The 144,179-nt window shown below is 35.3% G+C and overlaps 2 protein-coding genes and 1 long non-coding RNA gene across 4 annotated transcripts in view; 1 reads left to right on the top strand and 2 right to left on the bottom strand.

The window, feature by feature from the left end:
• Window positions 1-204: 204 nt before the first annotated feature.
• Window positions 205-64,745, bottom strand: LOC126817916 (solute carrier family 2, facilitated glucose transporter member 1). Its single transcript, XM_050545088.2, has 11 exons — window positions 64,649-64,745; window positions 55,554-55,714; window positions 55,258-55,382; window positions 54,697-54,867; window positions 45,971-46,069; window positions 45,664-45,752; window positions 41,079-41,177; window positions 3,021-3,233; window positions 1,696-1,771; window positions 738-865; window positions 205-503 (listed from the first exon to the last, which is right to left on the bottom strand). Exons 2-11 carry the CDS (start codon window positions 55,598-55,600, stop codon window positions 282-284), a joined length of 1,269 nt encoding a protein of 422 aa, XP_050401045.1. The 5' UTR covers window positions 55,601-55,714; window positions 64,649-64,745; the 3' UTR covers window positions 205-281.
• Window positions 38,320-39,691, bottom strand: LOC130012555 (uncharacterized). Its single transcript, XR_008788030.1, has 3 exons — window positions 39,601-39,691; window positions 39,024-39,151; window positions 38,320-38,812 (listed from the first exon to the last, which is right to left on the bottom strand). It is a non-coding gene; the product is annotated as an uncharacterized LOC130012555 (long non-coding RNA).
• Window positions 64,746-86,018: 21,273 nt separating the features above from the next.
• LOC126817531 (hippocampus abundant transcript 1 protein) overlaps window positions 86,019-144,179 on the top strand; it is a 62,548-nt gene continuing 4,387 nt past the window's right edge. Inside the window, exons 1-13 of one of the 2 annotated variants that reach the window (XM_050544577.2) lie at window positions 86,019-86,178; window positions 106,241-106,336; window positions 116,759-116,821; window positions 121,032-121,159; window positions 124,396-124,510; window positions 126,000-126,218; window positions 130,553-130,666; window positions 131,941-132,012; window positions 133,891-134,003; window positions 135,825-135,922; window positions 137,480-137,670; window positions 138,921-139,074; window positions 143,099-144,179. The exon at window positions 143,099-144,179 is cut by the window's right edge and continues 4,387 nt beyond it. In XM_050544577.2, coding sequence (XP_050400534.1) covers window positions 86,089-86,178; window positions 106,241-106,336; window positions 116,759-116,821; window positions 121,032-121,159; window positions 124,396-124,510; window positions 126,000-126,218; window positions 130,553-130,666; window positions 131,941-132,012; window positions 133,891-134,003; window positions 135,825-135,922; window positions 137,480-137,670; window positions 138,921-139,074; window positions 143,099-143,157 — 1,512 coding nt within the window. In that variant the 5' untranslated portion in view covers window positions 86,019-86,088 and the 3' untranslated portion in view covers window positions 143,158-144,179. Of the gene's footprint in view, window positions 86,179-94,642; window positions 94,715-106,240; window positions 106,337-116,758; window positions 116,822-121,031; window positions 121,160-124,395; window positions 124,511-125,999; window positions 126,219-130,552; window positions 130,667-131,940; window positions 132,013-133,890; window positions 134,004-135,824; window positions 135,923-137,479; window positions 137,671-138,920; window positions 139,075-143,098 lie in introns of those variants that run through there. The other variant, XM_056100345.1, reaches the window with a different exon arrangement.

Raw genomic sequence — 144,179 nt, forward strand, 5'->3', positions numbered from 1 at the left:
TTATTACCTTTATTGCAAATAGTATACACGCAACCAAGCCGTTTGCTCTCTATGATTTGACGACCGTGTTATTTAGCTGTACATTCTGCACACGTAGTTTTCCCGGTGAGTCTGACCACAGGATTAGCCAAAATTTAACAACAAGAACTATATTTTCAGTAAATGATTATATATTAAAATATTGAAAAATAATTAAAGGGTAAAGACCACCCTGATTTTACATAAAATCAAGTAGGTAGATTTGATTATTATTTCGGAGACGAGGGTACGCATTTGTAATTTTATAACTGTGTGTTCACAGTTTCAGTAGAATAATCAAGTGAATTCGATACGCCATCACTCTCCATGAGTTTTAACATTGCTTTTGTTTTCTTTGATCGAAATTGGTCAGCTATTTCTTCAATTGTCCTTCCCTTGGTTTCTGGCAGTTTAAAGTAGAAGTAAATCCAAAACATTACAATCAAGCCAATAAATGGCACAAACGAATAGTTTTGGATATATTCCTGTAAAATACAAGTTGAATAATGTTAACTATTACCATACATGTTTGCTTTTCCCCGACACCATAAATTGTCGTCAATAATTCCGCCCGCAACTTAACACGTAAAGGTCGATGTGCGGTTACATTTCTCGGTAGAACTGAACACCGATACTATAATATGAATAATATACTACACATTGTGCATCTATTGTTTCGAAATTTAATAATTTCTGGAACAAAAATTTCACAAACTTACTTGAATACTTGGGAAGACAAATGATACTATGGATGCAGACATAAAATTAAAGAATACAGAAATTGTGACGGCTGAAGATTTTGACTGTTGAGTAAACATTTCGGCAACAATAAACCATGGTATGGATCCTACAAAGTAATAAAATACAAAACAAAAGCTTAATTTCTATTTATTAGGGACTGTGGGAATGGTGGAGTAACTTTGAATTGTTCTCACGCCCAATCCGGAAACATTAATCCGACAGACTTTCGGGTAGAGGATGATACAGCCATCAAATTAAGGTTTGGCCATCTAGAAACTAACACAGTGAGTGCAGGAAACCAATTCTTCATTCCAATATATATTCCGAAATCAATACAATATACTGTTATACGTCATTCAAGCGGACATCGATTTGGCTTTTTGGCAATTGATAGACCATTTTAAACCAGACTGAAATCTCGAATGGACGATATCAGGTCGCAAGAGTAAATGCAAGAGGGGCGGATTATCGTAACTATCCGCCCAGGGTAAAGGAAACAATCAGAAAAAAAAAACACTTTACCATAATTAGTGTAGCAGTGGTTGATGAGATGGGATGCTCGTAACCATTGCTTTGGGAATGTTATTGAAGACAACGGGTTCTGATCACCCCAAAGTGCTAACTGGCCAACCTTTATTAGTCCGACCGGTCGCTTGGTTCAAAGCCCAATCATCCGACGCTGATTCTGTGAGCATCATGACAAGGGAATCTTTGGGTATAACAATATCTTACGGTAATATATTGTTACATTCAAATATTCAATAAACTATAAAACATACTTATGGAAGAACAATTACTGATTTATTTAGGCGACGTTTCGAAGAGTATTCTCTCAACGTTTTCAAACATGTAAAGTAACAAATGTGTAGGGAAATTATATATGCCTCTAAAAGATCATCCAAATATTCGATGGTCATAATGCTCACAGATTCTTACCTGGGCCTATATTAAAGAAGAAAACAAAGCCAAAAACACCAATCAGAGAACCGTATTTTAACCAATCAACATCTTCCTGAAATATGAACGACAATGTCTGAAATACATTATAATACCTACATACCTAATCAGCCGCCAAATTGATAAATGTCTGATTTCTGTTCAGATTTTCATTTTGAAAAAGTTTATAGCCCGGCACGTGCACTTTTCATCACCAGTGGCGAATCTACGGTATGACAGGTAGGGTATGTACCCTGGGCTCCGGTGAAGGGGCGCGCGCCAGTGAGAGTTTCTGGAGGTAAGACCATTACATCAGTGAAAGCAAGGAAGGTGTAGTTGTATTTATCATGTCGTGCCATAATTTGTTAGTTAAAATATCAACGAAATTTTGACATGTATACATAGCCATATACAGCTGTTATATTTGAACAGCAGCTTATCCAAAAGGAAAACTTGGATGTAAACCAAATTTAATACGGACGCCTTCATGATATCTGATCTCTGTCGTGTTTAAAAGCTTGAACAATTCGGTTAAAAACTAATGCCTCTAACGACAAAGCGGGAATTATTCCGGAAGTGGAGACCATGGAACAAAAGCTCGCAGAATGACGATTATCAATAAGGTTTATCCTCTCATGACCAGTGCCGGATTAAATCTCTGCTGGCCCCAAGACAGATTTTGATAGGTGGCCTGAAAATACAGATATTTTGGGTTCACCGTTAAAAGGTAGAAATGTTTTCACAGTACTGTAATTACTATAAGAATACAGTAGCTAGATTACATTTTATTTATTTTTTTACTTTATTTTTTTTTGTGGCCAGGATGTTTGACTGGACCTAATTGTTCAAATTGTTAATCCGGCAATGATTATGACCCCAATGCTTCCCCTGAAAAACTATAGCCGCTATCAAGTTTACAAGGTTTTCAGTACAGGGCGGATGTTTATCCTCTCATAACCCCAATCCTTCCCATCAAATTTGGAAAAAAAAAGATCCATCAAAAACTAGACTCTGTCACGTCCGCATGGGTTTTCGGCAAAGGGTGTGTGTGTGTGTGGGGGGGGGGGGTAACCCCGGAACGGAAAGTCGCAGAACGGTGAATATCAATAGGTTTTGTCCTCGCATGGTCACAAAGCTTCATACCAAGTTTGGAAAGGAAAGTCACGGAACGCTGAATATCGATAGGGTTCTTCCTCTCATGACCACAATGCTTCACATGTTAACAATATTGTATTAGGCAACACTGAAACCGTACATAATGCTTGGTGGAGTAAGGGCTCAAATATACAGATCTACGTGTTATTAAACTTGATCTTATTACTTACTTGATAGACAAAACAGAAAGTGATTAAGGTCAAGCTGACGGCCATTCCCGCCATACCAGCCATATGTAAGGCCCGTCGTCCTGATCTCTCCACAAAAACCGTAAATATATCACATACAAGAAAGGCATGTGTACTTAAGCCAACTACCAGATATGTAGATAGTTCCACACTGTTCAATATCTGTGTAAAAATACTCGTCGAGTACGAAGCAAACTGAAATAAAACCCAAGTAAACCTTTCATTAAAAATGAACGACCACCCCTCCGCCTATTTGCCGTTGATGATGTTGTACAGGGTTCAAACATTTCTTTTAGTGACCATCAGTCGACTGTCCACCAATAGCTTTATCGTCCAAACTATTGCGCCTGATACTATTAGACCTGATACCAAAACCTACTTGTGTCATTTTAAACAATGTTACCACAACAGGCAATTCACAAAAGCGCACGGCATTACATGAAAACCGTTTTGGGTATCTTTTTTTTTCATCTATAGCATGGTCACCAATTAATATTTGGTTTAATGATACGCTCTCTTGTTTGGACTAGGATGTAAAAAAAATCTTACATAACTAAAACTAAGAAGATGGCATTTATGAGATTAATTATGTATAAAATATTTTGAAACCTACCGCTGATACACCACAGAGTTGTTGTGAAAGATGAATCATGATACATATAATCATAGGTCCTCTGAGGTCACTATTTCGCATTAAATCTAGTACTGTAAACTAAATCATAGGAAATCTTGAAATTAACATGTTAAAATCCTTACATAAATAATATTGTCGTAATTTTAACAATAATCGTTGCATATAAACAATTACAACATTTTGTCATAGCCAGAGACGAGGCACGGCTCCGCTATTTCAGATGTTTTATCTTCAACAAATCTTAACAGATATCAGGTGCCATGCAAAATACGCCAGGGTAACTCCAAAACGGGAGGTTCGAAAACCTGATTATCGATAGGATTCGTCCTCTCATGATCCCAATGCTCCAAACCAAATTATCCCTCTGAAGGGTCTACAAACGTACATATTTCACATTTTGCTTAAAAGGCAGGGGGCATAACCCCAAAAATGCATAATACGTCGACAACCGCCTGCTCAGCTACATAAAAAAATTGTAAAACAACACGGTTTATGAGAAAAGTGTCACGGTCGAGTGCATTATCCGTTATCATCAGATGGTCATCTATCTGTTATTAAAATTCAACCAGGGGCATAATTACTACCCAATCTGGACAGTAAAACCAATCAGAACTGTTTAAAAGTAATATGCAATAGTATGGTTACAAGATAACTGCCCCCCCCCCCCCCAAAAAAAAATAAAAAAATAAAAAAGATACATTGTCTCAGGAACCTAGCATACCCCCTCCTGCAAAAAATCCTTTATCCGCCCCAGGCTTGGAATGCTTGTTTCTAGGACAATGACGTCACCATTCCAAAATGGCTTCGATGACCAGGGGCGGATCTAGGAATTTTGAAAAGGGCAAAATGAGGGCACTGACCGCGGAAACGGGGCACGCCGCTGAGAGGGTTTTTTGGGGGGGCTTGGAATGCTTGTTTCTAGGACAATGACGTCACCATTCCAAAATGGCTTCGATGACCAGGGGCGGATCTAGGAATTTTGAAAGGGGGGGGGGCGCCGCAAAATGAGGGCACTGATCGCGGAGACGGGGCACGCCGCTGAGAGGTTTTTTTTTGGTCTGTAGTAACCCCAGATATGCGCCGCTGAGAGGGTTTTTTTTTTGGTTTGCAGTAACCCTAGATATGCGCCAAAATGACGTTAGAGACTATCTTTCAAAAATTTCCGATTCCAGTTGCTTGCCCCAGCTAGGGCCCTGGTCCATAGTACGGTGGTACTTGTTGTTCCTAGGGGCGAAGCTCTTCGAAAACAAGCCTATGGCTCCACCAATTCATGAACGATCCACATTCGACATGAAACTTAGCATGCTTGTTCCTATGGACAATTTCGCATAGATTAGAGTTTTTCAATTTTTTATATGACATCACTATTCCAAGATGGCTGCGATGACGTCATACTCGATTCCTGGCCATATTACGATAGTACTTGTTACCTTTTCGGTGCCAAATATTAACTGACAACATATCTTCGAATGTATGCCACCTATTTCCCAGAAACTACGAATATCTTAGGTAATGAGGTTGCAGATCAAATTGTTTGTTTTTAAGCGATCTAATAACAGACACACTTACAATGCAGATTTTGTATGTTTACCTTAAACATTCGTCTCCCAGCATGTAAATTCAAATGTTTTAAATCTTATATCAAATTTAATATATGAACTTAAATCCTTTATATATACATACCCATTTACACACTGAATTTAAAAATAATATCCACATATCAAATATTACAATTTAAATATCATGTAGACGTAAAAGATAAGATTTTTTTCTCAAGGCTCTATTGTATGGAAGCCTATAACTACCATTCATAATTTCTACTTTTCGCCTCTTCAAAACACGAAAGTCGAAAAGTAGAAGTTATGACAAAATGTGAGGCGACAACACGCTATACAAGCCAAAATCAACTCGAAAATAGGAAATTAAGAAATAACACACAGCGATAATAGCGCCCCTCGTTTTTTCCTAATTTCTTATTTTCGACTTGCATTTTGGCTTGTATACCGTCTTGTCGACTTTCGACTTAGTCATATTTTTGTATTTATCAATGTCAGTAAGAAGGCGCCAACACGCATACCAAGCCAAAATGCAACTCGAAAAGTAGAAATTAGGAAATTAACACACCACGCTATTAGCGACTTTTCGACTCGGAAGTTGTTGTAGTCTCAGTTTTCCAGGTCGCATTTGAATACGTGCAATCACGGCTCACATTGTATTTCATTCTTTTCCGTCAATATGGATAATAATTTTTATATAAAAAAAATGTTCAAATTTTTTTTCCGCCAACTGTGATATTTTATCTGCCAAAAATGTCTGATAAAAAAAACACACCTTCGTCTACAACAATTTAATTTTATTATAAGGCCTATTATAAAACAAATTTCCCGTACCGATATATACAATATACAACAACATACATGGGGATTGGGTGGCCTAGTGGTTTAACACGTGCGCGTGAAATCACAAGGTCTGACATTGATTCAAGTGGTGTGGTTTCGATTCCCCGCTTAAACATGACAAGGGGGTAGGGTCGCTTGTCCAACCTTGTGGGTTTTCTCCGCATACCCCAGCTTCTATCCCCTGCTAAAGTTACCCTACGTGCAAACGAATTATTGAAATGATTTAGTTTGAAACGAGTTGATGTTAAGCCGGCCTGGAGGTCGGGTGTTCGATCCCTGCATTGGCCGAGAAAGTTCATCCAGACTTTCCGGCGGATTCCCCCTTGTCAGTGATGCAGGACGTGGAGTTCGGGTGTTCGATCCCTGCATTGGCCGAGAAAGTTCATCCAGATTTACCGGCGGATTCCCACTTGTCAGTGATGCAGGACGCGGGGTGGGGGGTGGGGGGGGCTATTTCCCTTTTTAACGTTTTGCATATTATAAAACAAATTTCCCGTACCGATATATACAATATACAACAACATACATGGGGATTGGGTGGCCTAGTGGTTTAACACGTGCGCGTGAAATCACAAGGTCTGACATTGATTCAAGTGGTGTGGTTTCGATTCCCCGCTTAAACATGACAAGGGAGTAGGGTCGCTTGTCCAACCTTGTGGGTTTTCTCCGCATACCCCAGCTTCTATCCACTGCTAAAGTTACCCTACGTGCAAACGAATTATTGAAATGATTTAGTTTGAAACGAGTTGATGTTAAGCCGGCCTGGAGGTCGCGTGTTCGATCCCTGCATTGGCCGAGAAAGTTCATCCATATTTTCCGGCGGATTCCCCCTTGCCAGTGATGCAGGACGTGGAGTTCGGGTGTTCGATCCCTGCATTGGCCGAGAAAGTTCATCCAGATTTTCCGGCGGATTCCCACTTGTCAGTGATGCAGGACGCGGGGTGGGGGGGGGGGGGCTATTTCCCTTTTTAACGTTTTGCATGTACAATAGGCCTATTGTTAATTGCAGGTACCGTAATGACCCAGAATCTGAATCCCCATAGAAATTTCAATATTATTTGTAAGACATGCTTACAATCATTAGAGAATTTTGGCGGCGGTACTGAAACGTCACTATTCGACTCGTTCTTACATTTCCTACCCATGGTGATAATATAATTTGAAATAAAATAATAATATACAATCGGGAAAACCTGTATATTTTATATGCGGTATGAAACCACGGTAGGCCTAAATGAAATTCAATTATCAATGCGCGTATTCTAATGTGACCTTGAAAGTAGAGACTACATCAACTTCCGAGGCGAAAAGTCGACAGCACGACAGTAAGCCAAAATCATAGGTCGCTAATATCGCCTTCAATACTAGACTTTTTCATACAGACTATTTTGTTAAAGCAAATTGCATGTGTTTAAATGCGACCTGACAAATTGTGACTACAACCACTTCCGAGGCGAAACTCGAAAAGTCGCCAGTACGACAGCAGGCCAAAATGATAGGTCGCTAATAGCGCGTGTGTTTATTTCCTAATGTTTACTTTTCGAGTTGCATTTTGGCTTGGTATGCGACAGTTGTCCTTGTCAGCCCCCCCCCCCCCCCCGTCCTGCATCACTGATAAGGGGAAATCCGCCGGAAAATCTGGATGAACTTTCTCGGCCAATGCAGGGATAGAACACCCGATCTCCACGTCCTGCATCACTGACAAGGGGGAATCCGCCAGAAAATATGGATGAACTTTCTCGACCAATGCAGGGATCGAACACCCGACCTCCAGGCTGGCTTAACATCCACTCGTTGCAAACTAAATCATTTCAATAATTCGTTTGCACGTAGGGGTCTTTAGCAGTGGATAGAAACTTGGGTATCCGGAGAAAACCCACAAGGTTGGACAAGCAATCCTACTCCCTTGTCATGTTTAAGCGGGGAATCGAAACCACACCACTTGAATCAATGTCAGACCTTGTGACATTTTTTTTATATAAAAAATTATTATCCATTTTGACGAAAAAGAATGAAATACAGTGTGAGGTCTGATTGCGAGTATTCAAATGCGACCTGGAAAACTGAGACTACAACACTTTCCGAGGCGAAAAGTCGAAAAATCGCTAATAGCGTGGTGTGTTAATTTCCTAATTTCTAATTATCGAGTTGCATTTTGGCTTGGTATGCGTGTTGGCGCCTTCTTACTGACATCAATAAATACAAAAATATGACTAAGTCGAAAGTCGACAAGACGCTATACAAGACAAAATTCAAGTCGAAAATAAGAAATTAGGAAAAAGAAAAAACGAGGGGCGCTATTATCGCTGTGTGTTATTTCTTAATTTCCTATTTTCGAGTTGATTTTGGCTTGTATAGCGTATTGTCGCCTCACATTTTGAAGAGGCGAAAAGTAGAAATTACGAATGGTAGTTATATGCTTCCATTCTATTGTCTTTATCGGCAAATAATGTTTATTATGACTAGATAGAATAATGTAAAATCAGCCTACACCGTGAACGCACAGAGGGTCTTCAGGAATTTAAACAGTTGTGGTGCCAGGTAGAGACAACGTCAAGTCTGGCGTGAGGTCTGGGGTATTACTGGAGGAATTATAAACGCAGGAGCTCATCGAACATATTTCAGCTTAGTTAGATATATACATGGGTGGAGTAAGGCCAAAACGGCGGCAATGCTTCGGACGTTTGTTTGGAATAAGGTTGGAGAAAAAAATATTCTCCCCACAAACCAACCTCTATGGACACACACATGCGTACCAACCTAGTTGATATACACATGCCATTAAACACAAAGCTCAACACACAGGCAGAGCCCCCCCCCCCCCTTTCCGCCCTGCTGAAGCTCAATTTCGGGGTCTGGCCCGAAATGACTAGGAATGGCATCTACGACCAGTGCGGCGTTGCATTGATACAAAGTGGTTTTTTTTCTCTGTAATCCTTTTTTAAACATTTTATTTATAACGGGATTGATGTGACCGTGTAATATTAGGGTTGATACCGGTGAAACCCGATACTTGTTGATGACCACCTTGTAACCTAAAAGCGTATACCAATACATATTATATTGATAGTTAAGACAATAGTTAAGACAGCAGTGCCTTGATTAAATGGGTGACAGGTTTCTTTAAAGAATACAACTGACCTTTTTCAGAAGTTGTAATTCTCTACGTTCTATCTTCATTTCATTGATATCATCATGAACATCTGATGAACGACGTAACCATTTTAAAGCTGGTGCAATAATACAAGTAAAAATAATATATAACACGATGGTTTCATATAGTCACTTATACAGATGTACAAATACAAAATAACAGAAATAGTCAATTTTATATATACAAAAAGAAATACAAAATAATTATAGTCAATCTTATAATACATGTACATGAATAAAATGTAGAAGATTGTATCAGTAATAGCCTACCTGATTCGGCACCCTTTTCGTTGTTTTGGGTTATCAGTTGAAATCTAGGACTTTCGGGACACATTGGTAACGTACACAACTGGAATACTGCTAGTGCCGCAACGGTCACTGTCAAATATATATTTTAAACTGAACTATAAGATGCCCACTACAGTTTAAATACGGTCGCTTATCGATTCAAGAAGACACTAAATATTGTTCATAATTATTTTAAACTACTCGTAAACCAACGTCATCGTTATTCTAGTAAGACTTTGCAATTGTATCCCAATATAAGTAATAACACCATTTCAAATAATGGTGCTATTTATATTCGCTAAGTTTAGAGATAACATCTTACCAAATAAGTAGGGCCATCCTTCCTCTGTTCCCAGAACTTTAGAAAGGCCCAAACAATTAGATAATATAATGCTGATACCAATACCAATCTGATGTCCTGTACCCAGTATACCACGTATTGCTACAGGTGATATTTCTGTCACATACATTGGCATCACCACACAATTAAAACCTGGAGACAAATATATAAACAAATGAAATTGTATAAAATGTTGACAATCTTTGACGCCGATGTAGCGTGATACGGGGAGTGTGGGAGGGTCACCCTCCCACTGGGGGGGGGGGCACCCCTATAAGTTTCAGTCTTCTGTAAACACTGTTTTGGCATATTTTACGGGGTTAAACTAAAACATCACACCAATACAATGTTTATCATGTTTAAGTCAGGGGGTGCCGTATTCATATTTTTTTCGTGGCTTTTACATATTGAATGTTACGCTTGAGTTATGAACAACACGACAAAGAGAGTTTAGTAGGGGTATTTTTATGAGGAGGATCCAAATGAAACATAACTTGATCACATAACTTTAGTTGACGAGGATGCATATTTGACAATCACCTTGTTAACTACAATACTATATACATATACACATTGACATTTACAAGAAAGTTGTATAGATATTTAAAGTATTTTGTACATTTTGTGTATTATATGGATTTCAAAAAGTAAACAGAAGTGTTTGTGTTTTAATTTGTACATTGTTTTATACAGATAGAATCTTAAAATGCACATAAGATGTTCTTGGGAACTTTTCGATACTGGTAGACAATGGTTACTATATCAACTTTACGGCAAGTTCCTACCAATCTGATTGAAATTAATTTAAAAACGACTTTGCCAATTATCGAAAACACTCTTAATCCCTTCAGACGCCAGTGACGTCACAGTGACCGAATGCATATTCGGAATGTTTGTTGTTGTTGTTTATTACAGATTTAACGTCCAATAAAATGAATATTATGAACAGGTTGTAAATTATTTACATTTGAAAATTGTTAAAAACACACAATCAGGGCGGATTGAAAAAAAACCCGTGGGGAAAAAGAATCCGCTGGCTTTATGTGGAAAAGCAAAGTGCTCCGGTATAAAAACCTATATACAGCCGGCGTGTGTATATTCATTAACGCCTGACTGATTCCTTAATCCCCTTAATTAAATAAAACAATTGACTACGGAATAATTTGTTTTGTAATTCATTTTAATTTAAGATCCAATTTAGAATCCCATGCAATTTTCGCGCCAAAGTTTAACCTCAGTTACTACGCTCGTAGTGCATGGAACCGTACATGGCAATAAGATTCCCAGCGTTGATTGGCTGAGAAATGAGGGCGATCTATTTATGGTCATCGGAAAATTCCATATTCGCTGTGAATTTCAAATGGAGTTACGATAAAAGTTGTTCTTTGTGTATAGAAATGGTTATTATTATTATATATAATGAATATATCGACAATTGACTGGCACCATTTGTATTTCTGTACTTATACAGAATAGTTTGGGATATCAAGTATTACGGGGTTATCCAAATTACCGGTAAATGCGCTAACTGCTTAGGTCGTCTTCAGTTGTCATGGGGCCTATATAAACAATGGCACCTTAAATGGATCTATGGCATGATACGGCATTTTAAATTCACTCTAAAATATTCCAATCACAAATGTCTAATCTATAACAACGCAAGACGATAATTCGGCGATTATGATTATGCCAGTCACATGTTAATTGAACCGACTTGTCAACTGGTGGTGTGTATTGTATAGATAATGTATGTAGTAGTTATTAGCACACTTTCCTGATATTCACCGATACACCGAGGAAAGGTGCTAATAACTTACTTACATCACATTTCTATCGAGTATTGTGAAGCAAAATGTGAAAAATAGTATTTATTATCGCGTCGTTTCAACCGAAAAGTGACAAATACTTTCTGCTCTTTCATTATTTATCCCTTTCTGAGCCTCACGTTACATTTCATGGTAGAATGATTTCGCAGTCGAGAGACGACCTGAGTAGTATTTACACGTGCGTCTTGCCATGATACTCTGAGCGTAAAACAATCACGTGTTTGTTTAGACCACATCGTCATAACAACTTGTCTATGGCGTAGAGGACTGCGATATTATTAAATATAGTGTAAAGGAAATGCGAAACGTGGGTCATTCCTGGTGAAAGTATGCATCGGCGGATAGTTCTTCCGTTGAAATTTATTCGTAATAAAGTTTATGACTTTCTAGGCGTTTTTTTTCATCCTGCTTATTTTCAATGCCTGTGAAGTGTCCAGCAAGAGAACTGCGCCTTCTATCATCACAATTAATTAAAATAATTATTCAATATTCTAATTTATATATTTTGCATAGTAATATAAATCAAACCAAATTATGAAATAGATGCCAATTGATATGCATACTAATTGATTTGTGTAATATGTTGTTATGTTAATTTAATGTCATTATATATGTTTTTGAACTGCCCTGTAGTTCCCCCCCCCCCCGCCATTTTGTTTTGTTACTATGATTTTGACTAGTTGTTTCATGTACATTATCCTTGTACATTGTATAGAGCCATCTATATCAATTGCGATCTGGGTCGGACTAAACGTCCGCTGCTTATTGCTTGATAGGTATCTAAAACGGCATGAAAGTATCCGTGTCTCAGAAATGAACAGTACTCTTTCGGTACATTTCTGATACACGGATACTTTTATGCCTGTATTGGAAATAAACAGGACAGTTTTATCAAAGGTTGCCAGTGGAAACGAGTAGAAGCGGGATGTAAATAGGGGTCTTCCCATATCGCCGACTCACCGAGTTTTGGTAAGTCGACCGCGGCACCCTTTGATGTGTAGTGTCTGTGACGTCACCAGCCAATCAACCGGATTAAGGTTGTAATTGAAAATTTGAAAACCGTTTTTGGCTTTCGGATACTTAAACCTCAATAGCTGAATTAATTTTAATCAGATTGGTTTGAACTTGCCGTAAAATGGATATATTCAATTGTCTGCGATATCACCTCGGTGGAAGCGGACATAAAATATAACTAACACACACAAAGTACATTCAATTAAGATTTTTACTCTTATGTGTTACGTGGTCTTTAACTAACCCTAATAATTGTTGTAAATAAATAGGAGTTGGGGCCTACTATGTAATTTTTTTTGGGGGGGTGGGGAGGGGGCAAGTATATTCAGCCCCGGGAAATAGAAACCAGGCCAGTTGACTCAATGATTTCATCATACAAGGAGTCGGTCTTACATAGACGGCTGCGTGTCATGAAATATGGAGTCCTGTTATTGTATAGCGAGAGAGAGAGAAATGGAGTTTAACGTCCACTCGACACAAACTAGGTCATTTCGGGACTTACATATGGTTTAATTTTATTTACATAATTCGCTTGCGCGTAGGGGTCTTTAGCAGTGGGAGGAAACCGGAGGCCCCGGAAAAACCCCACGAGGTTGAACAGGCGACCCTACTCCTTGCCACGTACAACCGGGGATTCCAAAACCACGCCAGTCGACTCAATGACAGACTTTATGATACAGCACGCTCACGCTAACCATTCAGCCATCCAACCACCCGTTATTGTATAGCAAGGGTGGATCCAGAGATGGATATGGGGACGCATGAGCGGCGAAGCCTCACGCTGAAAGCGCAGAAGGCACGACGACGCGACCAACGCGGGGTCGGGGTGGACTCACCCGGAACTTGCGAAAACTAGAATCACGGAAATGCCATTTCTACTGATCTGAGACAAGAATCCGATTCTAAAGTGCGCCTCTTGAATTCAATTGGGAGGGGGGGGGGCGGGCGCCGGGTACGCTCCCACTAGATCCGCCCTTGATAGCTGATCTATATCTACTCCGTATCGGCCATTAATATCTGTAATTAAACATAATCGATATCTCTGATGGTCAGTACATCTTTATCATAATGTTGATATTGTCAATAGCATGTGGGGTTCAGTGCATCTAATAAATGTTACAATAGTTACTATGCGCATACTTAAGATACATTATTCAAGAGCTAAATATGTCTATGGCAGGTCTGTCTTTAACCTTTAAATGTTATATAAATTATTAATTAGACATTTATTAACATGACAAGATTATAATCAACTCTCTAGATCATTGGATGGCTCTGATTTTAAGTAGATTAGAACGGTTCGGCCAATTAATAATATAATTTTAAAATGGAAACGCGAGGCTGTCTCTAAAAACCAGCACCGAAATGAAATTTTCAATATATTCATTTTGCATTATCTATTTTTGAACTATTATATCAAGAACTACAAGTTCTTTATCTAAATCTTACATTATATATCTTTAAGTCAACGGTTTTAATTTCTGAGAGAAATAATTCAACATTCAACACTAAATCTCTTAATTACAAAAATGAACAACAATTTTACCTGTCAAAATGGCGATTTTAGATCATAAAGAATACAATTTAAATGCAATTGGAAAAAGTAATATTACCTGAATTGATACCAACAAAAAGTCTTCCAACAATCAGCATTTCAACTAATCCCAGGAATTTAGCAGAACCAGAAAATGCACTTGCAAGTAGTGCAAAAGTATTGTTGAAGAGTAATGCTTTTTTACTAAAAATATATTTTTATATTAAGAGAGGAGGTCAGTGCATAGATAATTAAGTTTATTTTGAATATCATTTTATCTGAAATTAATAAAATGTATCTCCATCTTGATAATGCTCTTTTAGTATTAATAGGAAATACCTTCCATAACGTCCACTTATTGGTCCAGCTAATAAAGCTCCTGCCATAGCACCAATAACAAATCCTGAAGTTGCCATAGCCCATAAGTTGGTTAGCACCTCACCCGGTATAGTTTCATTATACCTCACCTCATAACTGCTATTTATGAACCCCTTTACCATCTGCAATATCACGATATTATGTGTTATATCAATATCACGATATTATGTGTTATATCAATATCACGATATTATGTGTTATAATTAAGTTACCTCAATATCACGATGTTATGTGTTATAATTAGGTTACCTCTATATGGTAAATTTAGACACATTTTGTCTTATTTTCGAGTTCTTAAAAGTTATTCATCGATTTCAACCGCTTTTGGTAGTAATGTTGCTCTTTTTGTGCTTAATTATATTTGTTCCGTTTCAAAATTTTGGCACCATGGCAAAAGTCGACGTGGTTTGTCTGTTGGCCAGATGCTCTTAATACCGACTTGTTGAAATGAAGTTACATAGTTAATGGTTTGACAAGTCAAAGTTATGTTCAATTTAACAAAATACAATGCTTGTTTTGGAATTAAATTGAGGGACTGTATAAATGGTAGGAATGGTGCATGAGGAATATTTAACAGCATGGCTTTTATACAGACAAGACTAACAAACTAGTTTAACGTGAAATAATTTTACCTCTTCTGGTACATTAAGAACAGAAATGTTATAACCATATTGAAATGATGATCCAACAATACATGACATAGTTGCAAACGCTATGTTCCTGTTAAAACCACCCTGTAAAAAATTCAAAAAGTATATTGTATATAGTATAGATTAAATGAACTTAAATATCACCCGATGTGCTTCAACGCAGAGGTGCTTACAACCTTTTTCTTTTTCTTTTTGGTAGTGCAAAATTAATGGTGAATAAATCACACGCGGGAAAGATGTAGTTAAAGCGACATTAGATAAGATTAGATAAAGAGCAAACAGTTCTCGATATAATAGTTAAAAAATAGATATTGAAAATAGAATATGCTGAAAATGTCAGTCAAATTACTTCCCTCTGAGCCTAGATATCGGCGATACAATTATAGCCTCGATTGCCATTACAACAATTGTTGCGATAATAACCAAAGTCTCGATTATCTATTTTTAAGGTAACGGCATCGACCACAAAACGTATTTAAATCTAGTTATATCGCAACCATCCGATGGCATCGAGAGTTGGATTATGGTTTTGGTAAGTTAATTAATGTCTAATTAAACATACATTATGCAAGAGCTAAATCTGATTATTGCAAGTCTTAATAAATTTAGGCTTCAGATGTTATAGAAATTATAAATTAGATCTTTATTTAAACAACAAGCCCAAAATCAACTCTGTAGACCCACGGATGGCTCGACTACAGCTTGGATTTAAATAGGATTTCACTGATTGATTAAATCAAAAATGGCGCCCCATGCGGAGATTATTAACCGTTACGTTGACGTCATCAGTTAGATCGAGGCTAAATGATAGAGTGTACGAAGCGAGGCCGCTGTTGAGCGATGCCGCATGTCAGTAAATTTGATTGAAAGTTCGATATATACGGCCTTGATATTATGTTCAGTTGTGGTTAAAATGAGAGTTTGGATGTTGGTATTATACGCTCTTTTGTCACTTGCGTTTACAGAAAAATTATTGAAATTGATAAACATCGCAGCCCCATTGGATCACTGTTTCTTATTTGTCTGCTTCGGGAGTCACGTAGTCACGTTACAGCACAAGAGTACACGCAGGCTAACAAGAAGTCGGCTATAATTATATGCCTCATTGATTTGGTCCATTCCTTTCAAACTTTCGCTTCTTATCTATATAATAAAAGTCTTATTTTTAATTTGTAGTAAAAATAAATGTGATACGAATTGAACTGCAACCCCGTCTCAAGCCATTGAAAACGTTTCTTGATAATCGAGATTATATAGGTGGAGTTAACGCCTGTCAATCAAACGATCGACCAAGGTGAAGATATATTTGACTACCATTTGTAGTCAAATATTACAACGATGATAACTTTGTTCAGAATAGAGAAATTTGACTGGAATTTTCAATATATTCTTCTTTCATCGTCTACTTTTGAACTGTTATAGCAAGAATGGCCAACTCTCTATCAAAATCTCCCACAATGTATCTTTAACTAAAGAAAGACTTGCAATTATATAGATATTCATAGAGTTAGGCCTATATGTCAAAGTATAACGCATACTGTAGCTGATTATAATTTATGATAAACTATAACAATCTAGGTTATGAATGTGCGATGGAGGATATTGAATTGTGAAACAAACTTATAAAGATATAGAAATACAACTGGTTGTTCAATAAATTGCCTGGACTGTGCTTTTCCATTCACATAGGCCTAAATATTATTTAGAAAAATTAGAAATCTTACCGCTTTGGGCTTTTTTTCCTCTTCCTCCGACATATTTAAGATTTAAACTATAGTATGCAATATATTAATGTATATCGTTGAATTGATAAAACGAAATCCACAATAGATAGTTATCGAACATCTTATCGTATTTTATTCGATCCGCTTGAATCATGGAGAATTTTTATTGGAGATTTTAAAGAGGATGGGCGTGTTTCTTTATATTACGCACATCATTGGTAAGCTTATCTTTTAATACCGCTAAGTCAGAGATATATATTTATTTCTACCGTCGATGACATTGTCTAGGCACGTTCCTGCAATTTGATCTGATCAGTATAACATTTATAATTTGCATGTACATGTATACTCATCTTGTGAACTCGATAAAAGTCATGGTTCTTCAATGAATTTTTAAAGATTGGCCAAGGTGACAGATCTGGAGTTCTTGGTGCAATTGTTAAACATGGGTTGCCAGACAACGAAGGATATAGGCCTAACCATCAGAAGCTATGTCGTCCAGACAGCTAAAACAACCCATAAACAAATTCAGAAACATCAGATCGCAATTAAAACCTGTAACAAAATTTTGTAATAGAGGGAAATGTTATTGTGACGTATTTATAACGTAGACTTTACAAAACGGCATAAGTTTATATCAAAATTAATAAATTTCTGGTGACAGACGATCAAATATCAGGTGATAACAATTCCCTGGGACGTTATTGTACAAAATATAATGAATTTCAGCCTTGTACTACAATTTCCCACTGACCCTATTTTTTCTGGAAACTCGCGGATTTTGATTTCTAACATTAGAGATGCGATAATTTCAGGTTTCAAAAGAAAGAAATATATTACGCCGCAGCAGCACAGCAGAAAAATGTAGTTCCCCCATAACCTTACCCCTGTTATACATTATTAGACTAATTTTCCTAATTTCCCTTTATCTGTAGTGAATTTGAAGCGTTTTCAAATTCTGGCAAGCTTTAAATTATAGATTCAAGTTTATCGTGATTTTTAGAGAGAAATTAAGGCGTGTTTCACTTTAACTAACCTTTCTAGTGCGGAAACAGTCGAAATGGTGCATTAAAATATATTTTCCTAATACTGATAATTAAATATAATTAAAAATTGTGAACATATTTTAACATGCCCCTTTTATAAACTAAAAACAAAATCATATATCATATCTGTACAAAAACTTCGTGGCACCAAAATTTAATATAAGAGCCATAAAAAAATCCCCCGGTTCTATTAATTATAAAGCTCATTGGAATTTGCATATGTGGGTCCGACAATCATCCTTTTGTGCTTAGAATTAGGATTTGATTTCAATATTTCCAAATCGGGCAAAAACGTAAAAAACGTCTGTCCTTTAAGACTTGAAGTGATTCTCAACTGTTGACTCTCTAGTAAAGAATTTAACAAAATTTATTTATAACCAGAGAAATTCATGTTTAATCTACATACAATTTTATAATCGTGTGGATACAGTTTCGGCAGAGTAATCAATTGAATTGGATACAGCATCACTCTCAATAAGTTTTAAAATGGTTTTTGTTTTCTTTGATCGGAATTGGTCAGCTACGTCTTCAATAGTTCTTCCCTTGGTTTCCGGTAGTTTGAAATAGAAGTAAATCCAGAACATGGCCGCTAAGCAGATAAATGGTACAAACGAATAGTCTTGAATATATTCCTATAAAACACAAAAATACGGTGAAATTAAATGTCTTGAAATTTTATTTAAGTATTACCAAGAAGACTCGGCCATCAACATCCCGAGTCCTTGGTCCGCCCTTGGGCATGATTTTGGAATAAACAATCCATCCATTATGGTAATCAACAACCAAATAAAAAAAAATACTATTTATTAAATAGTGTAGCCTATATAATAGGGCTACATATTGTAAGATGTATAACAAATATTATCAGGCATCCCGATTATTTTACCTAATCATAGTAAACATAATTTGAGTTCAATTATATAACAAACAACCATCGGACACCAAAAGTTCATGAAGTTTCACAAATATATATTTAATGGTTACTGTGCTGCAGACTAATAACTGCATACCAAAAACTAAATTCAAATGTGTTTCTACAGAAACACAAATATTATTCAGCTTAGAATTTCTTATTCAAATTAGCAAAAAGTACACATGTTATACTAGGTTAATATGTGTAACAAGTTCCATGTCAATACCATTAACGGATTAAATGATCGGCCTACATTTAGATTAACAATTCCATGGAAACACAAAAATGAATAACCCTGATAAACTTATAATTTGCAAACATTTTATCTCTTATAATAGGTTGATGTGTTTAGAATGTTCCATACAGATATCTTTAAGTGGGCATAAAGACAAAGAATTGTTCCCATCGTGAATCACGATACGGATACGAGATACGTTGCGTCAATGTATAGCTTTAGAGTTTTGGCAGATTTTCGCGCCGCGTACGTAAGATCACAATCAGTACTAGTCAATTGCCTAGCCTACAAATTATATTAGGGTGTGAGGTCGCTCGACAGTCGCTGAGCTATTAAAAACAATTTAATGTCGAATCTTATTAAAAATCTTCGACTTGACAGCTATTTTTGGTTTCACTAATGTATCATTTCAGAATGTTTATCATTTACAGATTTTCTAGGTCCCAACTTCCCTAAATTTAGTACGTAGATCAAGCAGCATGCAGACAGACAGGACAAATATGAAAATTCAGAGAAAAACTCATCAAAATTTCAGTCTTTATCATGGTTAAAATGACATCAAATATACACCTTCGTGTTCTAGGATACACATAGATTCACAAAAACGCTATGGCACAAAATTTCAGCGTCTAAAAGTAGCAAAAAAAAAAAGGCAAAAAGACGACGATTTTATACGGACCTTGTGCTGTCGTATCCGCGTGCCGTATCACGTATGAGAAATAGACACACACTGATGATGTCACAAACAAAGTTGATACGGATACGCGATACGGACCAGGAAATTACGTTTGCCAAAAGTCTCTAGTATTCGCAATGGAATTAACTTACACGTTACACTGTATATCTGAAAAAATGACGGTCATTCTGAAAAAATGACGGTCATTCTGAAAAATGACTGTCACTCTGAAAAAATGACGGTTATTTTGAAAATTCAGGTGGCTAAAGCGTTTTTTTTTTTAAAAAATGACCCGAGACACCCATACAAATTTAGTGCTTGTTCCCAGACTTGAACAATTGTCTTTAGAAGGAGTAGCAAACTGGATTTCCCAGAAAACCCCCACGAGGTGGCCCTACTCCTTATCATGTACAATCTGTTAAAAGTCCACGCGTTAGACCATTCGGTGACCCAGACCCCTGTAATATGGGGTTTTGGCCTTGAATACTTACTTGAATAAACATATATCATATATCATCATAAATAATCTAGCGTGGTTTTGGCCTTTGGATACCTTTTTAAATACACAAATGCATTTGCATAGAGAATACTTAACCTATTTACTACATTTCAATTCTAAAAAAACCTGGTTAGCTATGTAAACAAAGATAAAGTTATATTGAACCATTTTTAAGTAGCTGTACTCACGGTCTGGAATAGCAGGAAAACGCGTTTGCGACCCTCTAAATTTCTAAAAATATTTATTGAAGACAATCGGTGACCACGTCTAGAATTTCGGTTGCAAATGCATTTTCGGCCGTCTGACTTTCAAAATTACCTAGGGAGGCCACCCATAGCCCCATAACCCCAAACGATACGCTTCGCGCCTTCGACGCTCGCGAACTCTAAACGGGTCTTTTTTCCGACATTTCATTCCCCACCTCCGTCCCAGAAATAACAATTTCATCGGGCTCGTACGCCTATGATCGTTTGTACTGTTTATGTTCTAATATAAAACTTAAACTTACTTGGATATCGGGAAAGACAAATGATACTATAAATCCGGACAATGTATTAAAAAATACAGAAACTGTCATGGCGGATGATTTTGATTGCTGGGTAAACATTTCAGCTACAATAAACCAAGGGATAGATCCTGCAAAATAATCCCCCAAAACCCCTTGATTTTTTAGTAAAACTTGATTCAAAAAGTATGTACAAGCCAGAACTAAAAACCTATTGTGTCCTAGCTGATTCTAATATAAAATGCAGACCTTAGATCCGGTGTATCGACGGGAATGTTTTTCGTCCATTTCAATCCCCAGTTGGGCGTAGAATGGGATTTCGGTCCAAAAGCCTACATTGGACTAATTCAAGTTGCTGTACCCATGGGCCGGAACTGCACTTGCATATATTGTAAAGAAAATATTGTGATGAATTCAACGGGTTATAAAACATAGATTTCGATACTTAAATCAATCTATCATACCGTAAAGCTGAAATAACCAAATTAGCTTCTTTCAGAAGCCGCTATTTTGAACCCAAATTGCGACCTAAAATGAGATCAGATCGCACGAGTCCCGTTCTTATTCGAAAGAGGACATCAAAAATCTAACTGTATGCCAATATTTTCATACTTTGGTCAAAAAGTGAACGAGTTTTCACCTAAGCGACCTGACTACTGCGAATACTGTTATTCCTTTTCTGTAAGCGGTGACGATAAGAAGTACGACCCTGCTATTTTATATATAAGAAGAAAAATCACCATAAAACATATATGATATGTAGCCTATAACTTACCAGGGCCAATGTTAAAGAAAAAAATGTATAAAAATACACCAATAAGAGAACCGTATTTCAACCAATCTGTCTGTTTCTGAAATATTATAAGGTCTTTACAGTATCATGAACAAAGCCATCTGAAATATTACGGTTAATACGGTATTATGAACAACACTAATTGAAATAATCTTCTACATCCTGCCTCAGCAATTTCTAAATCAAACTATATTGACCGTGTTGGCTACGATGTGTTTCCGTTTTAGACAGATCGTGGTATGAGGTGATCGAAGGTTTTCCTGGTACCCCCCCCCCCCCCCCCAGGAAAAAAAATAGTCGGTCGCAAAATCAGTGCAGTCGGTCGCAAAATAAGAGCAGTCGGTATCAAAATAAGTGCTCACTGCACACGTTACGCTACTGACGCAAAACTTTAGTATAAAATAACCTTGTCAACTTATCATGTTTGAAAAAATGATGTGTTTAACTCTTATTCTGTTGTGAGTATGTAGGTCTAAGAACAAAATTTCCCCAAGGTAGAAAAATTTTCGATCTCAAAATAAGTGCAGTCACTGCAGTCGGTCTCAAAATTATGCATCGCCGTCTTAATGAATTAATGAGGTAAACAAATAATGCCAGAATAGATCCCAAATACTAGTCGGTCGTAAGATATATGAGCAGTCGGTATCAAAATAAGTGCTCACTGCATACGTCACTCTACTCACGCAAAACTTTAGTATAAAATAACCTTGTCAACTTATCATGTTTGAAAAAAATGTTTTTCACCCCATGGCAAAGAAATAATCGGTCTAAAAAAAAGTGCTCACCGCAGTCGGTCTCAGACTAAATGAATTAATGGGGTGTTTTCTGACCATCAGAATTCTGCAAAATCTCTCCCCAAAGTCCAGGGCATTTCAGAGACCAAGTAAGCGCCCCATTGAGGTAAAGTGCCCTCAGGCCCCGTCCTCAAAAATTAAAAGCTCAGTTACATATCGGCGCTCAATTCCATTATGCCATCATTCTTCAACTCCTTCTCTGTCTTATACTATCTCATCACTATCATATTCACAGTTACAGTGAATCGCCCAGTTAGTAGTACCACTAGTGAGTGAGTCGTGGGTCAAAAGACTGTAGAATTGTTAGTTCTACTCTCACAAAACAGGCGACATTGACAGATAGGCCTCAAGATTCTGTCCCATTTCTTATCCTCTCGTTAACGAGAATTTGGATCCATTTGCCATGACATTGATTAAAATTGTCAGGCCCAATCCCAAAAATTAAAAGCTCGGTTACACATCTGAATTTTTTTCGCGCCTCATGCGCTCGATTCCATTATAACGTCATTCTTCTATTCCTCTGTTGTCTTATACTGTCTCAGCACTATCCTATTTACGGTTATACTGAACTGCCTAGTTATGTTAGTAGTACCACTGGCACTGGTGTGTGGGTCGTGGGGCGTCAGACTATACAAAAGTTCTGTCAACTCTTGCAAAACAAGCGGAATTGACAGGGGCAGATCTCGAGATTTTGTCTATAATTGACTCACATTTCTGGTCCTCTCGTCCACAAGAATTTCTCCAAGCAATGAACTCAAATGCCAAGATATTGATTCAATATTCCAAAATTTTCTCAGGTTGCTCAGTGTTATAGGCACAATCATATATGACATAAACTTTATGTCAACTTAAATAAAACTGCTTTCCAGCGAGACAACGATCGGCAAACAACTATATAATTATACAATACCACCTATGTTCTACCGGGACGCTTAATGTTATAGCCAGTATTTTGTTGACATTCATTGTGGGGTGGAATTGTGGCTGGGGTGGCGCCCTAGATTTGGACCCCCTTACCCCTATCTAGATCCGCTACTGCACATGGCCCCTCAAAACTCGCACCTGTGGTGCTCGGCTCCTGACTGCGTCACTCGTAGGGGTATGGGCATCAGTCGGTCGCATTTTGGCTAAACACCCCCCCCCCCAAACAAAATCGTTATGTACGCCCCTGTCCGTAGCATTCAATCCATCGCTGTTTGGAATGTATCTTTCAGTCCGGTAATTTCAGGCCGAGGCCTGTTCAATTCTGCGTGAGAATGCAGTTGAATATTAGTATCAAACTCACGGACGGAGTAACCGCCCTTGCACATAACGGTATAACTTACTTACATGATATATAAAACAGATAGTTATAAGACTCATACTAATGCACATTCCAGCTACACCACACAAATGTAACATTCGTCTTCCAGATTTCTCCACGAACCCCGTAAAAACAACACAAACAATAAAAGCAAACACACTGAGGCCCACTGCTAGGTATGTAGATAGTTCCACACTATTTACTACCTGTTCAAAAACACTTGTTGAATACAAAGCAAACTGAAAAATAAAACAAAGAAAATACACCAACTAACAACTTTGTCGACCCGGCCACACACATAGTATAATTGTAACAATTTCAATATGCTTAATATAAAAAAATGTGTAACAGTGCTGTTATTAGTGTTACTGAAAATTAATAGGGAAGCAAATTTGAAATTTTAACAACATATTTGTAATCAAGGGAAATATCTCTGTAAGGTAATTGCCGGAAATTGATAATTTAAACATTTCGGCTCACATTTAGTAAATTTTCATTATGATTCAATGGTATACCTAGGGCCTAGGGATATAACTCAAGGGGTCAAATATAATACGGGTCTTCCAATTAACAAACTGCACCGCTAACAACAATTTCGCAAGGGACATAATTTAACTTGGGCAATGATCGTCATTGCTTCCAAAAGACAATAGGGCTCTTTTGACCAGCTTCATCTCCTGCTAAACTTTCATAGCGATCCAAAGCAATGATCATGATTCTAACAATTATCGTTATAAATCAATTTTGGCCCTTTTTTTTACCAAAGTAACTAACCGATAAGTTTGCATGAAGATCTAGTCTCTATCATTCAGACAAATAATCTACGTTGAAGACTAGGAGGTTCTGGGCGACTGAGACTAATAAAGATCGTATTATAATTATGGCCCTAACTTAAAGGAGCTAAATCGCTAATATTTTGGACCTAGAAACTGACACAAATGGGTCGCAACGCATACAATAATGTAATATGAATGTATATGAATTGATTTACATTCAATTGTTTCTGTTTTTACTGTAATTTCTAATCAGTAAGGTTCGGCGAAATACGCCAGAAGTCTCAATCGAATGGCAGTCTCTAGCGTCTGGTTATTCCAGTCTACGCCGAAGGTATTTACTGCGCATACTCGCCAGAAGTCTCAATCGAATGGCAGTCTCTAGCGTCTGGTTATTCCAGTCTACGCCGAAGGTATTTACTGCGCATACTCTCCAGATAAGACTATAGCGTCGCCGTTTGACATGACTTGTGGAATATGCCTAGCCTCGTTTTTGAAGTCCCTTATTACAAATAACGCTGAAATGCTTTATGGTACACGATTCGTGTACCAATTGTAAAATGTTTGTTTTGTCCTAAATATTGGATGTCAGATGGCCATCTTTTCCCGGTAAGATCAGAACATCAGTGTTGATTTAAGCAGACAAATAATGTCGAAGATTTTGAATGATATTGAGTTAGAGACTTAGCTACTTTAACTAACCGATGTTTGCATAAAGATCTAGTCTCTATCATTCAGACAAATATTCTACGTTGAAGACTAGGAGGTTGTGGGGGACCGAGACTAATAAAGATCGTACTATTATGGCCCCTGGGATGTTAACAATATTTCGGAACGAAGGAACATAACTTTGATGGTTATTATCGACAATATCGCCTTTACCAAACCTACCCAAAATTCATAATTATACAATGAAATGATATTGTAAACAAAGGGCATAAACCACGTTGGAAACCCTCAAAAATCACCATGGTTCTTCTTGTTGCTGAACTCAAAAAGTGTATCTAACAAGAAATTGCGAATCGACGGCATAGGCGTAGGAGCGGGGGAGAGGGGCAGATGCCCCCTCCCCCCCCCCAATTTTTTTTTCGGGCAATGAAAAATTCGACAACCTTTTTTTTTCTATTAACGTTTAGAGAAAAAATATAACTAACTTATTTCTATGAGAACCACACTGTCCGAAAAGTATTTTCTCGTCTTTTTCTTGTCCACTGCATGCCCGAAAATATGCCCGACGCTCTCTTATGATATGTATGCCCGAAAAAACGGTATTGATTTCGGGCAATTTTCTCTTATGCCCCCCTGAATTACTTTGAGCTCCTACGCCTATGATCGACGGTCGGACCAGTTTTACAGCTTTGAAAGGTAAATGGGGGATAACTCAGAGATTTGCTTTTCGACAAGGTTTTCCACTGTGTCCCGATCAAGTTTCAAAATATTACACAATAACTGTTCTGTTTATCATTCACAAGTTGTAAAATTCCAAATATGGCTGGGAAAATAAGTCTGCGAAATGCTTTCGCAATTTTAAATTTTGAAATCAAGGGGTTCTACATACCCTAATGAACAATTCCACCGAATTCTTATAAATTCTATTCAAGCCTTTGACCTGTATCGAGTTCACAAGATTTCATGGTCTCGAACTTAATTTGGGAGAAAACGATTCTTCAGTGCGTCCCCAATAAAAAAAACCTACCCGTTTGTTTGTTTTTTTTTAAATTATAAGTTTGTCCTGTATCATGTTCATAAGGTTTCAAAGTCAAAAGGTGGTGATCTGAATGATAACTCAGAAAAAAATTCACAAAATAAAAGGACTCTTCAATACCGATGGAAAATTTCGTTACCGGTTCAGATTTTCGGAGAAAGTCTCTGGGTTTTATTAAAACGTTACAGCTCTGCTCCAAATCCCTGACGTATCCGTAAATAAGTTGGAATAAAACATATTTGTAAAAAACAATTCAGTGACCATGCCTCGATTTTAAGAACTTACAGCTGCTACACCACACATTTGTTGGGAAAGATGTACCACTATACATATAATCAGCGGTCTTCTCAGATCACCATTCCGCAGTAAATCTAATACCGAAAACTACAAAATAAGAAACATAGAAATTTATAAATTTATAAACTTTTGACTGTTCGTTTAGTATATTTCAAAGCTGACAGTATGTTGTTTGTTATAGCGTATATATTGGCAAAGTAACGGGTTGGTTTGTATTTGCGGTGGTGCTACTGATGCTGAATGCAGTGCTAGAGTGCCTGACGATAGTATATATTCCTTTGTGGGTATCGAAATATCAGAACTGACCTTTTTCATACTTTGTGATTCCCTACGTTCTATCTTCATTTCATTGATATCATCATGAACATCTGAGGTACCACGTAACCATTTTAAAGCTGAAACCATAATATTTTTAGAAATATTAATAACACAGTGATTTTAGTAATTGCTATTGACTGTTCATTTATCTGTACAGATCTATATTTTAAACTTTAAAATGTAGAATGAGCAGCAATGAACAATGGATGGTATGAGTCTAAAACCTATAGCCATCTTACCGGATTCAGCTGCCGGCTGATTATTTCTGCTAATCATTAGAAACCTTGGACTTTCAGGGCACCATGGCAACGTACATAACTGGAATATCGCTAGCGCCGCTATGACCGCTGTGAAAAATATAAAACATTTAATTACACAGAAATCCACGTGTTAATATGGTCAGATATTATGTGGCCATTGTTTGCCCGTCGTCTAGACCAACGTCTTGTAATCCCTTCAGGTCAGAACGTTCGAGATATTTTAACAATTGCTGTCATCTAACTATAGGGCAGAATTCGGGGGAATTCGTTTAATCTTGCGATTGTTTGATTAGACATCAGAATGAACCTTATTAAAATACATTCAGTGGAGGTATTGTTCTTGCCAACTAAGCTTTGTAATTGCTCTAAAGAAACGGCAATTGTACTGGCTATAGTGCGTGGTCTTTCAATGGTTTTAATTGAGATTAGAATTAGATGAACTACACATAATATAGCCTTTATCAAGACAATCTTTCCTTACCAAATAAGATGGGCCATCTTTCCTCGGTGCCTAAAGTTTCACCAAGACCCAAAACATTAGCTAGTATAACACTGACACCTATACCAATCTGGTGTCCCGCGCCTAATATACCACGTATTGATAAAGTTGATATTTCTGTGAGATACATTGGTACAGCTACACAGCTAAAACCTAAAGGCAAAGGCAACCGAATAAGAAAATATTTTGATTTAACTTTAGCTTATTTTACTTGGTGTCAAAACCATCCCTGCCTCTGTCAAGAAAAACATAATAAAACTATAAATTCCAGAGAATTGACCAGATGTAGGCGCCTGGACTGTCCAGTTCGGGGAATGTTATAAACAAAGATTTAATACAAAATAAAACATTATAGGTTGTCCCTCAACAAACAAACAAGTCGCCCGTGCCAAACAACTCATAAGAAAAGTCAATTACAGTCTAGGAAGTTCTATCAAGAGTGAAGCACAGTTCTGATAATATTGACAGAAGTTTAAAAAAATCAAAATGATAGATGAATACGTATTACCTTTATTCTGTTAACAAGGTATAAGAAATTCAAATGAAATGGGGTTTAACGTCCTAGTGGTCTGCCCCGAATGGGCTAATGATGACGGGCATACGCCATACAATGTGCTATGAGAAAAATGAGAATGGGTGACGGCAATATTTTGGACGGAGAGGAGATAATTCCGATCTAAAAAGAACCTTACCTGCATTTATTCCAATAAATATTCTACCAATGATCAGCATTTCAACTAATCCAAGGAATTTAGAAGAAACGGAAAATCCACTTGCCAGTAGTGCGAAAATATTGTTGAATAGTATTGACCGTTTACTAAAAAAATATGCATAAATATAAATATTAATCATACATTGAAAATGGTTTTAAAAACAGACGATGGGTTTCTGCAGTTTACTAAGGTTAAGACGGTATCAATAATATCGATGCCCTGGTTGTTTAGAAGACAGACACGCCAAGCGAGGATATATAGCCGCACAGCAGTTAGGTCTAACATGGCTATGGATGCTTTTAAGTAATTTGGACCCTGTTTCTCGAAATCTTATCTAAAGATGAAATCCAAATTTTAGTAGATACTTCAATTTTGATTGTCTAAGCACTAAAATCAATATAATATTATCCAATCAAATTACTAAAATTTAAATTTATCTTAGATAAAATTTTGTGAAACCGGCCCCAGATCTCTGTGTGTTCACAAGCTTGATAAAATCTGTTGAAAACTGTAGCCTCTGTCGCGTTTACAAGGTCGCCCCACCCATCCCCTGGGGCGGAAGGTCGCGGAACGCATATGTTTGACACCAAATGTGTTGAAAAATTCCGTAAAAGTATGTAGCCCCAACGTTTTCGTAAAAGGGGGCGTAACTCCAGAACAGAAAGTCGCTGAACGCTGAATATCGATAGGTCTCGTTCTCTTATGACCTCAATACTTCATAAGCCAATTGTTGACGGATCGATGGGTCGACAGAGAGACGACATAATACGCACAAGTTGAAGTGTGGGGTATATAAATATGATCCAATATGTGCATTTTAAAGGGATATGAAGGAAAACGGTTAACTCAATTGTGACTAGCGGCAGAATAGCAGATTGTACATTCAAGACCGCGAATTCTAGCACTCACCAATGAGTGTATACGTATGTTCCGTAAATCAGTATTTTTACAAACTAAACACCTGCCATAACGACCATTTATAGGTCCAGCAAACAGAGCTCCAATCATTGCACCAATACCAAATCCCGAGGATGAAAGAGCCCATGTATTGGTTAACAATTCTTCTGATATACTTTCATTATTCCTCGTCTCATGACTTTCATTTATAAACCTCTTTATTATCTATAATATTATCAACATAAAAATTACATAAATTTATCGTCTCTTGATTCTCATACTTAACAAACCTCTTTATTAACAATACTGTTATAATAGCATTACATTAACAGGATTCCAATATGGTAAAACCTTTTTGCGAATCAAATAGAGTAATTACAATAAAGGGAGGTTTCGCGGTGTTTTGTGGGTCATGTAACCAAACCCAAAAAATACAAACATAGTACATGGATGCTAATATTGTATAGTTACAGATATATGAGATGACAGCAGCAAGAATGGCGTTGGATTTGTCCTTACCTCTTCTGGAGCGTTTAGTAAAGCTGTATTATACCCATACTGAAACGATGAACCAACCACACACGACAGTGTTGCAAAGGCAATATTCTTGGTAAAACCCTGAAAGTAATTAAAGTTTGTGCATGCGTATTTATGGATCATATAATGTACAACCGTTTCTTATACAGGAATATATATTTGACGTTACTTCTGTTTATGTAATTTCGCACATAATTAACTACATATTTCTGCAGTAATAAGAACCACCTCAAATTTATTACAGGACAAAATGATTTATTATATATATAAAGCAAGATAAGCGGGAAAGAGCGGCATGTTTCTAAAAAAAAATATCGTTATCTTTTGTGATGCTGAGTGATAATCTAGCTCAATGTGATGTCGACTATTTTGATAAAATTGCAGATACATGAATTTGGAAAAAAGGGACTGGGTGTACTAACATTGGAGATTTTCTATGCTAAAACTTGACTAAGTCTACATAAATTTGTCCTACAAAAGGTCACACGAAACCGTGGTTTGACCCACTACCGGGTTTGTCAAGGCGCCTTCTTTTACAGTTTCAAAAAGTTACCTTAGCCTCGACATTTTGTCAAGTAATATACTATGCATACATACGATACAATAGGGTGTTTAATAGATCTTAATTCTAATTCGTCTAATTAATTAGAAGAAAAATATGTAAATAAACAAGAAATACAGCACCAAGTACAGGGTGTGGGATGGCCATTCAAAGCGCGAGATAATGATATAGACATAATGTGATATCACAATAAAATTAATGCTTTGCATCAATGAAATTGAATTACAATGTGATCCTATTAATTCATAATAAAAATTGATGCCAAACTGGGTGTTGGATTTCTCTTTTAAAAGTTCACTGTCAAATTTTCTTAACAGGATCCGCCCCTGGGACCCGCTTCTATTGATAAGTGACCTGTATTTATAGTTTATATATCATAGAGTTAAATCATTTCTCTGCCAATAGATTAGAGAAAATTAGACCATTCATTATTAAAAATACCACTCATACGAGCTGTCCTCCCCACAACATTTGGGCAAACGGGTAAAGTAAAACAAAAATTATTATTTCATCTAGTTGGCAAAATAAAGTGCCCGAATTCTAATAAAACACAAATCTGACCTTGAATACCCCGAATATGTACTAAATTGACTATGGAAAAAACATTTTGTCTGGAGTCACTCTATACTTTGAGCGACATTTTTCGGGCATCGATTATTATTTGTGAATGCAGATGCAACAGTCTGATTGGTTGATTGTGATTCAGTAGGCTGGAATAGCAGGAATACGCGTTTGTGGTCGTCAAATTCCCCAAGGGAGGGGTGACCCTACTGGGTAAGCTCTGTTACCAGAAATTATTTTGGGCATTTAAGATTGTAGCCCCCTAACATTTATCGAGTCCGTACGGCTAGACAAGTTAGATATCTTACCGATTTTGGTTTTGGATCCACTCTTACCCACGGCATATTTAATACAATTTGAACCATATCATATATACATCGTTCAAATGATAAAGATGAATCAAATGATAATAATCAACATTTTATCATGTTATCTTTTTTTTAAATTTCGCTTGTCGATGGAAATCGAGACTTTAAATAGACACAGAAAATACATATAAAACAGGACTAGAGAATGTTGGGTTGTTTTTTATTTGTTAGTTCTGTAGTGGTATTTTATCGGACGACGTAAAGATCCACGTCAAGTCTCGCTATCCAGCATTCGAGTGAACTGCAAGGAAAGACAACTCTACTTGGGAAATGGACATCGACATCAATGTTGAATTGCTGTCACATCACAGACTATAGCTTTTTACTCAACATTCCGTTGTTTCCAATCACAGGGAACAGCATTTGACTCTCTCCTGGTCATAATGTTGTAGGGGGTTGTCAGTTTAGAATTTTTGCTGGAAGGATTTTATGTTGACTGGGGTCAAAATGTCACATCCGACATAATGCGAATGTTCTACACAAAGACACTTTACACCTCCTATACACCCGTCATTCCCCGCTGTAATATCATCAGTATTACCCAAAACTGCTATGAAAATGGCAAATTTGACCCTTTTTTTTCAATTTTCCTAGTGTAGTGAAGGCAAGTAAAACGAAATTTTGAACTATAAAAAACGAAACGAAATAGGATCTGTGTTTTAATCAGATTGCTAACGTTGTTTTTCGATAGAAACTCAGTATATCTTGACGGTCTGGCTTAGAAGTGTGACATTGCCGGTTACAGATTTCTGAAACATTCATAATCATACATTATTTCTTCGCATTCTAGTTCTTGCCTTTAGATACTTGATTTGGTGATTATTTGGTGTAATCGGCTACATAAATTCTAATTTCGCCTTTTCATATCCGGTTATCAGTATTCCAGTGTCAGCAGTCAATCTTTCATTTTTATATGCATAATGACTAATCGAAAAGGTTAATTTGGCATTGAATTAGAAAGCTACATATAACAGTGATGATACAGAGCCCAACACCATCTGAACAACAGGGTCCCTACGCCATTGGGAAAACGCAGCCACTCAACACTTTTCAATTTACTTCACAGTATTTTAAAGAATATTGTACGAATTTTAGGTCTAATTTAACAACATCCAAGCTTATTGGGCCAAATTTACTACTAAATTAGAAAACGAATGGAAAACGCGGTGAATATAGCAAAATACCATTTTAAACATACATTATGCAAGAGCTAAATCTGCCTATCGCAGGTCTTTCTTTAGGCCTGAAATGTTATCTAAATTATTAATGCTTTTTCTTGGTATGTTCGACTCGGGTAATGTAATGCAATGACAACATATGATTGGACCCCCACGGTATAGATGCAATCCACACCAGATAATAAATCTTGTGTGGGTCAAGAAATGAAATGAAATGAAATGAAATGGGGTTTAACATCCTACTGCTCTGCTCCTAAACTGGGCTAATGAAGACGGGCATACGCCATACAGTGTGCTATGAGGGACATATTGAACAAAGGAGAATCGAGCAAACATATATACAATAAGAAATATCGCTCGATGACCGTGACTTTAGTGAAATTTGAAATCGCGTGCGTGTTATATATATGCTAAGCAGCAAAAGAAACATCAGGTTGGTATGTTACTCTGAATAGACGCATTGCATAAAACTTCCCGTCTTGATTAGCCCGGGTTAGGAGCAGAACAGTAGGACGTTAAACCCCATTTCATTTCATTTCATTTGCATAAAACTTGCCAAATGTTTTTATTGTATATTTGTGACCACATCTCTAACTTTACCTGAGCAATAAGGCTCCTTCCCAAACACAGAATTGAGCCCAGGAAATGTTCTCAAAAACGCAACCTGACTTCTGAGGTGGTAATGTTCTCCATGATTTTCATGTAACTCATGCTGCACGTGCTGTTCACCGGGACCAGCCCTATAAAATGCCCCCCCCCCCCCATACCTGGTTGAATTATTCACACTACAACGTCAGCAGCATGCCTCGACGCACGACAGCTCAGAGAAACCAGGCGCTTGGAAGACTCGACGCTGGCCACAATACCCATGCCGTTGCCAATCACTTCCAGGTCAGTGTTCGGACCATATAAAGGCTTCAGCAACGCTTTCGGGGCAGCAACACCACGGATGATCGCCCAGAACTGGTAGACCAAGTGTTACCACATGGCGACAAGACCGCCATATTGTGCGACAGCACGTGCAGAATCCCTTCACACAAGTATCTGAGACAGCACGTCAGACAGTGGGAACACACGGAAGACCCATCAGTACCGATACAGTGCGCCGAGGTCTCACCAGAAGAACATCCATTGCCCTAGACCTCACCGTGGACCGATCCTCACCCCTCGCCATCGACGTGAACGTCTACAGTTTGCCCAACAACACCAGAACTGTTGACACAGGCAATGGAGAACTGTTCTGTTCACATATGAGAGTCGGTATTGTGTATCAACTGCAGATGGCGGGACAAGAATATGGCGTCGACGTGGCCAGCGTTATTCGGACCAATGTGTCATGGAACGAGACTCATGGGGAGGTCCAAGCATAATGGTTTGGGGTGAAATCTTGGTCCAGGGAGAGGAGGCGGCATCACAGCAGTGCGCTACATCGATCAAGCTCTCAGACCCCACGCCATACCACATTTCGCATACTGATGTATAGACTGTGTACAGACTCAAACCTTCTCGTAATGTCTTGGAATATGATGAATTAATCACTAATGTGTCAACATACTGTTCACAAAAAATTGCTTTGATCCATTTAGTAAGTCGTTCAGACGATCCAAATTATATCTGCTTTAACAACGTACGTAAATATGAATATGTCAAAAATATTTTACAATTTTTAAAATGTATGGTATGCATATCGATATCTTGTATTTTGTGTTATGGCGCGTATTTTGACGTCAAATACCCCCACACTCCTCCTCATTGAATACATGTTAGTGCCATTCCAATTTTGTTCCCTTTTAAGGTATGTAATTACAAATGTGCAAGAAAATAATTTACATTTTGTAGCAAACAATAAACATACTTTCAGCTGTATATGAACAGATATCGAGAACTTCTTATTAAGATCTTTTTTTTTCTACTTTAAATATCCCGCCCCTCCCCTCAATTAATAAAGTTTAGTACCGTGGAACTTTAATCTCTTTTCAAGGTACATAAATATAAAGCGGAAAGTATTTATTTATTTTTCTCTGTTTCAATATATTACTTATTTCCTGGCATATTCACGATTGCATGATTTAGAAGACATTAAACACTCTTTCGTCTTCGGTTTTACTGTAAAGGTGGGTGTGACATAGAGCTTAAAGCTATTTCGAACGTTCTGCGACAATGCGAAATGTCCGAAATCGCTAAAGTTATCGGTTTTTTTAAATATTGCCGTAATACATTTTGACATAGCCTGAGACAGGGCACATAGCTACAGTAGTTTAAATTTTTGATTTTCTACGAATCTTTGCAGATATTAGGCACCAAATTTTGAAAATTTAAATTTTTACAAAAAGGTTTTTTATTTATGAATATTTTTTGATGGTATTTTGCACAGGATTAAAGGGTCTTCGGACTTAAGCAAAAATATGAAAAAAAAATATCTCAGTACTTTGCGCTAGCCGCCATTGGCTAATTCAGTTTTTCGGTTCTAGATTAATTATTTATTTTTCGATTTGTTTAAAACAAAGTTCATATGCTCTGTTGTCCCAAATTTCATTTGTTTGTTACTGATAGTTTTCTGTCGGCACCGGAAGTGATGTAATTTTGCCAAAAACTACAATTTTGACAGTCCGGAACGCCTTTTCGCAAGTAAATATTAATTTTTTACAAATCTGAGAGATCAAGATGAATGCCCCTACTACAGATGTATAAAATCTCGTACTCGTTTTTTTTTTTTAATTTCGGTTTTGTATTTGCGCCATTTCGATTTAAAGGTGAAAAAAGGTGTAAAAATGGGCTATTTACAACCAATTCAGGCTTTTCATATTTTCAAATATTCATTCGTAATTATCATAAACATGTAACATTAATCCATACGAAGAAAATGTATGTCAAAATTAGTTTGTAATATGAGCAGTTTCCGAGAAATAGTCAATTTTTTTTTCATAAGTCACCTTTTACGCTATTTTGCCTGTAAAAGAGTCAATTATTATTCGATTTTCAATTTTCTTTCACCATTTGATGCCTAATGTCACTTATGACAAGGTCAAACCATTTTAACACTTCACTGTCACCGGAAATGACGTCATTTGGGCAAAAACTGAAATTTTAGCCTTCAAAACACATATTTTATTCAAACGAGTCGTATTTGTTATTTGTTTAAAATTATGATATTTGATTCCAATCAACAAATAGATTGAAACAATACAAAAATTTCAGTTTATGGATTCTAGGTTAATTATTTATTGCTCAATATGTATAATACAAAGTTCATAATTATGTTTCATGATGCAAATTCTCAACTTGTTTGTTACCAATAAATTTTCTGTCGGCCCGGAAGTGACGTAATTTTGTCAAAATTATTTTGACCGGTCTGCACGTCTTTTCGCAAGCAGATATTAATTTTTACAAATCTGATAGATCAAGAAGAATGCCCATATGTTAGGCGCAAAAATATCGAACTCGATTTTTTTTAATTTTGTGTTTGCGCCATTTCGATTTAAAACAGAAAAAGAGTGTAAAATTAAGCAATTTACAACCCATTCAGGCTTTTCATATTTTAAAATATTTCTATGTTATGTTCATAAACTGCCGAAATTAGTTTGTAATATGAGCAGTTGCTGAGAAATGGGCAATTTTGGATGAGTCACTTTTCCTGTAAAAGAGTCAATTATTAATGGATATCCATAAAAGTGATACCATTTGATGCATAAAGCAAACGTACATTAAATCAAATTGATAATTGACACTGGAAATGACACCATTTTGTCAAAAATTGAATTTTAACCTTTAAAATCAATATTTTTTAAATTGATAATTTCTTGCTACGTATTGAAAATATTAACTTTTAGTTTAAATCAACATATAAAATAAACGGATACGATCATACAGATATCAAAAAATGGTTTCTAACTTGTTCCGTTGCGGAGAAATGGACAATTTTCTTCAAGTTGCTTTTCAAGGTTTTTGGTCAATAAAAGTGTCAATTTTTAATTGATTTTCATAAAATTTTCACCCTGTGATGCCTTATGCCATTTACGACTTCATTAGACAAATTCAAGATTTTCATTTTCACCGGAAGTAATGTCATTTCGGCAAAAACTGTATTCATTATTTGTATAAAATTATGATATTTGATTTTAATGGACAAATAGTATGAATCAATACGATCATATAGGCATCAAAAAAGTGTTTCAAGCGTCTTCCCTTGCTGAGAAATAACCAGTTTTGTCAGTATCAGTAATCAAATTTAAATATTTTGTTGATAACGGAAGTGATGCCATCGTGTCGAGACTTCGTTGTATAAATGGAAATGATATTGCTGGATTTAAAGGCTAATTCGGCGTCGATTTTAAAACACGTGTGCAATGCAAATGTGGAAATCTGTTTAACGTTCTCATTGTTTTGGGTAGTGACGTCAGTTCAAGAATAACGTGGCACCGGTGAAACCCGTCATCACTGCATCGCAGTTCTAGTTCTGTATTATGCTTGCTCGATTCCCCATTATTGTATTGTGAATTATTGTATGCCAGGTTGATTTCTGCTCATGTCGTCATAATATTCCGGTTCGATGGATTTCGAGAATTGTTTTTGGAGAAATGTTATTGAAGATATGTTTTTGGAGAAATGTTTTATAAGATTTGTATTTTGAGATTTGTATTTAGAAATTTGTTATTCCAGATTTGTTTTTCTTTGTATTTCTCTGATGAAATGTAAATGTTGGCTAATTTTGTTTTCTAAAATAAATTTTATCTTTATATTAAAATACAATTAAAATACATTTTACAAATCTGATATGACAAATGTCTGATTTGTAAATTAAGATACAAATATTAATTTTAGTGTACAAATGTCGGAATACAACAACAAATGAAGAAATAAGAATTAAGGACTATGAACTAAGAAATGATCTTTTAGAGGCATTTAGTAACTGGATAGAGCAATAAACTATAACACATACTTATGGAAGAACAATTACTGATTTATTTGAAAACGTTGAGAGAATACTCTTCGAAACGTCGCCCAAATAAATCAGTAATTGTTCTTCCATAAGTATGTGTTATAGTTTATTGAACTAAGAAATAAGGACACTGAATAAAGAGCTGTTTGGTCTTCCATATATATAAGCATAAGTCTAAACATCAGCAATGGCGCTATATGATGTCCCCCTCAGTCTTTGTTCGTTCGTCGGGCTTAACGTCCGCTTCCAACTAGGGTGATATCGCAGACATCAATCACACCCTGCTCTTTTGAAGCCTGATAAACTCTGAGTGCGTCAGAGGCACTAATTACTTTATTGGTCAATATGCAAAGAGTATATCTTAATTTCCTAATATATGGAAACCGTGCAAGCAAAAATATACCCAAATTTGTAAAACTAGATCTTTAACGTTCTGTCTGGTACATTTCCACTTTGGTTAGTTTGGGAATTGGAATGTCTAGCATACCAGACTTCAAGGTCATTTGCTAATAATATCAATATCAGCCTTTTGTGTTACCGTGCCCCCATCACGCAAGACATGTCAAGGGCGTTGACGGGATCCATAATTATTGATGCCATGATTAATATAGGACCTTGATAACGAGGAATCATCAGTAGGTACGTGTAGTTACATTAGTACTAAATATAACCTTGCATAATCAATATAGAAATCGCAGGCACTAATAGTACGCTATTTTTTATCTTTACCATGGAATCTTTTCCGCCTATAACATATACTTTGACCCTACCTCCTTTCTCCGTTTTTGAAAGAAAATAACACAAATGACATAAAACCAAACAACACAAATTACTTTACACATGTAGATTTAAAAGATGAGCCTGGGCAAGTTTTGAATAAACTACAAGAGCTTTATTTTAATCTATGTAAAATTGTATAACAAAAAGATATTAAAAAATAATTTAAAAGAAAAACCTCTTCGATATAGTATTTTAATGGAATGATTGGAAGTGCTGTTTTAATTTGCCACATGTGTAACGATTGAACTTTCGGTAGATTTTAATTTATTTCATTTTGACTTAAACTGTCGACTGTTGAACACAACAAAGTCGGTTAAACATCAACATCGCATTTTTTTATCTACCTACGTGCATTTCATCTCCGAAATTAAATCATCACATAAATGTCAATCATACTTATAATTTTGTTCTCGAATTCAGAAAGGCCGCACCCGTTCAGGTAGAAGAACGTCTTTGCAATTCTATAACTGTGTGGATAGCGTTTCGGTAGAGTAATCAATTGAATTGGATACAGCATCACTCTCAATAAGTTTTAACATCGACTTTGTTTTCTTTGATCGAAATTGGTCAGCTATTTCTTCAATTGTTTTACCCTTGGTTTCTGGTAGTTTAAAATAGAAGTAAATCAAAAATAGTACAATCAAGCCGATAAATGGCACAAACGAATATTCTTTGATGTGTTTCTGTAAAATACAAATTGATAAAAGTTAGCTAAGGCTAGACGTGTTTGACTTTCTTGATACCAGAATTTTCATCAGTATTTAAATCTAGATGTCAGTAAGCTGTTACATTTCAAGGTAAAACCTGAATACTTATCAATTACAGCCTAAAATACAAAAGTAGCTCATGGCTTCTAAATGATTAGTTTTTGGAAGAAAAACATTATAAACTTACTTGAATATCTGGGAAGACAAATGATACTATGGATGCAGACAAAAAATTAAAGAATACAGAAATTGTCATGGCTGAGGATTTTGACTGTTGAGTAAACATTTCGGCAACAATAAACCATGGTATGGATCCTACAAAGTAATACAAGACAGAATATATATCACATTAAGGAATGTTGGAGTGGAAGCCAACCGATGTCGACTATAGTCAGAAATACTGGGGGTGATAGTCGGTACTCCAGGGGTAAATTACATGACTCTTCCACTGCTTCCAGCTCTGGAAGCATTAAACTAGTACACATCCAAATAGCTGAACCTTTATATAATTCAATCAAGCCAAATTATGTTTGACCTTCTAGCACTTAACGGGTTTGGAGCAATACATCTACATGTAATTGATGGAAACAATTTTTAGTTTTTCAATGCGTATCGTGCAACTATGGTTTTTCGTTCGACGATTACAGGTCGATTCCTAATATTTCAGCACTTATTGCACCAACGCTTGATTCAAACTTCAGTGATACGACACAGATTTCCTGAGAATCATCATAAGCGAACGTTCGATTTAATTAATATCTTACCAGGACCAATATTGAAACAGAAAACAAAGCCAAAAACACCAATCAGGGAACCGTATTTTAACCAATCAATCTGATTCTGAAATATGATCAATAGTATTTGGAATACGTAATAATGCTTACATATCTAAACAGCGCCCCTCAATTAATGATTTTCCGTAACGAATGGGAATTGTATAAAGGTCTTCTACAAGAGATATACGCTCTTAGCTTGCACGTGTCATTACTTAGGATGGCCCGACATAATGCTGACTTCCCTGTATTCGCCTGATTCTTTGGGGAATTCAGACGTATGATTTTTTAGTTTTAATTTTGATATATTATTTATGTAATGTTATTTGTGGAAAGTCTTCGGCTTAAAGACTTGCCGTGAATTTGCCCGTCGGTGGCATATTAAAGAGCTAAAGGCTAAATAATTCGAATTAAGAAAAAAGCCCAACAAAACTGAACACATCTACTAGTACTCACTTGATATATCAAACCGATCGTAATTAGGGCTAAACTGATGGCCATTCCCAACAAACCCGCCATGTGTAACATTCGTCGTCCCAATCTCTCTACAAAAACTGTAAAGACATCACATACAATAAAGGCCTGTACACTTAAACCCAATACCAAATATGTAGACAGTTCTTCACTGTGTAATATCTGTAGAAATATACTGTTGGAATACGAAGCAAACTGAAATACAACCAAAATTTAACTATATCTTTTTGGGGAAAAAAGCTTGCATTTAACATGAACGACCTTGAGCTTTTGAGGGAGTGTGTCTATTCTTCCCGTAGAATCAAATCTATCCCAAGTACAGCAACATGACAGTCCTTCGTTTAATCTGGGGTCTTCCCTAAAACTTTGGACAGTGATTTAAGGTATTAAAACGGTGAAAGTATTGTTCGTCTCCAAACAGTATTGTTTACATTGTATTCGTGTTGAAAGCCTCGATTGTCACGCAATTAGTTTTTCTTCAATATTCTGCTATGCACTGGTTAATTGGGCATAATAAAATCGTGAGTCGTGACGTAACGTTATGTAAACATATTTGGTCCAATTTGGAGCTTTGTTTAAAGTGTAATGATATTGTTACGCAGTTAGTATTGGTTGTTAATCGGACTATTGACCAGTCATAATTTGGAACAGAAATTTGCTTCCTTTACAGCAGTGTTAAGTGGGATTAGCTCTAATCAAACGAAACACTGCGAGGGGTATGGTGGAAGCAGAACAGTAGGATGCCCAATTTCATTTCTAACACTACTGTTAAACATGGTTTACCCGTTAGTCCAAACAAATCTACTTGGCATGTGGTTTGAGAAATTCTTAATATTTTTGGATGTATAACATGGTCATCAAAGGCAAGGCAGTTTTTCAGAAATATTTCTTTGTTGAGACCAGGAGTGGGATAAACCAAAACTATTAATTAGACAATAACACATATTTATGAGATACCACACTATTTATATTGTATAAAATATTTTGAAACTTACAGCTGATACACCACACAGTTGTTGTGAAAGATGAATCATGATACATATAATCATAGGTCCTCTCAGGTCACTATTTCGCATTAAATCCAGTACTGTAAACTAAAGTATGGGAAATCGTTTACATTAAAGTGCACATAAGATGGGCTTGGAAACTTTTGGATATGTGTAGCCAATGGTTACTATATCAACTTTACGGCAAGTTCACACCAATCTGATTGAAATTAATTCAGTTATCTTCACTCAAAGTCGTAAAAATAGACCTCCCTTAAAAACGACTTTGCCAATTATCGAAAACACTCTTAATCCCCTCAGACGCCAGTGACGTCACAGTGACCGAATGCATATTCGGAATGTTTATTCCTTAATTACCTATATACAACCGGCGTGTGTACTCATTAAAGCCTGACAGGTTCCTTAATCCCCCTTAGTTCCTTAATTAAATAAAACAATTGACTACGGAATAATTTGTTTTGTAATTCATTTTAATTTATGATTCAATTTAGAATTTGTTTCTCATGACAGGAATTTTAATACCCTCTAACATCGTGTGCAGTCCAATTGATTAGAGATACATTTTCGTCAAAAGAGTATTGTGGTTCTAATTTCCGCGAGTAGAAAAGTACAGTGTTAAAAAGAAGTGGTCATGCAAATTGTATCATAAAAGTCAAACATGATTGAAAAGCGATTTGTAAATGACGATCCGTTATCATCGTACGACGGATTTGACTTCATTACTCTGAAATAGACCGTAAAAATGAAATGCGAAAAAATATCTCAATATACAGTACAAATAAATTTTGAGGGTAGTGGAATAACAGACAGATTGAGAAGTGTCATCTAACTATCTTTGTGTATTGATAATAATATGACAAGGAGTGTCGTTAATATCTGTCATTAATTAATCAATGCGACTAAACTTATACAGACTGTTAGCAGTGATTGTTAGTGGGATTAAGAATGCTGATTAGGTAATTATCTTTTTTACGCCGGCCAGTTCAAAGACATCACTCTAGGTGGAATGTGTGCGTAGTACCCACAAATGAACTAATGGTAGAATCGTACACACACATATTAATTGTATAAAATAATTAAGTTTTACTAATAAGTTTGTTTAAAATTACTATATACCCAATAATTATTGCTCATCGGTGTTTTTGTAATCAAGTAGCCTCGTATTATTTGTTGATTGGCGTTTAAACAACATTTAATTGATGGATGGATTAACGTTTTTGATACGATTAGGTTATAATGTCTAACATCGGTTATCTTCTTTATAATAAAAGTATTTTACAATTGCATTGACAGTTTAATCACTCACCAAACGGCACCAGGAACTCCACGAATGATCCCGTGCAATTTTTTCGGCGAAGTTTAACCTCATTTATTACACCCGTAGTACATGGAACGGTACATGATAATAAGATACCAAGGGTTGATTGGCAGAGAAATGAGTGCGATCTATTGTACATGTTTTGCATAGTCATCGGAAAATCCCATATTCACTGTAGTTGTTCTTTATGTATAGAAATGGTTATTATTATTATATATAGCGAATACTTATATTAATACTTGACCAAAATGGTCCTTAGATGATAATATATTTACCAGAATAAAAAAGGTTATGATGTACAAATAGAGTTGATGGTGTTTAAATGATAATGTTTATTATGAATTGGTGATGTTTATTATGATATAATATATAGAGTTTAAAGGTGTTTATATTGATTCAAGTTGGAGGTGTTTATCGTGATATGAGTTGGTGGTGTTTATGATGATACGAGTTCATCGCATTTATGGTGATATAAGTTGATGGTGTTTATAATGAGTTGATGATGCTTATTATGATATAACAGACATATAGGGCTAATGGTGTATTACAGTGTATGATGATATAAGTTGATGGTGTTTGTGATGATAATTATGAGTTGATGGTGTTTATGATATTGTTTATTATGAGTTGCTGATGTTTATTATGATATAATAGACATATAGAGTTAATGGTGTTTATATTGATATAAGTTGATGGTGTTTATATTGATATGAGTTTATGATCGTGTTAATTGTGAGTTGATGTTGTTTATTATGATATAGAGTTAATGGTGTTTATGATGGTATAAGTTGGTGGTGTTAATTGTGATATAAGTTAATGGTGTTTATTGTGAAATAGTTTTCATGATGATATGAGTGTTTATGATATGAATGATGATATTATGATACTTATGATATTATGAGTTAATGGTGTTTATAATATGAATTAGTGAACTCCCCGTGTTTTTATTTACATAGTAATGCGCAATGTGGCAATATTCATGGTCGTATTGGTATGCTGGTGATATAAGGCCCGACGTATTGTCATTAAGCTAAGTAGTCTGAACGTATACCAATACCTGAATTTAGGTAATAATAGCACGATGAAAAGGACACAGATATAATTGCACAAGTAACAAGAGCATCGCTAACGCTGCAATATTCGTCCACATTCCTGCTTTGATTGATATGGTACTTTTTTAAAATGAAGAGAATAAAATATGAAATGGATGTAATATGACAACAGGCAAAGAAGGCTAGGCGTTGGGTTTGTTTTGCCAAATCTACAGACAAAATATTAACAAAAAAGTGGCTGTGACACTGCACCAGGGGATGGGGCATGCACCAAAATAAATAGTTGCTGTCTGTACGGTATAAGGAATAAATATGCAAAGTTCCAAGATGATACATTCAGAATTTGCAGCGTGTAGACGATAATTCAAAAATTGGGTGTGGTTCTGCCTTTGGGGGTTAAATATGGAACGATATAAAAAGGTACCACCCTGTTATTGAAATGATTGATATGCTGAATTTGAACAAAATCTGTTAACTATTGCAACGTATTACCGATAAAACTAACAGTTATCACAAACATTCCTTCTAAAAACAGAATTATTACTCTGAGGGTAAGTATGAACATTATTCTGCCTATCAGTATTTACAGGATAATTTAAATTAGAACTTGGACTAAAGTGTGGGGAAAACAACATGACTGATTGGCACATTATTACTATAAGATGTGGAAGCATTTGTGAATGTAGGCCTACCATCAATGGTACAAGTAGGTATAAAATTATAATTTGTTGAATTACACACAGACATGTTACAATTTGCATAATAATATGGAATAGATGAAATATTTGATGAAACAGACATAATAGGTAAGTAATTGGCAGTGACATTGAAGAAACAGTACAAACAGACATGTTATTATTATTTGTTCGAGGTAAGACATGATTATTAACAGATAAATTCACTCTATTGGTATCAGATTGTACAACAGATTCCCTAATTACAGATTTATACTGTGGTAACGTATTACAATACATAGGCCTACCTACACTTTGTTGGTATGATGAATAAACATTATTAACTGACATGGGCAAGCTTAAAATAAAATAATCATGATCTACACTAGTTACATTAGGTATAACATTTAATAATACAGGATTGTGCTCAACAGTTAAATTATTACAATTTGATTTAACAATTAAATTTGGAGATTCAAATAAATTGACAGGTCCTTCTATATCAATAACCACAGAGTCTCTACCACCATTAAGTAAATTTCGATTTACAATGGGTGTTAGACAATTTATGTCATCACTGGTGAACGTTTTTTCTGGCGAATCTGAAGTAAACTCAAATTAATGTTCGGTCGCGACAAACATCAGATTTCCTGTCTTCATTTTCATCCTTTTCATAAAGTTCTAAACTGAGCTGTGCCTGTTGTTCTTCAAATTCAATATCTAATAATTCTTCTTCAGCTTTTAACCTAGTTAATCTTTCTGAAACTTCCATTTTTTGCTTAATATGTTGCTTCTTTGAACGTGCAGGAGCCAACTTTTCTTTCTGTTGTAAAATTTTGAGACTGACTTGCGAACCAAACGACCTATCGTCGTCAGAAACATCACATTGCTTGTTATCGTCTTCAGACATTATGAAAGTTTACCATAAAACTTGAACAATCGATAGCTTGAATAATCACAACTTCAATGTGCGTATATATATCGGCGCGCTACGATAGAGTTAATCAAACAAATTAATTATCCATGAACAGTGCGGCAATGTACATCATCACAATCATGACATCAACATTACATCAATACTGGCAATATTACAGGCATACAGACATCGTCAATGACATCAATATGGACACCGATATAAACATCGAAACATCGGTTGTGATTAGTTTGGGAACTATCGATGTGTAAAATCACAAATTCAACACATATCAAAAAGTTGAACCGCTACCTAGCGATCCAAATGCAAACCAAAGTCAAATTCTGCCTCGAACTGTCAACCGCATGGCCATGATGTCTCCTTTCCCAGCAGAAACGTTGCCTTAGCAACTAAAGTTAAGACTTGCACGTCAAGACTAATAAGGTAATCTTACATGGGATTCATAATAGTAATAATAATAATGCCCATATTTGAGCGTAAAAAGGTAGTCACAATAATCTCTATCAAACTTCCAATTATTATGATAGTCCGGTAACGAAACTGGTGGTATTAATATGTTCCTTTAAAAGATATGGTAAAATTAGACTGAACTGACCTTTTTCATACTTTGTAATTCTCTACGTTCTATCTTCATTTCATTGATATCATCATGAACATCTGATGAACGACGTAACCATTTTAAAGCTTGTGCAATAATACAATTAAAAATAAAATATAACACGATGGTTTAATATAGTCACTTATATAGATGTACAAATACAAAATACCACAATGATTTAACAATATATAAATACAAAATAACACAAGGATTTATTTATTGTCAATCATATATACATATACAATGTGGAGAAAATGTTGAATGGTAACAGTGACGAAAAAAATTATTAATTTTAACAGCCAACCTGATTCTGCATCTTTTTCGTTGTTTTTTGTTATCATTAGAAACCTTGGACTTTCGGGACACCACGGTAATGTAATCAATTGGAATACAGCTAGTGCCGCTATGACCGCTGTGAAATATATCAAACCAGATAATTTTAGAACATCTACAATAAGTTAAATACCAATGGAGGAGAGTCATTAGTCTGATGAAATGAAATAAAATGAAATGGGGTTTATCGTCCTACTGTTCTGCTCCGAACTGGGCTAATAAATACGGGCATTAGTCTGATGCAAACGACGCATTCGTCAAGCTCAGCTTAAACATTATCTGATTTTCCATGACATGGATTTTATCTATGCAAAAGTCCAACAAAAAACTATTAGCTATGTAAACTGCTAAAATCCAGAAAGAGTAAACATATCCTGCTGTGTGGACGACATACGCCACGTCTTAATATTAACTAAATCAATGGATTTAACCTAGATTTCAGAAGCAGACAATAACAGGAATTAGAATATTTTGGATTAGAGTTTTACATAATTTTACTTTAAATCACATTCAATCCAATAACGTCGGTATCCTGTGGCCCGTTTCTCGAAGCGCAAGGCACCTAAAACATTTAAGTTCCGTCTGTGAACAGGCTCTAACCTAATTACCGACATTTTAATTCCTACATCGACGATTTTAGTCTAAAACACTAAGTATGCTTTTAGAAATTTTTAGAAGTATTTATTTCTCTTCTATTGCCATATTGAATGAAATTAAATATGTTTATTTAGCCGTTGTGTGTATGAAAGATGTTGCCAAAGAAAGGCACCTGTTAACCTCACAAAAACGAAAGTCACACCAATGCCCGTTGCTAGTGAACCATTCCACAGGCTTAGTACCGATATTTTGGGACCATTGCCGAAATGCAAAGAATCAGGAATTTAATACATCATTATTTTTATAGACTATCTAACCAAGTTTGTAGAATTGGTCCCAGTTTCAGATATAAAAGCATCTACTGTTGCGAATGCCTTTATAAACAATGTTATTTATCGCCATGATGGTGTTCCCCAATTTCTGCATTCAGACCTTTCTTTGACAACAAATTGTGCATTATTTTACCCAATCGATAATATCAGAGTACATTTTCGGCCAAAAGAATCGTTGTCGCTCTTTACTGATGGTACGATGGATCCCAAAATGACTGCCAAACAATGAAGCATCATGATAATGTTCTAAACCAGTGTTAATTAAGGTTTTTGGTACCGCAACTTAAACTGATAAGCGTTCTTCACGATGTCAATTTTAGCTAATTTTATAGACTTCGTTGTAGGATGAATAGTTGCTGGTCGTGTAGGTTGATCTGGAATAACATCATAGGAAGGTAGCTCATCTAAATTAGACCCTTCGTGTCCATCTGATATATGATATTCGCGACGACTTAAACCATCAGCATTCGAGTGAATTGAACCTTTTCTATAAACTACATCAAATGAAAACGATGAGAGAATAGCAATCCATCGAGCAAATTTTCCTACTGGTTCTTTCATCTGAAATAGCCATTTGAGCGCGGAGTGATCTACAACAGCAGTAAATTTGTTATACCGGATGTAGCTAACTAAACGAGTGACGGCAAACACCAACGCTAAACATTCTTTCTCGGTTATTCCGTAATTCCGTTCCGCAGGAGAAAGTGATCATCCTAGGTAAGCAATCACGCATTCACCGTTGTCGGTTTGCGTCTGACATAACACAGCCCCGAGATCAAACGAACTGGCGTCTGTGTAGTATGGAAGCCTATAACTACCATTCATAATTTCTACTTTTCGCCTCTTCAGAACACAAAAGTCGTAAAGTCGAAAAGTAGAAGTTACGACAAAATGTGAGGCGACAAGACGGTATACAAGCCAAAATCAACTCGAAAATAGGAAATTAAGAAATAACACACCGCGATAATAGCGCCCCCCGTTTTTTCTTAATTTCTACTTTTCGACTTGCATTTTGGCTTGTATACCGTCTTGTCGACTTTCGACTTAGTCATATTTTTATATTTATTGGTGTCAGTAAGAAAGCCAAAATGCAACTCGAAAAGTAGAAATTAGGAAATTAACACACTGCGCTATTAGCGACCTATGATCTGTCGTACTGTCGACTTTTCTACTTTTCGCCTAGGAAGTTATTGTAGTCTCTGTCTTCCAGGTCACATTTGAATACGCGCAATTCCCTTTAACAAAAATGTCTGTGTGATAGAGTCTAGTTGGTAAATGAAAAAGCGTGCTGAGCGAGACCGCTGCTGAGCGAGGCCGTATGTCAGTCAATTTGATTGACAGTTCGATATACGGCCTTGATATTACTTTTAGTTGAGATGAGATTTTGGATCTCCCTGCACCCGTTTCTTATGTTTATATCTTGTAAAAATTTTCTCCATTAATTTCTATACTTGAATGTTAATATAAATGATGAATATTATCTTATATCTAGTAGGCAAACCCATCGCCCTATCTCACAAAGAATCTAAACAGGCTCGCTGTATCGTAGTTGCAAAAATGAGATGTTCGATCTTCCACTAAATCGTTAAATCCCCCTACCCACCCACTCTCTCACTTTTATTTTATATATCTCAGAAATAGTAAATTCCATCGCACTGTACTACATATAGAACCCCCAATCGGCCTCGCAATGCAGTCAGTGTTTTTCTTTTGTTTAAAAGATTTGGGGGATATTTTTTCAATTGATTTTGATAAAATAATCATATTTCTTTAGAACGTTAAATACTTATATTAAGGACATTATACTATATTATATCCCAGAAACACGGAAATTTATCATCCAATATCGCGTATAGAGCCTAATCGGCCTCGCTATGCATGAAGTATACAATCGGCCTCGCTTAGCAGTTGGACTTTTTCTTAATTTTGGAAGATTATAAAGTATTTCTATGAATTAAATTTCATAGCAAAATTATATTTAAGTGATTGTATTATATAAATTAAGAATAATATCACAGAAATAGCGGAATTCATCGCACTATACCATATGAAGTACACAATATTGGCCTCGCTTAGCAGTGGGACTTTTTCTTATGTTTAAAAGATTTGGGGGATATTTTTTCAATTGATTTTGATAAAATAATCATATTTCTTTCGAGCGTTTTACGTATATTAAGGACATTATACTATATATCCCAGAAACACGGAAATTCATCACCAAATATCGCGTATAGAGCCTAATCGGCCTCGCTATGCATGAAGTATAAAATCAGCCTCGCTTAGCAGTGGGACTTTTTCTTAATTTTGAAAGACTATAAAGTATTTCTATGAATTAATTTTCATAGAAAGAAAACAATATTTAAGTGATTGCATTTTATAAATTAAGAATTGTATCTTATATATATATAACAGAAATAGCGGAATTCGTTGCACTATACCATATGAAGTATACAATCGGCCTCGCTTAGCAGTGGGACCTTTTCTTAATTTTGAAAGATTATGAAGTATTTCTATGAATTAATTTTCATAGAAAAATTATATTTAAGTGATTGTATTATATAAATTAAGAATAATATCACGTATATCACAGAAATAGCGGAATTCATCGCATTATACAACATGAAGTATACAATCGGCCTCGCTTATCAGTGGGACTTTTTCTTAAGTTTTGAAAGATTATAAAGTATTTCTATGAATTAAATTTCATAGAAAAATTATATTTAAGTGATTGTATTATATAAATCAAGAATAATATCACAGAAATAGCGGAATTCATCGCACTATACCACATGAAGTAGACAACCGGCCTCGCTTAGCAGTCAGCCCTTTTCTTATGCGATTAAAAGATTTGCGGATATTTTTTCAATTGATTTCCATAAAATAATGATATTTCTTTCTAATGTGTTACGTATATTAAGCACACTATCTTATATATCCCAGGAACACGGAAATGCATCATCCAATACCGCGTATAGAGCCTAATCGGCCTCGCTTGGACTTTTTCTTAATTTTGAAAGGTTATAAAATATTTCTATGTATTATATAAAATTAAACATGCATTATGCAAGAGCTAAATTTGCATATTCTTTGTCTTTCTTTAGGCCTGAAATGTTATATAAACTATTAATTAGACATTGATTAACGTATCCAGACTATAATCAACGCTAGCCTGCGATATTTGTTGGATTATTATCCGATTTGCTGCATAACTTTCCTTCTCGATTTAACGAGTAAGTGGATAATCGAGACTATGATTTTTGTCGAACAGACTTTAGTAATAATCCTTATAAGACATATAGAAGTAGATTTCACAAATTAAAAACACTTATATGGATATACTACTTCTGAATTTATTAACATGCTACGTTTCGATACACATACAGATATCGTTATCAAGCAAATATTGATTTATAACAAAAATGTGGTGCAATATAATTTAACAATTGGAAACCATGTAACAGATTAATCAATAATTAAGAATAAACAAGATGAGAGAAGTAATAATATGGATAAACAATTACAAAGGATTAACAAATTGAAAGCTTGTAATGTATTGATAACAATTATTATTAACAATAAATAGTCCTTTCTAAACTCGACCTTCAAATAAAATGGGAGCGACTTAAACAAGAAAGAGGCGGGGCTTACATCTGCCTCGCTCGTCAGAATCGTAAAAATCGGTTTCGCTCAGCACGCTTTTTCATTTACCAACTAGACTCTATCACACAGACATTTTTGTTAAAGGGAATTGCGCGTATTCCAATGTGACCTGGAAGACAGAGACTACAATAACTTCCTAGGCGAAAAGTAGAAAAGTCGACAGTACGACAGATCATAGGTCGCTAATAGCGCAGTGTGTTAATTTCCTAATTTCTACTTTTCAAGTTGCATTTTGGCTTGTATAGCGTGTTGGCGCCTTCTTACTGACATCAATAAATACAAAAATATGACTAAGTCGAAAGTCGACAAGACGGTATACAAGCCAAAATGCAAGTCGAAAAGTAGAAATTAAGAAAAAACGGGGGGCGCTATTATCGCGGTGTGTTATTTCTTAATTTCCTATTTTCGAGTTGATTTTGGCTTATATACCGTCTTGTCGCCTCACATTTTGTCGTAACTTCTACTTTTCGACTTTTCGACTTTCGTGTTCTGAAGAGGCGAAAAGTAGAAATTATGAATGGTAGTTATAGGCTTCCATAGTGTAGACCACAAAAGGATAATTAGGGATTGGGTATCCTAATATGGGTGCTGATATTAAAGTTTTTAATTTTTGGAAGGATTCTTGACAGGAATTTGTCCTTTTAAATTCAACGCCTCTCTTGGTAAGATTATATAGCGGGGTAGCGATTCGAGCATAATTTGAGATAAACTTTCTTTAATAGCTAGTTAAACCGAGAAACGGGCGAAGAGACTTTAAACTGGTTGGCACTGGGTATGACGAAACCGCTGCAATTTTCGCTGATTTGGAGAAATACAACTGGAACTAACAACATGGCCTAAATAATGTATCCTAGTGTGTCAAAAAAAAAACCAACATTTCCCAGGAAGATTGGCGGATCTTAGTCGGTTTAATACTTCCCGTATGTGCCAAATGTGAGATAGAAAATCTCGACTAAACACAGTGCTGTCATCTAAATATATTAGGCATATTTTCCAGGATAATCCCCGCATAACAGCTTCCATAACTCGTTGGAAGGTTGGTGGTGAGCTCTTAAGACCCATAGGTAAGCGACGATATTGATATAGCCCAAGGTAACAACGGAAAGCTGTAGATTTCTTAGAATCAGGATGGATTTTAATCTGATGAAAGCCTGACTTTAAGTCTAATGTAAAGAAATGTACATTCATTTAAGCGACGAAAATCAATGACGAAACGGTATGACTGCGAGTTTTTCTTAGAAATTAGTAAACATGGGGCAGCAAATGGACTCGTCGATTCTTCAATAACCCCGTGGTTTAATAAATCTTGAATGGCGTTTTCCATAGCTATCTTCTGTTTTGAACCCAATTTATAGGCGCGTTGAGGTAGAGGTTTCTGATGTGGATTAATCCGAATCTCATGTTGTAAGATGTCACAATGTCCCAAGCGATAACAAAAATATCCGAATATTCATTAATCAAAGTTTGTACTTCATTTGACTGGTCTAACGACAATTCACTTGAAACATTAGTTGAAACACTGTTACACTTGTCACATCAGTACAAAATGTTTGGGAAGCTACCTTTAAATCACTGTTAAATTGTGGTATGTTTTCGGAAATTTCAACGCAAATGTCTTCCTTTGAAATACATACAAATTTACCAATGACTGTTCCTTTATGATTCGAAACGGGCTCATCATTGAAATTACAAATTCCTTGATATCCAGACTTCTGGGATAACCTACAAAGTGATTTCGCCGGTAAAAGTCCTGTAGATGCTAAAGTGTTAGAACCTGTCACTAATCCAAGCACACCGTGCGGTAAACACTCCGAGTCTGGACCCTTAATTCGCGCAAGAGTGCATGACTTGTGACTTAGGAGGTACAATAATTTCCTCAGTGCTAACTAATTGTCTTCTAGGATCAATAGAGACCGATTTATTACTAAAGTCTATTTTAACATTTTGCGCATTCAAAAAAACAAGTCCTAATATTATTTTAGGGTGCAAATTCTTTATAACAAAAAATCGAACTGATAAACATTTTTCTCCTATTTGTAGCTGAAGATGGACTTGACCTAAGATTAAAGTGCGTTCATTATTTACAGTTGTAATAAATTTCTTCTCTTTAAGCGGTAACAATCTGGCAGAATGCAATAAAACAAGTTCGAAGTCCAGGACACATAAATCAGCACCACTATCTAATAAAGCAAGTGTCCAACAATTATTTATTTTCACATGAATATAATTACCTAACAGTTCACAGTTCAATGTCTCTAGTTTTAATTCTTCTCCTTTAGACACTCTTCGAACAAACGAAGAAACTTTATTGGAATTCGTCAGTTTTCCGTCCGGACAAAACAATTTGTAGCAAAGTGATTAGGCCCACCACACTTGTAACAGACAGTTGGTTCTCGATCGTGACTAGGTCGTACACGTGGGACTCGATTCAGTGATGGGCGTGGTACTTGATCCTGGTTTACATGTTGTACACGATTCGCTGCCCCCCACTGTACGTGATTCGGTTCACTTCGTGGAAACTGTTGACAATTATTACGATTTCCATAACTACTACTGCCTTGGTTTTTAAACTGATAACACTGGCGAGCAATGTGTCCATATTTATTACATAGTTGACATTTAACCTGAGGATCGCCAATATCTTCGACACGGGCTGACGTAACAGAATAACTAACCGACAACTTGGCAACTTGTTCTTGAAGACTGTTGAGAGCGGTGAGAACTGAGCACCTCATCACTCGTAACTAACACCGACCGATTTACTACTCGGGCCAGCTGTACGGCATATTGGAATGTTTGAGGACAATGCTGGATTACAGTTTGGTGAATTTTGGGTGTCAGTCCCCTAATAAAAATTGACAGTTTCTCCTGATCAGTCTTATTAAGCCCGACACGACTTACTTTCAATGTCACTGATATAATGTTCAATATTTTCGAAAGAATGCATTAAAATTTGACGTTTCCATAAATCTTGTTCTAATAACCATGTAATTGGTTGATTTGAAAAATGTTCATTAAAATGATGATAAAGTCTTGTAGGACTTTGTTGTACACTGACAGGCAAACGCTGGAACCACTGCGCCTTGACAACTGAGCATAAATCCTGGGCCAATTTGTTCATCTCTGAATCTCTGCCCATGCTTGAAATCGTGAGAGCCAAGTAAACGGATCCTCTGACGATTGGCTGGAAAAACTTTCGAGTCGAACGGAAGAATTCATGACCCCGGTTGAAAACTCCAGTGAAGACAGGCAAATCAGGACTAAATTAACAAAAATCATCACAGCCAAGGGCGTGGATTTGTCATAACTTTTTTTTCGGGGGGTGGGGGGACGGAGCAACCCGGGAACCTGGAACATTTCATTACCAACAGTTTAATGTACAGTGTTATTTCGATGAAGGCTGTAACTAGGGGTAATGTGATGACAATATGGAAAAAATATTAATTGTTCATGAAGTTAAGTGAATCGTCCAAAGACATTCGTTCTACGATCAGGACTGTTCTCTTTGAATATCTTGGCGACATGAAGGGGGTCATTATGCATCGCACACGCCATCAAGTGGTTCAGTCGGTTTTGCGTCATGGAGTTGCGCAGCTAAGTTTTGATCGCTCGGCTAAGCAGGAACCAGCAGGGTTCAGCAGTGTGAGATGAGAAGAGCTTCGACAGAATTGAACATTTGCCTCACTGCAGGTGACATAATGAGGAACGCTTCGTGCACAAGTGAAATAGAATTGGCCGAAAACTGGCGCTTGAAGAATGGCAATTCTTGTTCCAAGACCCGATTCAGATCCAGATACGTAGAAACAAGCTCACCACCATGTGGATATCAACCTGAAAATCTGTCCTGGCGATCAAAATCATGGGGGGACAGAGACCTACCCCCCCCCCCCCACCCGGCGAAATCCACGCCAATGATCACAGCGACATATTTTCGACCATAAAAAAAAATAGATATACATTGTCCGTCAATATTACAGCACCCCCGAGAACACTTCCCGCCCCCCTCGTTGCTCTGAGCTCGTTATGGACCTGATAATTGATCTTTATAATTCACGCCATATCCTAAAAAAATGCTGCCTTTCCCTCAAATTGTGGGAAAACATCTTACCAAATAAGAAGGGCCATTTTTCCTCCGTTCCTAGAACTTTGGTAAACCCAAAAGCATTTGCCATTATAACACTGATACCAATACCAATCTGATGTCCTGTACCCAGTATACCACGAATTGCTACAGGCGATATTTCTGTCACATACATTGGCATCACCACACAATTAAAACCTGGAGACAAATATATAAACAGAATTATGTAACACTATCAATGTATAAGAGAAAACCAGTATAGACGTTAATTACGTCAGGAAAAAGCATATAAAACAGGAACAGAAAAAAAAAACATAACCACATAATTACACAGGTGAGTAAACGGCTACGCCATATAGTCCACTGCTTTCAAGGGACAATACAAATACCACATGATATGTGTCCGCCAATTCAAAAAGGGTAACCAACACTATATAATAAATATAAGCATTAATGATTTAGTCAAAAGCGTCTACAAAACTTAATTCAAAGGGTTTTAATTCCTGTTGAAGGAAACCCTTTAAAAAATTACTTTTGTAAACGGTGATATCAGATCTTAAAGAATTAAATTGGAACATGTTGTGTTACCTGAATTGATGCCAACTAGTAGTCTTCCAACAATAAGCATTTCAACTAATCCCAGGAATTTAGAAGAACCAGAAAATCCACTTGCAAGTAGAGCGAAAATATTGTTGGCAAGTAGTGCTTTTTTACTAAAAAATATATTTATATACATTTATATATATATATAATTTTTCAGCACGACTAGATATAAAACGCGTATAACCCTGCAAAATGTGTTTAGCTACGTCTGTCACTACTTCGACAATTATATTTATCTCCTTATTGATAATGCTCTTTTATTAGTATTAAATAGGAAATACCTGCCATAACGACCACTTACTGGTCCAGCTATTAAAGCTCCCGCCATTGCACCAATGACAAATCCTGAAGATGCAATGGCCCATGTGTTGGTTAGCAGTTCTTCTGGTATTGTTTCATTATTTATCGCCTCATAGCTTTCATTTATAAATCCTTTTATGATCTGCAATATCACGATGATATAGAGTGTTATAATTAAGTTAGCATATTACGATATTATGTGTTATAATTAGGTTACCTCAATATCACGATATTATGTGTTATAATTAAGTTAACTCCATATCCCGATATTAAATAACTAATTTATAGGCGTTGTTTGTGTTAAATAAATATTTATCTCGGAAATAATTTTAAATTTTTACACAAACATTTCATAATGAAAGATATGACACATTTTTCGGCTTGTCATGTCAGAATTTCAATAAAGTTAGGTATGTGTGGATTTAGATAAAGTCGCTCGACCGTAACGGGTATCATTGTGACATCTCATACAGAGGGATTTTTTTTTATATTTTTGGAAATTTTCGATGTTCGAAAACCGCGGGATTTGATTTTATCAGTATTTGGTATATAGTTACCAAATTGGTACGGTCAATTTAAAAAAAAGATTTGAATACAGTACAATTTTGCCGAATAACCGTGACAATAATTCAAGAAATCCATGAATATTTTTTAGATTTTTGGAAATTTCGAATGTTCGAAAACAGCAGGATTTGATTCCATCAGTATTTGGTAGTTACGTTGCTTATTCAGAGAAATGTTTATTCATACACTACTTCACGTTGCTCTGTCCCATGGGGGTTTAAATTGGTACGTTCAATTTAATAAAAAAGAAAACAGAATACAATTTTGAATATTGTACAATTTTGCCGAATGACCGTGACAACAATTCAAGAAAACCACAATCTGGTTAAAACACAGATCCTATTTCGTTTCGTTTTTATAGTTCAAAATTTCGTTTTGCTTGTTTTTACTACACTTGGATCTGGAAGACTTGTTATTTAACTCGTGTTTTGCTTGAAATGAGGGGTCAGCCAATCAAATGGTCTGTCGAATCGAGTGTTTGACCCTTTTTGCCCGGAACTGTGGGTAATCCACTAGTAACATCAATGCTGATTGGTTAATCAAATGTCTGACGTCATAGGTCAATAGTCGGTCTTTTGACCCCTGACGTGACCTATCGCTATAACTTGTCAGATCTTCATGTAGTGTAAGCCATCGAAAGTATAAAAAAACGAAACGAAATATAGATCTGTATTCATGTAGTGTAGGCCATCGAAATTATAAAGAAACGAAACGAAATATAGATCTGTATTTTAATCAGATTGAGAAAACCATGGATATTTTTTTATATTTTTGGAAAATGTACTGTTTATTGGTTGAAAATCAGAGAAATCTTTGGAAGTATTAATTATTTGATCTGGGCATGTCGGAATCGTTTGCCATTGATCGCCCTTCAAATTTAATTAGAAATTTTATCATTATATGCAGCATGGCCCGGGTAACACCACTTGGGAGAACAGGGTTTAAGAGTGTCCAGTCTTTCGGTTGTTAGACCCGTGTATACATTGGAGGGCACGTAAAAGAAGACCGAGCAGATGGATTAGACGGAGAGTTTGTAGAAGCGCTGCTTATCGGGACAAAGCTCTCCTTCCTAGCATGATCATCTACAGGTAGTTTTTTTTTATATATAACATCATCTCATCTTCATTATAGCCAAATCGATGCAGAAAAGTAGGACGTTAAACCCCATTTCATTTCATTTTTCATATAACATTATCAGATATCAGACACACCAGATCAGGTATAATGAAAGTAAAAAAAAAATAGAGATAAAATTACAACAAATTATTTATGGGCTAGTCCACCACTCGCATTACCCGTATTGTAAGTGTCAGAATTCTGTTTTAGTATACTCTAGTAACCATGAACCGTTTATCGGAAACCCTATCGGCTACCGATCTATATAATGCTTAATCGTTATCGGCCGATAACTGTTTTTTTTTGTGTGTTTTTTTTATAGGTCGATATATCGTATTTTCTTTTATTTATCAACCGAGATTTACGTAAAATTCAGCGTCAACATTGGTCTGCATCGCATATTTATTATTATTATTATGCCTGATAATGACGCAGATTTTTTTTAAAAATCTCAACCAAAAGAAAGACAGTATCCTAAAAAAATATAGTTGTTCGAATTGACTAGACCTCTTTGATTTGGCACAAACATATAATTCTTTTATATAACTTGTTTCGCAACATTTATTCATACACACGATCAAACATCTCACAGAAACTTTACTAACCAACTGTTGCCAAGAAAGTATGGCAAAACATTCTATTCACGTACATGACGAACGTCTCCACCTCAGGGCTCTGTTTCTACTGCCACCATATATAGCCTTGTAAACGATCTTCAATTCAAGGATTTTGAACACCCTTGTGAATTCAATTTCGAAAAAATTAACCCTACATGTATATATCATCAGACGCGGCCATTTAACCTAGAAAATGGCATGAAGCCATCGAAGTGTCTGAACGAATTCAGACTTCAACCAGCTATGTGGACATATTAGTCTATAGTGTAACCAAACACAACACACTGATCTATAGAGAAGCAGGAATCTGAATAATCGAATGCGGAAGTGGGCTGCATGGGGGCCGGGAACCCCTCAACCTGGCACTGAAAGGGACGGGAACAAGTGTGGTAAATGGTGCTTTCTAGATTATACCCTGATGTTTCTAGCTTATGAATAATCTTAGCGTGTAGCAATCTTAAAAATTCATGAAAAAAAGGCGTAAATTCAAGGGTTCCCAAACTAGATGAGAACATTAACTTCTTTATTTAAGAATTTAAGGACTCAAGATAACGGCATGCCTGACCTTATACATGTAGATTATCATACAATTGATTAGTTTATTATCATATGACAAACCTAGAGATTAGTAAACAATTTCCATACGCCCACATTTTATATGGCAGTATACTGGTGTCAGCCCTGTCCGTCCGCTCGGCAGGTCATTTTCTTGAGAATTTGTTCTCTTTTTTCAAATTTGCTGAAATTGTTCGGCTAGGCCTCGGGAGGTACCGTATCGCCGTTCATACTCATGCAGCGAATTTTCGCAGAGTTACGGTCCAACCATGGCACCAATTCAGCTTAAAGGTTTTAACAACTTTTTTTTTTTTAAAAAAATTACACACACAGAAACACTGCAAACGCTCGAGTGGATAGTCTCACGGTGGAATCCTGTTGAAATTAATGGTCGTGCAATGATTGTTCGCAGAGTTGCTGTCCTTATCGACAAAGCGGTTTGTAAGTCTTTCCATTCTGAGATTTTCGTTCGCAATATCCTTGTGCTGTGCACCTGTTCAATCAATTGGATCTATTTGAGCAAAGTTTTTGAGATTTCTTTTGTTCGAACTTGTAAGGATTGTTTGACCTATTCATATTATGCATAATTTATGCCCCTGGCCCACAAAACATGAAAATCACATTTGAAAATGATGCGCTTATATATATATATATATATATATATATATATATATATATATATATATTGCATGCCCTACTATAAAAATCTTTAAAGCACACTTAACCAATAATGATATATCACTACCTAAATAGTTTTAGGTCGGAAAGCGTTCTTCTCAAATAATCCATACAAAAACTGCGTCACAATAAAAGCAACTTAAACTACCATAAATTCACTATGCATTTAACGGACAACCCAGCTTGTTCCTGTGGCCATTATATAGAGGATACGGAACACTACTTGTTACACTGTCCAAATTTTACCAATGTTAGATTCCAAACTATAAATACATTACCAAATATTTTTCTTAATTTACAAACTCCAACAAAAGGTGATAGTAATAATACCTTGCAAATGAATATGCACCATTTTAATACAGTCCATAAATTTATACATTTATCCAAAAGATTCCAATAACCATCGTAAAATATTAGCTGAATTAATTACTTTCTCGGTTAATATACATCTGATGTCCTCAAAACATCTTACGAGCAAGCGTATTATGAAATGGTAAGGTACTGTAAGTGGCACAAATTATTAAATTACTTGCATGCACGATTAATAGTAAATAGAAAATACCATATTATTAAATGTATTTTATATGTGAAGTGCACATGTACATATTACAATTGTATTTGTAGTATACTATTCAAAAAAAGTAGGGGATATTTGATTTTGGGGGCATAATACTAAAATATGCAAATGACTACGAAAAAAGTCACTATAGAACCTAACAGAAGAAACATTTCCAGTTACATGTATGGCACCAATAGCTACCGCATGGAATGCAGGTGATGCTTGGGATCATCATGGGGGTCCAACCCAAGATTTGCACGACTCTGACTTTGAATGTTACAGTCATTGTGGCATTGAATTCCAGGGTGGAAACATCAGTTTAATTGTTTTAGTGACCAGAAAACAAATTTTGATATGCGTCGGCTTACCCAAAATGAAAGGTTACGTGCCCTTGGCATGCTACAGATCGGCACAACACAGGCGGTTGTGGCGCGGACGATGAATGTTTCTCAGTCTGTCATAAGCAGGCTATGGTCCAGATACCGTGATACACAATCTGTACAGGACAGACCACGCTCAGGTCGACCAAGGGCGACAACTCAAGCCCAGGATCGATTTTTCCGTACCTTGGCCTTGAGAAATCGTGTCATCACAGCAAATCAGATCAGCGCTCGTCTTCAAACAGACACTGGTGTGAGAGTGAGTGGCCAGACGATTCGGAATCGACTGCATAGGGGTCACCTTCGCGCCCGACGTCCTCGCGTGATCCCTTGTTTGAGAGATCATCACATTCAGGCAAGACGTCGTTGGTGTAGGGATCGTCAACACTGGGATAATCGACGCTGGAGCAATGTGATGTTTTCAGATGAGTCAAGGTTCACTGTTGATTTTTTGGACAGACGTAGGAGGGTGTGGCGTCGTCGAAACGAGCGCTTCTAAGACGTTAACGTCATCAGACATGATCGATTTGGGGGTGGTTCTGTTATGGTGTGGGGAGGCATCACTGTTGCTGGAAGAACGGCTTTACATGTTGTTGCAGGGCGTGTTACAGGCCAGTACTACCGGGACAACATCTTGGCAGTCCATGTTGTGCCGTTCGCACGACGTCATGGCCGCCGTTTCATCTTCCAGGATGACAACGCAAGATGTCACAGGGCCAGGATCGTTACAGGTTACCTCCAACAACAGAACATCACCACATTACCTTGGCCAGCACTGAGTCCCGACCTCTCCCCCATCGAGCATGTCTGGGACATGCTTGGACAGAGGTTACGTCAACGTCAACAACGTCCTGCCAATGTCCAAGAACTTGCTGCTGCGTTGCAACAGGAATGGGACAATCTGGACCAAAATGACCTTAGACGTCTCATTAGGAGTATGCCACGTCGGATCAATGCTTGTTTGGCAAACAGAGGAGGATTTACCCGTTACTGACTTGGTTGTGATGCTGTGGTAACTTTGCTGTTTGACCCCGGGTATCATTTTACCCTTATAATGGTCAGTCTGTGCCTTACTTAGTCTAACGATCATTTGGAATAAATCGATGAATGTGAACTTCATTTCATTTTGTCATTTGTTTCTTCGTCAGTTTCATTAGGTGACTTTAATAACACTTAAAAATCAAATATCCCCTACTTTTTTTGAATAGTATATATTCATTAAATAAGGAGACGAATTAATATAAGCCTTTGGCTTGTTTTTGAATCTTTATACCTTTTGACAGTATGTATACAATATCCATCTTATTTGAATAAATTTTCCGACGTGGTTTCCCCTTGTCAGTGATGCAGGACGGAGGGCCTGACAAGGACAGCTGTCTAGTCCTTCGGATGAGACGAAAACCCGAGGTCCCGTGTAAACATTGGAATGCACGTAAAAGATCCCTTGGCAGTTGGAATTCGATATAAGAGTAGGCGATAGTGCCGCTGCTCGGGCAAAATTTCCCTCATAGCACACTGTATGGCGTATGCCCGTCTTCATTAGCCCAGTATAGGAGCAGAACAGTAGAACGTTAAACCCCATTTCATTTCATTTATTTGAATAAAATATTGTTTAAATCAATGTTATGTTGTGTGTTTATGTTAGCTAGGTGAAAATTATTGGCACGACCCCAAGCACAGTCTCTAAAAGTGGAAACTTCAGAAATGTTTGACATTTTCGACTTCCTCTAAAAGTAAAAAAAAAAATATAGATATTTTGGAATATTTTCTAATTTTTTTTATTTCTGGATTGGTTTCAACTATTTGGGGTAGTTAAGTTGCTTTAATGGTGCTAAACTACGTATGATTTCAGCTGAAATTGCTCGGCTAAGTTGGGTAAATCTCTAAACCTTTCGATGGACATCCAACCAATTGTGGTGCGATAGGTTGGTTGCAAGTCGATGGTCCACCTATAATCATTAATTCGGGGAGGGTTCTATTAATTATGGTGTTGGATATGTGATTTATGGAATATTGTAGTGGTGTATATTTTCATATATAATTTGCATACGTATTTTATTAATAAGATTTAAATTGCGTATTTTTTTTTAAAACTAAAGTAACATTTCTTTGCTGACGTTGATAGATTTGTTTTTAACTCTAATTTCTATTTAAAGCTATGTCTCTTTACTTATTGTCTGCGATATCACCTCGGTGGAAGCGGACGTAAAATACAACTAACTCACACATACTTATTGTATGTAAAACATTTTAAGTTTATTTCTATGTTTTATATTGTACTAGAAGAATGCCCGGCTTCGCTCGGGGGTCATAACTCCGAAACCGGAAGTGGTAGACTAACGCCACCTGGCCTATGTTACTCCCCGGTCCGAGCTACCCCTATACCCCAAATTTCAGGATCGGGGCAGACCTAGTGTAGCCGCCAAACCCGAACAGACAGACAAACAGACAGACAGACAAACGACAGTCACAAAAATTAGTATAGATAGATAGATAGATAGATAGATAGATAGATGAATTGTGTAATTGTAAGAATAAAAATTGATAAGGATGCGATACGTTATTTTATATGCTATAGCATAGGTGAACTGAATTAATAGCAGATATATTTCATACTTTTAGTTTATACCAGCTAATTTAAATAAAATAACATCTGTTATTTCATTGATTTATATAACGATTTTACTAAGCTGAAAAGTCTGATTTAACAAATCTAGTAAATACTTGTCTAGTAAAAAAAAAACGAGATTTAAAATACTCGTCGATTTATCTTAAATATCAAATTATGATATCATGATCATATAACGGGAAAAGTATGTTTCTTTATACGAAAACGAATCAATACTTGTTTATATTTAGATTTCGATGATTTAATAATGTAAAGTATATAATAATATGTAAATTAGTAAAAGGAAAAGTACGATTTTATTATAATCGATAATACTTGTTTTATTACAATTTATGATTTAAATGATTTCAGAATCAGATATCTCTCACAAAGCGAGCTACATTTAGTTTATATTTTCATAATTACACCACCGATAATTGATTATATTTGTTTATTTACACCACCCACAATTGTTTATATATTCGCACTTTTATTTCATATATTTTGGTATTGACTTGAATGAATTATACTTTTAACTACGATATTGGAACTCAAACTTCTATTCAAAGCATACGGAAACGCACGTTTATAATATTATGCCAGTTTTATTTTTTATACGCCCACATTTTCATGTGGACGTATTATGCCGTCCGTCCACAATTTGTTTGTGGACACTCTACAGGTCATAATTTTTATCCGATTTTGACGAAACTTTAAATATAGGTCTATCCCCAAAGATCTCGGTTCCTTTCGATATTGGCATGTATCGGACCATAGCTTCATGGATTATGGCCCCTGATTGTACGAAAATTCATGTTTTTAGCTTGTGGTCCCTCTAGAGGTCACAATTATTATTCGATTTTAAAAAAAAAACGTTCGAATATATCACCGTTACATCGTAATGTCGGATGAGTTAGAATTTCGTAAAAATCGGACCAAAACTGCCTCACAAAATGGCCGCCCCTCGTACGCAAATGGTGTAAAAATATGGTATATCAAGCTTTTGGACCCTCTAGAGGTCACAATTTTTATCAGATTTTGATGAAACTTTAAATATATGTTTATATCACAAAGATCTTGGTTCCTTTTGATAATCGCGCATATCCGAACGTAACTTCATGGATTATATCCCCTGATTGTTCGAAAATCGCATTTTTAGCTTGTGGACCCGCTAGAAATCACAATTTGTGTTCAATTTAAAAAAAAAAACATTTTAATAATCACCATTACACCAATGAAGGTTGCGTTCAAATTTCGTAAAATTCTGACCAAAACTGCCAGACAAAATGGCCGCTCCTTGTACGCAAATAGTGTAAAAGTATGTAATACCAAGGTTGTGAACACTCTAGAAATCACAATTTTTATCCGATGTTGATGAAACCTGAAATTTATATTTATAATTTAAAGATTGTGGTTCCTGTTGATATTGGCGTATTTCAGACCATAACCTTCTGGATTATAGCCCCTGATTGTACGAAAAGCCGCTTTTTTTTTAGCTTGTTCTCTATCCATCTCTTGTAAAATATGGACGTATCTTGCCTGGCAGCCGCTTTTTTTTATATTTTCAGGCGATATTGTTAATCCATAAACTCTGGCCAGCTTTGACTACATTTCTGAAAGAGATTGTAAGCTTACTCCTTCAGAAAACTTGATAACAATTATATTTTAGCTCATCCGTGAGTGGAATATTTTTTTTGTGGAAGGTTCATGTAGCTAACAATCTTAACGTCCACATGACACAAACTAGGTCATTTCGGGACTACGGTTTGAACATGATAAGGGTAGTCATTGTCGTACTCTATCGATCAAAATGTCGATAGTTAGATAACCCGCTTGTGTATGACAGGGAGTAGTGTCGCCAGAATAAACTTTATTCTCCAACTTTTGTGGACATGCGCTCAAGTGAATTACTGAAATAAATATGCCATGTTATAGTTCCGAAATATTTTATGTTGGGTTATATATACATTGTAGTTTGTTTGATATGGATTTCTTTTACCTCTTGTGGTTCATTTAATACAGCAATGTTGTAACCATATTGAAATGAAGAGCCAACAATGCAAGACGTGGTTGCAAAAAATATGTTCCTATTAAAACCACCCTGTAAATAATTCAAATGACATATACTATAGTAATCGGTCAAGGGAAACATCTGGTCGTTCAGATGGGACAAAAACAAACTGTAACAGTGTACTCGTGCTTGTGCTCGTTAAAGAACCATTGACAGAATTCGGTGAAGAACAGACGGAAACGCCGTTGTCCGGGTAAAAGTTCTCTCATAGCCCAATGTTTGGAACATACCCGTCTTCATTATCCCGGTAAGTCATTTCGGTAGCCTATAAGAAATCGAATGAACAAGTTTGTGTATCAAAGAATATGTCCCTAATAGTATTCCATGCAGGCGCTTACATCAATATCGGTATACCTAATGTTAAATTAATAAAAATAAAATCTACAATAACGATAATCAGCATACATGGCTTGAATCACGGGGAAGTTTTATTTGATCGCTTCCTCGTGAACTTTTTCAAATTAAATTATTGTTGGATTTTTTTAATCACACTACTTCATACAGTCTTAATACAAGCGACATTCCTCTATGCTTATCCCGATTTGTTTGTAAATAGTTTTAATGCTTCTCATCCACTCCTATAGATTGCCGGTCAAAGTCAAACAATCAGGCACACACCCAACCCACCCTTCTCAAATACATTATGTAATTCAAGTAGAGAAGATTACCGATTTTTTTTTTGATTTTTTTTTTTTTTTTTTTCAAAAATCCTAAAATTTTGTCAGATGAACCACTAAACCCACTTGTTTAGAAAAAAATAATAATATCTTACCAATTTTTGCTTTTGTTCCCCAGCCAGCGACATATTTAAACTTATTTATATATGTACTGTTAAATTGATAAAATTAAATCTACAATAGATAATAATCAACATCTGACTGGTGATATTGTTTTTTTCCCGTCCTCTGCAGTTATCGGGAAATTTTAATCGAGTTAAAACAAGAAACGAGGGGCGTATTATGTTTATTCAACATAGTGCACCTATGTCATTTTAAAACTACCATATAAACAAACGACAGTTCACCGACAATTCCTCTGAAGACGAACAGTTGCTATATAAGGCTGTTTGGGGGTGTGAGAGGATACATAAGTACATAAGTTTATAAGTGTGATTGTCACGAGATCTGGGTCCGTATTCAAAGGTTTTCTAAAAGTTAAGTAAAAATACTTAATTTTTACACTTAACTGACTGTATTACCTTAAATCGGTATTCAAAGGTTGTATTTTACGTAGACCTGGCTATGTGAAAAACTTAACTGCACACTTAAATTATGGAATACTCACATTCGCCAAATAGCATAATTTTTTAATTTATGGAATACCCTCCACTGCCAAAAATAACAAATTTCTAACATCGTAAGCAAGTTATGCCCCCTTACATTAGTTTACATAAACTTTAATTTTTTAACAAAATATCACGAATAGAAAATAACATATTAGCAATACATAATGACCTTTGCCTTCTAAGTTAGACTGGACAAATCATTCAGTGTTGTTTATAAATCTATCATTTGAGAGATTCATAGACATTGTGTAAGTACCTACTTTTTAGATTTGCAAAGGCCTGGCGTTGACGGTACATTGTGTGTACGAAAGATGCATTTTTTACCTAAATAAATACTACCGATTATGTATATGGGTTGTAAAAAATAAATCGTGCCTTGCTTCTAGCGGTAGTATAAATAATTTCTGAAATCTGTAACGCCATGTCATCACAAATGAATTTAACTTTATTATATGAAAGTCGTGGAAACGTGATTAAGCAATACCAACATGGTAAATGATCGGAAAAAGATATCCTTGACTATCTCGTGGTAATAACCTTATACTCTATTATGGCACTGCAACATCAAAGCTGACGATGAAAAAAAAAAAGATTTGAGGCCAGCTACGCTCGGCGACATTGTCTTTGTTTCAATCTGAATCCCCGAACGTTTAAAATCGCCATTACGAGACTGCTACTACAGCGTTAAAATAAATCATTATAATCTCACTTAACTTTAAGGTACCTCCCATAGGTGGATATTTTTCACTTAAACTGACCTTTGAACACCACTTAAAGACTAACACTTAAAAGTTAAGGCAGCTTAACTTTAAGGGAAAATTTGATACTTAACAGTGCCTTTTAATACCACTTGCCCTTAACTTACAGGAAGTTACGTATTTTTTAGTGAAAGCTAGTAGTTAAGTGACTATCTTAGACTTAAGATATCCTTTCAATTCGGACCCAGGACCCGACTCAACTGTCAATCACTGTTTATGAGAAATGTCTTTAATCCAGTAGAACCAAACTTTGCACTTAGTTTCTTATTAGTATATTTAAAACAGTAAAACAACAAAAGTTTTATAAAGGGCTATATTTTAGTTAAAGTAAGGCGAACAATTTTGAGTAAATTCTTAACTTAAAGCGGCGTTAGGTAAGATTAGATGAAGAAATGACAGTTCGCGCTATAATAGTAAAGAAATAGATAATGAAGAGAGAATATGCAGAAAAGTTCAGATAGTAGCGATACAATTCAGTCTAGCCTTGATTGTCACTACTACCGTTGTTACGATAATAAAAAAGTCTCGATTATCCATTTTTACGGTAACCACATCGACCACAATACGTATTTAAATCTACTTATATCGCAGCCATCTGATGCCATTGTGGGTTGATTATGGTCTTCCCGCTTTGGTAAGTTAATTAATGTCTAATTAATAATTTCTATAACATTTCAGACCTAAAGAAAGGTCTGCGATAGGCAGATTTAGCGTTTGCATAATGCCAGTTTAAGTCTGCTTTGTGAATTCCGGGCCTGATCATCATGGAGTGTCTATATTATATGCTCTTGTATCTTGTGATTGTATAGAACTGAGTAAACAGTAAAACATCTACGACTTCTGAAGACTTTTAATAATACATCCGAAGGGTTTCATTGTGATTTAGTGTTCTGCCCATCAACAAGCATGATTCAGTAATTACAGTGTCCGCTTTGTTATGTTTATACAGTCATTAAAAGAACTGTTAAACTGTGAATTTCTGCATTTTTAGAAACATTTCTTGTGAATACTGTACATGACAACTTTAATAATATCTTGGAGTAAGTCAGCATTGGTAGAATAATAAAATATAGGTACCTTTGTTGGGATAGGGGTCGGACTTGGTCCTAAATCCTGGTAAGGACGATCGTTCCAGATAGCTTTAAATAATTGCGGGGTGTCGTGTACGAGACGAGCTACGCTTCTCTAACCTGCATATGACGTTATCTTAAACACAACCCTCGAAACTTATAATTATAACGACAATGAATTCTAAAACCGAAGATGCGTTTCCAGCTCCGGACAGACGTCTAGGTACTTGCTACTGTGGCACTACGGGGTACAGATGTGTGGCACTTTGGGGTCGCTGTGACATTATCGTCTAGAACCTTCTTCGACTTCACGTTGTTGGCTCAATTATTTCAATCATCAAATAACTGACTCTGGAACACCGTTTATGTTGTTACTTAGTTTATATAATTAAATACATACAGGAAACTACAAAGTTATGATAGTAATTTTTGAGTTATTAAAATATCCCCGTTCTGGGTTTAATATCCTTTCTAACTCAGAACGGCTTAAACGCACCCTGCACGTTTCAAGTCAGTAGCTTGAAGCGTATATATGGTATTAGTGTCAGTGGCTTGTGGCACGAAGTAACAGTATATTGTCGCATACATAATATATTATGTCAACGCTTGGGCGACATAATATATTGTGTTGACGCTCCAAGCGTGTTAGCATATTAGACCTGTAGACTCAGTGGAATGTACGCGTCATCAGAGTGGATCCAGGGGTTGGACCATGGGGACCGGTCCACCCCCTTAACAATAGAAAGTGTCCCTGTAAATAAAAGAGGGCATCCTTATCAGAAAAAGGGCACCTGTGATGTCAGAATTTCAAAAAAGGGCACTTTTCTTTCGGATTAGGGTTAGGGTTAGGGTTAGGACACAGAAAAGAGAGAAAAAACAGAAAAGAAAAAAACAATCGAAACTTACCGATTCCATGATGGAAAATACCGCCAAAATATGTCTCCAAAGCATTCATTGGTTATCAAAGCGCCAATTAAATCTATCGTTGCAAGTTCATGCCTAGTCACCTCCATCCTAGTTCCAAGCGTTGACATAATATATTATATCGCCCAAGCGTTGACATAATATATTATGTATGCGACAATATACTGTTACTTCGTGCCACAGGCCACTGACACTAATACCATATATACGCTTCAAGCTACTGACTTGAAACGTATCGCCTGTTAAACGTGACAAGAACCACATAATTCTTGCTAGTTCTACATAAGGTTCGCGCTAGGATGATGTGTTCACCCTAGCCTCTAAGTCGAGGAGGCTATAGGTATGGTGATCTCCCGAGCTCCAAAAGATTGTCTGAGGGTAAATCAAACCCGCTCTTTCCTATATAGAAAATGTAATGCGTCATCTATTAGGGCTGGAAAATTACCATTTTTGAGTAAGTGTTTCATATAGGCACCGTGTAAGGTCAACATTATTCTGTTTAATTGTACACTGAAAAAACCCTTGTGTTGGATCTCAACACAAGAACTTGTGTTAAAAATATTTAACACATGTTTGTGTTGTATTGCATTGCAATGACACGAGTTTGTGTTCTTTTCAATGTCTTAACACAAACTTGTGTACATTTATAAAATCTTATGTGGTTTTTTTTTTCCATATAATTAATTACGTCGACATTAAAGATAACATTTATTATGTTCCTTTATCACATTATGTTTTTTATTTATTGAGAAAATCTGAATGGGATTGGGGAACTGGATTAGGGATCTGGCCTAGCCTATATGTAAAACCACTCTTCCTGAATTTGAATGTCGAGTAATTCACTTGATTTATTTTTTAATATTTCTAATTATCTAAAAGGATATTATATTAATTATTACAAACATTAAGTAGAAATCGCAATGTATGTATCGTGATTTGCATTTAATATCTCTTTTAAAACAACGTATTTTATAACAGTATACTGATATAAGAGATCAAAGTTTTAGTCAATTATTATCTAAATATAAACTATTTATTTAATTAGATATAATAAAAGATTATTCTGATTCTACTCTTTGTTTATTTTCACATCTTGTCTCAGACAATATACAGAGACAGGTTATTACAATGTCTGCATTTGGAAGTGTCTGATTGATATCGCCCCAATAAACTTGACACATCAAAGACAATAACAATTGTGTTATATCTACGTTTTAAAAAAATGTTTGAATGGGCGTGGAAATAGTCGAGTTAATCTTTTTATTTAATTTAATTGGTTCATTAATCGAAATTGGAAATTTATTCTTACCTGTAAATGACCAATTAAAATGAATTACTCTTAAAACAAAGAAAGAAATATTTATTGAAGTAATTTTGCGGTATTAAACCCTGTGGTACTGCAAATGTTAACTGTATTATTAAGCATTAGTATCGAAAAAAAGTGATATTGTTGTGAAAAAAGTTTGTTCAGAAAATAAGAACATCAGGTTTGTGATTTTGGTATTTTTTAATACAATGTATTTATAACGCAAATTTTTCGTTTCGGTTAAAACAAAATATACGTCCATTTTAATTGGCCGAAGGATGTGTGACTAATAGAAATATGGCGGGCGGACAAACTGACCAAACAGTATATTTCGAGGTATTTGAGGTAAGCTAATTTAATATTATATCATAACTGCATGTGCATAATTGTGTTCTGTTTGATTAAATATTCAAAAAATCATTCTTAGGATACAACCTCGACACCAGTCCGCCCTGAATTGCAATGTTTGTTTTGTGTTCTGGGCGCCATTTTGAATATAATACAATCCAGCGATAGTGTAGTCTAATTCCTTTAAAAGGGAATCCGAATTTGTTAATTTTCTGCAATATCACTTCGGTGGAAGCGGACGTTAAATAAAGCTATTTCACGTACAAAGACCTACAATAAAATCCAGGTGGATTGGGAAAAATATTCATGTATTTTCTTGATGAAGAGTAGCTATTTCAATTTGTAAATGCCCAGTCATCTTAGACAAATAATAATTCCAACTTCAAATCAGTTGTATTTATTCAAATCATACCATGAAGAATTGTATTTTTCCACTTGCATAATAATAAAAACTTGACTTTTATTATTTTATTTCTTCAGGCCAAGAGCATGGAAAATTGGTAATTGCCTTGTATCACTGCTAACTATAAATCACAGGGAGCCTTGGGCAGAAATGATAATATGGTTCTCAGATATGTTACTGTGTACAGACTGAACAGAAAATATTAATACACTTGCTATTACAGTACTGGCCAAATTAATAGCAATTTTTTCTAAAAACGTTGCAGAAGTAACTCACTAAAATTGAAGTATGAATAAAATCATACACCGTGAATATATTGAACTGAATATTCTTACACATAACCATAGGCGTACGGGGAAATTTTTGACTGGGGGGCGGTGGTGGTTGGTGCCCCAAAAATGTAGTTAGGTTCTTAGTATGTTACATAATAATAATAAATTCGCTGTTAAATTGGACACATTCAAGAACACAATATTTTTTTATACAACTTTTACAAAGTACAATTGTGTGCCCAAATTTTCCCAGCATTTGGTTCCCAGCCCCCCCCCCCCCCCAGCTCGTACGCCTATGCACATAACCATATTGACATCTACTTCACATTTCATGGTTGGTCGACGCCCCCAGCCCCCCCCCCCCCCCAGCTCGTACGCCTATGCACATAACCATATTGACATCTACTTCACATTGCATGGTTGGTCGACAACTGTGAAGCCAGGAATTTCCTATGACGTCATGCAAACTTATTATCTATTTATATGACCTATTATATTGTTGGATGTCATAGATTTCAGCGAATAAGTGTATATAGGACATAAAACATACATTATTTAAACGAAAAGTATAGCTGAACATACTATTATTAGTATTATACAACAAGAAGCGCACATTATTGTTATATAGCCTTATTCTATAAGAAAAATCAAAATAAAAGATACACTAGATAAAAGTACTATTAAACCAGGGGCGGATCTAGGAATTTTGAAAAGGGGGGGGGGCTGCAAAATGAAGGCATTGACCGCGGAGACGGGGCTTGCCGCTGAGGGGGGGGGGTGTCCCCAAGAAAATTATCCGTCATTTCCTTGCACCTGTAGCCATTCCAAGAGCTATTTCCCAGACTGGTGTGTTTGAGTCGATGGTTCGAGTCATTTGGGATCCCTACAACGGGTTGGGAACTGACATATTTGAGTCTGAGAAAAGGCACCTTCAGCCGTAAAAAAGGGCACTGTTGAAAATTAGGGGGGGGGGGGCGCCTCTGATTAAACATATTTAACTTGCATTCGCTTTTAAAGGAGTTAAATCGCTAATATTTGGGAACTAGAAATTGTCACAAATGGGTCGCACTAACCTTGATGTTCACAAATACGTAAGACGATATGAACATCAACTAAAAAGATATGTAATGTGATTCAGCTGCAAGGTGATATATGCATATATGCAGCATAGATAATTAAAACTTCTATTCAAGTTAAACCAACTGTATCTATTTATGTCTTACGTCGAGCTGAATACATTTTATGATTTATTGTCATTAAAACATCTATTGGTGGTTAACAGTGTGTAACTAAAAACTAAAATTGGATCTTATTATTGCCAATGATATAATGTACCTTGAATTTTTTATCACGAAGTCTATCGCATCCAGATATTTAAAGCGCGTTTACAATATATTCATTTTTTTGTATCGTAAAATTCATCTTCATTTGACGAACTACACCCAAACTACAGTCAGTGTAAACACGGTTTGGAGACTGTATCTGAACTACAGGGTACATCGAACTACAGTGTACATCATGCTTAAGAGACACTATCTAATATCCAACAGGAAAAATGACGATTAATTTAATATCCGCCAATTGGTGTTGCTGCTATTTTGTATTTTCAAAATTTATCTTCAAATTCAGAGACATCGAAAACCATATAAAGGACATTGCAAAAGTCATATCTTACGTATCTTAAGAGATGCCCTTTTAGTCTACCAAATTTATGTTTTTTTTGTTAAATTGCCTTATACATGTATTACCAAATTCGGTAGCCCTTTTAAAAGAAATGCCCGGCACCACATGGAAAATACATTTCTTTAATTGATGTTTGTCAAATTCGATTTCCGCACATTTCGCGTACATAACCACGATATAATGGTCGAATATTACGTACATCAGATAAACTATTTTTAAAGCCCAAAACTATTCAACTAGTCTCTTTTAGTTATCAAGCACCTGTTTTATGGGATAATCTACCATTTAGTTTAAGATGTTGTACATCTCTATATTCTTTTAAAAAACAACTTAAATCACATTTATTTAATGAGGCTTTTAACTGACTCTGTATACAATTGTTAACATGTCCATAATCTTGTTGTTTATTTATGATTACATTGTCACTTTGTAAAGTGCCCCTGAACATGTTTTATGAAAGGGCGCGCTATAAATATGCTGTAATAATAATAATAATAATAATATTACCAAATTTGGCGGCCATTATGAAAGAAACGCCCGGCACCATGTAACAAATTCGATTTTTCGGCACATTTCGCTTGCATAACCACTCTGTGTTTGAGGAATTTAAAAAGAAATCATTTATAATCCAACGAGTAAATAGTAAAACACACTGATTACGAGATATCGCTCTCAGAAAATTCCCCGATTTTGGGTATGATTTTGTTTGATATATTTATCACTGAACCAAACTGCATTGGTTTCTTTTGCATTTTTTTTAGGGTAAAACGTTATATTATCCCTCAACGCCTAATACTGCAAGAAAAAAACAAATTTTGGTATGTAAACCTGTATGAAGCCATGACGTCATAGCTTTTATGGCGTCATAATTGGGACCCAAAATGGCGCCTGGAAATGAGTTGTCGTAACTTTCCCACAGTCTACTCACTCATGTGCTCATCGTTGTATACCAACTATCGTTGAAAAAATCAATTTACGTCGATTTTTGAACATTTTAAAAGCCGTAGTTCGATTCGGCGCCCAAGAAAAGATATAAATCTACACCAAAAACATGGCAATCAATCAAGTTGAAGCGTTTTGGCGTAAAACATCTGTTTAGGCGAGATGACGTGTTTTTGGTGTACACGAGTAAGCAATAATGCTACCTGACTAAAATACCCCCCCCCCCTCTTGCATTCGCATGTAGTCATACATATGAGTCTCAAAATAATATAATATATTGTTAAATTATGCTCTTTTCAACTCTATACCCATGACTGGTGTACCAAGTTAAATCCACATCAAAACCCCATTTGTCGATAAGTGTATTTATAATAATCACTTGAACATCCTTGGAGAATTATATATATTTAGTGAATATTAATACCAAAGAAAGAAAACAACTCTAAATTCTGAATATAAAGTCATCAAATTCTTTTACAGATCTTATTGTGGAAACCCAAAAGTTATATGTCACCATTGCCTTTTTAATCACATTTTTGTTTTTAATGTCAAATACCAAACCATCTCTAATATTGTTTCATTATATAGAATATAAAGATTTGGCCTGAAAATTTGAAATAATATAGAGGGATCATCAATAATTAATAGTAACATTCGATAATTATAAAAATGTATTATTGTAGGATGAAATCAACCTTTATTTTTAAACATTTAGTGAACATTTCGAATGTTAATGCCTCTTTTATATAAAATGGTTTTATTAATTAATCAATTTTTGTTTTACAAATTTTTAATTTTCTCCATTTTGTTTGATTTTTATGCTATATTTATTTTATCTATCTATAATTATTTGCCTGTGCTTTATATATTAGTTCCCATTTATATACTGTAGAAAATTTTGAATTCCTAATCTGTTAAAGGGACTATTTTTTCTTAAAAGTATTTCAATTTAGTGCATTATTAATGTCTTTAGTGCTTGGTTTGGTTGATATTAAATACCTTGGAACACATGAAAAAATATCGGCACACCCGGCTAAATATATATGAAAAATATTTCAATTTTGCAAAATAAAAACATGGCAAGTCATATAAGGCATAGATCCGTAGACAGAGACTAGTCATAGATACATAGAATGACTCAAATTAAATATAGAAAAACACAGCTATGAAGTTACCTGTAGACACCAGTGAATAACCAATTGGGATCACATGGTTATTCGCAATTAGTTAGTTTGCCGTTCAAAATTTCGCGGCACACTTAGGACGATCTCGTGGCACACGTGTGTGCCACGGCACACTAGTTGAGAAATGAAGTGAAATGAAATAGGTTTTTAACGTTCTACTGTTCTTCTCCGAACTGGGCCAAATGAAGACGGGCATACGCCATACAGTGTGCTATGAGGGAAATTTTGCCCGGACAGCGGCACTATGGCCTACTCTCATATTGAATTCCAACTGTCAAGGGATATTTTACGTGCACGCCAATGTGTACACGGGACCTCGGTTTTTCGTCCCATCCGAACGACTAAACAGCTGTCCTTTGAGGCACTCCGTCCTGCATCACTGACAATGGGGTAACCACGTCGAAAATCTGGATGAACTTTCTTGGCCAATGGAGGGATCGAACACCCGACCTCCAGGCTAGCAAGCCAGAGTATTTTTTCCTTGTAAATATGTTTATTCAGGTATTTTATATGTATATACATGTCATAACTGAATAAACAATGCCGTAATTACGGTGGCTCATAAGTACGGAAGCGTATAGGGGTCATGCAAAATTTTGTAGAAGGTCTCGAGATCCTGCGATCCTGTGATACTTTCTCGAAATCCCGTGATCACCTGGTAATTTTCTCGAGATCTCAATTTAATGTTCTCCAAATCCCCTGATAATTTTCCTGAGATATTGACATCCTGTGTAAATTTTTTCGAGAATTCGAGTTAATGTTCTCGAGATATGGACATCCTGTGTAAATTTTCTCGAGAATTCGAGTTAATATTCTCGAGATATGGACATCCTGTGTTTATTTTCTCGAGATCCCGAGTTAATATGAAACCTTATATGATAGTGTATCCACGTTGTGATGCAACCACTGGCCCAATAATTCGCACCAAATGTGATAAAAAAAATACTCTAACATGTTACAAAGGAAAACTGCTAAGAAAGAATGAACGGACAATCGATAGGATACCCATGATTTACACTAAACTTGAAATATGATTAAAATCGATAGGGTTCATCGTCTTATGGCCCAAATACTTCACACCAAATATGAAATTCAAAACCCTACCACGTTAGCATTAATGTGTGAAGCTTTGAATTACAGACATGCTTGTTAAATTATTTCAATTTAATGTTTGGGCGACTTTTAATAGAAAATGTCATTTTTTTACATGGTTGTCAGACCAAATTTTGATTTAGTATAAAGCTAGACACAGAGTTTATTGTCTTGTGGCAATAAATGCTTCGGAGCAGATTTTAAATCAAAAATCTTGAAAAACTGTGGGCTCTAACGCATTCACAAGGTTTACCGGAAAATAGGAATAACGACATAACAAAACGCCAAGGAGCGCTGCAAATCAATAGGGTTCATTATTGTTCCGCCGAAAATAAATAGGGTTCATTATTGTTCCGCCGAAAATAAATAGGGTTCCTCTGCTTATGACACTAATGATTCAAAGAAATTTGAACGATAGCCACGCAAAGTGTGGATATACGCCCAGGCAGCATCTATGCCTCAACGGCAGATTATTCGAAAGGAAAAATTGAATAAGGATCTAGCATTCTTCAAGAAATCTAATCTCTATCGTGTTCACGTGCTTGTTATATCTCTGGGACAGAAAACCATATATTGCTGAAAATTAACAGGGGGTCATCCTTGACCCGGAATTTCGAAAATCCGTTAAAAACAAGGTTTTCAAAGAATGGAGAGTATAACTCCGGAACGGAAGATCGCTAACCATTGAATATCAATAAAGTTCATAACCCCAAAGCATTGGGGCCATGAGAGGACGGTCCCTGTCGCTTCTAGCGCCCCTTATCCTCCTGGAGTTATGCCCCTTATCCGAAAAACTTGTTAACGCAATAGAGGCTACAGTTTTAAACTGATTTTGTTTTCAAATGTGGTGTGAAGCACTAGGACTTTTCGATTGTCAGTACTCCGTAAACTTCTGTTCGAGAGTTACCGTCTTTGTATTTCTTTCAAATATGGGACGATGAGAGGACGAACCCTATGGATATTCAGCATTTTGTGACCTTCTGTTCCTTAATATACCCCCCTCCCTCTCCGCCCGCTCCCTGAAAGCCTTGTTCACGATAGAGGCTTCACTTTTAAAATTTTGTGTCAAGCTTTGGGGTTATGAACTTTATTGATATTCAATGGTTAGCGATCTTCCGTTCCGGAGTTATACTCTCCATTCTTTGAAAACCTTGTTTTTAACGGATTTTCGAAATTCAGTGTTCCGCGACAAGGATGACCCCTGTTAATTTTCAGCACTATAAGATTTTCTCTCCCAGCGATATAACAAGCACGTGAATACAATAGAGATTAGATTTCTTGAAGAATGCTAGATCCTTATTCAATTTATTAAACAACCTAGTTTTCCTTTCGAATAATCTGCTCCTGAGGCATAGATGCTGCGTGGGCGTATCTCCACACTTGGCGTGGCTATCGTTCAAATTTCTTTTGTATCATTAGTGTCAAAAGTTTTTCAAGATTTTTGATTTAAAATCTGCTCCGAAGCACTTGTGCCACAAGACAATAAACTCTGTGTCTAGCTTTATTCTAAAACCTAAATACGGTCTGAAAACCGTGCAAAAAATGACATTTTCAATAAAACGTCGCGCACACATTAAATTGAAATATTTTAACAAGCATGTCTGTAATTCAAAGCATCACACATTAAAGCTAACGTGGTAGGGATTTGAATTTCATATTTGGTGTGAAGTATTTGGGCCATAAGACGATGAACCCTATCGATTTTAATCATATTTCAAATTTAGTGTAAATCATGGGTACCCTATCGATTGTCCGTTTATTCTTTCATTAGTTAGCGGTTTTTCTTTGTAACAAATGTTAGAGTATTTTTTTTTTATCAAATTTGGTGCGAAGTATTGGGCCAATGGTTGCATCACCTCGAGGAGACACTATTATATAAGGTTTCATATTAACTCGGGATCTCGAGAAACTTTACACAGGATGCCAATATCTCGAGAACATTAACTCGAATTCTCGAGAAAATTTACACAGGATGTCAATATCTCAAGAAAATTATCAGGGGATTTCGAGAACATTAAATTGAGATCTCGAGAAAATTACCAGGTGATCACGGGATTTCGAGAAAGTATCACAGGATCGCAGGATCTCGAGGCAAAATTTTGCATGACCCCTATACGCTTCCGTAGTATTTAAAGCTACAATTTCATATTTTCTAAGACAGTCAGAACATAATCATTTATATGTCTTTTGCTCAAAAGGTTGTCAACTCACTATTATGCGATCATAGTTATCATTCTCACACTCAAAAATAATAACACCGGAAATAATAACACAATTAGTCTCATAATTACCTCCCTTGTTTTTCTATTCCCTACCATGGAATAGCTATCTTCAAACGTTTGAATTTGAAGTTGAAAATGATATTTTTGCCAATTTCTCAACTGGCAATAGTGAATTATAGGATTAATAGGATTATTCTTTACATGGGCGCAGATCCCAATGGGGACACCGGGACGCGTACCCGCCAATATTTTTAGTGGTGGGGACATGATACTTATCGTGTACTTATTATTACAAGTAATTGAAATTTTTTTGCTGTTTTGAAGATGGTTTAGGAATTTAGGAAATTTATCGGAAAATACATTTTTTAAAACCTGTCATGGGCCGTCTAGAAAGAAGACAAATGAAAAGAAACGGGCAGAGTGGATAGAAGTGTACTGTTTTTTTAGTTTTAAATATATTAAACACTTTATTGAATTTTTTTTTTTTTTTTTTCAATTAAAAAATTACTCTCTGAACTATTTTGTTATTGGTAAAAACTCCTCAGAATCGCTGAGAATGCATATTTAGACACCATTTTGTAACAAAAATTCAAAATATTGTACCCCTCCCCCCCCCCCCACTTCTAGCAGCTCACGCCAGCAGCGTTCGGTTATATAGTCGGTCCTTTTGTTTCACAAACGAACCGGCCCACCTTGCTTCCAGCCTACGGGCCCGACTCTGTATGAACACTTATAAATTTCTAAAGAAAATATTCTTTAAATTATTATTAGGATCTACACTGCGTCGTAAAGATTTGTAGCCTAGGCCTGTAGGCCTACATTTGTGTATCAAATTGAATACACATTTTGCTCAAAAAGACTTTACGTAGTCTTCGAACACTATTAGGAATGGAGGCGGAGCTGGAATCTCAGTAATGTAAATATTTCTAGTTCTTGTACTGTACATGAGAGAATAAATCGTGAACGGTGGCTTGAAGATTTGTCTTTAAATTAGATTTCGTATCATTTGCTGCCCCGGGGATTAGAAATGTTTGCCAGAAAATGATGCTGAAAATACTCACAGAGTGCGTTTTAGAGCGTCTAGTTTTCAAAAGATTTCGGGGGAGGACCCCAAAACCCCCCTCTTTACCAATAGTCGCCCGCGCATGGACTGTCCCCACCACTCATTTTTGGCGATCTGCGCCCCTGATTCTTTATCAAGGCAAGGCTGTTTATACATAGCATCGATTTTAAGGTTTTATTTTAATACATTTTGAAAATATAACTTAAAAATATGAAATTGTAGTTTTAAGTAATAACGGCATAGGAATAAATATTTAATAAATGGGAAAATAGGAAAATATCTCACAAATAATAATGGCAGGTTTGAAATGGCATGTAAAATTGGGAAACACGTAAAAATTAAAAAAGAAGTAGTTAATTAAAATTTAATAACAAATGGAAAAATGTTTACATTGTTTTGATTAAATTATATAATTCATTACAAACAGAAACACCATATGAAATGATAATTGTAGGCCCTATTGTAGTCTATTTTCAGAAATCAATTCATTTTTGTCAGCATTGTGCCACAATGCTATTTTTGCCTTTCGCCGCTACCCGATGTGAGAAAACTACAAGGTATCATGAAATCATTTAAAAGTGTGAATGTACACTGTCAGTATAGATTCAGTGTGGAGTGCATTTCTTTTATATAAAAACGTAAAAAATCATTTCGATCAAAATATCACGGTATCATTTAAAAGTGTGAATGTACTACGCTTAAGAGTAACACTAATGTTGTACGGTCGGTTGTGTATTTATTTTATATAAAAACGTAAAAATCATTTTGAACAAAACTTAATATTCTTTGTGAAGGTGTAAGGCGAATTTACTTGTCAAGAAAGCGTGTAGTGGTACAGGAATAAAACTACTTCTGCGAGTAGTAAAATGTCGAGTGGTCGCTTCAAGCTACGTCATTGGCTGTCCTGCGTCATGAGCTATCCAGTTTCAAAGCCATGTTCTATTGTTCCATTTATAGCCTATACATTTTCTTGTTTCACTTGACGAAACAAAACATTGTGTAGGAATGTAGGCTTTTATAGATTGAACAAAAAGCTGATAAATGTTGAGATGTGTGGAACATGCTCGAGGTGATTTGTAAAAAATCTGAGGGGATATTAAAATGCAAATACCTATGCCGGTTGTAATATGATAAATAGTCATGGACACTTGACATGCTTTGAGAGTATGTTCACAGATGAAGAAGTTATCGCCCCAACAGAACAACTGAGCTGCACATGCAACACGCAATAGCGCCATACATGTCAAATTTGACACTTCAAGGAAGGGTTGATGAAAACTGCCGCGTGCTGGTTTATCTATTCATGTTTGCTTTCCTATCGGTTCTTGCATAAAATTTACTGTTTAGCGTATCTTTGCTTTAGTGTGTTACGTTTAATTTGATCGGGAGATGTGTTCGTCGACGTCAACGTCAACCGACAACACTGGAAGAATTGACCGTGACACTGCAAAAGGAGTGGGTCAGATTGCCCCAAATCGTGATTGGACGGTTGATTAGGAGCATGCCACGACGAATTGCTGAATATCTGAGGATTGGTGGAGCAATTACTCATTATTAAGACAAAAATCAAAAACGTCCATTTTCACTTTTGACGGTGTATCTATTTGCGAATGAAATGGGGCTGTCAGATAAGCCGCCCATATGAAATGTTTATATTCATGTGTAGGAAATTAAAATAAACTGGTTACTTCTAATAAAAACAGCAGTGCATTTCCGCAGTTTTGTATTGTTTCTGAATATCCCCTACTTTTTTTGAAGAGTATATATTTGATACTAGTTGAGCATCAGAACAACATGATTATTTCATTGGAAATGGGGCGCAAATACCCAAATGTGTAGGACAAACTCTAAAGCAACTGCGTCTCCTTCCTTGGGCCCCTTCAATGTATGTCTACCTGTGGAATAACATGTACATTATTTGTATCTGTTAAATTTGTGCGGTTTATATATTAGATTAATATTATTATTTACTCAAAAGACACCAGGACGTTTCGTAGAGCGATATCTCGTCTCGCATGTCACTGATGAAACATATGCCCGAAACACATGTTACGCTAGACACCTTTTATTTTAATTACGCTGATTTTAAATGTTTTATCTAGTCAATTTAAAGAAATTTCTATTTTCGAAAAATAATGATCGATGACCGAATCCGGAATGGCGCCAGACCAAAAAATCATGGAATTTCAGGCATTTATTTTGCCGGCTAGAAGGCAAAAAGGTTTTATCTCTCAAATTACTATTTAAATTTTAATTTTTCACTTTACCCGTCTGCACAAAAAATCTGATTTTTAAAAGCGTATGCAAGTTAAATATATTTAATAGCGCTTTTATCTGGTTGATCTTTCATTTCATTTTCTTATGAATTGGACTATATTCTTATAACAATAATGTGCGCTTTTTGTTGTATAATAACAATAATAATAATAGTTTGTTCAGCTATACTTTTCGTTTAAAAAAGATATATTTTATCTCTTTTTCGCGGAATTCTATGAGATATCCATCTACATCCCTGTCGGGTGCAGTCAACTTCGACACAACAGTATGAAAGGACATAAAATAGAAAGTGAGTAGGTAGAAATTACTAGAAATACTTAGGACCCAAGATGGCGTCTTTGTACACTTGACGTCATATTTTCATGACGTCATATGAAATTTCTGGCTTAACAGTTGTCGCAACCATAGATATCCTATATAGGATATCTATGTCGCAACTTTATCTATACATAATATCATAGAACTAGAATACTAACTAGTTCTATGTATAGGCCGTGGGCCGAACCAGATAAATGTGATTTTTAGCTGCAAGTTTTTGGTGAGGGGGAAATCTCATCATAATTAAATCAAATAATGTTATTTATGATTAAATCAACATTGTTTTCCCAAAAAAGTATGTTTGCTACTTAGAAAATGCTATTTTAAAGTGACTTAATTTTAACCAATCAGAAGGCAGCATCAGGCCTGAAAACTGTCGAGCCCGAGCCTAACAAAGATGGCCGCGCCCATGCTTGAATGTTGTTGTCATATCACTGACTGCACAGATGAGCCAATTTTACCTGTTTCTGATGTATCCTGGGGAAGGATATGTGAGTGTATGACTTTGTGGGCTTCTCTAGACGGAAAGGAAAAAGAAATAGCTTGTGTATTCAATTCTACTTCCCGTGACACTAGTGGTTTTCACAGAGTTTGCTATCAACGTTTCACAAATAAGAAACGAATTGAACAATGTGTTAAACGAAAAGATAAGGGGTGTTTAAGGTCTGCTGATAGCGACACCAATATCTCTGAAATTCCATCTTCCCCTAAAAAGTTAAAATGCATCCTGAGATCCTCATTAGGCAGGGATAAAGTTGTTGAGAGGCGTTCAAAACATGTATTACCAGAAGAATGAATTATATGCCAAAAGAGGAAGGTAATATTATTGACAAAAGAACATTGAAGAGAAATGTGGAGGCATTAGTCACATGTGAAACTTATGCTGAAAAACTTTTGCAGGCTGCTGAATTGAAAGGCGACAGCCGTATTTTGTTGCAGATTGGTGACCTGGACCCAGTTTGTATTGAGGTCAGATATCACTCCTCGTGTACACAACTGTCTGATTCATCGTAAATTTTAAATGGATTTCGTCGCTTATGAACAAACTACTTAACTTTGGTTATTATAAACTTACCTGTGAGTTTGTAATCAACTCCCGTTAAATAAAATCCATTGCACAACTAATTATCACAACGATGAAAACAAGTAGGTCTACTCTCTTGAAAAATTGAAATATCAAAAACTTTTGGCAAAGAAAAACACCAATATGGAAGCTGGTTTCGTATTTAGGGGTGACAGCATAGGAAATTCAAGTACAATTACGACAAGAATCCATGAACACTCGGACCAAAGACCACTCGGTCCAAGACCAGTCGAACCAACTGATAGACCACTCGGCCCAAACAAAAAGACTACTCGGACCCAACAGAAAGACGACTCGGACCAATAATAAAGTGTTGTTTTAATAAATTGATAATTGTGTTTGTTTTAATATGACTACTCGAACCAATAATAAAGTGTTATTTTAATAAATTGATAATTGTGTTTGTTTTAATATGACTACTCGAACCCATAATAAAGTGTTATTTGAATAAATTGATAATTGTGTGTGTTTTAATATGACTACTCGAACTAATAATAACGTGTTGTTTGAATAAATTGATAATTGTATCCCAAATCGCAAAATATCGAGAACCACACAAGTCACATTTGAAAAGGGGCATATAAACGTCCGGTCTTAGGTGGATAACTTGAAAACGTGTCACCCTCCATATATTCACCAAGGGGTTAGTGGGGTAGAACGGAATGAAACCACAGGGGATACCGCGAATGTGGAAAAAGTAAAATTAGGCTATCAGATAAGAACAGTATACCCGTATATGTAGAAACTGTCAAAAGTCTGGACATACCGAGTCTCATTGCAAGAGTAAATAAGACAAATTAGATTGATATTTTTTGCGGCACCATTATTAATTAATTTTAAAACTAATCGTTGATTTATTTTCCGTACACAAAATTGAACTAAACAACTCTAAATATAAGAATTATTTGCTTCTTTGTATTGTGATTTAATAATAAATAAATAGCATATTATCTAGCCTTATAATATAATTTAATTGGTCCGACTGGTCTTAGTCCGAGTAGTCTTTGGTCCGAGTGGTCTGGATACCTAGGACAATTGGCATTGAGTTTGAACGTTCGCACACATAACTACCCGCATTCCTGTATTTAGTTACCGTCTTTTGCATTCTAGTAAAATCTCTGCAAATTTTATAGCTTTACTTTTTGAAATATTTTGTTCTAATTATTTGATTAGCGACTCGGATTGGATTATTTACTTTTGAACACGCATGCCGCACAAACACAACTATACATTCGTTTTACGGGCTTTATCACACTTCAGTCAAAACTGTTGAATCGAGATTTAATGTTCCGCTTCTTACGGGGTCGTACGGGCTTAGTAGCATTATATACCCACCCGGGCACCCAATAGACACGCTGAGGGCTGCCGCAACACGCTTAAAGATGTTACTGAAGCCGTTATTATTCGATCGAAAGAATGCGTATAAAATTAAAAATACACTCAGAGAATTCGGAGGTAAGCTTCATGATCCTTGTTAAATTATTTATAACATTAAGAAGATAGGATATTTATAGTTTATACATGACTTTATTTTTACGAGTATCCGTGCAATCAGTGATATTTTAATTGTGAAGAAAATTTGATAGACTGGCGATCAATGGTTTCCATATAAATCTCCTATGTAATTGCCTTCAATTGATATTTTTCGTCGCCCAAACCCATATACGATCAAAATGATCGCGCTGTCAAACTATCTTTCAATGTTAACCAACCCCCGCAACAGGTATATTAGATTCGACCAATACGTCACGAAGACATTGTTGACATCGACTCTGTCGAAATTACAAGTAAATTTTCAAATTTTTCAAGAGAGAACTTGTTCTCATCGTTGTGATAATTAGTTGTGCAATGGATTTTATCGAACGGGAGTTCATTACAAACACACAGGTAAGTTTATAATAACCAAAGTTAAGTAGTTTGTTTATAATCGAAGAAATCCGTTTAAAATTTACGATGGTTCACACAGTAGTGTCACGGGAAGTAGAATTGAATACACAAGCTATTTCTTTTTCCTTTCCGTCTAGAGAAGCCCACAAAGTCATACACTCGCATATCCTTCCCCAGGATACATCAGAAACAGGTAAAATTGGCTCATCTGTGCAGTCAGTGATATGACAACAACATTCAAGCATGGGCGCGGCCATCTTTGTTAGGCTCGGGCTCGACAGTTTTTAGGCCTGATGCTGCCTTCTGATTGGTTAAAATTAAGTCACTTTAAAATAGCATTTTCTAAGTAGCAAACATACTTTTTGGGGAAAACATTGCAGTTTTGAAACAAGCACATTCTGCAGTTTAATTTGATATAGGCCTATAGTTTATGTAGTCACCAAAAACTTGCACCCTTTGCCATTTTATAGAGGCCATACAGGTTTGTCCAGTTTACTATTAATTTATTATATTATAGATCAGTGGACTGATCCCAACCGGTGCGCGTGAAGTCATATTAGGATTCCTACGCCGTCACCCGGAAACAAGGGTCAAAGTTATTTTTAGTCTCTCTATCCATTTCCATTTTCCCTCCTTTTGCATGGCGATCTTTGTTGACTTTTTGATGTAGAATTGAAGAAAAGGGTTTGAATATACATTTTCTGTCAGGTTTTGGTGAATATTCATGATTTTGAAGCGGAAGGATACGAGAGTTAAGGGGTTGGTTAGGTTGAAAATTACACGTTTTTTAGTCTCTACTTCCAGTTTGTGTAGTGTATCTCAAGTTTTCCATGATGAACCTCATACATGCTTTTGAGCAAGTGGTTGCCGCATGTTACTCCATCTATTATAGCAAGCGTTCTACCCAACGGAAATTTGGGAAAAAGTAAAAGCCGGTCTATTAGACAAGAATTAACATTAAAGTCAAAGGGAATACATTATTGGTGATCTGTATCCATTAGCAGACGAAAGTTATCAGGAGAAAATTTTGATATCCCTTTTGTCTGCTTTATTCAGTAATATTCTGAACCAATTATTAATAGATCTAATAGGCTATATGTTTGAATTTTGGGTGCATGCCGTATTGATTTTTATCTCTTATTGATTTCTTAAAGTTATCCGGAACTTGCTGCGGGCCAGATGACCTGATATAGAAAAGGTCAGAATATTATCGGTGGCACCGAGAATAGATTTGTTCTGTGTTAAATGTCATGAAAAATGTATTGGCAATGCTCGGGAAAAAGAGGAAACGGAATGTAGGAAATATTATATGGTCCAAAAATGTTAAAGACAACACAACGGTGAGTTGGTTTAGGCAAATAACGTAACTATCATGGCACAAATTATAAATATTTTGAGTAGGCATAGACAACCAACCAACCAGACAAAGTCGAGTGGAAAAATGAATGCCGCCGCCATCCACTCATTGTATGTTTTTGGTTTTTTGGTTTTTTGGGTTTTTTTTTTTTCATTAACAATTTTCAGACATCACATTATATATATGTTATTGGTAGGCTATTACCATCCAATTTAGTCTGAGGTCTAATATAAAGTTGTGAAATTCGACATGGTGATACTCAGAGTGGTGACTAGTGTCAGTGTAGGCCTACGGCTACGTGATGAAACTGAGACAGTGTGAGTATCATCAGTCAAATCATGCAGTGGTTACAAATTAATATTTTCTATAGATTTAAGATTTTATTCTACAATATGTGAATGTGTACCAAAGATTTTGAGAGTGACAACATGGTAATAATGTTCTCATTAAATCCATGATCATTAAATCCATGTCCTTTGTGCTTTATCTACACTACCAGAGTGTTTCTCAACCAGTGTGGCGCAAGATCTTTCTAAGTGTGCCACAAAATTTTGAACAGCACACTAAGAAAATGTGCAAAACCATGTGATCCCAACTGAGTATTCACTGGTGTCTACTATTACTACTACTGTCTGATTCATCGTAAATTTTAAACGGATTTCTTCGATTATGAACAAACTACTTAACTTTGGTTATTATAAACTTACCTGTGTGTTTGTAATGAACTCCCGTTCGATAAAATCCATTGCACAACTAATTATCACAACGATGAGAACAATTTCTCTCTTGAAAAATTTGAAAATTTACTTGTAATTTCGACAGAGTCGATGTCAACAATGTCTTCGTGACGTAATGGTCGAATCCAATATACCTGTTGCGGGGGTTGGTTAACATTGAAAGATAGTTTGACAGCGCGATCATTTTGATCGTATATGGGTTTGGGCGACGAAAAATATCAATTGAAGGCAATTACATAGGAGATTTATATGGAAACCATTGATCGCCAGTCTATCAAATTTTCTTCACAATTAAAATATCACTGATTGCACGGATACTCGTAAAAATAAAGTCATGAATAAACTATAAATATCCTATCTTCTTTATGTTATAAATAATTTAACAAGGATCATGAAGCTTACCTCCGAATTCTCTGAGTGTATTTTTAATTTTATACGCATTCTTTCGATCGAATAATAACCGCTTCAGTAACATCTTTAAGCGTGTTGCGGCAGCCCTCAGCGTGTCTATTGCCGTATTGGGTGCCCGGGTGGGTATATAATGCTACTAAGCCCGTATGACCCCGTAAGAAGCGGAACATTAATTCCCGATTCGACAGTTTTGACCGAAGTGTGATAAAGCCCGTAAAACGAATGTATAGTTGTGTTTGTGCGGCATGCGTGTTCAAAAGTAAATAATCCCATCCGAGTCGCTAATCAAATAATTAGAACAAAATATTTCAAAAAGTAAAGCTATAAAATTTGCAGAGATTTTACTAGAATGTAAAAGACGGTAACTAAATACAGGAATGCGGGTAGTTATGTGTGCGAACGCTCAAACTCAATGCCAATTGTCGTAGGTATCCAGACCACTCGGACCAAAGACTACTCGGACTAAGACCAGTCGGACCAAAACAAGACCAGTCGGACCAATTAAATTATATTATAAGGCTAGACAATATGCTATTTATTTATTATTAAATCACAATACAAAGAAGCAAATAATTCTTATACGGAATTCTTATATTTAGAGTTGTTTGGTTCAATTTTGTGTACGGAAAATAAATCAACGATTAGTTTTAAAATTAATTAATAATGGTGCCAAAAAAAAATATCAATCTAATTTTTCTTTACTCTTGCAATGAGACTCGGTATGTCCAGACTTTTGACAGTTTCTACATATACGGGTATACTGTTCTTGTCTGATATCCTAATTTTACTTTTTCCACATTCGCGGTATCCCCAGTGGTTTCATTCCGTTCTACCCCACTAACCCCTGGGTTACTATATATGGGGGGTGGGGGTGGAGACACGTTTTCAAGTTATCCGCCCTTGATGCGTTAATATAAACAGCACATAATAATACGAAGACCGGACGTTTATATGCCCCTTTTTAAACGTGACTACAAGTGTGGTTCTCGATATTTTGCGATTTGGAATACAATTATCAATTTATTCAAACAACACGTTATTATTAGTTCGAGTAGTCATATTAAAACACACACAATTATCAATTTATTCAAATAACACTTTATTATTGGTTCGAGTAGTCATATTAAAATAAACACAATTATCAATTTATTAAAATAACACTTTATTATTGGTTCGAGTAATTATATTAAAACAAACGCAATTATCTATTTATTAAAACAACATTTTATTATTGGTCCGAGTGGTCTTTCTGTTGGGTCCGAATAGTCTTTTTGTATGGTCCGAGTAGTCTATTTGTTTGGGCTGAGTGGTCTATCAGTTGGTCCGACTGGTCTTGAACCGAGTGGTCTTTGGTCCGAGTGGTCATGGATTCTTGTCGTAATTGTAGTTGAATTTCCTATGCTGTCACCCCTAATACGAAATGATATCTTCCGCAGAGTGACGTAACCATCTTCCATATTGGTATTTTTCTCTGGGAAAAGTTTGTGATATTTCAATTTTTCAAGAGAGAACTTGTTTTCATCGTTGTGATAATTAGTTGTGCAATGGATTTTATCGAACGGGAGTTCATTACAAACACACAGGTAAGTTTATAATAACCAACGTTAAGTAGTTTGTTCATAATCGAAGAAATCCGTTTAAAATTTACGATGAATCAGACAGTAAGTTCATAGCTGTGTTTTTCTTTATTTAATTTGAGTCATTCTATGTGTCTATGACTAGCTTCTGTCTACGTTTGTATTCCGTCTGACTTACCATGTTTTTATTTTGCAAAATTCAAATATTTTTCATATATATTTAGCCAGGTGTGCCGCTATACTTTCAGGGGTTCCAAGGTGTGCTGTTAGCAAAAAAAGGTTGAGAACCACTGATCTAACTTAGGAAATTGAAAGGCACACGCTTTAAGACAAATTTAAATCAGTAACTGTAGCCTACTTAGTGATTCAGTTTAGGAAATGTGTCCGTTAATCTGATATATAATTAGTATGAATTTCAACTGTTGGCCAATTGTTAAAATTCAGAGAATCAATACATGGGGATGTGGTCATAATGCCAATGGCCATAAACCTTAACCACCAAAAGAATGTAATTTTTTTGACTGAAAATACCAAATGACTCTCTATGCAAGAACATGTAGCACTGACTGGCTTCAACTGTTTTCGAAGATTTTTACCGAGTTCGACATACCATACATGTACCGTGCATATTATTTGGGATTATTGATTGAACCAGACCTTTTAAATGTGACTATATTCATAAGTTGTCTTCTTTGTTCCAATACAATGATTGGATCACTAAGAGCAGACTAATACTTGCATGATATTATAAAGTAACAAACAGCACTGGTGTGGTTAGTAAAATAGTATATAGACTATATTCTAGAACAACAAGCGCGAGGTTACATGTACATAAAATTTGTAGTTATATATGGGAAGCAATTAAAGGTAGCTTGATGTGGTTCAGGATAGCGTTTAATAGTGATTAACTAAACGATAGTAGTCAGTTTTTCTAAAAAAAAATTGTTTGAACATGTATTATATTACACACCAGTAAAGTCCTAGTGGTTCAGTCTACACAGTTACAGCCTAAGGTGATGGTCTTTTATACAAAAAATTACATTCTTATTGCGTAATTTTTTTTAAGTGAGGGTACATGTAGTTTGAGACAACTTCTGTGCTCCTGGATTTGATTAACTCCCTTTCTATCATTTGAATGTGAACATAACTACACATGTATGACATAAGGTGCGGTAATGCATACATGTATGTTTATTGTTATTATGAAAGGGTTTCCATGGATGTGACTCTCCGCTGAAAATTGGCATGAGATATGTACATTGTACATGTACCATACATGTATAATCCCATTAACCCTTGTGGGTTCACTTTATGAGAATCACATAGCAGGTATCAGGGGTCCATATGGACCCCAGTTATAATTCAAAGTTTTTACGTACAGATATATTTGAATTAAAAGGCAGCGGTTTAGTTTTTATTTGCCTTCATATTTGACAACTGAAAAACAACTAAATTATTTTACAAAAACATTTTAGTGACATTTTGATAAAGAGGTTAAAATGACAATTCACGCTTGATACAAAAACCATTGAATATCTTGAATTCATCATTTAATTTTTGGTATTTGTAACATGCAGCTGCTAAAAGAGAGAATACTCTGGCATACGCAATATGGTATCAGGCAGCAAACACATTAGCAAAATCCCTACGTTGAGTTGTTTCAGTTAGGGGTCCGAGTTTATCTTCAAGCGTTGGGCCTGATTTGCATGTAACAGAACTCTGCATGTGGGAAGCAGATGAATACCGAGTTCTTCACTACATGTACGTGTAAAAATGTATAGGAGACAAAGTCACTAAATTTCAGAAAGCAGTGCCCAGTAGTTATTACACAACACTATAAAACATGTGCATGGGATCCACGGAGACCCCACGTGCACCGACAAGGGTTAAAGCATACGTATGTACATGTAGGTCCCCAACTTGAGGTCCATCTGTGCGTTCCGTTACCTTTTGCCTCAAGATTGTGGTACCCGTGCCGAAAAGCCACAATATAAAAAGATTTGGGGGTCATTGTTCAGCTGGTATATAACCAGTTTTCAAAGTTCATCACTGACACACTGTACCTACTGTACAAAACTGCAGCTAAATCAATAAATGGATAATTTAGTATAATTGGTTTTAGCATCTGCACATAGTAGGATAGGCTGGTGATTGTAATTTTGTATAGAACATAAATGAAAGGTGTGAAATTTAATTAACATGTGTTTTTACTGACATTTTGATTGTTTACTACAGTTGTACATGTACATGAGAGAGAGAGAAATGGGGTCCACTTGACACAAACTAGGTCATTTCGGGACTAACCCACGATTCCATTTTATTTCAATAATTTGCTTGCGCATAGGGGTCTTTAGCAGTGGGAGGAAACCGAAGGACCCGGAGAAAACCCACGAGATTGGACAGGCGACCCTACTCCTTGTCACGTACATGTACATCCGGGTAATAGAAACCACGCCAGTTAACACAATAACAGACCTCATGATATAGCGCGCAAGTGGTAACCATTCAGCCATCCAGCCACCCGTACATGTACACCTATTATTTTCTATACATGTATGAGTCAGTAAGATATTCTAATTTCTAGCCAAAGCTTCACATAACAGGTACATGTAGTCTGTTTGATTGTTACTGCTGGTGCGATTGACAAGGAAATTGTTTTAGCTGGTCGTTTGGGTTTGGCCAAAACAGAAATTGGTAGTGCACTGATAAGTCCCATGGCAATTTGAATCCATACAAGATACATGTAGATGGAAATGCTACAAAAAGTCAAATTTGAATATTTTTTCAAGGCTGTCCAAACTAATTTTTAAAAAAAAAATAATTTGATATCAATTAAAACTGATGTACTTGACCAGTTTTTTGTCTCCTTTAGGATATGATTAATCATTTAAATTAAATCAAATTTTCAATTAACATTTGAATAATAGCTAAATATATTTGACTAGTAATTTCAGCATTTAATGTGGCCACTATGATTTTGGACATACATGTACATGTATACTCTTCAAAAAAGGTAGGGGATATTCAGAAACAATACAAAACTGTTGAAATGCACTGCTGTATGTTAATAACAAGCCAATTGCCTACACATGAACATAAATAGTTTATATGGGCGGTTTATCTGACGGCCCCATTTCACTCGCTGAGATACACTGTCAAAAGTGAAAATGTCTTAATAATGAGTAATTGCTCCACCAATCCTCAGACATTCAGCAAAATGTCGTGGCATGCTCCTAATCAACCGTCCAATCACGATTTGGGTCAATCTGCCCCACTCCTCTTGCAGTGCCACGGCCAATTTTTGCAGTGTTGTCGGTTGACGTCTACGAACACATCTCCCTATCAAATTAAACGTAACCCACTAAAGCAAAGATATGCTAAACAGTAAATCTTATGCAAGAACCGATAGGAAAGCAAACATGGATAGGATAAACATGGATACTGTCAAGGTCGATCGTGTAAATTATTAATTTCCGTTCTAGTCCGGACTTTTTTCCGTATGCAAATGAGCTTTGCCGTAGATCCCATATAAGGTATATGTTCTAATATGCTAAGTTCTATTATGCATTTGTCATTATGCAAAATGCAGAACGGAGAAGTGTAATGTGCAAAATAACTATTACTATTATACTGTATTTAGTATTACTGAAAACTAATGAAAAGTGTATTATATAGTTTAACACTGTGACATTGGTATTGTGGAGCAATGGAAGTTGCAAATTGTAAATCTAAAATACGTATTTTGAACTGCTGACATATGCAGTTTGTACAGTGAACATTGAAATAATATTAGCAACGTTATCCTCCATACTTTTATTGTCAAAGATATTCATTGACAATTTGGTTAATGAGCTTTTATGTCTGGTACCAGAATACATTCTAACTGAAGCTAATCATGTAGAATATAATGATTGTTATCTTTCTCACCACACATTAATATGCCATTATTATATTGAGTCAGATCTCTCTTTACTACACAGGGGTATTGTCAATACAATGATCCTGATTTTATATCGTCTGATTGTATTTGGCACATCAGTTGAAGTGTTTGGTAGTCTCTATCATACACTATAAAGGACACGGCTGCGCATTGGACACACGCGTCAAAAAGTTTGTTAGCCAATTGTAATTTGACACAGAAAATACCGTACAGTTCAGCTAGACTTGTTTCTATATAATTTATGTTTCAAAAAAAGGGGGTCTGAGACTTGCGAAATAAGAATCTGCATTAAGCAGCCACTCAGTGGTATTTTCATGACTGACTGCTTAACGGGAGTGGCCTCTTAATAAAATTCGCCCATGTATCTGTTATCACTTGTCACTTCAGTCAGTTATATAGAGGGATAACTCGTGTTTTCCTTTTGCGTTCGTCACTTCCGATTGTTCAAGCATTGATTATGCATCTATCGTAGAATTGATCTTTGTGCTAAAATGATATTTGGAACTTGTTTAACCAGTTCTATCACATATGTGATAATGGCTGGCACCAATATTGTCCTTTAAGAGAAAGTTTGATGCTTTACATTGGCTTTGAATACCCCTTTACTTACATTTATTGTTCCCTGTCTATTAGGTGAAGGTTAAGCAGGGCAGAGGTAAGCAATTTGATTAGTTGAGACTTTGGAACACAATAACTTTGGTTCTAATTGGGTGAGAGCGATGAAATTTGAGTATAGATTCAGTATATTAATACCTTGACTATGTGAGATGATGAGAATTTTCTGTTCAGGCTAAGTAGCAATAAATGATTTGATTGGCCAAGACTTTAAAACATAATAATTTTGCTTTTAATTGATGTGGATGTTCATTGGGTGAATGTCTTGACTGAGTTCAATGATTAGCATTTCCCGCTAAAAACAAATTAAAGCTAAACAGGGCTAATTTCAGTAATTTCGAATAATTACATCTAGAGTTATGGCCCTTGTTTCACTTTGTTGAATCTTGTGAACGCTCTAATGACAACAGTTATCATCCGATCTGTTTGAAATTGATATGCATCATTTAAATTAGTGAAACGAAGAAGCCTATTGAATTACAGCAATTTCCGTTAATTACACCGTGAGTTATAGCCCCTGTTTCACGTTGTTGTACCTTGTAAACGACAAGTTATTATCCGATCTGTATGAAATTTATATGTATCATTTAAATTAGTAAAACGAACAAGCCTATTGAATTTCAGCAAATTTCCGTTAATTACATCTAGAGTTATGGCCCTTCTTTAACTTTGTTGAATCTTGTGAACGGTTGAACGACAAAAGTTATCACCTAATCTGTATGAAATTCATATGCATCATTTAAATTAGTGAAATGAAGAAGCCTATTGAATGTCAGCAATTTCCGTCAATTACGTCTAGAGTTATGGTCCTTGATTTACTTTGTTGAACTTTGTGAACGTTTGAACGACAAAAGTTATCATCCGATCTGTATGAAATTTATATGCATTATTGAATTAGTAAAATGAAAAAGCCTGTCGAAATTGAACAATTTCTGTAGATTACTTCCAGAGTTACGGCCCTTGTTTTAGTTTTTAGAACCTTGTGAACCCTCAAACGACAAAAATTATAATGTCATTTGTATGAAATTGTCTATTAAATTCCCCTAATTACCTACAAAAGAATAACCCTTGTCGACTGCTCAGACAATTTAGCTGCTGTGGGCGTATGTTTTGTTGCCTGGCAACCTATCTTCTTTTAATTTTTTTTCCCTAGAAGTGAGAATATTAAACAGTTTCCAGTGATTCATCTGATACATGTACCAAGATAAAATTCCCTGAGAAAATCACAAAATGTTTTTGGTATGCCTTTTAAAATAATGTCCCATAAACTTCTCCTTTAATCAACCAACCTTCTAGTATTAGTTCTTTAAACATGATGTATGTTTTGCACCAGTTAGAAAATGCTTGGATACAGCACGTATGATTAACATTTAGTAATACATGTACATGTTAGTGTATTATTACATTTTACTACAGTGACTTAGATTATTATTGAAGAAAGCCGGGGACTATTAAAATGGGTCTGTCTGTCCGTCAAGTGTTTGGGACACAATAACCCAGCTTCTAAGAGCTAGAATGTTCAAACTTGGTGAAAGTGTTTGATACTAGTGAATGCCTTGCCCGAGTTTGATCATGAGCATTAGGCTAAGCATAGGTAAGCAGTTTGATTGCCTACTGCTTTACATAAAGATGAATGTCCAATTAATCGTGTCATCTATTTGGTATGTGAGGGACCTCGGCCTCATTATTGCATTAACCAGCTTGCATTACCATTTTTTGCTGTTTTAAGTAAGAAAAGTTTGCGAAAAGATATTTAGTGAGCTACATGTACATATGTACTTACGGTACTACATAAGAAAATGGTTAAAAAATCATGCACAGACATGTAATATTTAAATGGACACATAAAATATCTCTAGGTCAGGAAGTTCCAGAATGCTGAAGATCAACAGGGTTTATCTACTCATGATGCCAATACTTCACACCAAATTTGAAAAAAAAATCCTTTAAAATCTAGAGTCGCAATCATGCTACCAAGGTTGTTCGCCAAAGGGACGGGGGTAACTACAGAATGGAAGGTTGTAGAACACTGATTAATGATAGCTTTCATTCTCTCTTGACCCAAATGCTCACACCAAATTTGAAGCAATGGTCTCTTAAAATTAATAGCCTCTTATCATGTTCAAAAGGTTTTGGAAAAAAGGGGCATAAAATGGAATGAAAGGTTTTGGAATGCTGAATATCTATCCAGTATTCACTCAACAATTGTTGACCAATGGATCGACAGCTTGCCAACATTGCAATGCTTTTATTTTCTTGGTGTTTGCAGTAATCAAAGACACAACAAATTTACCATTTTCTTAAAATTAGGCCCTTGATCATTTATAAAAATATTGGATTGCTTTAGGCTATAGTTATTCTAAACAATTATCATGTGGTTTCTGGTATATTTATAGGCAGAAGCCAATAAAATTTTGATTATTTCTGATCACTGTTAAGTGTCTTGCTTGGATGACTTACATGTACATGTACATGTAGCTGCTGTGTGCTGTTTTTTTGTGTCTGCAAACTAAGGATGTAACGGTTCAAAAATTATTGAATCGGTTAACTGGTCGATAAAAACCCAACCGCAACCGGTTAGAATTGAAATATTTGTTGCACCACAGGAAGACCTGATAATATATTTTTAAATTATAAGTACATGTATTACAGCTTAAGTCAACAGTCAGTACAAATTCCATTCATTCATTCATTCATTCTTGAATGTTTCATTTCTTCATCTTCACATATTTTGAGAGGTCACATATAGGCCAGTTGAAAACAGGTTTGGGTGGGTTTTTTTAAAAAAAAGCTTCCCTTATGCTTTATCAGATTGGTTATGAAATAAATATTTGAAAACATACCTTTGGATTTTTAAATACAAAATAAGTTTGATTATTCAACATCAGCTGATTCCAAATAATTTACATGTGTTTCCATCACAAGCCATGTTGTAGTCAACTTGACCCCATCGGTACAGCATCCCCCTCCACCCCTGCTCAAGTGGTAATCTAAACAATTTTACTATTATATCCTGTCTATTTTAATGTTATTTCATCACATCAAACTTGTTTCCTTTTGAGACTGTGTTCATGGAGTGATGAGGTTAATATACTGTAAAACAATTAATTTGTCAATCAGTTGGGACTATTTAATACTTGGCAGCAGGTGAGTGCTAATAAAGTATACAAAACTTCCAGCAGGGAATTTAAAGACCTTAACTTCCCCGACTTATTACGAATGACAAGTGCTATTTGAAGTGTTTATGTGGTCTTAGTGAAGGAAACAATGTTGTGGCTACCATTCCTGGGTTTGAAGGTCAGTTATCATATGAGTCACTGTTTACATCCTTACTGGCAACCTGTCGTTGAAATTGTGTTTTTCACTTTGGCTACTAACTACTAATTTTAAAAAATATTTTTTCCAAATTTTGTTATATCTGGTGCAAAACATAAATAAGAATAGTATCATTTTTGTAGTGATATGAGGGCTGAACATGTAGATGCTTGCTTTGGTGCCTTTCTTTATTTCATACATAGTACTAATACATGTACAGGTCTAAAGCAGGCCATGACTATGGTCCGGTTCCTAGAAATATCTTAAGTTTGTTTTTGTGCTTATGTCTAAGTCTATTAATTAAAACAACATCACAGAAATTCAAGTGCTAATTTTTAAAACAATTTTATGTGTACATGTGATGAATTTTATAAATTTTGTAATAAAACTAAAATTGGAAATGATTTATGGAATTGTTGATCAAAAGTCATCTTAAACTTTTTAATGTTTATACTAGAAACTGAGCACTGGCATTGTGTTATGAGCAGATCAGGTCTACTTAACCTGTCCTAACAATTTGAAATGCTTCAGCCCTATCTACCCTTCATCAACTGTCATGGGTTCTCTCACATGTACATTGTAGTTGGGTGGATCTCTGCTTTTTATACGCCCACATTGAAATATGGACGTATATTGTCGTCGCCATGAAACGAAGAAGCCTATTGATTTTCAGCGATTTCGGATAATTACTGCCAGAGTTATGGCCCTTGATCACTTTGAAAAATCTTGTGGACGCTCTAGAGGCTAAAGTTAATATCCGATTGACTTTAAATTTATACACAGTGTTTAAGGTCATGAAGCGAAAAAGCCTATTGATTTTCAGCGATTTCCGAAAATTACTGCCAGAGTTCTGGCCCTTGATCACTTCAAAAAATCTTGTGGACGCTCTAAAGGCCAAAGTTAATATCCGATTGACTTTAAATTTATACACAGTGTTTAAGGTCATGACACGAAGAAGCCTATTGATTTCTGATAATTACTGCCAGAGTTGACTTCAGATTGATACGCAGAGTTTAAGAGCTTGAGACAAACAAGTATATTGATTTTCAATGAATTTTTATGACTTGAACTTTGAACAGCTAAATCCATGATATTAAAAGTTTTGTATACTAAACGTTAGCATAGGGCAGAACTTTATAAAAACCAAATAAATTCTAATGGTTTTCTGATAATTACTTCAACAGTTGTTACTCTTAATCAGATTTTAGTGTATTATAAATGTTTCATTACCGAAAAAAGTAAAAATATGTGACAACACTTGTTGACTGCCCGGGTGATTTAGCTGCTGTGGGCGTATGTTTCGTTGCCTGGCAACCTATCTTTATCCTATTCAGATGACTAGGCACTAATTGTAGAATAAGTAATTTAATTTGTAAAGGGAAGTTTGCATGAGAGTTACATGTTAAATATATATTAATTCCAGTAAGTATACAGTCATAGTGACACAGTTTTTGTAATGAAATAAGAGAAATGGATTTCTATAAACTGTGCCCACCTTGAAGTGTGTCAATACATTAATATGTTGTCTGTCATTGATAAGGCTGTGCAAAAATATCGATATAATCGATAATCGGTAGAAGTTATTTAGCGATACGATAATCGATATTGAAATTCAAATATCGATTATCGGTATATTTACCTTCTGACGACAAGTTACGGTCACTTTCACATGACTGAACTTGCCGTAGTCTGGCATTAGCAGACGAATGAATGAATACACAACGTCAACACAACTATTTCCCCCCTCTGCTTACAAACTGGCACATTTTAAATATATATTATTGTAAAAAAACTAAACTTTATGATTAAATACATTATTTTAATATTTTCGTTGTTTTTGTTGTTATTAATAGTTGAAACTAAAATAGGTCACGCACTTTGTGAACAATGACAATCGCACGTGATATATAGTAAAATTAGAATTATCTCCCTTCTTTGTTCTTGGTTGATTTGTAGAGAAATCGTCTGCTTTCACGATAAAACTAATTGTATTATTAATGATCAACTCTGCTTTTATTACTAAATCATGTCAGATACAGCCCATACAAAACACGTTTTTGACTTCCAGGGAAAATATCTATATCTCTCGTAATTTCGTGGAAGAATTCTACTTTGGTTTTCATCTAAATTAACCAATCATAAAAATTCTACTTTGAAAGCCCGTAATTATTTTTTTATTGTCCAATCAATAGACGCCTTCTATTTTATTTTATTCTATTAGTAGTAACACTGTGTGATCGCCATTCACTTGCAAAGAGAAACCATGTATTGTCTTTGTATTTATCGGAGATAAAAAAAGGTTCAAATGAATCAAGAACAGAACTTAGAATAATACTCAAGTTAGTCCTACATTTAGCAACTAATTATTTTACATTAATTGATTTTTTTACGTACATCGGCACAGTATTAGACTAGGATAATAACACTACTGTAACTCGATCAACACAAATAACAGGTCGGTAAAGTTCGTATTTTTCCGGAAAAATGATAATCAATTATTATCGATAATCGCTGACAAATTCTTGCCGATAATCGATATTGAAATTTCATATCGATTCCCAGCCTTAGTCATTGACAATTATTGTTAATATGCTGGAGCTCACAAATTTTAACAGCACAACAGGCCAGGCCCTGGTTTGAGGTTTCACAAAGCATCCTTGGTCTTAAGTTTAGAATTTATTCAACTTTCAATCATTGTTTATGAGAAATATCTTTGCACATACTTTCTTATTGATGGGGGGGTTGGATGGCTGAATGGTTAACATGCGCGCGCTGTATCATAAAGTCTGTCATTGAGTCGACTGGCATGGTTTCGAATCCCCGGTTGTACGTGACAAGGAGTAGGGTCGCCTGTCCAACCTCATGGGTTTTCTCCGGGTCCTCCAGTTTCCTCCCACTGCTAAAGACCCCTATGCGCAAGCGAATTATTGAAATAAAATTAAACCATATATTAGTCCCAAAATGACCTAGTTTGTGTCGAGTGGACGTTAAACCCCATTTCTCTCTCTCTCTTCTTATTGATGTATTTGATAAATCAGAACTACAAAAGTTTATAAAGGGCTATATTTTAGGAAATTCTTAAGTCTTAGAATGTTTTGTGAACTCGGGGGCCACATCGTTGGCATAAATACATGTAGATATTATTTTCATGTAAAGACTATTGTTGATATGTAAATAAGCACATCCAAGTATACCTAGAACTCCTAAGGAGTGGTGACGTGTTTCGGTATGTCACTTCATGTCACGTCATGCCTTTTCACGTCAACATTCAAGTTACACCATGCATTATTGAGTATAGTAACATCAAATACCTATTAAGTGAAAAAACCTGTCATTTTGAACTCTTAATAAAACCAGAAGTTAAAGTTGATGACCAAACTTTTTGATATTAATTCTTAGTAGACATGAGGGTCATCATATATGAAAAGATCAAGGGTCATTAAAAGGTAAGGTCACCAGATAGAAGTTGAAAAGTCAAAGAAAATTCAAAGTGAAACCGGAAGTAAACAAAATCAAAATTAAAAAATCAGTTCATAATAAAAGCTCCTACGAAAACCATACATATTTCGACCATGAATAATATAGCAAAATTATTACATGTGATGTACTGGTACTATATTTGTCTAGGACACATAAAAAACTATCTGATTAAAACACAGATCTATATTTTGTTTCATTTTTTCATGCTTTCGATGGCCTACACTACAAGTACTTGAAGATCTGACCAGTTGTACTGGGAGGTCGCATCGGGTCATACAAGCATTAAACATGCATTATGCAAGAGCTAAATCTGCCTATTGCAGGTCTTTCTTTAGGCCTAAAATGTTATCTAAACTATTAATTAGACATTAATTAACCTACACGTATCCAGACCATAATCAACTCTAGATGGCATCGCTAGCCTGCGATCTTTAGTGGATTATGAGCCGATTTACTGTATAACTTTCCATCACGATTTAACGATTAAATGGATAATCGAGACTTTGCTGTTTATCGTACTGACTTTACTAATGATGATCAAGGCTAGCCAGAAATTTCAACCGCTTAGTTCTCGGTTCATAGTGGATCAATTTGAATGAAATTTTCAGCAAATTGCCTTTACATTATCTAGTTTTTACCTATTATAGTGAGAACTGCCAACTCGTTATCGAATCTCTCATAAAGTATCATTAATCAATCAGTGTTGACTATTCTAAGGGTTTACCCACAGTTCCGTGCAGAACATGCCAAGAACTCGTTAATCAGACTATTGACAAGTCGTAATTTGGAACAAAAATTTGCTTCTTTTACAGCAGTGTTAAGTGGGATTAGATCTAATCAAACAAAACACTGGAAGGAGTATGCATTTATACATGTACTGTACTATTAATAATAACTTGGACAAAAGAACTTGAATTGTTAATATTTCTTTCTTGCTTGTGCAACAGAGAGATTAAAGGCTAACCAATAAATCCCGCATTTTAATGTGATTGTATTTTAAACTCATTCTAAACTAATATGTACAATTATATACTAACGTTAAATGATAAGTCGATGAAGGGTCATGACCCAATAAAATAGTCATAATCTTATCAATAGACTAGGCCTAGAAACTACTATACTATTAAAATGCAACATTTGTTTTATTATAATGACATTTAATAAGTGAACGGGAAATATATAGGACACAATTCTGTGGAATACAAGTACTGTTTTAATATTACTGAGCGATGTCTCATTGCTTTATATAGACTAGAGAAGCCTAGTCGAATTTCTAGCTGAAATTGTATTCCATAGAGTTGTGTCCTGTGCAATACTTTATTTATGTAGTCTTTTTTATTGTCCACCGTCTTTTGAAGAAAGCAGGGTACTATTAAAATGGGTTCGTCCGTCTGTCTGTCACAGTTTTTGGGGCACAATAACTTTTAATTGAGCTAGAATGTTCAAACTTGGTGTAGGTGTTTATTAGGCCGATACCTGGATAGAGTTCAAAGATGAGGATTTTCTGCTTAAGATAAGCAGAGATAAGCAATTTGATTGTTTGATGTTTTGGGACACGATAACTTTGGTTATAATTAAGTGAGAGCTATGAAACTCTGAGTATAGATTCATTATAGAATTACCTTGACTAAGTTTGATGATAAGACCTTCTTCTGCTTAGACTAACACTGTAACCCAGGTATCGTTTAATCTTGTGTATCTAGCACTAATTTCTTTCACATTCGTTTAATATCAAATCTTTGTTTAAAAATTCGTAAAAATCGTTTAAAATCACCAAAAATCATCTAATTTACAAGTATTTAATTTCCTGATCACTGTTCAAAAATTAATCATTATACATCATTAATCAATTGGGTTGTTTATTTTTTAACAATGATTGAGAAATTAAACACTTGTAAATTGGACACTCATTATCAAAATTGACTGGTCATCTTTAAACTCGACAGATGTACAAATTCAACGATTTATGGTGATTTTAAACAGTTTTTACAAATTTTTAAACTAAGATTGGATATTAAACGAATGTGAAAGAAATTAGTGCTAGATACACAAGATTAAACGATACCTGGGTTACAGTGTAAGGAGCGATAAGCAATTTGATTGGTCAAAACTTTGGAACTCTGCTTTTAATTGAGGTTGATGTTCAATGGGTAGTTCAATGATGGCTGAATGGTTATAGTGTGTGCGCTGCATCATAGAGTCTGTCATTCCGTGTTGTAGTGACAAGGCATAGGGTGGCCGGTCCTAAAATGACCTAGTTTGTGTCAAGTGGACCTTATACCCTCGGCCAATCCAACATGGTAACTGAAAGTTTATACATGTATTTCTTTGAAAAAATATCACAGTGGTTCATGACACTTGCACAGTACTAGGATAAAGGTGTACTAGAGTCTTTCACCCCAATTTAATCAGTTTTATTCACTAACATAATATATGTATATCTGAGACTGCTTCTTTAGTTAGTACTGAGTACACTGTACCTGCATCAAATCTTTTTTTTTTTTGAATTTACAGAGTCGTTTCAAATGGCTCTTAATATTTCATTTAATAATGTACATCTATCATTACATGTATGTTTTAAAATGGCTAATAGTTTTTCATCAAACTGTTTTTATGATGGATGGGAATACAAAGCGGTCTCTTGTGGCTTTTCGTTATATTGATTATCGAAGCTTTACATGGTTATGCAATCGATAAGATGGAAATTCAAACAAGATATATGGACTTATAGATTTTTTTAAATACCAGATATTATCTAAGACAAAAAATAAGAACTTTTTCTTGTCTTACATGTACGTCATCAATCTATACTGCGATCAATATTGTTGTTGATGGAGAAGTACATGTATATGCGAAGAGGATCTAACTAAGGACATTATCTCATGTAACAGTTTGTAAAATTGATTATTCCATAGTGTGTAAATATTATGGAACATGTTAAAAGCTGACGTTACCCGCCTGCAACTACCTGATCTGATTAGTTATTTTAGCTTGTACATCGTACTAGAAATGTAGATTATAGTGCTCACACAAATATTCAAATTCAAGTGGTTTTTCAGGGCTATTAGAACTGATTTTGTCGACAGTATACAGGTCACAATTTTTATCCGATTTTGCAAAACTTGAAATATAAGTCCATCTCCCAAAGATCTCAGCTCCTTTCGATATTGGCATGTATTGGATTATGGCCCCTGATTGTACGAAAAATCACGTTTTTAGCTTGTGGACACTCTAGAGGTCACAATTTCGATCCGATTTTAATGAAACTTGAAAAACATATTTATATCACGAAGACTTGGATCCTCCTGATAATCGCGCATATCCAAACGTAACTTCCAGGATTATGGCCCCTGATTGTATGAAAAGTCGTGTTTTTAGCTTGTGGTCCCTCTAGAGGTCACAATTATTATCTGACTTAAAAAATCGTTCGAATAAATCACTGTCACACCGTAATGTTGGTTGAGTTGAAATTTTGTGAAAATGGGACCAAAACTGCTGGACAGAATGGCCGCCCCCTCGTACGCAAATAGTGTAAAACATATGGTATATCAAGGTTGCGGACCCTCTATAGGTCACAATTTGTTCCGATATTGATGAAACTTGAAATACATTTTTATAACCCAAAGATCTTGGTTCCATTCGATATTCTCGCATATCGGATCATAGCTTCCTCAATAATGGCACTTGATTATACGAAAAGTCACATTTTAGCTTGTGGTCCCTCTAGAGGTGGAAATTGTTATCCAATTTTAAAAAAAACGTCCGAATGTATCACCGTAAGTAACACCGTAATGTCGGTTAACTTCAAATTTCATGAAAATCAGACCAAAACCGCTGTACAAAATGGCTGCCCCTCGTACATAAATAGTGTAAACATATGGTATATATCAATGTTGTGGAACCTCTAGAGGTCACAATTTTGATCCGATTTTGATGAAACTTTAAATTTATGTTTATATCACAAAAACATTGGTTCCTTTCGATAATCACACATATTCGAATGTAACTTCCTGGATTATGGCCCCTGATTATTTGAAAAATCACATTTTTAGCTTCTGTACCCTCTAGAAGTCACAATTAGTATTCAATTTTAAAAAACCTTTTAAATATATCACTGTTAAGCATCAATGAAAGTTGAGTTCGAATTTCGTAAAAATCTGACCGAAAATATTGGACAAAAATGGCCAGTCCTTGTACGCATTAGTGGACACTGTAGAAGTCACAATTTTTACCGATTTTGATGAAACTTGAAATGTACATGTATGTTTTGATATTTGTGCATATGTGACAGTAACTTCCAGGATTATGGCCCCTGATAGTACGAACAGTCATGTTTTTAGCTTGTGGACCTTCTAGAGGTCACAACTTTTACCCCATTTTAAAAAACGATAAAATTTATCACTGTTACACCATAATGACGGTTAAGTTCCAATTCGTGAAAATCAGACCAAAACTGCCTGAAAAATGGCAGCTCCTTGTATGCAAATAGTGTAAAATTATGTCCACCAAGGTTGTGGACCCTCTAGAAGTCACAATTGTTATCAATTTTGATGCAGCTTAAAATATATGTTTGTTTATGTCCCAAAGATCTCGGTTCCTTTCTCTATTTGCACATATCAGACTGTAACTTCCTGGATTATGGCCCTGATTTGAGGGTTAAATCTTGTTTTTTAGTTTGTGGATTCTCTACAGGTCGCAATTTTTTTTATCCGATTTTAAAAACCGTTTATATTTCACCATTCCACCATATTGAAGGTTGAATTTCAATTTCAGGAAAATCGAAACGAAACTGCCCAACAAAATGGTGGCTCTTTGTACCCAAATTGTGTAAAATTTTATGCAAATTGTGTAAAAATTTATGCAAATTGTGTAAAATTTTATGCAAATTGTGTAAAATTTTATGCAAATTGTGTAAAATTATGTAATACGAAGGTTGTGGAGCCTCTAGAGATCACAATTTTTATCCTATTTTGATGTACATGTAACTTAAAATATATCTTTATGTCCCAAAGATCTCAGTCCCTTTCAATATTTGCGTATTTCAGACCAAAACTTTCTGGATCATGGCTCATGATTGTACAAAAGATTGCTGTTGTTTTTAGCTTATTCTCTATCTCTTGCTAAATGTGGGCGTATCTTGCCTAGCAACCACTGGTTTGTATTCATTATTCAATGCCAATTAAATCTAAAGGATGATTTTTGTTAATAAATGCTTATTGTTAATATGTTACTTTTTTATGTACATGTATCCAAGAGTCACAAACTGTCTTAATTGTAGCTTTATCTGGTCATTGTTTTTATGGTATACAAATTCATATGATGGATTTCACAGAATTGCCATGTACTCTTTGAAAGAAGTGCTTGCTAATCTGACATGCACAAAATACCGCTAAACATGTACACTGTACATAGAAAATTGATTGACTGGATCTGCTTGCACATATTCAGGGCATGATCTCTCTTCAAAATTTTCCAGTTGGACGGTTTTACACAAATTTCAACCAAATATTTATCTGAAATTTTTGGAGATGATATGTAGCTAATTATGGTATTTTCGTCATTGTTTCAATACATGCATTAATGAATGCAGCCTTAAGAATTGTTAACAAGTGTGACTGGCAGGAGCATGATGTAAATTTTTCATCCTGTCATTTTCAGTGGAGTCATATGACATTATGACAACCAATGAGAATTCTTGTGATAATGCTTGTAGTGTACGTACAATAAGATTGTAAAACAACCTGAACTCCCTAAATAAATGAGAAGTGTTATTCAGTGTTTATGAAGAATACACATGATCTACCTTCTGTATGCCCTTCATCAATGCTCATTATTATAGCCAAGCTTAATATCACTTATGCATAATTTTAAATGGAGACACAATTTTCGCCCATTATTACAACATGTAAATTGAAAATTAAATGCAAGTTGTACAGCTGATTGACAGATAAATTGTTTTTTTGTTTTCAGGCATCTGGGATCAGTCAACCCAGTGTATACCATGCCTTGGTTGTTATATTTCTGGAGTTCTTTGCCTGGGGACTAGTGACTAGTCCTATTATTAATGTAAGTATTTTAGGCCGCATTCCATGGGCACAAATTGTCGTTGCAAAAATATTTTCGTTCCTACAAATCCGGTGATATTCTTCGTTGAAATCCGGACTATTTATTGATAGTAAAATTCATAGTGCGCGAGGTCACTGGACAGAATTCAGCGTTGTTCGCCGCGTCACGTGATCATTTTTTCCACAATCGACCAATCACGTTATTGTCTACATTCGCGTGTGTTGTTGGTAAACACAAAATGGCCTGCTTCACGAGGAACACATTGCAGTTATACATGTAGAAGCTACACTAAATGGCGACAAAGGCTCAATTAACTTGTATTGTTCACTTAGACAGTGTTAATAAGGGAAGTGCAGAACCCTTTACAAACACAAGGTGAGATAAATGTTGTGAGGTAGCTATAGACTGGTTTCAATTGGATGGAAATGACCAATCCATTGCAGCATTTTTCGATACAAATGGATATTTTATTACGAAGGATATTATATTGAAGATACAGTCGGCAGTGGTTTTGGATTTCATCCAACGTTTTATAGATGTTTTAAGAACAAAACAGTTAAATGATGCGAGAAAGAAAGAGAGTGACTCAGTGATAAGGCAGCGTCTACATTCAGTCCAACCGAAACAAAACTGTCACGACATACATACAGACTATTAGTATTAGTATTACTGTGATGTGGTCATAATATATTTTACCAAACATTATTTAACAACTTACTATTAGTATATTAATCATTCGACAAAAATAGCAATTCACTCATAACATAATATTTTAAACACGGTTTCACCAAACCTTCAACAAGATATGACCACTTCTATTCCAACTAGTAGAAGTAATAAATAAATGTAATAAATAAAGGTGCATCATATATAGGCTACAGACCATAAGTCCAGAAAAATTTGTGAATGAAAGAATTGAATATAACCATCCAAGTCAACCCAGAACATTGCATGCTGTGATTCAAAGGAAAAAGGGGATTAATCAAAGTTTTTGATAATCCCTAATTAAGTCTTTCACACCCCACTGATAAAGTAACATGAGCTGAACATTAATGTCCAGTCGACACAGTTCCTTTTTATTTAAATAATTTGCTTGCATGTAAGGGTCTGTAGCAGAGGAAGGAAACTGGGGGACTCGGAGAAAACTCACAAGGTTGAACAAGTGACCCTAGTCCTTGTCACGTACAAGCAGAGAATTGTAATTAAGTCATTGACGCAATGACAGACCTTATGATTTCATGTGTACATGTTAAACCATTTGCCACCCACCCTCCATATTAAATAGATGTCTTTGTAAATTATGTATGTTATAGTTATACAGTGTATTAAGTATTAAATGTCTACAGTGTTTTTAAATTTATGTATTAAAGAAATGTATATGAAAATATTATCTATTAAGAAATATTGGTATTTATATTATGCAATATTTATATTAATAAATATCATTTGATACATAATATATCAAAATTCAAATGTTCTTTTTGGCCATAATGACCCTAATGTTTTGACTGTTATGTAGTTTTGACCAAAATGTTTGACCGTTATGACCAAATACTTGAGCCATTTTGGTTTAGGGCCTTTATGTCCATAACCCCTACTACTAGGCCTAGTACTTCAACAAATTTAAAAACTAAAAGTGTGTCTCATTCACCCCTACTCCTTCATTAATATCACCAAAGGAATCACATCATGGTGCAGTACTTGTTACTACTTCATCAGAGTTAAAGAAGTCAGTTTTATCAGAGAGCTGTATAATTTGCAAGAAAAAATCCAAGTATGTTCGAGCGGGGGCCATACAAAAGAGGGACAATTTAGTCCAGTGCGAAATAAAAACAGCATTTTTATTATTTTATTTAAAGCACCAATAACACTTTTGCTGTTTTGATAAGTCCAGTGAAACAAATACCGGTAGCCTTATTCTAACTACTAAATGAGTTAGTGTCTTACTCTTACTAGTCTTAGTGTAAATCCTCCATTAAATTCTATTTTATTTATCTTAGGTGATCAGAAATATTTTTCAAATCAAAGGTAATTAGTTTTGGATTTGATCGACTACATGTACAGTATCTGTTATAATTGTTTAAAAAAATCAGAATATTTATTAATCAGAAGCAAGATTCCAACATTGAAAGTGTGTTTGGCACTTTTATCGATGATTACATGTAAACTATGTCGTAGGTGAGCCCCATATTGATGGGGGGGGGAGCATCTGGTTCATTCGCAATTGCAGACAAAACCCATTTTGAATTCATATATCTATTGCAAGCTTATACATTGTAGATGCAAAATTTTATTTTGTCCATATGGGCTTTTCCCTGACAATTCTGAGCTAGTTCAAATTATTTAAGCATTTCTTCTTAATATTTCTGCAACTTTTTAAGTTTTCAACCTTTATTTCAAAATATGTTTTTTCATTCTTAATCTTAGCTATACACTAGCCTATCCATGATCATTATCAAGACAGCAGGCTAGACAGGTTTTAAGTATTTTGTTATGTAAAATGAATGATTTTATTAGAATTACACTTATAGAAGCAGTGACCTTGTTGCATTCTCTGTAATCTCCCTTGATATTAAGGCATTTTTATAGTGAAATAGACCGGTCCAATATCCTTAATCAGTGTCGAAAAAACCTGACTGACTGCCACATTTTATGTCATTGTGATCAAAATACCTTTTGTGGCTCTCATACACCACTTCTCTACACGGATGGGACGTTTTTAGGGTTCATTTGACTCTGTTCGTCCCAACCGCGAGCGATTTGCAAGGTAAATCGTTCGCATGGCTTTGTTTACAAATGCTATGACCTGGCACTTGACCCCAGAATTTTTGACCGCAAGCGAGACCGCTGATTGGCCAAATTTTAAATAGATGCGCAGGTTCCAACTCACCTCTCTGCAAATATGGCTCCGCACTATAAAGAAATAAGTCATCGATTTATAGCCTATTTCGAGCTTGAACTATTAAATTGGCAGATTTTATTGGAGAACTTTGTTGACATATTGATTGCACGATTATTGATAGTCCGATTTGTAGACCGGTTTAGCGGGAGCGAAGGTGACAAGATTTTCACCCCGAGAATACGGCCTATTTGCAGAATAAAGACAAATCTTTATGATACATGTATGTATGTGTAGTATGTTATGTACGTGTACCAGTGATACATGTATATGATAGTATTTTGTTTTTGGCTATCCATGAGTGTAACGGTGCATAAATTTCAGGCTTCAATATTTAACCAGCATCTATTGCATTTGTCTTACTCACAATATTAACAACTTCAAAAAGCCTTCTCAGGGTCTGACCCTGAAATTTTTAAAATCTTGATAACTGAACAACACACATATTGTGTTTTGAAATTGGGAAATTGCCTTTTAATGGTGTTAAATCACTTAAAAAGAGTTAAAGAAAAATCAGTTATTATTTAGTGCTAACATGGGTCCTAATGATCTCCGGAAAATGCCTCTTATTTCGAAGCAGGAAACTACAGCTATTTTCATGTTGAGAGTGATAATGACGCTTTAACCCTTTATCCGTGAGACGCTAATCAGGAGGCTATGACCTATAAGTAAAATGACAATAATTGTTAAATATTTTATACCAATGAATAGAGGAATTCAAAATATTTCCAAAAATATATACATTTTTATGAGTTATTCTTAAGTTTAAAGAGTTGCAGGCTATACTTAAACATGCATTATGCAAGAGCTAAATCTGCCTATTGTACGTCTTTCTTTAGGCCTGAAATGTTATATAAACTATTAATTAGACATTAATTAACGTATCCAGACCATAATCAACTCTCGATATCAACGCTAGCCTGCGATATTTGTTGGATTATGATGCGATTTGCTGCATAACTTTCCTTCTCAATTTAACGATTAAATGGATAATCAAGACTATGATTTTTGTCCTACCGACTTTAGTAATGATGACCGAGGCTAGGCGGAACTTTCGTTCACTTATTTCTCGGTTCATAGTGGATCAATTTGACTGAAATTTTCAGCAAATTGCCGTTACATTATCTAGTTTTTATACGCCCACATTTTCATGTGGACGTATATTGAGTTCAAATTTCGTGAAAATCGGCCCAAAACTGACAGACAAAATGGCCGCCCCTCGTTCTCAAATTGCGTAAAAATATGGTATATCAAGGTTGTGGACCCTATAGAGGTCACAATTTTTATCCGATTTTGTTGAAACTTGAAATGTAAGTTTATAACCCAAAGATCTTGGTTCCTTTCGATATTTGCGCATATCGAATTGTAATTTCCTGAATTATGGCCCTTGATTGTAGGAAAAATCACTTTCGTTTTAGCTTGTTTTCTATCCATCTCTCGAAAATGTAGGCGTATCCTGCCTGGCAGCCGCTGGTTAACTATTGTAGTGAGAACTGTCAACTCGTTATCTAATCTCCCATAATGTATCTTTAACTATATGCTTTTTCTAGTTGAAGCCCCAAAACAATCTGACGGTTAAAGGGTTAAAGAATGGTCTTTATGCCTTTTTATTGTCTATCTTTCCTTGATTCTTCCAGAACCAGTTTGTTTTCAGCAATTTATTATGTTTCACATAATTATATACTAGTCCAAAAAGTTTGACTAATTTCATAGTATTTCTGTTGTTATGGTATTCGTCATTTTATGTCCCCCCGCCTTTTGAAGAAAGCAGGGGACTATAAAAATGGGTTCGTACGTCTGTCTGTCCGTCACAATAACTCTTTTTTAATTGAGGTATAATGTTTAAACTTGGTGTAGGTGATCATTAGGTCAATGCCTTGATGGGGTTTGAAGATGAGCATTTTCTGCTTAGGGTAAGCAGAGATAAGCAATTTGATTGGTTGATGCTTTGGGACACGATAACTTATGTTCTAATTAAGTGAGAGTGATGAAACTTGGTGTGTAGTTTCATTACATCGATACCTTGACTAAGTTCGATAATGAGCATTTTCTGCTCAAGGTAAGCAGAGCAATAAGCTATTTGATTGACAGAGACTTTGGAACACAATAACTCTACTTCTAATTGAGCTAGAACGTTCAAACTTGGTGTAGGTGTTCATCCGGTCAATGCCTTGATGGAGATCGATGATAAATATTGTATGCTTACGGTAAGCAGAGATAAGCCATCTGATTGGTTGATACTTTGGGGCGCGATAACTTTGGTTATGATTAAGTGAGAGTGATGAAACTCCGAGCATAGATTCATTATATCATTACGACCTTGACTAAGTTCGATGACGAGACCTTTTTCTGCTTAGGCTAAGGAGCGATAAGCAATTTGATTGGTCAAGACTTTGGAACATAACTCTGCTTTTAATTGAAGTAGAATGTTTAAAATTGATGTAGATGTTCATTACTGAGTTCAATGATTAACATTTCGAGCTAAAGCTAAGCAATTTCATTGGTCGATGCTTTGGGACAAGATAACTTTGATTCTATCTGATATAGAGTGATGAAACTTAGTGTATAGATAATAATCACTTTGATTGCTTGATACTTTTGAAAAAATAAATGTGCAATTGTCATCTATTTATTTTTGGGATTTCTGCGGGGAACATCAGCCTCACTGTTGGCTTGTCTCCTTTAAAACTTTTTGGAAGATTTTTATACGGACACATTTTCATGTGGGAGTATATTGTCCTTCTGTCCGTCCACAATATTCGCAGATATCTGATCGTAACTTCCTTAATTATGACCCTTGGTTGTATGAAAAATTGTGTTTTTGGCTTGTGGTCCCTCTAGAGGTAACAATTTTTATCCGATTTAAAAAACGTTTTCAAGTTCAAATTTCGTGAAAATCAAACAAAAACTGCCGGACAAAATGGCCAACCCTCGTACGCAAATAGTGTAAATATATGGTACATGTATATCAAGGTTGTGGACACTCTAGAGGACATAATTTATATCCGATTTTGATGAAACTTGAAATACATGTTTATAACCCAAAGATCTTGGTTCCTTTTGATATTCATGTATATGGGATCATAACTTCCTGAATTATGGCCCTTAATTGTTAAAAAAATCGCATTTTTAGCTGGTGGTCTCTGTAGAGGTCACAATTTTTATCCGATTGAAAACAAAAACGTTGGAATATATCACCGTTACCCCCTAATGATAGCTGATTTCAAATTTTGTGAAAATGGGACCAAAATTCCAGACAAAACAAACGAACGCCCTTTGTAAGCAAATAGTGTAAATATATGGTATATCAAAGTTGTTGACCCTCTGGAAGTCACAATTTTGATCCGATCTTGATCAAACTTGAAATATATCTTTATAACCCAAAGATCTTGGTTCTTTTCGATATTCGCACATATCGGATCGCAACTTCCTAAATTATGGTCCTTGATTGTACAAAAAATCACTTTTTTTTTTAGCTTGTTCTGTATGCATCTCTTGTAAAATGTGGGCGTGTCTTGCCTTTTAGCGGCTGGTTAGGATTTTTAGTCAGATTCAGACCAAACATACTTTATAGTACATATACATACATGTATACACATTGTTAGAAAGCTGAATTATTTTCCAAACATATCTGACAAAACTACCACTTACCTATTTACCTACATGATGATGATGGGTGGTAATGTTTTTAATCGGACACTGTATAATGTAAAATTTGTTTTAAAAAATGTAACCTTCGGATGTTTGGAACTTCTAAAAAAAACCTCCAGGAATTTATCATTCTAACATGCATTTGTACAGATAATACATTAAACACCAGTTTCATTTCATTTCAAGGTAGCTATGCATGCTGTATTACTATAAATAGACAGTTAATGTATTCCTGATAAATATACATGTATTTGTCAAACTTCTCTTTAACTGATTATAAATATATGTACCTGCTGTTGTTATCTATATTTAATTTGAACAGTGTATAAAATGTCATCTGTTATTGATTATGAATTGTGTAGATACTACTAGTACACCAGAGGCAGACGCTCTGGGCACTTTTAGTAGTAACAGAAAAAAAAACAGATATATTTTCTTAACCAGCTGTGACAACAAAATTTGATTCATAATATTTTTTAAATAACATTTGATTTTACTATTGGAAGAAAATAACCCGTCTTGGCATATTACTATTGACTGTTCTGAGGCTGATTCCAACATGTACATGTATTACACATGATCCAGAATGGTTAACCTCTCCAAATAAGTGCCAATTTAGTGTATTGGATGTTAGAAAATGACTCATGGACCTACGATCCTTTGAAAGTCCTTCCGAAACAGGGGCTAGGTTTTTTTTGACAACATGCATACATATTCAAACTAATAACAAACCAGCTTAAAACCAACTTGAGTCCCTGCTTTTATTCACGATAGGTTGTCGTTTACATGTAATTTCCAAATGCACATCATGTAATTTCCCGACGTATAAAGGGAAATATGTTGGTATTGACTAATATGCAGGTTATTGGTGTTTTAATGTTTTTATATGCCCACATTTTCATGTGAATGTATATTGTCGTCGCCCCTGTCCGTCCGGACGTCCGTATGTCTGTCCGTCCGTCCGTCCGTCCGTCCACAATTGTTTGTGGACTCTCTACAGGTCACAATTCTTATCCGATTTCGACGAAACTTGAAATATAGGTTTATCCCCAAAAAATCTCGGCTGCTTTCGATATTGGCATGTATCGGATCAAAACTTCATGGATTATGGCCCCTGTTTGTACGAAAAATCACGTTTTTAGCTTGTGGACCCTATAGAGGTCACAATTTTTATCAGATTTTGTTGAAACTTGAAATGTAAGTTTATAACACAAAGATCTCAGTTCCTTTCGATATATGCGCATATCGAATTGTAATTTCCTGAATTATGGCCCTTGATTGTAGGAAAAATCACTTTCTTGTTAGCTTGTTCTCTATACATCTCTCGAAAATGTGGGCGTATCCTGCCTGGCAGCCGCTGGTTATCCGATTTTGTTGAAACTTGAAATGTTAGTTTATAACCCAAATTTCTCAGTTCCTTTCGATATTCACGCATATCGGACCATAACTTCCTGAATTATGGCCCCTGATTGTACGCAAAATCACGTTTTTAGCTTGTGGACCCTATAGAGGTCGTAACTTTTATCCGATTCAAAAAAACGTATTATTATATCCCCGTAACACACTAAGGATGGCTCAGTTCGAATTTCGTGAAAATCGGCCCAAAATTGACAGACAAAATGGCCACCATTCGTTCTCAACTAGCGTAAAAAATGGTATATCAAGGTTGTGGACCCTATAGAGGTCACAATTTTTATCCGATTTTGTTGAAACTTGAAATGTAAGTTTATAACACAAAGATCTTGGTTCCTTTCGATATTTGCGCATATCAAATTGTAATTTCCTGAATTATGGCCCTTGATTGTAGGAAAAATCACTTTCTTTTTAGCTTGTTCTCTATCCATCTCTCGAAAATGTGGGCGTATCCTGCCTGGCAGCCGCTGGTTTCAAATTTATAGTATATTTTAACTAAATTGATTCATGTCAAAGTCAATAAAGATATTATAATGACAAAATTTTATGAGTTCCGTACACATCTGGCACTCATTCTTGCGATAATAAAATGCATATAAATAATTTTCACATTTTGATAAGAATTTCATCTGTTGTAATCAGTTGCAGAGATAGTGTCCCACAATTCATATTTCAACCCCTTTTGATCAATGGCAACATGACATAAGATGCTTTTTGGACCTGAGACACCAAGACTGTTGCCCTGGAAGAAACATCCTCCTTTTAAGCCTAATAAAGAAATATGTTAATTATGTGGGCCAAAGTTAATACCAGATTGACTTTAAATTAATACACAGTGTTTAAGGTCATGAGACGAAGAATCCTATTGATTTTCAGCGATTTCGTATAATTACTGCCAGAGTTATGGCCCTTGATCACTTTAAAATATCTTGTGGACGCTCTAGAGACCAGGGGGGTTGGATGGCTGAATGGTTAGCGTGCGCGCGCTGTATCATAAAGTCTGTCATTGAGTCGACTGGCGTGGTTTCGAATCCCCGGTTGTACGTGGCAAGGAGTAGGGTCGCCTGTCCAACCTCGTGGGTTTTCTCTGGGTCCTCCAGTTTCCTCCCACTGCTAAAGACCCCTACGCGCAAGCAAATTATGTAAATAAAATTAAACCATATGTTAGTCCCGAAATGACCTAGTTTGTGTCGAGTGGACGTTAAACCCCATTTCTCTCTCTCTCTAGAGACCAAAGTTAATATCCGATTGACTTTATACACAGTGTTGAAGGTCAAGAGACAAAGAAGTCTATTGATTTTCAGCAATTTCCGATAATTACTGCCAGAGTTATGACCCTTGATCACTTCAAAATATCTTGTGGATGCTCTAGAGGCGAAAGATAATATCCGATTGACTTTAAATTTATACACAGTGTTTACGGTCATGAGGCGAAGAAGTCTAATCATATTCAGCGATTTCCAATAATTACTGCCAGAGTTATGGCCCTTGATCACTTTGAAAAATCTTGTCGACGCTCTAGAGGCTAAAGTTAATATCCGATTGACTTTAAATTTATACACAGTGTTTAAGGTCATGAGACAAAGAAGTCTATTCATTTTCAGCGATTTCGGATAATTACTGCCAGACTTTAAATTTATAAGCAGTGTTTGAGGTCATGAGACGAAGAATCCTATTGATTTTCAACGATTTCCGATAAGTACTGCCAAAGTTATGGCCCTTGATCACTTTGAAACATATTGTGACGCTCTAGAGGCTTATGTTATCATCCGATTGGCTTCAGATTGATACACAGAGTTTAAGGTCTTGAAATGAACCAAGTATATTGATTTTCAATGAATTTTGATAACTTGAACAGCTAAATCCATGAAATGAAATATTTTGTATACTTAACGTTATCATAGGGCAGAAATTTATAAAAACCAAACAAATTCTAATGATTTTCTGATAATTACTTAATGGGTTGTTACTCTTAATCAGATTTTAATGTATTATAAATGTTTCATTACTGAAAAAGTAAAAATATGCGACAACTCTTGTTGACTGCCCTGACAATTTAGCTGCTGTAGGCATATTGTTTTGTTGCCTGGCTACCTATCTTTGTATATTACTTCCGGTGTTAAGGCCCTTGTTCCCTGTTTCAGTTTGGAGCACCTTGTGAACCCTCAATCGATGAAAATTATAATCTGATCTGTATGCAATTGTCTTGTAAATCCCCCCTCCCATTCATTACCTACAAAAGATTAAATATGCGACAACCCTTGTTGACCGCCCGGATGATTTAGCTGCTGTGTGTATGTTTCGTTGATGGCAACCTATCTTTTCCAAATCCTATTTCTGATCCAACTGGTTTTTTCTCACTCAGATAAAAAAACTGTTTAACCCTCTTCCTTGTTTAGGATACAGTGGTTAGTATATGAATTCAATTATTATGAATAATTAGTGAATTTGTTTTTCAGGTTTTAAATGACACGTTTCCCAAACATACATTCCTGATGAATGGTCTTATTCAAGGTGTTAAGGTAGAGTATGCTTATTCAATTGTAAATCTTGGCATTGTGTGTTCCAATTTCCGGAGTAAGAATTATAAATTACAGAATTCTTAATTCTAGATTTGTTGCCCTTATTCACTAAGGATACGACTTTGAAGACATTCATTTGACAAACGTTATCAGCTGATCTGCTTCAAATTTATATGTGGGGAGAGGGGGGGGGGTGGATGGCTGAATGATTAGCTTGATACGCAGTTGTATATCTCGTTCAAACCATTTGTTAAAGTTGGCTTTGTTTTAACTAAGTATATGAAATACGACAATGGATGTCAACCATTTTTTTAAAGCTGAATGATGTATCTTTTAATTTGCTCACCAACTGTTCAAGCAAAAATTGATATTTCTATCGGCGACGTTTCTGTGGAGCCAGTAAAAACTGCTAGAAACATTGGTGTAATGTTTGACTAGTCTCATGTAAATAATGTATGTAAATAATGTTATTATCACCAACGTAATATTAGTAAAATTCGCAATAACCTCTCAACTGACACAATACAAATACTTATAAGTACCTTAATTACCTCCAGACTGGACAAATGCAACTCCTTATTGATTGGTCTTCCATGTCGCATTATTGATTAACTCCAAAAGATGTAGAATTCAGCAGCAAGACTGATCACACGCACGAAATATAATGAGCATATTACTCCAGTTTTATTTCAACTGCACTGGTTGCCTATAGTTTTTATACGCCCACATTTTCATGTGGACGTATTATGCCGTCGCCCCTGTCCGTCCACAATTGTTTGTGGACTCTCTACAGGTCACAATTCTTATCCGATTTTGACGAAACTTGACCTTTAGGTTTATCCCCAAAAGATCTCAGCTGCTTTCGATATTGGCATGTATCGGATCGAAACTTCATGGATTATGGCCCCTGATTGTACGAAAAATCACGTTTTTAGCTTGTGGACCCTATAGAGGTCACAATTTTTATCCGATTTTTTTGAAACTTGAAATGTAAGTTTATAACCCAAAGATCTCGGTTCCTTTCGATATTCGCACATATCGGACCGTAACTTCTTGAATTATAGCCCCTGATTGTACGAAAAATCGCGTTTTTAGCTTGTGGACCCTATAGAGGTCATAATTTTTATCCGATTTAAAAAAACGTATTATTATATCACCGCTACACCCTAAGGAAGGTTGAGTTCGAATTTCGTGAAAATCGGCCCAAAATTGACAGACAAAATGGCTGCCGTTCGTTCTCAAATAGCGTAAAAATATGGTATATCAAGGTTGTGGACCCTATAGAGGTCACAATTTTTATCCGATTTTGTTGAAACTTGAAATGTAAGTTTATAACCCAAAGATCTCGGTTCCTTTTGATATTCGCGCATATCGGACTGTAACTTCCTGAATTATGGCCCCTGATTGTACGAAAAATCACGTTTTTAGCTTGTGGACCCTATAGAGGTTATAATTTTTATCCGATTTAAAAAAACGTATTATTATATCACCGTTACACCCTAAGGAAGTTTGAGTTCGAATTTCGTGAAAATCGGCCCAAAATTGACAGACAAAATGGCCGCCGTTCGTTCTCAAATAGCGTAAAAATATGGTATATCAAGGTTGTGGGCCCTATAGAGGTCACAATTTTTATCCGATTTTTTTGAAACTTGAAATGTAAGTTTATAACCCAAAGATCTCGGTTCCTTTCGATCTTCGTGCATATCGGACTGTAACTTCCTGAATTATGGCCCCTGATTGTACGAAAAATCACGTTTTTAGCTTGTGGACCCTATAGAGGTCATAATTTTTATCCGATTTAAAAAACCGTATTATTATATGACCGTTACACCCTAAGGAAGGTTGGGTTCGAATTTCGTGAAAATCGGCCCAAAATTGACAGACAAAATGGCCGCCGTTCGTTCTCAAATAGCGTAAAAATATGGTATATCAAGGTTGTGGACCCTATAGAGGTCACAATTTTTATCCTATTTTGTTGAAACTTGAAATGTAAGTTTATAACACAAAGATCTTGGTTCCTTTCGATATTCGCGCATATTGAATTGTAATTTCCTGAATTATGGCCCTTGATAGTAGGAAAAATCACTTACTTGTTAGCTTGTTCTCTATCCATCTCTCGAAAATGTGGGCGTATCCTGCCTGGCAGCCGCTGGTTAGAATTAAATATAAAATACTTTTATTGTCCCCCGTCTTTCAAAGAAAGTGGGGACTATTAAAATGGGTTCGTCCCGATGTCTGTCTGTCAGTCACACTTTTTTGGACACAATAAATCTCTTTCTAATTGAGCTACAATGTTCAAACTTGGTGTAGGTGTTTATTATGTCAATGCCTTGATGGAGTTCGAAGATGAGCATTTTCTGCTTAGGGTAAGCAGAGATAAGCAATTTGATTGGTTGATGCTTTTGGACACGATAACTTTAGTTCTAATTAAGTGAGAGTGATGAAACTTGGTGTATATTGGACCATCACTACTTGATGGAGTTCAAAGATAAGAATTTTTCTGCTTAGGTTATGCAGAGATAAGCAATTTGATTGGTTGATGCTTTGGGACACGATAACTTTAGTTCTAATTAAGTGAGAATGAGGACACTTGGTGTATAGCTTTATTACATCAATACCTTGACTAAGTTCGGTAATGAACATTTTCTGCTGAGGGTAAACAGAGCGGTAAACAATTTGATTGGTAGAGACTTTGGAACACAATAACTCTCCTTTTAATTGAGGTAGAATAACTTGGTGTAGGCGTTCATTAGGTGAATGCCTTGATGGAGTTTGATGATGAACATTGTCTGTTTACAGTAAGCAATCTGATGCTTTGCTTTGGTTCATGATAACTTTGGTTATAATGAAGTGAGAGCGATGAAACTCCGAATATAGATTCATTATCTTTACCATGACTAAGTTCGATGGTGAGAATTTTCTGCTTAGGCTAAGGAGCAATAAGCAACAAGACTTTGGAATATAACAACTCTGCTTTTAATTGAGGTAGAATGTTTAAACTTGATGTAGATGTTCATTAGGTGAATGTCTTGACTGAGTTCAATGATCAAGATTTCGAGCTGAAGCTAAGCAGAGCTAATCAATATTATTGGTCGATGCTTTGGGACAAGATAATCTTGATTCTATCTGATAGAGAGTGATGAAACTTAGTGTATAGTTTGATTGCTCGATACTTTTGAGAAAAATAAATGTGCGATTAATAAATATGTGTCATCTATTTATTTTGGGATTTTGGCGAGGGACATAAGCCTCACAGTTGGCTTGTTTATTTATTTTTGTACTGATTTTATAGATATTTAGTTTTTATACGCCCACATTGAAATATAGTCATATATATAACAACATCAATATTGATTGAAATTCTAATTCATGTTTTTGATTTTGAATATTATGGAAAATATTGAGTTAGCGACCCCTTAATATGGAACAGCTAAATCCATAATATTAAATGTTTTGTATACTTAACGTTAGCATGGCGCAGAACATTATAATAGCAAAACAAATTCTAATGATTTTCTGATAATTACTTAATGAGTTGTTACTCTTAATCAGATTTTAATTTTAGTGATTATAAATGTTTCATTACCGAAAACAGTCAAAGTATGTGACAACTCTTGTTGACTGCCCAGACGATTTAGCTGCTGTGGGCAGATGTTTCGTTGCCTGGCAACCTATCTTTTACTGTTTCTATAGATTTTATTATTTTTTACTGATTTTTATATTTTCTATACATGTATTTATTGTAAAACGCATATGTGGAAGATAGCTCTCTATAAGTTTTGTATATTTTGTCCATCCATACTTCACACGTAGTTTAGATGTTCAGTATGTGGATGTCTTGACTGATTGGTTGGTTGAGACTTTGAACGAGACGACTCTGATTCTAATTAATTATACTTGGTGTAGTAGAGTTACAGTATCTTGACAAAGTTCGCTAATGAGCATTTTCTGCTCAGGTTAAGCAGTGTGGTAAGCAATTCGATTGCTCAATGCTTTACAAAAAGAAAAATGCACAGGTACCGGTAATTAATGAATATCATCAGTGGGGGGAGGGGGCATCAGATTTACTCTTGGTTTGTTTATTTATCTAAAGCAGCACAAGATGACAACCTTTATTTACTGCTCAAACTATTTAGCGTCTTTGGGTGTATGTTTCGTTGCCTAGTGATATATTTTTCAGACATAAGTTCTTATAATTCCTATTTTGCAGGGTATGCTGTCCTTTCTTAGTGCACCATTAATAGGAGCATTATCAGATGTATGGGGACGAAAACCATTCTTGTTGTTAACGGTAACATTTACCTGTGCACCAATACCACTGATGAGAATTAGTCCTTGGTAAGCATTGTTTACATTTGGGATAGAGTGCTTTTAGAATGATGTCAAATTCTTTCTATTGGTGATAAGACAAGTACTTTAATTACACAAAAGATTATATTAATAAATAAAAAAATTACTATATTGAAGTACAGTAAACTTCGCATAAGTGGACTGACCAATTTTATCCGAGTTAGGGGGGTTGGATGGCTGAATGGTTAGCACGCGCGCTCTGTATCATACGGTCAGTCATTGGGTCAACTGGCAGGGGTTTCGATTCCCCGGTTATACATGACAAGGAATAGGGTCGCCTGTCCAACTCGTGGGTTTTCTCCGGGTCCTCCAGTTTCCTCCCACTGCTAAAGACCCCTACGCGCAAGCGAATTATTGAAATAAAATGGAACCATATGTTAGTCACAGAATGTCCTAGTTGGAGTCGAGTGGACGTTAAACTCTCTCTCGCTCTCGCTCTCTCTCTCTCTCTTATCTGAGTTAAGAGAAGATCCTAGTTAGCCGAAGACATAGTTCAGCTCTGAACTTAATCACATTATCGCCCTGTATGTTCGGGAACCATCCTTGTTGAAATAAAATCGGTTCCCAGTCAATTTTACTGGGCAACTTTTTACTGCTAAAAGATGTGCGGTTTGGGCACGGATTTACGTGGCTCAGCGATATAAGACGAAACGAAATTAAGGTAAGCTGGGGTGGGCAAAGATACTAGTTCCGCGGAGTTCCAATCTCTCTTTAGAGAGTTACGGTCTAAGTATGGCGATTATGCTTTATACAGATGGTGATCGGGTAGCTTCGGCTACTGTGACACCATCTGAGACGATCTCTTTTCGTCTCCCATTTGCTACCTCCATTTTTACAACTGAGCTACAGGCTATTCATCAGGCTTTGGAGTTCATTAAATTACCATCTGATTTAAAATATGTCATTTTTACTGATTCTTTGTCCTCACTACAAGCAATAAATAATAAACAGCTTGAACACACATTCGTTGCAGACATTTATCGTCTGCTACTATCATACGAGTTCATCAGCAAGGACATTGTCCTTTGCTGGCTCCCAAGTCACATGGATATAAAAGGGAACGATCAAACAGATTTGGCTGCCAACTCTGCCTTAGATCTTCCCTTATCAGAATTTTTAACGCCATACACCGATTTTAAATCCTGTATAAATAATTTTATTTATGACCGCTGGCAACAGTCTTGGTATCTTGCAGGAACAAACAAACTTCATCACATAAAGCCGCTCCGCCCATGGACGCTCTAGAGGCGAAAGTTAATATCCGATTGACTTTAAATTTATATACAGTGGTTAAGGCCATGAAACGAAGAAGCCTATTGATTTTCAGCGATTTCCGATAATTACTGCCAGAGTTATGGCCCTTGATCACTTCAAAAAATCTTGTGGACGCTCTAGAGGCTAAAGTTAATATCTGATTGAGGCGAAGAAGTTTATTCATTTTTAGCGATTTCCGATAATTACTGCCAGAGTTATGGCCCTTGATCACTTTGAAAAATCTTGTGGACGCTCTAGAGGCTAAAGTTAATATCTGATTGACTTTAAATTTATACACAGTGTTTAAGGTCATGAGGCGAAGAAGTCTAATCATTTTCAGCGATTTCCGATAATTACTGCCAGAGTTATGGCCCTTGATCACTTTGAAAAATCTTGTGGACGCTCTAGAGGCTAAAGTTAATATCCGATTGACTTTAAATTTATACACAGTGTTTAAGGTCATGAGACAAAGAAGTCTATTCATTTTCAGCGATTCTCGATAATTACTGCCAGAGTTATTGCCTTGATCACTTCAAAAATCTTGTGGACGCTCTAAAGGCCAAAGTTAATATCCGATTGACTTTAAATTTATACACAGTGTTTAAGGTCATGAGACGAAGAAGCCTATTGATTTTCAGTGATTTCCGATAATTACTGCCAGAGTTGACTTCAGATTGATACACAGAGTTTAAGAGCTTGAGACAAACAAGTATATTGATTTTCAATGAATTTTTATGACTTGAACAGCTAAATCCATAATAATAAACGTTTTGTATACTAAACGTTAGCATGGGGCAGAACTTTATAAAAAACAAACAAATTCTAATGGTTTTCTGATAATTACTTCATGAGTTGTTACTCTTAATCAGATTTTAGTGTATTATAAATGTTTCATCACCGAAAGAAGTAAAAATATGCGACAACACTTGTTGACTGCCCGGACGATTTAGCTGCTGTGGGCGTATGTTTCGCTGCCTGGCAACCTATCTTTGTATTTTAGATAGTTATATGCATAAAAGATAGATAGTTATGTGCATAAAAGATGTATTTTATTTTTAATGTTACTTACTGTGATATTGTTTTTATTTATGCATGTAATGTGTTCTGTGATATAATTTAGCCCATCTCGAAATAATCACCATATGTTTGACGCAATATAGCCCGATTGGAGCTGACGTGCCATTAAACAACATTTAATTCATTCAGACTGACGCACAGAAATTTAATAATAAAAATTGCAGGATCAAAGCGTCCAAACGATTTTATCCTAGTAGAGTGAATATCCGACTTATACGAATTCGACTTATGCGAGGTTTACTGTATTTTCAATCCAAAAATAATCCTTTCTTTACTTTCCAGCAGAACTTTATAAAAACCAAACAAATTCTAATGATTTTCTGATAATTACTTAGTGTATTATAAATGTTTCATTACCAAAAAAAGTAAAAATATGTGACAACTCTTGTTGACTGCCCGGACAATTTAGCTGCTGTGGGCATATGTTTTGTTGTCTGGCAACCTATCTAAGAAATAAATATTGTAATTTCTAATCCATTATGTTCATTGAAATGCGTGAACAGTTCAAATTGAACGGTAGTCATGCTCGGTGCATTCTACACGTTTTTTAAATTATTACTTTGTCGTTTGTGAATCTGCCTTTACTAATTACTTCCACATTGTGTTGTAGGATATGTTTTTATTTGTTCATTACAAAATGGAACCAGAAACCATAGGGTATACGACTAGTGTACTGATTATAAATAAAATTGGATATTATGATCCTATAGTTTCATGGCAAGATAACAACATCAATATTGATTGAAATTGATCAATATTGAATTTCAATTCATGTTTTTGATTTTGAATATTATGGAAAATATTGAGTTAGAGACTTTGCTCCTTTAAGTAGATGTTTGCTTTAAAGACAATAGAGATCTGTTGGTTGTTATAATTGTACCTGTGTTTTCTAGGTGGTATTTTGCTATGATATCTATATCTGGTATATTCTCAGTGACATTTAGTGTAGTATTTGCCTATGTAGCTGATGTAACAACAGAAGAAGAAAGAAGTGCTGCCTATGGATTGGTAAGTATTTAGTTAAGAATAGCTTCTGGTTTTGAGAAAACTGAGTATTCTGACACTCAGCATAATCCTGCATATTGTAAGGATCCTTTACGATGTCGGAATTGACAGAGTCCTCTGTACATTGTTCAGATTAGTGAAATGAAGAAGCCTGTTGAATATCAATAATTTCCAGTAGTTGATTCTATAGTTACAGCTCTTGCTCACTGTGTAGAATTTTGAGAACGCTCTTACAACAAAAGTCATTATCCGATTAACTTGAAATTTATATGCTTTATTCAGATTATTTCAAGAATTTTGATTTATTAATTCTAGAATTATTGTCCTTAACTATAACTTGTAGAATCTTTTTGTTGCGACATATTGCCCTTAACTGTATATTGTATGATCTTTTCAATCACCTAATGCGCCAATGATATTTTTATTTACCTAAAGATTTACAATTTAACAACCTATATGGAATGCTTAGATGACTTAGCTATTGTGGGCATATGCTTTCTTTCCTGGCAGCCCATTTATAGTTAATTGAAAGGTTTTAACTGTTAATTGAATTGTAATGGAATTAAACTACAACAATTCAAACAGTTATATCTTAAAGTAGGCACATTATCGTTTAAATTCCTTATACAAAAACTGAATTGACAGCTGTAACCAGAGACAAGAGTATTACTGTAAATATTAGGTCTTTCCTTTTAAGACCAGATTAGATTTTCACATGGACAAGAACATAACTTGAGGCAAGATAGGGAAGAAATCGAGGTCAAATTTTGTTCCTTGCACTATAATATGATTTTTGTTTGAGCTTTTTTGTCCCCCGCCTTTCGAAGAAAGCTGGATACTATTAAAATGTGTTTGTCTGTCCTCCTGTCGTCACACTTTTTTCTAATTGGGCTAGAATGTTCAAACATGGTGAACCCTGTAGGCTTTCATTAGGTGAATGTCTTGATGGAGTTCAAAGACAAACATTGCCTGCTTACGGTAAGCAGAGAAAAGCAATCTGATTTGTTGATGCTTTGGGGCACGATAACTTTGGTTATAATAAAGTGAGGGTGATGAAACTCCGAGTATAGATTTATTATATCATTACCTTGACTAAGTTGGATGATGAGAATTATCTACCTAGGCTAAGGAACGATAAGCAAATTGATTGGAACATAACAACTCTGATTTTAATTGAGGTAGAATGTTTAAACTTGATGTAGATGTTCATTATGTGAATGTCTTGACTGAGTTTAATGATTAACATTTTGAGCTAAAGCTAAGCAGAGCTAAGTAATTTCATTGGGACAAGATAACTTTGATTCTATCTGATAAGACAGTGATGAAACTTAGTGTATAGTTGATAATCAGTTTGATTGATGGATACTTTTGAAAAAAAATAAATGTGCAATTAATTAAAAATTGTCATCTATTTATTTTAGGATTTCGGTGGGGGCATTAGCTTCACTGTTGGCTTGTTTTTTTTTGTTTTTTTTGTTTTTTTGGATTTTAGGTATCTGCTACATTTGCTGCTAGTTTAGTTACAAGTCCTGCAATAGGTGCCTATTTACAGCATGTTTATAGTGAGAATTTAGTCATATGGCTGGCATCTGCTGTAGCTGTTTTAGATATAATATTTGTAATGGTAGCGTGTCCTGAGTCTCTTCCTGAAAAGATTCGACCAGCCAGTTGGGGATCTCAGATTTCTTGGGATAAGGCAGATCCTTTTGGAGTAAGTAGACTTTCGTTTGTTCCCTTGTGTAAAGTTCAATGATTCAATTATGTTATCAGTTAGATAAATAGTTCGTCTCCTTCTTTGCTATTATTTACCAACACTTGACAACGGCAGCCATGATAGCTTAGATTTTGACAGTTCTGTTTTCATCAATTTACAGAACAGTCCATATGAATAATGTTGATATTAAAAGATGTAACAGTTCTTGCAAATGAAGTGCAATAGACTATAATATTACAATTTACCACCTGATGTAAGGATAATTGTGATAGTATAAGTCAAAAAGTATTTACTGCATTTTTATTTACCTTTCTGTGTCGAATCACTGCTCAAAGGAAGTGTTGCTTGCATCAATGAGTTCATGCATGACTTATTTTTTTAATATTATCAAATCCCATAAATGAAACCTCATTTGTATTTTGATATGAATTAATTGTATTCCGCAGTTGTTTAAATTAAAAAATTAAAAATTTGTTTTTAAAATTAACGCTTTGCTCATTGATATTAGCATAAGGTCAAGGGCATACCAGATATTCGGACACGAAAGCTACCTACGAAACATTGTTTACATTTATACAACGGCAAAATGTGTTATTACTAAAGGTAATACGACATAATTGTATGTATGGTGATGTAAATGAAACCTTTGCATATCGATACAAGGTTCCACTAAGCGCCATCAGTTTAACGATTATTTGCATCACCCGTCTAAAGATATGAAGGGTCATTTTCAAGATTGAAAAAGAAAAGGACGGATCCCAACCCCTTGGTAGCAAGGACGTGGAAATCACACACTACAAGGAAATAGAAAAGCAACTCGAAAATCTAAGACTTGACTACTGTACTACATAGATCAGAGTATAAATTGAGAGATAATATCTGTCCCCAAGTTTTATTGTTTTGTCTGTAGGTGTATCCGCGATTGGGCAAGAAAGTGATGAAACTGAAATTTTCGTTTACGTGATAACACGGGGATGTACGAATTAAAGGGGTATTGACAGTGAAATAGTGTATTGTGAGTAATACTAATAGAGTTTATTTTGGACGTTTGTATCCAAGGGCCACTATTCTGTGTTGGGAAATAATATCTTCAGCCTTGTTGGTGTTGAGACTACTATGCAACAAGATGGTGTCACTATACCTTGCCCTTAACCTTTCCACGTAAGTGCTCCATAAATACCATTAATAATAAAGTTATACAGAAATGGGAAGATAAATCTCTACACACTTGGATTTTATTTAGACAACCTAATTTCATCCTTAAGAAGAATAAATACCACCTGTACGTACCAGATCGAGGAATATCTATTGAAACCTAATCGGCACCCTATTTTTACAGCATCCGTGTATGCGATAGATTTTAGAGAAACTGATTAAGCCTCAACTATCTTATCGATACTTCGTACATTTTTCTCCCATGGCCCTCTAAACTACAGAATCTATTTATATTCATAGAGGTGACCAACAACCTTTCTGTTGACCTGGAATTCGATCTACCACCCATCAGCATCACCGATTTCACGATCCACAGAGTTGAACCACCAGCTACGAAACTACTCCTTGAATTCATAACTCAGCTAAACCACGCAACCTATAGACCGATCGCAGCAAACTCCATACATATATTCTACCTCTGCACGTTTGAAGACTAGGAGGTTCCGGATGACCGAGACTATATATATTCATCTCTTTTCATCTCCACGGAAACTACCGTCATTGATGTTACCTGACAACAGTCACTAGATGATAGTCGGCGTTTAAATATTTTTTGTTTTGTTTATTAAAAATAATTAAATTTTGTTTGTACATCCATTTTATTCATATTCATCATTTTTTAAAAAGTTTTTTTGTACATTAATGTTCTTAATTTGTCTATATTTAAATCATTATTATTTTTATAATCCCAATATAGGGATTAATAATCCTCAATGTTATGCGCATGCGCAATAATTCTATATATACCCGGTAACAGGATTATTTTTGTAACCAGTTGATAAAGGGCAAGCACCGGAAACGCATCCTGGATAAATCCTTTATGCATACACACATTCTTGTCAAGTTTGTTACCGGGGATTTTTTACTATGATTTATCAGTTAGATTTTAATCTTAAGAGCGTTGCCATGTCTAGCCTATGGTAACTTCGCAATTAATTATATATTATTTTTCAAACCCTGCTCCACATAAATTTGATATGATCTTTAAATAGACATCTAAAGCTGCGATTCAAGTCATAGTTTGGGCACATATCTCTTGTGGTTTTAAAGATATTAAATTTTGAAATCGGCTTAAAAATGATCAATTTTCGTCATAAATCTAAGAAATTCTCAGTCTTGTCTGATCCGAATTAAATAAATTTACGGGAGTTCTTTTTCATGGTGCCAATAATAATGCCAAAATTCCAGAAAATCAAAAAATTTCATAGGTCATTATGTAAACTGGTCTGAAATAAAATCTATTTCATATTATCACAATTCGTCCTATAGAAATGTTCCTACGGATGTCAACTTCAATTTGATGCTAGGTTTGTTAAAATTGGTTGCGTAGAACTTGGATTTTTTCATTGTTTGCCTTGGTTTACAAAAAAGGTCCTTTTGAATCGTGACGTATTCGTGTAATAAGTAGTAATGTGATTTGTAAAATATTGGACAAAATATCATGAATTAGCAATGAGTAGACTTTTCCACTCCAGTCAGTGTATTTTATGAAAAATAGTATGAGATCTTCATCCCACAAAATCTTTCAGAAATTTATATGCATTATTTATATTAGTGAAACGAAGAAGCCTTATGAATTTCAGCAATTTCCATTCATTATGTCTAGAGTTATGGCCCTTGTTTCACTTTATTGAACCTTTTGAACGCCAAAAGTTACCATCGATCTTTCTGAAATTTATATGCAGTATTTAAATTATTGAAACGAAGAAGCTTATTGAATTTCTACAGCAATTTCCTTTTATTACTTCTAGAGTTATGGCCCTTGTTTCACTTTATTGAACCTTGTGAACGCTCTAACATCAAAAGTTATCTGCCGATCTGTAAAAATCACGTTTTTAGCTTGTGGACCCTATATAGGTCACAATTTTTATCTGATCTTGGTTCCTTTCGATATTCGTGCATATCCGACCGTAACTTCCTGAATAATGCCCCTGATTGTACGAAAAATCATGTCTTTATACGTATATTGCCGTCGCCCCCATCCGTCCATCTGTCAGTCCGTCCGTCCCTCCATCGTCCACAATTTCATGTGAACGCTTTAACACCAAAAGTTATCATCCATTTGTTTTAAAATTGATTTATGTTGTTTACATTAGTGAGATGAAGAAGCCTATGTAATTTCAATAATTTCCGTTTATTACATCTAGTGTTATGACCCTTGTTTCTCTTTGTTTAACCTTGTGAATGCTCTAACGCCAAAAGTTAACATCAGATCTATGTTAAATTATATGCAATATTTAAATTAGGGAAACGAAAAAGCCTATTGAATTTCAGCAATTTCCGTTTATTACGTCTAGAGTTATGGCACTTGTTTCACTTTATTGAAACTCTAACATCAAAAGTTATCTGCCGATCTGTATGAAATTTACATGCGTCATTTAAATTATTAAAGAGAAAAATCCTATTGAATTTCAGCAATTTCCGTATATTTATGGCCCTTGTTTCACTTTGTTTAACCTTGTTAATGCTTGATTGATGAAAGTTATCATCCGATATGTATGAAATTTATATTTATCATGTAAATTTGTGAAACAGAGGTCTATTGAATTTCAGCAATTTCCATCAATAATTTCTAGAGTTATGGCTGTTGTGAACCTTCTGAATGTTAGAATGACAAAAGTGATCATCTGATCTGTATGAAATTTATATGAATTATTTAAATAAGTAAAACGAAAAAGCATGTCAAATTTCAACAATTTCTGTAGATTACTTCCAGAGTTGAGACCCTTGTTTCAGTTTGTAGTACCTTGTGAACCCTCAAACGGCAAACAATGTAAAAATATGGTATATCAAGGTTGTGGACCCTTGAGAGCTTAGACTTTTGATCAGATTTTAATGAAACTTGAAATACATGTTTGTAACCCAAAGATATTGGTTCCTTTCGATATTATAGCCCTTGATGTTATGAAAAATCGTTTTTTGTTTAGCTTGTTCTCTATCCATCTCTTGAAAAATGTGGCGTATCCTGCCTGGCAGCCGCTGGTTGTTTTTTAAATTATTTTTTTCCTGAGATATTGGAGGCAAATATTTTAATAGGTGTTCCCGAAGAACAGAAAATTTAAATTGGTGTGGCCTTAGTTTTGGATAAAAAGTAATGTTTCTTTTGTTTTTTTCAGTCATTAAAGAAAATAGGTCAAGATAATCTTATATTGTTACTATGTATAGCTGTCTTTCTGTCATATTTACCTGAAGCTGGAGAATATTCCTGTTTCTTTGTTTATCTTAGATTGGTAAGTTATGTACATAATTTTAACCAAAAAATTGTGATTAGATAAAGGTGGAATTAGTATCTCCTGGAAAAATTGAAGTTTTAAATAAATAGTACAGGGTTAAAGTAAAGATGCATTATATATAACTTATCAGAGCTAAATCTACCTATTGCAGGTCTTTTTTCTGGCTTTAAAATGTTATATTAATTATTATTTAGACATTTATTCACATGACAAGTCCATAATCAACTCTCGAGACCATTGGATGGCTGAGATATTAAATGGTTAAAATCACCTGCACCATATAACCAGTTAACATTAATATGGACAATCAAGACTTCATATATTGTGGTACTTGACAATCAAGACTATTCACACTAAATCTAGACAATGCTTCAAACATTCATAACTTCGCTCAGAATAAAGTAATTTGAAATAAACAATATATTCCTTTTTTCTCTTTCTATTTTTATACGCCCACATTGAAATGTGGTCGTATATTGTCGTTGCCCCAGTCCGTCTGTCCTTCTGCATCCACAATTGCTTGGACGCTCTCAGGGCTAAAGTTAATATCCGATTGACTTCAAATTTATACACAGTGTTTGTCACTAAATGAAGAAGCCTATTAATTTTCAACATTTTCTGATAATTACTGCCAGAGTTATGGCCCTTTATCACTTTGAAAAATCTTATGGACGCTCTAGAGGCTAAAGTTAATATCCGATTGACTTTAAATATATATACGCAGTGTTTAAGGTCATGGGATGAAGAAGCCTATTGATTTCCAACGATTTCCAATAATTACTGCCAGGGTTATGGCCCTTGATCACTTTGAAAAATCTTGTGGATGCCTTTAGAGACCATAGTTATCATCTGATTGATTTTATGTTTATACACCATGTTTACGCCTATAATCGTTTCGATTGACTTTGGCTTGATACACAGAGTTTAAGGTCTTGAAACAAACAAGTATATTGATTTTCAATGGTTTTTGATAATTTGAACAGCTAATTCCGTAATATTAAATGTTTTGTATACTTAACTTAATGAGTTTTTACTGTAAAATCAGATTTTAGTGTATTATAAATGTTTCATTACCAACAAAAGTAAAAATATGCGACAACTCTTGTGGACTGCCTGGACGATTTAGCTGCTCTGAGCGTATGTTTCATGGCTGGCTACTTATCTTTGATATTGCATTTGTAATGTAAATAATACAATAGAAGATTGTACAAACCTAATTGCTAATAAACATGAATTTAGTGTATACACTGTATTAAATGAATGTTCTACAGGTCATGGGATTTTCAGCAGAAGAAGTGGCATCATTTATAGCAGTTGTAGGAGTTTTATCTGTATTGGCTCAGGTTCGTTAGAATGTTATATCATTTATATAAAAACGGACCGGAATATAAGTTGAATGGCTTTTGCTTACAGAACTTGTGTCAACCATGTGCATAAAATGTGACTCGAGTCGTAAGTTGCACAAGTAGATTTCTAATTATGCGCTAATTTGTGTCCGAGTGCACAAATTTTCAAAATTTGGTTTTGACCATTTTCGAATACTTTATCATGTTAAAATTCAGCCTGGCAAGAAAACATTGAATAAGGGTAGAAATGGAGCAATTAGTAAACAGTAGTTTACTCAAAGTAGGTCAACTTACTTGTAACAAAGCCATAATTGACCAATTTTGCCCGAAAACGTAGCCATTTTGCCAAAGGAAGAACTGCATGTAACCTATACCAAATCAACCAGCGAAACCCCCTCTTTCTATTTATATTACTCTTTATAATATTCAACACCACTACTCAGCCAATAGCAGTGTTTAAAATTGTAAACAAACCCGCCTTGTTGCTATGTGACGTCGTGGAGGTCGTCACCCGGTGATGTCAATGACATGACCCATCTATCGCAATGTCTGATTGGTTGAACTTTGGCGATGTCTTAGTAACCAAGATGACGGCCGAATTTCGAGTTAACGTCAACAAACAGAAAATTATTTTTTTTTTAAAAATACGTAGTTTTAGTAAACAAACTTCCTTTGTTTAAATTGCGCTTTTTTCAAAAGAGCAAACCGTGGCGAAATATAAGAACGGCTTGACAGCTTTTAATTTGTCTGCATCAGCCTTTGTTCAACAATGGAACGATCTCGTTTTGGATTATTTTTGTGACTGACAACATTGAACAGGAACATTCCCGAAAGCATGATTTTATTGAAATTACGTGTGTCATGTTGAAATCTGATGTTCTTAAAGGACAATATTGGTGTCAGTCATTATCAAATATGTGATAAAACTGATTAAACACATTCCAAATATAATTTTAACACAGAGATCATTGCTACGATAGATGTGTTATGAACGTTCTAGAGGTTAAAGTTAATATCTGATTGACTTTAAATTTATACACAGTGTTTAAGGTCATAAGACGTGGAATCCTATTGATTTTCAGCGATTTCCGATAATTACTGCCAGAGTTATGGCCCTTGATCATTTTAAAACATCTTATGGACGCTCTAGAGGCTAAAGTTTATATCCGATTGACCTTAAATTCATACACAGTGTTTAAGATCATGAGACGAAGAATCCTATTGATTTTCAGCAATTTCCGTTAATTACTGCCAGAGTTATGGCCCTTGATCACTTCAAAATATCTTGTGGACGTTCTTTAGGCTAAAGTTAATATCCGATTGACTTCAGATTGATACACAGAGTTTAAGGTTTTGAGATGAACAAGTATATTGATTTTCAGTGAATTTTGATAGTTAACTTAAACAGCTAAATCCATGATATTAAATGTCTCGTATACTAAACGTTAGCATGGGGCAGAATTTTATTAAAACCAAACAAATTCTAATGATTTTCTTATAATTACTTAATGAGTTGTTACTTTTAATCAGATTTTAGTGTATTATAAATGTTTCATTAACGAAAAAAGTAAAAATATATGACGACTCTTGTTGACTGCCCGGACGATTTAGCTGCTGTGGGCATATGTTTCGTTGCCTGGCAACGTATCTTTGATTTTGCTATCATGGTCACGTATAGATACTTGTTGCCTGAGTTCAGCATACTGTCGCTGCTTTTCCAAAAAATGCAATTTTTTCAGCTAATTCTCAGCTTATAATACTCAAATAAATTTCTAAACTGTACCAAATGGTCTGATATTTGATACAGTAAATTTATTTAAATGTGAAATATTCAGTGTTTATAAATTATCCTTTATCGTTTTTGTTTTTTTCCAGACCTTAATCCTTGCTTTATTAATGAAATATCTTGGCCATAAACAAGCTATTATATTTGGTCTAGTATTTGAGATGATACAGCTAACTTGTTATGGCTTTGGATCAGAGCCTTGGTAAGTTCATTTTTATACACCCACATGGAAATGTGGTTGTATATTGCCATCTCCCCCGTCGCTCCGTCCATCCGTCGTCCACAATTTCTTGTGAACCTTCTACAGACTACATTTATCATCAGATTGTTTTGAAATTGATATGTTGTTTGCATTAGTGACATGAAGAAGCCTATTTAATTTCAATAACTTCCACTAATTTCACTTTGTTGCACCTTGTGAACGACAAAAGTTATCAACCGATCTGTATGAAATTTATATGCATCATTTAAATTAGTAAAACAAAGAATCCTATGGAATTTTAGCAATTTCCGTTAATTACATCTAGAGTTATGGCCCTTGTTTCACTTTGTTGAATCTTTTGAACGCTACTCTAATGACAACAGTTACCATCCGATCTGTTTGAAATTTTTATGCATCATTTAAATTATTGAAACGAATTTCCGTTAATTACGCCGTTAGTTATGGCCCTTGTTTCACTTTGTTGTACCTTGTGATTGCTCTGACGACATGAAATTGATATGTATCGTTTAAATTAGTAAAACGAACAAGTCTATTGAGTTTCAGCAAATTTCCGTTAATTACATCTAGAGTTATGGCCTTTGTTGCACTTTGTTGAATCTTGTGATTGCTCTGATGCCAAAAGTTATTATCCAATCTGTATGAAATTTATATGTATCGTTTGAATTAGTAAAACGTACAAGTCTAGTGAGTTTCAGCAAATTTCCGTTAATTACATCTGGTTATGGCCCTTGTTTCACTTTGTTGAATCTTGTGAACGCTCGAACGACAAAAGTTATCACCCAATCTGTATGAAATTCATATGCATCATTTAAATTAGTGAAAATGATGAAGCCTATTGATGAATGTCAGCAATTTCCGTCAATTACTTTTAGAGTTAAGGCCCTTGTTTTGCTTTGTTGGACCTTGGGAACGTCCGAAAGACGAAAGTTATCATCCGATCTGTATGAAATTTATATGCATTAATTGAATTAGTAAAGCGAAAAAGCCTGTCGAATTTCAACAATTTCTGTAGATTACTTTCTGTGTTATGGCCCTTGTTTTAGTTTTTAGAACCTTGTGAACCCTCAAACGACGAAAATTATAATGTCATCTGTATGAAATTGTCTATTAAATGCCCCTAATTACCTACAAAAGAATAAATATGTGACAACCCTTGTCGACCTCTCGGACGATTTAGCTGCTGTGGCCGCATGTTTTGTTTCCTGGCAACCTATCTTTCATTGATAAGTAATGAACTTCTTGGGTTTATTGACCTCAAACGTCCAAACAATTTGGATTTAGATACACACCGTATTTGGTAGGAATTATTTTTTAAAAATATACATTGTTGCCATTATTGTTTCATATTTGATGATAGGATCTGTGTACATGCTAAGGCTACGGTGGCTAAGTGGGTAAGACGCTGACTCACTAGCGTGGAGGTCGGGTGTTCGATCCCTGCATTGGCCGAGAAAGTTCATCCAGATTTTCCGGCGTGATTCCCCCTTGTCAGTGATGCAGGAAGGAGGGCCTGACAAGGACAGTTGTCTAGTCATTCGGTTGAGACGAAAAACCGAGGTCCCGTGTACACATTGGCGTGCACGTAAAAGATCCCTTGACAGTTGGAATTTGATATAAGAGTAGGCCGTAGTGCCGCTGTCCGAGCAAAATTTCCCTCATAGCACACTGTATGGCTTATGCCCGTCTTCATTAGCCCAGTTCGGAGCAAAACAGTAGGATGTTAAACCTCATTTCATTTAGCTGGTTGTTTTGATTAAGTCTGGGTTGTTTTTTTTTTAAATTTATTTCTTTTTTCTATAGGATAATGTGGACAGCTGGAACAGTAGCTGCTATGTCTAGCTTGACTTATCCAGCAATTAGTGCTTTTGTTTCTGCCCATGCTAGTGCCGACAAGCAAGGTAAGTCTAAAGCACTTCAAATGCTAAAACTAATACACATTAATCAAATTGATTCCTTATTTAACACACGTTTGAAGTAATTTTCTATAAATGAAAATGTTTTACAGTTATATCCCCATTTGCTCAGCGCTTGTGAATATGATCAGGAAAAAATTTTCAGTGGAATTCTTTGAATTGTGGTACAGTTCTTCATAGGGTCATAAGCTAGATCCCTAATGAATTTGGGGGTGGGGGGGTGGATGGCCTACTGGTTAGCACATGAGCGGTGTATCATAAGTTCTTTCATTGAATCAACTACTGTAGTTTTCTCTGGGCCTCCGGTTTGGTCCCACTGCTAAAGACACCTACGAGTGAATTATTGAAATAAAATTGAACCATATGTTAATCCCGAAATGACTTAGTTTGGGTCGAGTGGACATTAAACCCCATTTCTCTCTCTCTATTGAATTTCACAATTTTAGGTCATAGATTTTGAATGCATTTTGTGAAGTTATTTGCTCTTCACATATTTACATTTAAAGCTTAGTTCAGAGCACTGATGGGCTTTCGCCTGTATATTCCAGACTTGTCCGACGCTATTTTCTGAATGCCCAAAATTGTCGGACCATGAATATGCCCAATCGGACATCAAGACATGGTGAATAATTTTCAAAAATCCAAAATTATTATAGTCTACTGAGTGTACAGCTACAACTCAACCCGATTATCGTTGATAATAGGCTGGATTGATTAGGTAATTAAGTGATCAACGTATTTATCGTGTTATACCGTCTATACACCTACGTTGATTAACTACTTAATCTGTCTTGATTGGCTGACTTAATCCTTTGTCGGACAGTTCATGAATCTAATCTCAAACAGAAGTCACTGCTTTCCCTTTGTCGGACTATTCATCAATCCAATAGGAGTGACTTTTACAGCATGTACCAACCGACAGCATGTATAAATTAGTCTTAGATGTCACATTTCGTAAGAGTAAAAAAAACACCCCAAATCAGTGGACAGTCATTTTGTCTGCGATATCTTTTACGTCTTTTAAGACTCCATATAGAAATTCTCATTTGCAGTGGCATTTCGCCGAGATCTCAATTCCCGCGAGAAAATCGCTTACGATGAAGCTATGTGCCGTGAGTCACGGCATGTCATGAATGTTATGGTGTGATTGTTTAGCTAATCATTAGTAGAAATCCATTCAAAAAGAAGACATACAGACCAATTTTATGTTAAGTTCTTGCCTCTCACCCTGAAATTGCAAAATGCCAATTGTTAAACTGGGCGAAAAAGTGCCTGTCAGGTGTTGTACTTGCCAGAAAAGTATTATTTACAAATCTATAGTTCTTTAACGGAATGTATACAGCATATGGTTGTAGTTGTGAACTTTTAGTTTTGATTTACCAGTAATTTGTATTAATTATTCTTAATTAAAAGCACTAGTTTTCGTTTAAACTAGATTTCACAATATATTGCAATACGTATCACAATACACTTGACTGTTTTGCAATACAATTTTCAGTCGCCCTATTTGCTGTATGATTAATATGTTATATATATTTACAGGAGTTGCCCAGGGTGTGATTACTGGAATAAGAGGACTATGTAATGGTTTAGGTCCAGCATTTTTTGGTTTTATTTTCTACCTCTTCCATGTAAATTTAAGTGGAGATCCTGATAAAATTAAGGATCATACACATACAGCACAAACATCAAACACAAGCCATATAGGAGGTGTCATGAAAACTAGAATGCAGGTTATTATCTTTAAGATATTTTGCCAATTTTATGGATATCAGTTTCAGATTAATTAAATTTCAGATAAAATAAAAATTATTGTTTATACGCCCACATTGAAATGTGGTTGTATATTGTCATTGCCCCCGTCCGTCTGTCCGGTGTTTATGGTGCAATTTAGCTCTAGGGCTAAAGTTAATACCCAATTGACTTTAAATTTATACACAGTGTTTATGGTCATGAGACGAAGAATCCTATTGATTTGCAGCCATTTCTGACAATTACTGCCAGAGTTATGGCCTTTGATCACTTTGAAAATTCTTGTGAAAATTCTTGTGAACACTCGAGAGGCTAAAGTTAATATCCGATTGACTTTATACATAGTGTTTAAGGTCATCAGACAAAGAAGCCTATTAAAATTCAATGATTTCCGATAATTACTGCCTGAGTTGTGGCCCTTGATCACTTTGAAAAATCTTGTGGATACTTTAGAGACCATAGTTATCATCTGATTGATTTTATATTTATACACCTTGTTTACATCTATATATAATCGTTTTGATTGACTTTAGATTGATACACAGAGTTTAAGGTCTTGAGACGAACAAGTATATTGATTTTCAATGATTTTTGATAACTTGGACAGTTAAATCCACAATATTAAATGTTTTGTATACTAAACGTTAGCATGGGCCAAACAAATTTCTAATAATTACTTAATGAGTTGTTACTCTTTATCAGATTTTAGTGTATTATAAATGTTTCATTACCGACAAAAGTAAAAATATGCGACATCTTTTGTTGACTGCCTGGACAATTTAGCTGCTGTGGCAACCTATCCTTTTTTACTGCTCGTCAACAGCAAAGGCAGTCTTTAGATATAATCATAATCTATATTTTATCAATGTTACTTGCTAGTATGCTGGTCTTGATAAGTCTTTCAAATATCTCGTTGTTGAAAGCGACAATGTCCTGCACCTACTTAAGCCCTGCGGATACTCCTTTATTTGGACAGCTGTATTGATGTCTTATATTTGCCACAGTGTTTGTGCACAAAATAATAAATAATAATGACCATTGTTTTAACACAGTAATCAGTGATTAATAAATTTGTGTCATTTTAGACATAAATAGTCCATAATTGTTTGGTATCTGTTTTAAAACACTATAATCAATGATTAAAAAGTTTGTTTCTGTTTTTTACACAACAATCAATGATAAATAATTTGTATCTGAATCTAACAGATATTTTGTTTTTATATTATTATAGATGCTGGTTCCTGGTCCACCATTTGCATTTGGCGCTGTTCTAGTGATTTTAGCACTTATTGTAGCTGTTTTTATTCCAGAAAATCCACATTCATCTATAGGTATAAAAGCAGCTAGTAAGAAAGTTCTATCTTTATCCTCACAGAAAGATACTGGTAAATTTTATCTTATCGTTATTAGACTTTAAACAGGTTATTATCTCCCTTGTCACGTCTTGTGACAAGTTTATTTAATAAAGAATTTTTAATCACTTGCTTTTCTCAAAATTGAATCATGATTTTAAAAAGATTATAGGTAGCAAGCGACCTAAAGTTGGAGATTACCAAGCTCAAACTTGCACAGTTGTACAAACATGAAATCATGTGACAGAAGAGATAACTTTTCTTGATTTGTAATTTCTAACTATATGTTCAAGACTAAACAATTGAGACTGGTAACTCACTGTTGAACACCTATGTAACCAGGTTTCGAGAAAAAAAACCCCATACTCTTGTAGTTTTAAAATGGCATACCCCTAATGTCACCTGAGAAATAAGACATACTCTGTGCCATTATGATGCTGCTGTTACGATCACACTATAATACCATCTAATTTGCGTTTCAATTATTTGGTGAGTCACCCCTTTAATATCTAAAGATGTAAGAAAAGTTCTGACAGAATAATAGTACATTGAACCTTGACAAGCCAGCTAGTCAAGTGGTTGGATAATTAAAGAAGATCTGGAGTTGCCAATTGCATTACGCACTTTATTAAACAGAGCCCTGTTTCACAAAATCTTAAACTAAAATCACTAAAATAGATTTTAACTAAAATCAGAATTAAATTGCACATGGTCAGACAGTCGTAGAACGATGAAATAAAGAATTTTATTGCGTATTATTCATTTTGAAATGTATTGGTTGGCCTTGAACTTGCATGTCGCTTTCGTGACCTTGGCATTTTATTTACTTGCAGGCTTCAATGGAAATAATGCGTATCGATAAACTAAATCGCTTGAATTTTGTAGTTTTATGGTATTTTGGATAACAGAAAATATTGAGAATTGTCACAAACATGTAATATTTCTGACTTAAATGATTAATCTAGACTAAAGTATTGTCGAATTTTAAAAGTATTTAACAACTTTTAAACTCGTATATGAAATAGCCAATGTTCCGATGTCTAGATTTGACATGTCAGTCCCAGGGACCCTTTCAATATTACTTGGAAAATGCCGAAGTGCCACACTCCTTATTGGATAATGCCTATCTATCTTACTAAATTAAAATGATTTTTTTCCCAGTATAAAATACCCTTGGCTCCTACATAAATCATCATAACCCCAAAACCATAAATACTTTGCATATGGCGTGTCTAGTATTATAGGACTGGCGGGGTTTCGATTCCCCGGTTGTACGTGACAGGGAGTTGGGTCTCCTGTCCAACCTCAAGGGTTTTCTCCAGGTCCTCCACTTTCCTCCCACTACTAACGAAATCACCTAGTTTGTGTCTAGTGGACTTAAAGACCATGTAAGATCGAAAATCTAAATTACATGTATGTATAGCCCATGGTTACTATATCAACTTTACGGCAACTTCTCACCAATCTGATTAAAATTAAGTCGGCTGTTAACGTTTAAGTGTCCGACACGCCAAAACGCTTTTCAATTTTTCAATTACGACTTTAATCCGGTTGATTGGCTGGTGACGTCACAGGCACTACACATAGGATATACATTATCTATACAATATCTCACCGTCTGTACAATATAGCACTATCAATACACACGGCAAGTTGACACGCGTCTGTTGACGTTCCAATTACCACGTGACTGGCCTAATCATAATCACCGAATTATCGTCTTTCATTTGTGATTGGAATATTTTAGAGTGAATTTTAAATGCCGTATCATGCCGTAGATCCATTTAAGCTGCCTTTGTTTAAATAGGCCACATGTCAAATGAAGACGACTCAAGAAATTAGCGCATTTACCGGTAATTTGGATAACCCCGTAATACTTGATATAATGGCGCCAGTCATTTGTCGATATATTCATTATTAGCTATATATAATAATAATAACCATTTCTATACATAAAGAACAACTTTTATCGTAACTCCATTTGAAATTTCCAGTGAATATGGAATTTTCCGATGACTGCATAACATGTACAATAGATCGCCCTCATTTCTCAGCTAATCAACGCTGGGAATCTTATTACCATTTACGGTTACATGTACTACGGGTGTAGTAAATGAGGTTAAACTTCAGCACGAAAATTGCACGGGATCATACGTGGAGTTCCTGGTGCCGTTTGGTGAGTGATTAAACTGTCAATGCAATTGTAAAATACTTTTATTAAAAGGAAGATAAACAATTGTTGTTTAAACGCCAATCAACAAATAATACGAGGCTATTTGATTACAAAAACACTGGTGAGCAATAATTATTGGGTAAATAATACTTATAAACAACTGATGAGTAAAACTTAATGATTTTATACAATTAATGTGTGGGTGTACGATTCTACCATTAGTTCGTTCATGAGGTATTATGCACACGTTCCACTTAGAGTGATGTCTTTGATCTGGCCGGCGTAAAAAAAGATAATTACCTAATCAACATTCTTTATCCCACTAACACTCACTGCTAACACCGACGTGTAATTTATGACCCATGCCTGTATAACTTTTATAGTCGGATTGATTAATGACAAATATTAACGACACTACACTTTATGTGGAAAAGCGAAGTGCTCGCATTAAAAAACACATAGCTGGACCGGTATATTATTTACATATTAAAAGTGTTCGTCCAATAAGTTCCATATTGTAAAAAATTAATTAAGAGTTCAAGACTTCAAAGTTTAAAAGTTGTAGGCAATCTAAATTGGATCTTAAATTGTTTTATTTAATTAAGAACTAAGGGAGATTAAGGAATCAGTCAGGCGTTAATGAGTACACACGCCGGCTGTATATAGGTAATTAAGGAATAAACATTCCGAATATGCATTCGGTCACTGTGACGTCACTGGCGTCTGAGGGGATTAAGAGTGTTTTCGATAATTGGCAAATTCTTTTTCACGGGAGGTCCATTTTTACGACTTTGAGTGAAGATAACTGAATTAATTTCAATCAGATTGGTGTGAACTTGCCGTAAATGTGATATAGTAACCATTGGCTACACATATCCAAAAGTTCCAAAACCCATCTTATGTGCACTTTAAACACCTCTCTCTCTCTCTATCACTCATTTTAAAGAATTGTAGGCCTACAAAAATACTTTTTTATAGACATTAGATATAAAGTGAGTTTAGATATTTTTTTAGGTTTTTTTTGTCTATTAATTATTTGAAAATAGTATAATTTATACTTGAATCATATGGTAATATATAAAATAGTAACAAAGAGTTTTGTTGACTGGGGTTTTGAGGGGTTTTTTTTTGTTCTTGGGGTTTAAATTTGGGGTGTCATCTAATTGCTTATATTGCCTTACAATAAAATAGATGGGTATTCCGCAGCTATATTTCCCATGCAATTAAAAGAAATTGAATGAAAATTATTTTTGTGAATGATAGTATGTTTAAATTATATAACCCGGGCCACTGGCAATATTATTATTTTTCCAAATATACCTATATGTCACAAAAGATCTCACAACGTAGCTCTAATCAATGTTTGTTAATGTCGTGATTTTAAGTTAGGAGAGGGTGACGGCTGTCCGAAGTTAAAATTAATTTCAGTTAAAATTGTCCCTAAAATAGTTTTAAGTTAAGATAAAATTCTTACAATATTATTTATTATTTTAGTGGATTTTATCTAAAATGCTTAAAATCGTTTTGTGAAACGCATCTATCTTAAGTTAGGATGGAATTTTAGTTTAAGAAGATTTTAAGGAGATTTAAGTTTTTGTGAAACAGGGCCCAGGTCACTTAGACCAAGATTAATCAAATGAAAATAGTTACATTATTTTTATACAAAAGCCTCACTGTAACACTGTTGCTGATATCACCTATTGCAAGCAATGTGAAAACAAAATATAGCAAACAATCATCAACCTCTGTTTCTTTCATTTTATTTTCCAATATGCCCAACGAAGTAACTGGTTGGTATAAAGAAAAAATATAATATCTGTACAAATTAATAACTAGTACAGTAGTTTTGAACTTTGTTAAAATTTCTCAATTATTTTATTTTAGGCAATAAAAAACATGAAGAGGAACCATTAATGCTTGATGAAGAAACCCCAGAGTTATAGCATCCTGCTTATTGTTGATATTATTATCTTGTTGTTAAATCATATTATTATTATCATTATTATACCACCCTGCCTGTGTACACACTATTTATAAAAATACATGGTCTTAGTGTTGTTCAACTACTTCATACATAGTGAGGAGCAATGGTCAAAAATATCTGCTGTATGTAATGAGAAAATATTTATATAAGCGATATGGTTAATTCAGTACACATTTTTTGTATAATACATTAAAGGTTTTAAAAGACAATGTATTTTCTTAATGATATCAAATTGTTGAACAAAACTAAAATAATGTAATGGCATCTTTATTGTATTCCCTAATTCAGTTGTCATTGAAAGGAAAGAAAGAAATATATGAAGGAATATTGAATTTTTTTCTGACAATGTGTGCAATTTAGCATATATACTCCATACTAAACTTTCAAAAAAGTGTTTCAATAAAGAATGCTTACTGTCTGTGATTGCAGATTGTCGTTCATTATGATTGTCTCTGCATGCTATGTACCTTATATTTCAATCAATATTTATGTAGCATTATAAATATGAGTTTTGTTTATGATGTCATTTGTATAGCCAGTTGCCTTCTAATCTTATTAAATAACTTCTTGTTGTAAATTAATTTTTATTGTAAGAGTTTTTTTTTATTGATTTATATCTAAGAATTGTTTTATACACCCACATTTAAATTTGGTCATCAGCCCAGTCTGTCCATTATGGTTCGATTCTTACATAGTGTATAAGTTCATGAGACAAAGAAGCCTTTGGATTATTCCTGCCAAAATTATGGCCTTTGATCTCTTTGAAAAATCTAGAGACCAAATATATCATCGGATTGAGTATATATATGTAAATGCTTTCATTAATGACAAAAGAAAAAATATGTGACAACCCTTGTGGAGTGCTCGGATGACTTAACTGCTGTGGACGTATGTTTTGTTACCTGGCAACCCATCTTTCATTATAATTGCATACAAAAAATATATGAATTGAACATTAAATCTTAGATTAGTTTGTTGGGG

Source organism: Patella vulgata, chromosome 4 (assembly GCF_932274485.2).
Source record: "Patella vulgata chromosome 4, xgPatVulg1.2, whole genome shotgun sequence".
Taxonomy (NCBI): domain Eukaryota; kingdom Metazoa; phylum Mollusca; class Gastropoda; family Patellidae; genus Patella; species Patella vulgata.

What these genes read in the sequence shown, in the direction of transcription:
- LOC126817916 (XM_050545088.2), bottom strand. Translation starts at nt 55,600, where the DNA reads ATGGCGGGAGCTTTAATAGCTGGACCAGTAAGTGGTCGTTATGGCAG. An exon ending in AACTGTGTGGTGTATCAGCT is followed by an intron (nt 3,234 to 41,078) that starts GTAAGTTTCAAA and finishes GTTTTATTTCAG; the next exon opens with TTTGCTTCGTACTCGACGAG. An exon ending in CTTTCTGTTTTGTCTATCAA is followed by an intron (nt 1,772 to 3,020) that starts GTAAGTAATAAG and finishes TTCATATTTCAG; the next exon opens with GAAGATGTTGATTGGTTAAA.